The 117,156-nt window shown below is 38.4% G+C and overlaps 13 protein-coding genes and 1 non-coding gene across 18 annotated transcripts; 8 read left to right on the top strand and 6 right to left on the bottom strand.

Moving 5' to 3' along the window:
- Nucleotides 1-874: 874 nt before the first annotated feature.
- On the top strand, nt 875-7,492 carry LOC110740166 (ubiquitin carboxyl-terminal hydrolase 4-like). The gene is made up of 6 exons (XM_021920654.1): nt 875-1,268; nt 3,459-3,575; nt 4,870-4,968; nt 5,297-5,482; nt 6,257-6,438; nt 6,735-7,492. The coding sequence occupies exons 1-6, from the start codon at nt 1,152-1,154 to the stop codon at nt 7,135-7,137; spliced, it is 1,104 nt and encodes a 367-aa protein (XP_021776346.1). The 5' UTR covers nt 875-1,151; the 3' UTR covers nt 7,138-7,492.
- A 664-nt stretch (nt 7,493-8,156) lies between these two features.
- Nucleotides 8,157-17,162, bottom strand: LOC110740154 (calmodulin-binding transcription activator 2-like). Its single transcript, XM_021920648.1, has 13 exons — nt 16,920-17,162; nt 16,182-16,301; nt 14,597-14,712; nt 14,063-14,151; nt 13,879-13,921; nt 12,691-12,859; nt 12,426-12,548; nt 12,041-12,333; nt 11,325-11,666; nt 10,565-11,193; nt 9,829-10,411; nt 9,193-9,537; nt 8,157-8,534 (listed from the first exon to the last, which is right to left on the bottom strand). Exons 1-13 carry the CDS (start codon nt 16,957-16,959, stop codon nt 8,412-8,414), a joined length of 3,015 nt encoding a protein of 1,004 aa, XP_021776340.1. The 5' UTR covers nt 16,960-17,162; the 3' UTR covers nt 8,157-8,411.
- Nucleotides 17,163-20,670: 3,508 nt separating this feature from the next.
- On the top strand, nt 20,671-38,325 carry LOC110740144 (ubiquinol oxidase, mitochondrial-like). The gene is made up of 4 exons (XM_021920640.1): nt 20,671-21,120; nt 36,917-37,045; nt 37,271-37,759; nt 37,973-38,325. The coding sequence occupies exons 1-4, from the start codon at nt 20,767-20,769 to the stop codon at nt 38,030-38,032; spliced, it is 1,032 nt and encodes a 343-aa protein (XP_021776332.1). The 5' UTR covers nt 20,671-20,766; the 3' UTR covers nt 38,033-38,325.
- A 470-nt stretch (nt 38,326-38,795) lies between these two features.
- On the bottom strand, nt 38,796-45,735 carry LOC110740135 (copper-transporting ATPase PAA1, chloroplastic-like). The gene is made up of 8 exons (XM_021920634.1): nt 45,052-45,735; nt 44,913-44,966; nt 44,166-44,319; nt 42,380-42,454; nt 42,017-42,294; nt 41,009-41,239; nt 40,626-40,724; nt 38,796-40,491 (listed from the first exon to the last, which is right to left on the bottom strand). Exons 1-8 carry the CDS (start codon nt 45,454-45,456, stop codon nt 38,941-38,943), a joined length of 2,847 nt encoding a protein of 948 aa, XP_021776326.1. The 5' UTR covers nt 45,457-45,735; the 3' UTR covers nt 38,796-38,940.
- Nucleotides 45,736-47,502: 1,767 nt separating this feature from the next.
- On the top strand, nt 47,503-50,022 carry LOC110740116 (NADH dehydrogenase (ubiquinone) complex I, assembly factor 6-like). Its single transcript, XM_021920617.1, has 2 exons — nt 47,503-47,835; nt 48,844-50,022. The coding sequence occupies exon 2, from the start codon at nt 48,866-48,868 to the stop codon at nt 49,775-49,777; it is 912 nt and encodes a 303-aa protein (XP_021776309.1). The 5' UTR covers nt 47,503-47,835; nt 48,844-48,865; the 3' UTR covers nt 49,778-50,022.
- A 126-nt stretch (nt 50,023-50,148) lies between these two features.
- TRNAN-GUU lies at nt 50,149-50,222 on the bottom strand. Its single transcript has one exon. It is a non-coding gene; the product is annotated as a tRNA-Asn (tRNA).
- A 1,028-nt stretch (nt 50,223-51,250) lies between these two features.
- Nucleotides 51,251-54,946, top strand: LOC110740125 (ADP-ribosylation factor-like protein 5). The gene is made up of 3 exons (XM_021920625.1): nt 51,251-51,568; nt 51,755-51,816; nt 54,255-54,946. The coding sequence occupies exon 3, from the start codon at nt 54,262-54,264 to the stop codon at nt 54,811-54,813; it is 552 nt and encodes a 183-aa protein (XP_021776317.1). The 5' UTR covers nt 51,251-51,568; nt 51,755-51,816; nt 54,255-54,261; the 3' UTR covers nt 54,814-54,946.
- An 815-nt stretch (nt 54,947-55,761) lies between these two features.
- Nucleotides 55,762-60,758, top strand: LOC110740094 (serine/arginine-rich splicing factor SC35-like). Of its 3 annotated transcripts, none has more exons than XM_021920608.1 (11): nt 55,762-56,008; nt 56,211-56,289; nt 56,378-56,457; nt 56,577-56,643; nt 58,090-58,143; nt 58,540-58,752; nt 58,839-59,037; nt 59,115-59,319; nt 59,683-59,731; nt 59,829-59,897; nt 60,102-60,758. In XM_021920608.1, exons 1-8 carry the CDS (start codon nt 55,933-55,935, stop codon nt 59,118-59,120), a joined length of 774 nt encoding a protein of 257 aa, XP_021776300.1. In that variant the 5' UTR covers nt 55,762-55,932; the 3' UTR covers nt 59,121-59,319; nt 59,683-59,731; nt 59,829-59,897; nt 60,102-60,758. The 3 variants fall into 3 exon arrangements, with proteins under 3 accessions (XP_021776300.1, XP_021776287.1, XP_021776293.1); XM_021920595.1 differs by having other exon boundaries at nt 59,603-59,731; XM_021920601.1 differs by having other exon boundaries at nt 59,603-59,731; nt 59,829-59,993.
- A 6,498-nt stretch (nt 60,759-67,256) lies between these two features.
- On the bottom strand, nt 67,257-73,399 carry LOC110740077 (putative disease resistance protein RGA3). Of its 2 annotated transcripts, XM_021920575.1 has the most exons (4): nt 69,239-73,399; nt 69,048-69,113; nt 68,090-68,252; nt 67,257-67,852 (listed from the first exon to the last, which is right to left on the bottom strand). In XM_021920575.1, exon 1 carries the CDS (start codon nt 72,954-72,956, stop codon nt 71,082-71,084), a length of 1,875 nt encoding a protein of 624 aa, XP_021776267.1. In that variant the 5' UTR covers nt 72,957-73,399; the 3' UTR covers nt 67,257-67,852; nt 68,090-68,252; nt 69,048-69,113; nt 69,239-71,081. The 2 variants fall into 2 exon arrangements, with proteins under 2 accessions (XP_021776267.1, XP_021776275.1); XM_021920583.1 differs by lacking the exon at nt 68,090-68,252.
- A 3,341-nt stretch (nt 73,400-76,740) lies between these two features.
- Nucleotides 76,741-83,675, bottom strand: LOC110740062 (putative disease resistance protein RGA1). Of its 2 annotated transcripts, XM_021920563.1 has the most exons (3): nt 77,901-83,675; nt 77,733-77,795; nt 76,741-77,033 (listed from the first exon to the last, which is right to left on the bottom strand). In XM_021920563.1, the coding sequence occupies exon 1, from the start codon at nt 81,733-81,735 to the stop codon at nt 78,130-78,132; it is 3,606 nt and encodes a 1,201-aa protein (XP_021776255.1). In that variant the 5' UTR covers nt 81,736-83,675; the 3' UTR covers nt 76,741-77,033; nt 77,733-77,795; nt 77,901-78,129. The 2 variants fall into 2 exon arrangements, with proteins under 2 accessions (XP_021776255.1, XP_021776247.1); XM_021920555.1 differs by having other exon boundaries at nt 76,741-77,795.
- Nucleotides 83,676-85,485: 1,810 nt separating this feature from the next.
- On the top strand, nt 85,486-89,383 carry LOC110740055 (3-hydroxyacyl-[acyl-carrier-protein] dehydratase FabZ-like). The gene is made up of 4 exons (XM_021920545.1): nt 85,486-85,915; nt 86,002-86,062; nt 86,175-86,319; nt 88,967-89,383. The coding sequence occupies exons 1-4, from the start codon at nt 85,690-85,692 to the stop codon at nt 89,225-89,227; spliced, it is 693 nt and encodes a 230-aa protein (XP_021776237.1). The 5' UTR covers nt 85,486-85,689; the 3' UTR covers nt 89,228-89,383.
- A 13,109-nt stretch (nt 89,384-102,492) lies between these two features.
- Nucleotides 102,493-103,260, top strand: LOC110737239 (MDIS1-interacting receptor like kinase 2-like). The gene has a single exon (XM_021917608.1). The coding sequence runs from the start codon at nt 102,493-102,495 to the stop codon at nt 103,258-103,260; it is 768 nt and encodes a 255-aa protein (XP_021773300.1).
- Nucleotides 103,261-103,515: 255 nt separating this feature from the next.
- Nucleotides 103,516-105,839, top strand: LOC110740046 (probable leucine-rich repeat receptor-like protein kinase At1g35710). The gene is made up of 2 exons (XM_021920534.1): nt 103,516-104,918; nt 105,136-105,839. Exons 1-2 carry the CDS (start codon nt 103,523-103,525, stop codon nt 105,609-105,611), a joined length of 1,872 nt encoding a protein of 623 aa, XP_021776226.1. The 5' UTR covers nt 103,516-103,522; the 3' UTR covers nt 105,612-105,839.
- Nucleotides 105,840-106,000: 161 nt separating this feature from the next.
- Nucleotides 106,001-110,681, bottom strand: LOC110740036 (glutamate decarboxylase-like). Its single transcript, XM_021920525.1, has 7 exons — nt 110,383-110,681; nt 109,945-110,149; nt 108,194-108,394; nt 107,537-107,751; nt 107,131-107,384; nt 106,982-107,034; nt 106,001-106,758 (listed from the first exon to the last, which is right to left on the bottom strand). The coding sequence occupies exons 1-7, from the start codon at nt 110,466-110,468 to the stop codon at nt 106,273-106,275; spliced, it is 1,500 nt and encodes a 499-aa protein (XP_021776217.1). The 5' UTR covers nt 110,469-110,681; the 3' UTR covers nt 106,001-106,272.
- Nucleotides 110,682-117,156: the final 6,475 nt, after the last annotated feature.

The raw sequence follows: 117,156 nt of genomic DNA, 5'->3' as shown, positions 1-117,156 counted from the left end.
TTTATAAGAGAAGGAAATTAGGAGATGAGCTGAACTGAACTGAATTGAACTGAATTTCAACGTAAGAGAACAAACCCTTAATTAAACAATCATCATACGTAAGTTAACATTGGAGAATAAATTGAAAAGTTAACAAACTTCCACTTCGAAACATTAGATGGTGACGCTTAAACTTTACTTGGTTAATTTATCGCAGATAAATAATTACTCCTTATTACTCCCTCCGTTCCCTAATGTTTTTTACGTTCGGAATTATGCGCGGTTATTAAGAAATTGTGTAAAGTTGAGGTTTATTGGAATATTTCAATGATTGAAAATACAATTTTATTGAAAAATACAACATTGAGCATGTGGGTGAAGAAATTAGAGAAGAGCGGAGAGAGAAAGTAATACTCAGTAATAAGTGTTGAAAAACTATTAAAATAGTAAAAAAAAAAAAAAAGTACAATAGCACATGGAAAAGTAAGGACTTTTGAGTAAAAAAATTGTAAAACAAGGGTAATTTTATCAAAAATTTATGACCAAAATAGGAAATATACTTAATGTAAAGAATAAAAAGGAACACCCTAATTGAAAACGTAAAAAACATTTAGGAACGGAGGGAGTACTATTCGTTAAAAGAGAAAAAAAAAATGATAAGACAAATTAAAAAAAGATTAAAACAAAATTATCCAAAATCCACAAAAAGAAAATAAAAAGGGAGTTTGGGTTAGAAACCCAGTCAACGAGGTAAAGAGGAAAGAGAATCACCGAGTTTATTCTGACCCCAAAAAGAAAGGTGTTTCTTGCCTCTCTTCTTCTTCTACTTCTTCATTTTTATTTTTATTTTTTCTCATTTTCCAAATTATTTTAATTATTACAATTATTTATTTTTACTCCTATTTACATCATCATCTTCTTCATCTTCTTCTCACTATTTTCTCTCTCCTCCAAAATTTCCACTGTGCTGCTTCCTTCCTTCCTTCATTTTTCATGGCCTTTTTTTCTTCAATTTTCTCACAATCTGATGATATTATCATTTGATTCATACTTCAATTTCGTTTGATTTTTATCTGAAAATAATAAAGATAATTTGTAATTGAAGCAGAAAAAAATTGGAGAAAATTCGAGGAATATTAAAGGAGAAAATTTGGAGGGAACGAAAATCGATAATGGGGGCAGCTGGTTCCAAGTTGGAGAAAGCCCTCGGTGATCATTTCCCTGAAGGTGAAAGATATTTTGGCCTTGAGAATTTCGGCAACACTTGCTACTGCAACAGCGTTTTGCAGGTTTTTTTTCCCTTCAAAATTAGGGTTTTTGTTCTTCATTTTATATGGATTTTTGTCTCAATTTATCTGGGTGAATTTGATTAAACTTTTTTTTTGGTTGTTGTTGAATTTTGTTGTTGTATTGTGAGGATTGTTTGTTGCTGTTGCAATTTGGTTGATTTAATTATGTATAAGTGAGCTGATCTTGATTATTTGTAATTAATGGGAGATATAAATGTTCACTTTTTATAGTTTGATTTTGTTTTTAGTTTAATCTTTGGGTAAGTTGCATGCTAGAATGCTCTGAGCTTGATTTTCAGCTATAATTGTTGTAATTGATTAGATATTTGAATTGGTGAAAGTAGATTAGGAAGTGTAGAGGGATGGGGACTCTGGGGAGTTGGGGGGTGGGGATTCCTCCTTGAGGTTGATAGAAAGGGTGGACCGGGTTTTGTTAGATAGACATGAATATGCGCTTCGGAATCCGATATTGGTTGAATGATTGACTGATTTGTGGCTAATGTGAACCAAGTATTGGTATTCTAGATTCTAGTATCAATTTGGGTTTACCGATTACATTCGCGTGGAAATTTGATATGGTGAAATTCAATTAATTTTGGATAGGGAGCTGGTGAACTATTTATATTAAGGGAGCTGATATGAAGGAGGGACATATCACTTGTATGGTGTATCCTTGAGGGTCTTTTTTGTTATTTTTTGAACACGTATTTTAGGAGAGATTTGGTAAGAGGACTGTTGTGGAGGCTGAATAAGGTTTCTTTTTATCTCAGTTGTGATATGTGAAACTGTAGATGTGGGACAAACTTTTTCTAGAGAGGTCAAAATGGACTACATGTTCTTACTTCTTAGGGCGCTGGGACCATGACGATTTATCATGCATGTTTTTTCGGCAATTGAAACTTCAATTTCCAAGGCTTTTGGAGTAAAAGATTAGTCTTACTGGCTGCATTGCCCAATGTGCTGTATGTGCATTGCTATGTAGTGGAGATATATGTAAAAATACTTTTTTGTTTGAGAGGTGGTTCTAAATGATTTGAGAGGATAATCTTGTAAGTTTGGTCATTATGGTATCAGAATCTGAGAGCCTCCTAGGGATCTAATGGATGTAGTTGAAGGTATTATTCTTATATAGCTGGATACGTATATTTATAAACATAACTCGTTGAAATTGCGCTCTTTGTGATGGAGGAAAATGTCTCTTTGAATTGAGGTGTAGCTGGTAACTTCTGTGCATTGGACTTGCTACATTTTTAACCTCACGTACAACCTCAACTACAACAAATCAATTAGGATCCCAATATCACATTAGGAGATGGTCTGAGGAGGTTGTTATGTACATACCTTATCCCTAAGGCCCGAATTGTCCAAGATTTTAAGACTGTTACAAATGGTATTTCAGAAAGACTTGCAAATTGCTACTTCACTTTCTGTCATATTTATAGAAAACCTTGTCAAAATTGGAAAGTGGGTATGCATGTGGTTCATATAAATCTATTTCAGCTATTTAGTAGATTGAAACATGTCCAGCATTCCCTTACTGCTTTGAGGTGTTGTTTACCTTTACACTGGTTAGCTGTTAGCTCTGTGGAAGTGAAAGGGTTCCTCTAAGAAGGAAAGGCAAACCAACAATGGAGCTTTTCCAATGGGTATGTGAATATGGATTTGATGGATGTTAATGCTTGGTTGTGAAGTTTATAAATTAGGTGCTTATGGAATTGTATATTGTGGAGCGTAGCAGAGCTTATTATAGAGATAGCTTCAGTCATGACTCGTGTATTTGACAGTTTTCGTTGATGATCTATTTGATGTTTGAGATTCAGATCTCTCTTTCTTCCTCGATCTGGTTCCATGTATTAAAGCTTATAATTACGACAACTTATGTGATATTAGTGTGATATATATTTCCTAACATATTAATAAAACCCGCAAATATCTTCAGTTCAAAGACTTGTAACTAGAAACCTTCTTTTTGGATTTTTCTTGCTTATGGATTTTCTTTAGTTTGGGCAATGTTAGGGGTCTCGTGCAGTCCGCTGATTAAAACATATTGATGATGTAGAAGGTATACCATTTTTAAACTGAAGAAAACAGAGTAAAATATTTACCAAAAGATAACTTTCTTCTATGTGCCAACAATATTACACAGTTGTAATTAAGTCTTGATTTAATTCTCTCTCTCTCCTGTACCAGGCTCTCTATTTCTGTGTTCCATTTCGTGAGAAATTACTGGAGTACTATGAGAAGAACAAAAACCCTGTTGATCCTGAGGAAAATTTGCTCACATGTTTGGCAGATTTATTCACACAGGTACTGCACTTGATAATTCTCACAGTACACTGCTTAAGTGCTTATTGTACATGTGCATGATTTTTAATGTTGGAATGTCTACTGCAGTATTATTTTCCGTCTATCTTTTTCCTTCAGTTTTCTTTAATGACTGATGCCGTAATTATTTGTTTCTGCTGCTTTTTTGAAATTAATGATTTTGAATGCTTTCTTTTTCTTTACATCACTTTAACGCTTTGTGAGCTATTGAGATAAAAGTAATATTGTGAAGAAAAATTCTTGTACAACATTTACATTTGAGCAGTGTTCTCCTCAACCATTTTGACTTATTTTATGACACCGTGAGTTAAATTAAGTTTGGATAATTTCAGGTAAGGTCACATAACATAAGTTCATATTTCTAACAAAATAAGTTCTAGTAAATTTAGACAAAATAAATTCAGATGCTTTCATATATATTAAAAGAATTGGAATCCTGCTTTCCATGATGCTTCCTTACTCAAGCAGGATTTTGATTTTAAAATATTCCATTCTGTATCTTGTAACTACTTGGACAAGCTATATTGCAGGCCGATTGTTGATTTATAAGTTCAATTATTTTAAAGTTTTGTGATGGAGCTCAAGGAGGGGAGCTGGCTGAGAGTTTTGTGATGGAGAGTTGAGCATGGAGGAGCTATGGCATGCTTAAAAAAAAAAAAAGTTCTTATGTATATTGCTTGAAGTTTTACTTGGGAATTTTGAAGAAGTCACTGAGTTTGTAAGGGGAAGCTGGAGTTGGAACAGTCAAATTGGGGTATGTATGAAAGCGATTTGGATATGTTTGGACTTTGGTAGTCATTTACTCAATTGAATAAACCCTATACCCATCTCTAGAGATTGGATGGACATGTATATGGTTGTTAGAAATATAATGCTGAGCTCTGGACGGGGATACACCCTTTAGTAATGCTTAACTTGCAGTTTCCACAAGACCACTCGCTTTGCCAATCCTGTCAGTGAATATGTCTATTTGTCACATTTAAGGCTTATTTTTCTGAAATGCATGGCTACTTTCTTGATATCAGTGCAAAGGGTGTTGTTCAAACTTTGAGATGCATTGAATTTCGATGGAGATTTCTTACTCATTTCTGTTGTTATCTTTTTGAAGCAGGATGGTGTGATATTTGTATTTTTTTAGTCTTATGATAAAAAATTGTAGTTTTATTGTAATCCCTCTGAATGATAATTTATAGTGGATGATCAAATGATCTAATTGATTTGAAAAAGGAATTATGTGAGACGGTGTTTCATCATTTTTTTTGGTTTATTTATGCAGATAAGCTCCCAGAAGAAGAAAACAGGTGTAATTGCTCCCAAACGCTTTGTACAAAGAGTAAGGAAAGAAAATGAACTTTTCCGTGGGTACATGCACCAGGTATGTTGCTTTGCATCACAATTGATTTGCACGTATAATCAGCTGTAACTCTAATCTTTATTGTAAAAGCCTCTTTTGGCTTGATTCTCTTGTGTTAGTATTAAGTAGTAATCATTGAAAGGTTTGTGTGATTTGTTTTATATGGCCTATGCTCTTTTCACATGAAAAGATGAGGTCCCTTATCTATCCTTTTGTTTCTCTAGAAGAGTTGGGTAACATTCAAAATTCTCTAAATGAATAGTGGACCGACCCCTTGTTTGAAGAAAATATTTTGTCATTATTGAAATTCATCACACTTACATACTTAAATGATTTTGTTCTTATACAGGATGCTCATGAATTTCTGAACTTTTTGTTAAATGAACTTGTGGATATACTGGAGAAAGAATCTTCTGCTACAAAGGATAGCTCAGAAAATTCATCGTCTGAAAAGGTTGCAAATGGACCAAGAAATGGCCTAGCCAATGGTGTACAGAAGGAACCTCTTGTTACCTGGGTTCATAAAAATTTTCAGGTCAGTCTTTGTGTAACTACTCAAGTTCTTTGCTGAGTTTTTCTCCTTTTCCTTTGTAGTCGAGCTTCATTAATTCATTTAAGTTTCCACTTGGGGATCTTTAGCATGGAATCAGATTAGAGTTCGCTTAGATTTGTGCCAGAATCACCCTAAGAATTCTGAAGTCTGGATGTGAGCACAGAAATCCCTAATCATGGTGAAAATCAAATACAGATTATGGAAAAAATGAATTACTTTCTAAAACGGGTCTCTGAAAAATTGTTGTTGAAAAGAAGCCCCAAGGTTGTGGATAAACCTTTTACGTCATGAAATGCTTGGTGCATATACATGATTATCGAATTTGGGATTTGGGGGTATCACTGGTGGCTAGCTGTCCCTTACGACAGAAGACCCATTGCATTGCTACATTGCTTTTTTGGTTCGGGAGAACAAATGCTTGTTCCTTTTAAGTAAAAAGATTCCTGCCATCTTTTGGAAACATCTCTGAAAAGTCTTTAGGCTATAGGTTTTTATGCACAATTTTGTACCTTGACATCCTCGGTCCCCGCCTCAACAAGACTTAAATTGAATGGTAGTGGTTTCTTATGTCTTTTGGTGAAGTCGTACAATGTCCCTGGGAATTTAGAGTTGCTGCAAATTTGATTGTCATGCTCCTAGATGTTGATTTTTTTACTGCTACTGCATCAATATATTGCACTATTGCAGGCAATACGTATGCACACTATAATACCTGTAAAATGTTTCATGGTTACTGATTGTGAGACACAATTGCAGGGTATATTGACAAATGAAACGAAATGCCTGAGGTGTGAGACTGTCACAGCTAGAGATGAGACATTCTTTGATCTAAGCCTTGATATAGAACAGAACAGCTCCATTACTAGTTGCCTTAAGAACTTCAGCTCCACCGAAACTCTTAACGCTGAGGATAAATTTTTCTGTGACAAATGCTGTAGGTATGTTTCGTCTACTCTTAATTTTGTGTTGTTTTCAGCAATTCTACCTTTGTCTGCTGTCCATGCCTTTGTACAAAGAAATTGAAAGCATTTCAAAGTATGGACCATTTCTCAGACATTCCTTTTCTAAGACATTCCTTTTATTTTTACAAGTCCTGATTGTCTTCATTTAGTGAAAAGCCTATTCTTGCATTATTATTAATTTATTATGCTTTCGTTGAAGTTTAGAACATCAAGAACCAAAGTGTTTGCCTCCTTAATTACATCACTTAATAAGGAGCTACTTCGTTTTACAGTCTGCAAGAAGCTCAGAAGAGAATGAAGATTAAAAAGCCACCTCACATTCTCGTGATTCACCTGAAGCGCTTCAAATACATTGAGAATCTTGGTAGGTACAAGAAGCTCTCTTATCGTGTTGTGTTTCCATTGGAGCTCAAATTAACCAACACAATGGAGGACGCAGACTCAGAGTACTCCTTATTTGCTGTGGTTGTACATGTGGGGACTGGGCCAAACCATGGTCACTATGTCAGCCTTGTGAAAAGCCACAACCATTGGTTATTTTTCGATGATGAGAATGTTGATATAATTGATGAGTCTGCCGTTCAGACTTTCTTTGGATCAGCTCAAGAGTATTCTAGCAACTCAGAGCACGGATATATCTTGTTCTATGAAAGGCTTACGAGTGAAACAAGTTAACCAAAATTTTTGATTTCCGACTTCTGGTCTCTACTCCTGTCATGTGTAATGTGTGAAAATGAGCTCCAAAACCTCAGAATGTTCTATTGTACAGAGGATGAATTAGCGTTTTTTCTTATACATTCTCTCTGGTTTCCTAAGGGAACGACAATAAATTGATTGTAAATGACAGTTTGGAGAAAGACGTTAACTAACGCATGAGCTGCCGATAACTGCAAATCGGATTATACACTTCAGCTCATGATCTTTGGACTTGCTCTGCCTTTTGACCAGCTGGGCTATATCAATATTCATTAGCTGGGCTATATCAATATTCATTAGCTTATTAATCCTTTAAAGTCCAATTTTTTTTTGCTATCTGTTTGCAATTGAAAATGCAGTTGGTCCTGGAATAATCTTAATACATTATTGGATTTTTTGTAGAAGAAAACCATAAATAATTCATTTAATGTTTTACTATTATTTCTATCATTACTGTTACTAATCTTATTATATTGCTGTTGCCTGTTGTTAATATTATTTTTATCACCATATTTGAGGAGATTAATGTTGTTTTTTTTTTTAAAGGAACATGGCTAATTTTTTTTGAGCTGAACCTATGATAAGGATACATAGAAGTCCAAATTCAAAAACATGTCCAAGCTTTTACTTCTAAAAGCATTTCTAATACTATATCTATTTTTTATTTGCAACAAAGGAGCATTATTTCGAAGTTAAACTCAGTACACGTTTAGTTACCTTTATAACTCGTTAGAAAGAAGCTTTGTGGCGGTAAGAGCCTGAATTAGTGTATACCATGTATATAGATTTATAGTATGTAGGATTAACCAAAAGAATTCCTCTAATTAGGCTTTTAGACACATTTATAACAAAAATACCCATTCCCGATAGAAATTTTTTTTTCCCCTGCAAACATTAAATTGATAAGCTCAGTCAAACAGACAACAGATGTAACATGTCAAATTTTTATTTTTTTTTTGCATAAAAGTACTAAAACTTCTTAGATTGGCATGCACGCATAGAGTAGATTTTAAAGAACCATTAGCTACAGAATCATACGCACATATCCAACAATCTCAGACGGGTTTCTAAATCTAACCTGTTTTGTCAAACTTAACCATGCCTACGCATCAGTCTTCTAAAGGATCTCCTTCCTAATTAATGCTATATATAAGTATTTACAAGAGAATATTAACTTCCGTCCAATCATGATGGTGCAGACAATTCACTTTATGTACAAATTGCACAAATTAGAATGAAAATAGAAAATCAAATCACTCAAATGCTATAGCCATGAAGTTGTCATCATCTAGTAAGCTTTCGACATCAATCATGTCATCTTCACCTTCAGCTGGTGCAATATCTGCGCTGTTTAGGGTGCTGTCTTGTACCTGACTCTGCAAGGAAGCGAAAAAACAATGTCAGGTAAAGAGATTACAGCTAAAGCGTTTATGAAGAGATAAGGGGTGATTCAATGACACAAGACACCTAGCAATTCACAAACTACAATAGTCAAGTAGCATCTACAACAAAAACAACTAAGCGCTCTATGCAATTTGAACCTTCATCTTCCAAGACAATGTTGCAGAAAAGGTATGATAAATCACATATGGCCCAGGCTGTCTTAAATAATTTAAGCATCTTCAAATTTCACCTTGTGAAAGGATTTTATAAGAAAGACACAAGTGAAAGACACCAGCCAGACTTTCTAAAGGTTACGCTTGCACATAACATTCTCCATCATCTTCCACCTGTTACTCACTAAACAGCATAGACGCAATAATGAAAGTTGTATTCCAACCATCCCAATATAATGGGCCACACATCTCTAAAGGCTCTATCTGCCAACACCACTTTTTTTTTTTTTTTTGGGGGGGGGGGGTGCAGGTTAGGCACTAGGCAGCAACAAAACACAAAACTAGAGCAGGTACAGCGAAATACAACTACTTGCTAGGTCTTGTAACAGATATATGCACACCCAAGTACATGACGTTGACTCAATTATGCTTTGGCAATCAAGAACCACAAGATCATCCATATAAACATTATGAATACCTGATTCTTTTGAAAACCTTCTACAGCAGTCAGAAGCCTTCGATACTGTGCTCTTGCATCAGGATATTGAACCATAGACTTCACCCGGACAAGGGCTTTTTGCAACCGTTCTTCAGTTTGTTTCCTTCCTTCTTTCAGATAATCATAATCATCTTCTTCAGAAGGCGGCTTCTGTACAACTGGTGGAGCATCTGTGCTGGATGCTGCTTTATTAAGGGCATCAGAACGAAACCCGCGCAATCCAGTCCCTTTTCGTCTCCACCGCAGAATCGCTTTCTCTAGTATTCCCACAGACCAGACAACTGGTTTGTATCGTTTCCTCGCCTGGTGACCTCTCACATGGGCCTTAAATAAAGCACAATATTAGACACTACCTCCATCACTTTGTTTTATTTGAAAAGGAAATTCATCATTTTACATTTCACAAGGATAGTAAACTGTAGATCAGAATACTGAGTTGCAATCAAATAACGTCTCGGAGCTGAATATCACATCAAAATGCATGCATCAATGGGTTACTAAGTTAAACTCCACATCATTACAAATCACACCCAAAATGTTGACAATGACGATCTTTAAAAAAAATAATGAACAGAAATGCTCTAGAACATAAGAGAAAACAATAGGTTCAAATACCTGGATTCTAACAACTCTTTCGCGAATAGTCAAAAATTCTTTCCTCTTTTTCCAACCACGAAATTTTTTCTGTATGTGTGTTGCAGCTGAATGGGCTTTCTCATCAGGATGCCCAGGCCTCTTAATTTTGGATGATACAAGTGAGAGAAACTGTTCATCAGTCAACAAAGACTCATCGTCACCAGCACCCTTACTGATATGCTTCCTTTGGAATGACTGCATCCTGAAAACTTGATGAATACGACCAGCAGCTTGAGTGGCATTACGAACAGCAGCCAAGGAATCCTTTAATGACAAATCTGACCCATCACCTTCATCACCAGGAGTAGCCATCTTCTCTCTCATTGTTTGTACAGCATTGTTCATAGAGTTTTCAACTGGACTATCCTTCTTTCGATCGGTCATTGTAAGGGCCTCAAGGTGATCAGTCAAGGAATGTTCTGCAAGGAAACCAGATATTCCTTTGTATCCTTTAGCTGAAGCCAAGTCCGCAGCAGTCCTACCCAATGGAAATTCTGGTGAAGGATCTGTTACTAATCCCGATCCAGCTTCCAGTGCAACTAGAAAAGCAACAGTCTTCTCTCTAGAGTAGTAACATAGACAATGGAACAACATAATATAAGACAATATAAGGCCGCGCAGTCACTATCAGGTTAATTGAAGAAACTTACACGGATGAAACTATTAAAGAGAAAAGGAGCTTATATAACATATTTCAGCATATTAAAAGCTTTACCTTCCGTAACATGCAGCCCAGTGGAGAGCCGTCCATCCATTTATGTCCCGGAAATTCAAACTAACACCAGCAGCTAAAGTAGGGGGGATAATCCAATCGAAACCAAGTGCTGCAGCAAGATGCAACAACCCTTGCCCCTCTTCATCAAGTGTATTTGGTCCTTTTCCATCTTCACTACTAACCTTGTCAAACAGCCAAGAGACCACTTTTTCCTTCAAATGTTGTTCAACCCCCAAGACGAGTTCATCTTCCATTAATAGAAATATTTTTCTAAAAATTGGCTCTTTCTTTCTAATACTTTCAGAAGTAGAATCAAAATTCCCGGGAGAACTTATAGATAGTAGCTTCTGAAGTCGGAGCCAAAGCTGATTTTCTGTCATACTGCTAACCATGTTTTTGTCTTTTTTACCCTCAACAACATATTCGAATTCTCGCACTTGACTACAAGCAAACCTGTTAGAACATGATACATAGAAAGGGACTCGTCCAACACTATGCAGTGGTGCATAACAACAGAGAACACCATTGCCGAGAACTTCAGCAGGCACCTCCACTTCACCAAACATGCAAGACCAATTATACTTGAACACCTCCGAGGGACTGACCATAAATTTTCCAGTGATCACAACCTATCATTTGATGCAAACAAAAAGTTAATGACAGATAAATAGATGTGGTTCTATCTTAAGCATGCCATTTAAATCTTTATAATGTGAATCATGCAAGTCTCAAATGTTGATTTAAAAAAAAAAAAAAACACCTTTGTTTCACTGTCTGTTGAAGCACAACTTGGTGAGAAGTCTTGAATGTCAAAGAGCTGATCTTGGCCAATTGAGGGACTCATTGAGTAGTCCTCTAGTTGTATTGAAGGATCATCAACAGAAGCAGCAGTTTCAATATTTTGCCATGACAGATTTGAAGTCGACTTCAAATCCAAGTCATCTACTTCAGCTAATTCCTTGGTCATCCATTTATTGAAACTATCAACTTTTTGCAGGCCCTCCTCTGCCCTAATAGATCCCAGCAATGGCTGCTTAGCAGTAGCAGTAATGTTTGTATTGTCTTGATATTCAGTGAAAGAAAGTTCTAATGGGTTGTTACTCTGACAAACAGGAAAGATGTGCATATTAGGACGCATATATATATATTCTCCAGAAATATACAAGTCTACTAAGAAATGAGAACTAAGCAATAAAAGTCCTGTGAACTGAATGCCCACGCATAAATGGGTACCAAAAAAATTTCGATTCAATTATAAAAAATCCAACATTATAATTACCAATAGTTATTCAGAATTGTAGGGATCCCGATAATGTTCTGAATTATTCAAACAATAACATTAATCATTTCGAAAAAAAGAGTTGAGGTAATTGTTTGAGTTATATAATCGTTGAAGAATTTTGTTGCGTGAAAATAGAGCTTCCTCACTTTCCATTCCCATTTCTGTGCAACAAAGGTTACTAAGTATAAGATTACCTGCAAGTATGGCGCTAAAGAAGCTCCTGGCGCACCATTGACACCAAAGCCAGCATCCAGAAGCTGGCTGAAACTCTCATTGTAACCATCAGTGCTTCCAACAAGCGGAGCACCAGAAAGTAACGGATTAGGTAGTAAATTTTCCGGACCTCTAGTACACTGCTGAAAAACTTCTTCCCAGCTCCCCAAGTCAAGTGTTTTTAGTTGATTATAATCATTAGTTCCAGCTCCTCGTTGAGCAAGAGAAGTGTAATCCAATCCAGGACCAGGAAGTTGGCTCCCTTTATAGTCGTCTGGTAACAATACAGGGAAATGAAGGTCAACAGCTTTAAGAGAAATCAACAATGCAGCTACCCAAGTAAACACATCAAATGCTGAAACATACCAGGGTATGTAGGAATAAAGTTGGAGTTCATAAGGGAGCCCGACTTGTTATTTTCAAAAGTGTCTTCTATGTTTTGGAAGTTAACAGGTGATGGGTACTTTGACATTGCTTGGTGATTATCCTCTGTTCCAACATAACCCAAGAATGACATATTATAAATTAAAATAAAATAGAAAATAAAATAAAATAAAGAATAAAAAAGAAAGCTCCAACTGCGGTAAGTCTTTAGAGCTAGAGTGATCACAAGCGAGAGAAAGAGAACTACCAGATTCAATTTCTTCATAAGAAGAGGTCAAAGAACTAACTGCACTTGGGGATCCAGTATTTCCAGTAAAAGCTTCATTATAACTGTTTGAAACACTACTAGACACAGAGTTGCTAATCTGGGAACCGGAAATCACTGATTCTGTCTCTCTAATGCTGCTCCTGTTACCCTGTTTTAATGAGTAAAAATAGAAGAAAATGATTGGAAAATATGACTAGAAACAAACAATAAATTTCAAATAAGTATGTCCATATTATTGCTCAATTCACAATTTTCACTCAAACAGCAGAGTGATAGATAGATATAGGATATATTCATCTACATTCTGGAATATCATTACCTTAAAATATTTCCAAGAACGATAAACATCCCAATTCATTAGTAGAAAAAGACTACATCTATTTTAAAATGAAAATTCCAAATGTTGTAGTTTAGAGAAATATACCGACAAAAAAGGAAGGGGCAAAGAGAATGTCCATGAATATTATCTTCAAAGAGATGTTACGAATTTCCCAAATCCTTTTCTTGGAAGAAAAATATATACTACCTCCGTTTCACAATAGATGCAACATTTTAACTTTTTGTCTTTTCAACACACCACTAGGACTATTTATTTTATTTATAAACAACAATTTATAAATTAAAAAATAAATAAATAAAAATTAGAAAAATTATTTTTACAAATATACATGGAGGTCAATCCACCAATACTATAATTTTTCTATAATCTGTAAAAGCTCTTTGACTTGAATTTAACAAATACACAGCTCCTTAACTTCTCTCTAATAGTCCTATATCTAGCAGAGGAAGTCAAACATCCAAAGCATCCTACATGAGCATAAAAATAGATAATGACAAGGCTATAGAGGGTGATCACGATCCATTAAATCCTAAAACAAATTAATTAGGCTAACCTGATACAATCAAGTGAACAAAACTATCAATGCCAAGATGGACTCAAGTAGGGGGAAAAAAAAAGGAAAAGTACTTTCACTTCTTTGAGTGTGTTGCCTCTTCTTACAAGGGGAAAAAAAATTACAGCATGTACACAAGAAAAACACTGCAAATTGGTTTAGGCGGAAACTTTACAATAGATACGAGAGCCAAATAGCATCTCATAAGAAAAGCTAAATAATTACTTCCTTCGTTCTATTAAATTAGCAAACAGTAAATATGAAATAAACATACCTTAACCTCCAAGTAATGCACAAAAACAATATGCATGTACTCCCTGCAACATTCACGAGGAATAGTAAGAAAGACAAAGTTTTCCCAAACTTAAATGCACTATACCTCACAGTATTACAGCAAAATCATAGAATAAGAAAAAAAAAATGCTGTGAAAAAAGTAATTTTAATTGATAATACATACTCTTCAAGCAACCAATAGCTGCGCCTCTGAAAACATTCATTATCTTCACCATGGGCATAGTAGCAATGCAGCACATCAACACTTCCAACCTATGAGTGCTTCAAGCATGAGATGTAGTAGAAACATATCTAATACATATTCCTAATATTTGTAAAATTGTAACTCCTATCCCAAAACAAATTTTCTCTTCACGTTTAACATGGAGGCTAGGGTTTTTTTTGTAAAATTTTTGTTTGAAGGAGCATGGAGACTAGTTGTGCCAATAAGCCAATGTTAATAAAAAAATGTTCTCTAACGTTGCAAATTCACCGTAAAAGAACACTTTAGATTGAGGTTGGATTATAAAGATAAAGCCTCTAAGCAATAATCTGAATTTTGACTACTTTCTTCTTCTTATTTTCTTTCATGGCTCTTTTTTTTTTTTCCCTTCTCACTGGAAAAAGTGTTTTGTGTTACTTAATATAGTTAAATGACCCCAGGAACATACAATACGTGAGAAAAAAAATGAAAAAAATTATTTATTGTCCACCCTACCTTTAGCTTCTCATGAGCTTCCTTCACCGTCTTTCCATCCTTTTTCTTCCGCCAGTTATGGCCATCCTTTCTAAAGTATCTCAAAATCTTTCGATCAAAAAGAAAGAGAGAGCCGCCTAAGGAAAAAAAAAAATGCGCACACCAAGAATTATAACCCTCATGTTTGGTTATCAGTTCATAATAGAATTCAACTTTGTTAAGAGGATTCCTGAGTACAAAGTATTATCTTAAAAAAAAAAAGAGGGTAAACAGAAGTAAAGTGGCAAAAAATTGAGAAACAGATTATTCAATTTCTCCTGATAAATAGATCAAATTTGAGAATGACTAAACAATAATGAACAGGTCTCTGTAATACAAAAAGGCATGGTGTTTGGAGCACTAACTGGATATAGCCTTTTTATATGGCTGCTTAAGACAACAATGCTGATCTAACACGTTACAACCACCATAATTAGGACCCTTCTCCACTCATCTTCTGCTGCATTTTTTCCTCCTCAAACCCTGTTGTTCAACATAAACACTCTTCTATCCAATCCTGATCCTAAACACTGATGTCTGTCAGTGTGTTTACATGTGTCGTGTAGTGAGTTCCCTAGAATGATAAGTGTATATTACACGGAAAATATGAAACCTTGTGGACCAAGGAGGCATGAACATCAATAGAAATTCACGCAGAATGTAATTTAATTATTCCTGAATTACACTCTTGTCTCCACACTTAACTCCCTCGTATAAACATCAATAGCATTTCATGCAGCGTGCAATTCAATTCATCCTGAATTACACACTGAACCCTCTGTAGTTCCCCCCCCCCCCTGATCCCAGTCACCAGTCAAACACCCTACCCACCACCCAAATGGATTTCATAGCTCACAGAATTCTCTCCAACAGCATAAAACATGCTGTAACTGAGACTCTGAGAGAGAAATTTTCAAATTAAAAATCCGATAAACAAACTGAAATGCCCCCCACCCACCCACAAACACCACAAACAAATTAAGATAAATTTGAAAGAAAATAAAATATATAGAAGTAATTAACAAAATGTTAATAGTTGTAAATAGCGGTATAAAAAATATATGAAGTAAAAGTTGGCAATGGGTGGAAATGTGGAACACTCGGCCAGTGCCTAGAGAAACACTGTTCAAATCATTCTACATTTAATTTCCTTGTTCTTTTGGTCATGTGTGAGGGGATCAGTTAACTTGTAAAGTACAACAGGAGCCGACAGAAATATCCTCAGGGATACTATTCCTCTTTCCTGATTGATGCCCCATCCATGCACACCCCAAAACCTCAAGTTCTAGATCCGCTTTGAATTGGAATTTTACTTGGGTCAACAAGAACATGCTGCATTCATACTAAGTACTAAACAAAGGGCCCTTTTTTCGGCACCAATATAAGAATTCTTCGCCAAAAATCAAGATACATAACTCGAAACCTACAGTAAGATCATCTTGCGCTATACGTAACTGCACAAATGTAACTGATACAAAATGCCTGTGTACCTTAACTAACATATATGGAGTATTAGTTAAAATGTCAATATGCAACAAGCAGTAAGCAAAGGTTACACAAATCTTACTCGAGGGCCGGGTTGGAGGTTCTGAAGATATTTGAAATTTTTGATAATTCCTGAGAATTTCACAGATTTCAGCTGGTCGCAACCATCTATGTTGAGCTTCTAACTGTAATTGTTGAATGTCTGCAAATTATGAGTTAACAGTCAGTAGCAAGACAGCAAGCTTAAAGATTTCATCCTAAAAAAATACCAAATTCATTCATTTTAAAGCCCAAGATTACACCTAAAAACAAACATAAAATAAAATTTTAAAAAAAAAAAAAAAATCATAGCAAAACCCTAAAAAATTGGATTGATTAGCTTAATTAAAACTCACTAATTCACGTCTCAACTAAAGCAAAATTATTCAAAACAATATCAAGAAATTCACCGAATGAACAAAATCACAATAAAAACCAATTTTAATTTCAAGCGACTCAGTCAAAATTAGAGCACCGTCAACAAGATAATCATTGAACACCGTCAATCACACAATCATTGAACCTAAAAAACAACATGCAAGATAACACAATGAAGAATGAACTCATAAATCATCACAACAACCACAAAATCAAATTCATCACCAAAAATTCACAACAATCAACTGAAAAATCATTATAAAAAAAATAATAATTAATCAATTAAACACATGAAAATTACCGGCTACAATAAACCTCAAATTAAACTAAAAAAAAAAAAACACGAAAAAACCCCCAAAAAAATCAAAAAAATAAAAAAGAATGATAAAAAATGAGTTCACACCAAGACGAATTCCAGGAGGAATAGATCCTCTATCCGCCATAGAAATCGAAAAGAGGAGGGAGAAAGAAGCTTCGATCTTCCGGCAAAAGTTGGATTGAAGGAGTGAAGCAGAGAAGAATGTTGGTAGGTTTTTGGGAGGAGAGAGAAAGAAGACGATCCGAAAACGTAAGCTGGACAAATGTGAAAAAGGGATATTTCTGGGTTACTACAGTTCTTCTATATTAGAGGAGAGAGAAAAAAGAAGGAAGGTGAAATGGCAAGACTTTTATATTTATAGTAGGAGAGAGATTTGTTGAGGTGTTTACTTTGCTTTTTGCACGTGACCTTATGTTGGAGGGTTATATTATGTTTTTTAGAGTAGTACGCGATTTTTTGCTTGCTGTATTCCACTTTTTTTGACGGTGGCTAAACTGCTAAAGGTGAAGGAAAAAAAAAAAAAAAAAAAAAGTTAAATTGAGTTGATTAGGGTTGAATAGATTGGGTTAATTTTAGGTCAATGGAGGAATCATTGGGGATGGATTTGAATAGGTTTACGGTAATTGTCATGTCATGTGGGGTTGTTTGTGAGTCATTTGGGTTAGATAATTAAGGTAATGGGATGTTTTTAAAGACGAAAACACTATGTACAAGTATCAATTAAAAATAGCGTTTGTATTATGATGAATTTGACAAAAAAGTGATTGTTGAATTATTTTGAGAATTAGAGACAAAATTCATGTAATTAATTAATTTACTTAGGATATGGTGTTGTAGATTAATTAAACAAGATTATTAAAGCAAATAACAAGATTAATTAACCTTGGTAAAAAGGTTGAATGAAGAACCTTGGTTTAAAGGGAGAAGGCTCAATTAATAGGAAGCAAAAGGGCTGGAGTTCTGCCACCCTCTTAGCCGCCCGATCGGGCGCGAGGCTGCGTCTGGTATCTTGCTCCACCGCCCAGTCGGGTAGCCGCCGCCCTACCGGGCGCGAGAACGAGATACAAATTCTGCTGGGTTTTCGCTCGATCGGGCTACCGCCGCCCGATCGGGCGCGAGAAGCGGCAGAGATCGACGTCCATAATCGCCCGGTCGGGCGATGGCCGGCCCGATCGGGCGCGGGTCTTGGGTGTTTGAAATTGACGGTTAACGTCAGTTTCTTACGATAGAATAATTGAGGGGTTTTGCTTTGTTATTTGCCTTTAGTATAAATATGTTCTTTTGGAACATATGTAAGAAGAGAATTTTGAGAGGAGAAAAAGTTAGATTCCTTTTTCTTCTTGAAAATATATTGCAAAGTTTAATTATCATCATCACAAATCACATACACTTATCTACATTGAATTGTAATCATCCTACTTGTGATTGCAATTGTTCTTCGTTGTATCTCCTAAGTAAATTTCCGTGAAACCCGGTTGTAGTATAAGGTCGGAATTATACTTTTGGGAAAGTGATCCCGTTCACGCCTCGAAGATTTTACCGGTTTATTTTGTTTGCTTTCTTTGTGACCCTAATTAAACATAAAATCCCCAACAGAGATTGTGATTGTAATTAAGATCGTCAAAGAGGAAGCGTTAGGTGTCCAATTCGGGATATCAATGGGGCGAGGATGGGTTCCAAATTGGTAGGTGGTGCCGTGGTGGGCAGGGGGTGGGGATATAAATCATACATGTCATGGGTGATGGGTCGGTTGTACTTGCTCCACTCATACCCACCCGTCCACTTTCGACTTGCCCCATATCCACATTCATACTACCTCCGTTTTTTATTAGTTGACACGTTTTGACTTTACCACTATTTACAGCCTTCCTTTAACCAAGGGTTATGATTTATATATGAAAAAAATATAGTCAAGTGAGATCTTGTTAGATTCGTCGCAATGTATATTTTCAAACTATCAGCTTTTTATAATTTTTGCTTATTGGTAATTAAAGATATTAACGATTGAATTTGTGCATTGACAAACGTGACTAAAGAAATGTGTCAACTAAAAAGAAACGGAGGAATTATAAATTAAAATACCATTTTATATTTTATTAAAAAAAGTAAAATAAAATAGTAAATATAATAATTTGTAATAGACTTGTACAATAAATAAATTTAAAACAAATGTGTAACATTAACGACAAGATGATTTTTTAAAAATTGTAATCTACATTATGTAGTATTTGGGATGCAGGGATCCGTCGCGAGAAAGGGGATTATAATGTTAGACGAGAATGAGGATGAGGAAAAGCTAACATCTGTCTGTCATTCTCCATTAACATCCATATGTCCAATTGCATAGAGCTCAACATTTAGGGCCTATTCTCATACTATTATTTTCAGTTCAATTCAGCTCTAATAAGTTCAGTTTTGCTTAGCTCTAATATGTTCGGTTCAGTTCAATTCAGTCAGCTCCTAATTTCCTTCTCTTATAAAATATTAAGTTCAGCTTCTAATTTCCCTCTCTTATAAAATATTCATTTCAGTTCTATTCAGTTAAACTCTAATAAAATTCAGTCCAATTCAGTTCTAATAAGTTCAGTTCTCACTACATGATTTTACTAATTGATAGCTTTCTACCTCATTATCTAATTCACATATATAACTATATTTTTCACCCCTTCCCCTCTTTACGACTATTTTCATTTTTACCATCTTTTCTCCTTTTATGTATTGATATAATATTGTGCATTGGACAAAACAAATAACTAATTGTCTATAATATCAAAATTATATATTTTTTTAAAAAAGGTTTAAATGTCACATGATTTGACAACTTGAAAGTATATTATCATGATGACAGTCTATAATCTTTAGATGAAGGTTTTACAAAGCTACAAATAGTGCAAGTCTTTAAAATCCAATTAATAAGTGGACAATCCACAACACCACAAAAATCTCAAATCTACTCGCAATACATGAATTCTACTCCGAAATAATTTAACCAAGTTAAAATAAAACATAATTCTAATATTGCTGGTCATTTTTCCATGTATTTGAATTATGCAAATGAGTTTAACCATCAACACTACATAAATATTACTCAAACCATGACCAACTCATCCTTAACACTAAACTAATTGAGTCAAATAAAAAAAATTGTTTAATAAAATATTCATTAGTCTAAATTGCTTGCAATCATGTAATAAACTATAATTACCTCAGAATGGAATATGTTTTTATAATTTAAATTTTTAGATAATGTAATATACAAATAATAAGAAAATGACTTCTAAGATCACAAGGAGTCAATCTAAGACAACCAATCCTATAGTAAAGGGATTATGTTTGCAATTAGATCTTGAATAGTCTTCATAGCTAGTGACCTCGTGTAGCCATTAGTAAATCAAATTAAATTATTACAGGTTGTTGAGCCACTCCAATGGACCATATGATTGGGCCTTAACTTTTTCTTAATGGGCCTTTAGCCCGGCCTGCTTCTATTATTTTTTTTTTTTAATTTCTTATTTTTATGTCTCATCTATTATTTATCTATAATTAATTTTCAGGAGAAAAAAAAAAAGCACGGAATTTTAAAAAGATGACACGTGGTCCCATAAAATAGCAAAGTAAAAAAAGACCGTATAATTTGCCGAACTCCAGTATGCTTGGAGCAAAAGAAAGGGGTAAAAAATCCGTAAATTCCTTTATTATCAAGGGTACTTCCGTCTTTTCGATACGGCGGCTTCTCACACAAACTGCCACGCTGGCACACTCTGTTATTCCATTAATTTTTTTTAATTCCTAGTATACCCTTGACCCTTATAAAAACCCCCAAATTCCTGTATTTTTCTTCCAGAAGATATAAAACCAAAGTTAGAAAGTCAAAACAAAAAAAAACTCGTCAAAGCAACTCACTGAGCCGACTCACCGAGTGAATAAGAAGATGAATCGCTTGGTAACAAACTCATCAATGGCGTTGATGATGATCAGAGCATCCTCTTCTTCAGCGCTTATTCACTCATCTTCCGCCGTTAATGGCGCTCGTCGTGTTATCGCCGGCGGTGGTATTATGTCACCGGAGTTTCAGCGGTGGAGCTTTGCGACGCCGGAGTGGCGCCGGAGTATGTCGTCATCGTCGCCGTCGTCGGAGGGGAAAGCAGTGGAGGAGAGAGAAAAGATGGAGTCAGAGATGATGAAGAAGAAGGATGATCTTCCGTTGGTTTCGAGCTACTGGTCTGTTCCTAGGAATGAAATCATGAAGGAGGATGGAAGTAAATGGGCGTGGAATTGTTTTATGGTAATGTTTTTGATTAATCCTTCGTATTTACTTTAGGTTTTGAAACTTTTGATTTTATGTTTCATTTTTTTAAAATTTTCATGCAAAATTGTTGCTGTTTGTATGATTATTACCAAATGAAACTTTAATCCGGTGTTAATTAGTGAAATTTGTCGATAATCTTCAATTATTTGAAATTTTCATGCGTAATTCTTGCTGTTTGTATGATTATTACCAAGAATAAAAATTTAATCCGGTGTTGATTAACGAATTTCGTCGATAATCTTCAATTATTTGGTTTGCAAGAGGATTTTCGACATTTTCTTTGCGAAATTTGTTTCTCGTATACTTTTGTGTAAACATGAGCAAATGCTGCATTTTAACTAATAAGATCATTAGTATTTTTTGTTTTTGGCTTATTTTTTGCTCTCAGTTTTTTTTTTTTTTTGTATGTTTGCTAGAATTTCCTTTTATTGTTAATTTTGAGTTGTTTATAGGTTCTCGAATAATCGTTGTTTCGGGTGAAAACAATGGGACCTTGCCGAAGGTCCGATGAGGTGGTGAAAACTGGATTCGGTCCAAATGATGTTGGGCCGAAGGTTTCCTGCACAGCAAACACACGTGAACTAGCCTCGGGGGTGTTGCCGAGGAAGACCCCTCCGATGCTAAAGTCAGTACAGTGTGTAGAGAGAGAAAGCTATGCAAGAGAATTAATTGCTTGAGGCTTTGTGTGAATGTCCGTACAAATGTAATATTGATGGCTTTTATACCTTTGCATATATGGAGAAATTGGGCCTTGGCCCAATTGACTTGTCTTGTGGACTGATCTTGACTTTAGCACAATTGGAGAGTTAAACCTTGACCTTAGGCTTTTAATTGGATCATTTAATGACTAGGTCCAATTGGACTAAATTGGACTCAAACAACTTGCCCCCAGACCCGATTTGGAAGGATGACGGGTCGGGTTTGATTAATCAGAAAAGGAGGGAAGTAAATGATTTAATTAATCCAAGAAATTTGGATTTAAACCGTAATTAATGAAATAACAACGGTTGGGCGAATAATTGTGGAAGTTGGACGGATAATGAGCGGTTTAATCACGAGGTCGTGTGTTTAACGGTTACTTAGTGGGGTGTTTAAGAGAAATTGAAGCGCGGACTCCCAGAATTCCCATTTCTGGATATATATTCAGAGGCGCGTCATCTCTCCTCACTTCTTCACCAACATAAACCCAGAATTCTCGAGAAAACCCAAGAACCCGCGTCAAAACTTCGCAAATTCCCCGAGCATTAAGCTTAGAAACTGAGACTCGTCACTACCAATTCGTAAATCGGCAACTTTCGCTTCAGATTAAGGTAATTTCCTTTGATTTTAGTTTATTTTTCTTCGAATTTGAACTCTTTCCCCTTTTTTTGACTTTTTTCTTCGAAACTCATCCATGGTGAGAGGAGTTAGAGGTAGGGCCCGTGCTCCAAGAAGAGCAAGGCCGATTCCCGATCCTAGGAACAGGACTGGGACCTGGAATGGACAGAGAGCAGAGTCTGACCGTCTGACCCTGCTGAAGGGATTAGGGCGACTCCCATTTCTTCGGCTCCTCCTCATGGAACGGAGGGGCCGAGCGTTTCTGGGCGGGACGATGAAGTTCCCGCCATCCTTTGGGATATCCTCCCTGGGTTTTCGGAGTGGGAGGATGCTGAAGTAGCTTCGGCTATGATAAAGAACCGCCCCTACTCGTGGTGGGTAGAGAATGCTGAACAGTATCGGTTTGCCGAGCAGATTGAGTTGCATTACGGCATCCTTGAAGCTGATGGGTATTGGTGCCGAATGCCTGTGGCATCCGATAGAATCCATCGTCCACCCCCGGGGTATGTGGGGGTGTACACAAGACAACTTCAGTATTGGCTGAGGTTCCCTTTGGACGTATTCGTCCGAGGCTTGTTGATCCATTATAATATTTCCCTATGTCAGCTAACTCCCATTAGCATCCGAAGGGTGATGACATACTTATGGGTCTGCAAGTTCTTCAGGTATGTGCCGAACCTGCACGGACCCGGACCACCCTTGCGTCTTCAGCGCTCCCAGGTATCTTGTTGAGCCTGATCCCGACATGGGAAGCTTAGGTCCCCCCGAAGATAACGACCCAGATCCGAACCTTAATCAACAGAACATCTTCGGCAAGCTGCCGAACCGGGGGGCAGCGGTCGAATGCAGCATATCCCGGAGACTTGGCTCCCCGATACGCACTATGTCTTCCAAGAGAACATGCTAGCAGCTGTCGGCCTCAGCCGAAAGTTTAGGGAAGGTAAGCTTCTTCGGCTGGGGTCGAGGCCTTTTAATTATCTTTTTTTCTCTGCTTTCACTTCGCACTTCTCTGTTGTGCCAACCCAGCTGAACTGATCTCTTTCCTCTTCTTTTTCAGAGTGGGACAAGACCAACGTCGGTATTAACTACGCTCGTCTCGGCATCAACCGAGAACGAGTTGTAATTGACCCCTTCTATCACTGAATCGAAGCATAGGGAAGTTCATCTAGACTCTTCCCATTTCCAAATTGAGGCTGTTGCTCTATATCAGAGGCAGAAGCCTTGGTGGAAGAAGAGAGATCCTTGGTTTCAGTTGTTAGACGAAGAAGTTGAAGCTGCCCGTACGGCCGAAGAGGTTGCACGGGTTATTGAAGCCTGTGAAGAAGGAGAAGGGTCCTCCAGGGAAGAAGAAGCTGCAGCTAGGGCAGCTGAAGAAGACGAGGCTTTGCTGAAGACCTCGGTGAGCTTTTTAGACTTAGCTTTTCAGCTTTGTTTTTTTTTACTCACATTCTTCATCCCCCCCTGTCTTTTACAGTCCGAAGAGAGTAATAGACAGAGAGAAGGGAAAGCCTCTGCTCGTCCCGAAGACCAGGTACAAGACGAGTCTGAAGACTCAGACATGAATGAGCAGCCGCTTCAAAAAAGGCGACGAAGAATGGCCATCATCGGCCCGCATGACTTTCAGAGGAGGCCGATGACCATCGGCATCGAAATAAGGGAACCTGAGGAAGGCGGTGGATCGCCGAGGGTTCCCCGGCCGCCACCTCAATCACCTCCGAAGACCCCTCCGCCACCTCCCGAGATGGAGGTGGATCAGAAAACTCCCGATCTTAAGGGAGGGGTCCAAGAGGAAGTTCAAGAGAGTGCTGCTAGCACAGAGATGAGGATGCTGTGATGCCCAATGCTGAGGGTTTCACAGCTGACATTGCAAGAGAGGTTGAGGCTTTCGTCCTCACACCTGAAGAAGAAGCAGAGGTCATAATAATTGACTCTGCTGAGAAGAAGGAGGGTGCCAAGCCATCCAAGACTCAAGAAGCTCCATCGTCATCTTTCCCTTCCTTCCAGACGCTGCAGTCTGGAGAAATGGGTTTCTCGGCCCCCGAATGCCAATCCCAGATCACATCTGGGACCTCATATGGGGTCAGAACCGAGAAGGTGCTGCAGCCTACTTCGGCAACTTTGCTGGCATGTCCGAAGTAGATAGGGCAAGGATCTGGTCGCTGAAGGCCACTGCTGGGATGGGCGAATCCAGCAGATCAGTTCCAGACCAAGCCAGGTCTAACCAACTGCTGATGATGCAGGTGATTCTCCTTCCTTGCCTTTATCTCTTTTTCAATTCACCTCTTCAGTTTTTTTTTTTTTTTTTTTTTTTTTTTTTTTTTTTTTTGGCTGACTTGTGCCCCTGTTTCCAGTTTGTGCACAATCAGACTCTTACTGTAGAGCTGATAGATACCCTACAAGATAGGGTAGACGCTGCTGAGTATGACAAGAAGGTAGCTAAGGAGGAGCTAAAAGCAAGCAGCGGCTGAAGAGAAGCAGCAGAACGGTGAAGAGTATGAAAAGAAAGCTGCTGAAGCCCTTCAGACCTTCTGCGATGCTATGGAGAAGGAAGTTTTCCCCCCACTGATGGAAGGGGAAAAATTCCTTCAGGAGCACATGGGAGTGGATATTTCCAAATTCAAAGCTGCCATTGGGAGCCGAATCCAAGAAGGAACTGCTGCACAAGCTGAAGTGCAGCAGAAGTTGGAAGCTCTTGAAGCCAGCAGAATGGCTGCTAAAGAGGTGCTCCAGGCTCGGAATGTCCAACTCTCAGAAGCTGCTACTGCCGCTGAAGCTCAACTAGCTAAGCTCCAAGAGGCTGAGGATCAGCTGAAGGCCAAGGAAGATAAGTTGACCCAAACTCAGACCGAGGCTTCCCAAGTTCAGCAGGAGCTGAACGGCAGAAAGAGTCTTCCTCCAAGCTCGTTGATGAGCTAAAGAAATCCAAGGAAGACTTGGAGGAGGCGAAGAAGAAACTGGCTGACGCTGAGGCTCTACTCAAGGTCCGCATCTACACCCAAGAAGAGTATGAAATGGGTTTCAGAAACGGGTTCAGAGTGTGCCGGAGAGTCTGCTTACATGCTGAGCCGAAGCTCGACTGGTCCAAATGTGCTGAATGGGTCCAGGATCCCGAAGACCCTCACATGAAGTATGCAACTCCAATCGAAGCTGAAATCCTTAAGGCTGAGGAAGCCGAAGAAGAAGCTGAGAGAAAGGAGTTGGAGGCTGAACAAAGGGAAAGGGAGGCTCAGAGTGCAAAGCCTGCTTCTTTTGCTGCTGGAGCTGAGGCGACCATGGGGCCCAACTATGCTGATCAGTCTGATCCTCGGGCTGAAGCATAGGAACTCGGGCAGTCGTCTTCAGAATCTTGCGGTTCATCGTGCGCTCAACTTTAGACTTGCCGCTTTCTGAATTTTTTGCCTTGTTTTTTGCTTCAGCTTGCCTTGTCGTACAAACAGTTTATTTTTGTTTCTGTACGTATTTCTGTTATTTTCCGCTTGTGGGCGGCTGCCGATATAGTCTTTAATTTATTTGAACTTGTAGCTCACTTTCTGAGCATGAATCATTAATCTGATGTTCCTTTCTTCAACTGCTTTGTCTTATTTTGAATGCTTTGCTATTCCTGAACTTTGAAATTTTCGCAAAAATTTGCCAAGTACAAAGCTTTCGGCTTGAAGAATTCTGCTGAACATAAACTTGCACTGGTAGTGCCTCTTGCCCCCCCAGAAATCTGAAGATTCACATCTTTGGATTACTGAGCTGGGTTTTGTTTCTTTAACTTTCAGATGAAGCTGACTCTTGTCTTTAGAGCACAAGTCTTACTGAAGTTTGACTTCAGCTCAAAGATCCGAGTTCCTTAAAAAGACGAGTCTGTCAGCAATCTGAAACCCAGTTACCCGAAGGCGAAGGTTTCAGACGAGGCTTAATAAACAATTTCTCTATCTTTTAAAAATGGGTATCCGAAACACAGGGCCAACTGAAGGCAATGCTTCGGATAATGGCTCTCTGGGATACAAGGCTCAGTTGAGGCAATATCCCAGACTTGTCCATGGACTCATGTCTTTGGAGAACAAGTCTTACTGAAGTTTGACTTCAGCTGAAAGACCAGAGTTCTTTAAAAAGACGAGTTTGTCAGCAATCTGAAACCCAGTTACTCGGAGGCGAAGGTTTCAGAAGAAAAAATTTCCAACAGTTGCTGTTATCCTTGATTTTCTGTCTATCTTTAAAAAATGGATATCTGAAACACAGGGCCAACTGAAAGCAATGTTTCAGATAATGGCTTTCTGGGATACAAGGCTCAGTTAAGGCAATATCCCAGACTTGTCCATGGACTCATGTCTTTGGAGAACAAGTCTTACTGAAGTTTGACTTCAGCTGAAAGGCTAGTGTTCTTTAAAAAGACGAGTTTGTCAGCAATCTGAAACCCAGTTACCCGGAGGCGAAGGTTTCAGACGAGGCTGAATGAAAACCCTTAAAGAGTAGATAGAACAAAGAAAACTTTGAAAGAATAAAAAGTTGCAAATATTTATATAAATGGTGGCTCCAAGGCCTTTCATTAATTCAAAATGTACTTAAAAAGATTGTTCTGCCCCAAAGGGTTTACACATGATATTTCTTCAGTACATCAGCGTTCCAGTGATTTTTCAACTCAGTTCCATCCAACTGCCGAAGTCGGTATGTCCCTGGTTGAAGCTCATCACAGATTTCATAGGGCCCTTCCCATGCAGCTGAGAGTTTCCCATGGATTCGGCCTTTTTGAACTGCAGCAGCATTCCGAAGGACAAGGTCTCCAATTTTGAGAGGCCTTGCATGGACCCTTCGGTTGCAAAATTTGTTGATTCTCTGCTTATAAGCAGCCATTCTATCTCGGGCTGAGTCTCTTACTTCGTCGAGGAAATCGAGAGATTCCTTCATCAGTTGCTCATTCTCAGCCGAGAAGTGGTGCACTCGTAAACTCTCAGAGCCGATTTCCACTGGAAGAACGGCTTCGGCACCATACACCAGTTCAAAAGGTGAATAGCCCGTTGCCTCTTTTTCAGTTGTCCGAAGGGACCAAAGGGTTCCTGGGAGCTCCTTCAGCCACTTGGACTTTTGATCTTCCACCCTCTTTTTGAGGGCATTTAGGATCTGTTTATTTGCAGCTTCGGCTTGTCCGTTACTTTGCGGGTGGCATACCGCTGAATATGCTAGTTTGATGCCAAACTGATCTGTATACCGCTTCAGCGGTAAGTTATCGAATTGCCTCCCATGATCGAAGACAAATACTCTCAAGATACCGAAACAAGTGATGATATTCTGCCAGATAAATTTTCTAACAGTTTGCTCTGTAATGTTCGAGGCTGATTCGGCCTTGATCCATTTACTGAAGTAGTCAACACCGACTATCAGCCATTTTTTCTGGTACACAGTTAGGGGTGTACAAAAATTGGCCCGGACCTGAAACCGGACCTGAACCGACCTGAACCGGACCGGACCTGACCCGGACCTGTTGATTCAGGTCCGGTCCCGGTTCTTAAAAATCCAGGTTCCCGGTCCCGGTCCGGACCCGGTCCAAACCCGGGGTTTTCAGGTCCGGACCTGAAACCCGGGAAATCGTAATTAAAAAAAAAAAAAAAAAAAAAAAAAAAATTTGATTCTCTCATAGTCTCAGACTCTCAGCCTCCCTCAATCTCTTTCAAATGTTTAAGTTCTAACCCTAACTCCCTAAGCCCAAACTCTCAGCCTCCCTCAATCTCAACTTCTCAACGCGGCTGTCCGGCTGTCCCAACTCGCTCTGGCCACCGCCCACTGCCGACACCTCCCTCATTCTCTCAGGCGATGCACACCGATAATATCTGGTAAGTATTTGCTTATAATTTTGGTATTTTTAATTCGAAATAATAAATTAAGTGTGAGAATTTATATGTTTATTCTTGTTTCAAATTTTCAATTGCTTTTAATGATTGTTTGATGTTTGCATGTTGAATTTCTTATTTTTAGTTCATCTCTTTCGAATTTCTGTTTTTTTTTTTTGGTTTTTTTGAGTTTAGGGTTCATAAGAATTAAGAAGTTTAGGGTTTAGGGTTCAAGTGCGAAATTTAGTTCGAAATTTTGTGTTTATTATGATTATTAAGATTAATTTAGTGCGAAAATTTGTGTGGTAGGGTGGGTTGGGGTGGGGTTACGGTGGTACGGTTCTGGTGTGTGGGGGTTAAGGGTTAAGGGGTGGCAGTGGGGTGGGGTGGGGTGGGTTGGGGTGGTGAGCTGGGGTTTTTGGGATGGCTGGATGGAAAATTGTGAATGTTGATGGGGTTGTCGGGAGTGGAGATGGGGTTTTCGTGGTGGCTGGTAGGGTCACCGAGAGTGGAGATGGGTTTTCGGGGTGGCTGGGTGGTGTTATGCTAAGGAATTTTTCAATTCACTCACCATTTTCTCTCTTTCAATAATTGTTAATTTCATATATTTGCATACATACATGTATAGTGTATCTTAATGAAGGTGTATGATTCAATCACTTTCGGTTGAATCATGCTTGCCTTTTTCTAATTGCATAACCAGTTGACTCTTCTTTCAAGAATGTTTTGTGAGTAATTCTCTGGATATTGGCTACTTATACCTCCTTTTGGCTGAATATCATGTACAACTACACTAGAACTGCATTATGAAGTATGTATTCTCAGTTGTACTTTTACTGATGATATGGTCATACAGTTCCCAGGAACTTCAGGTTGCTAGAAGAACTTGAACGTGGTGAAAAAGGGATTGGAGATGGGAGCGTCAGCTATGGAATGGATGAAGGTGATGATATCTACATGCGTTCTTGGACGGGTACTATAATTGGTCCTCACAATGTAAGTTGTGATTTGGTTATCAATGTAACTACTTGATTTTTCTGTATACTAGTGAAAGCAAATGTTCTATAGGTAGTTTTGTGTGTATAATAATTTCCCTTTAGCTCAAGTATTAGGGAGAAAAAATTAGCCTGTTTAATTAATTTCTTGATAGAATGTTGTGCCCATGTCCTCTGCAATTGTTCCACTTACCGAGAAATCAATCCTGAATGTTTCATGTCCAAGGACCTTCAAACTTCTTTCACTGTTACTTTATACTCTCTCCAACCTCCTTGTCTGCACATTTCTACTTGTTTCTACTGCCTGCCCTTGTTCCTGATTCTTCTTTTCATAAATGCCTGGGTAATGGGAGTATATTACTGTTTTGTAAATTATTGGTACGGGAGGTCGTACTCTAGATCCATTTCGGAGTTCTTTAACTCCTAAGGTAATGCATCGTTATCTTTTTATTTTATAAAATCAAGTTTGTTTATATCTTAATATGACTTTGTTTATACATATTTGTGTAATATTTTTGTATTGAAGATGGTTCAAGCGTTACTTTGCACACAAGATTGGCTTAGAGCTAAGGAAGTGCCAATTGTTGATGTGGAAGAAAATTTGAAAGAGTTAGAGGAAATAGAGAAAGGTAGTAATAATTTTATGTATTTGAAATTTTGTTACACCAAATTTATTATTTCATTGTTATCAATCATTAATATATTCTATATTGTATTTTATTTAGAGGTGCAACGTGGTGAATCTAACAATGTAGACGATGAAGTTGTTTTCGTGGACTCATTAGTGTGAATCACGCGATCAAAGGGAAAACAACTCGTTGGAGAATTTATGTATATTCCTAGTACTTGAGAGTTGAGACTTAAGAGAATTTATGTAATTTTATGAGTTTTCGTGGACTTATTTGTATTTTCGGTGGACTCATTTGTATTTTTGGTGTTTGAGAATCGGGACTTTATAGACTTTATGTAGTTTTGTAATTGATAATTTTGGTTTGTATGTAATTATTAAATTATGCAACAGGTCTAAAAATCACAAAACAGGTCCATATGCAGGTCCAACAGGTTTTGTATTAAAAAAAAAAAAAAACGAAAAAGACACAAAACAGGTCCATTCAGGTCCAAACCCGGACCGGACCTGATTTTTCAGGTCTGGCCCGGAACCGGACCTGTTAATTCAGGTCCGGTCCCCGGTCCTCATAATTACCCAATTCAGGTCCCCGGTCCAAACAGGTCCGGTCCAGGTCCGGTCCGGTTTTGGACCGGTGTACACCCCTATACACAGCATCTGGAAATGGTCCCAGTATATCCAGTCCCCATTGGGCAAACGGGAGTGGATTAAGGATCGGCTGAAGATCCCTAGCTGGCTGATGGATAACTGGTGCGAATTTTTGACATTTTTCGCATTTCCGGACCAGCTCCTTAGCATCTGAGATCATGGTGGGCCAGTAATATCCGGCCCTCAATGCCTTGTGGGCTAAGGTCCTTCCCCCGATGTGGTTCCCGCAGATGCCGAGGTGAATCTCCCGTAGGATATAATCTGCATCTGTTGGTCCCACGCATTTCAGCAATGGGGCTGAGAAGGACTTTTTCAAAAGCTCCCCCTGAAGACAATGAACCTTGAGCTGGTTCTCTTCAGCTTGGAGGCCAAAATTCTATCTTCGAGAATCTCTCCCCGAAGCTTGAAAGCTAGGATGGGGTCCATCCAGCTAGGCTCTGGGTCAGCGCAGCACACTTCAGGTGCTTCGTCGACACTTCTTTCTCGACGCACTTCCACATATACAGATCTGTTCAGCTCAGTGAGAGTTGAACTGGCAAGTTTGGAGAGTGCATCGGCTTGAGTATTCTGACCCCTTGGGATCAGCTGAACCTAAAAAATTCTCAGCTTTGCAATGACTGATTTGATCTTGGCAAGATAGGCTATCATGGAGGGCTCTTTGGCCTCGTAGCTGCCACTGATCTGATATGCAACTAGCTGAGAGTCTGTTTTCAGGCAAACATGCTCGGCTTCCAGGGAGATGCACAATTCTAGGCCAGCGATTGCTGCCTCACATTCAGCTTCGTTGTTCGAAGCCTTAAAAGAAAATTTTAGTGCATACTCAAAGGATTTGCCTTCGGGAGAGGTTATCACTACCCCTGCCCCCGAACCATTTACGGTGGAGTATCCATCCGTAAACACGGTCCAGACTTTCCTTTCATTGTCTAGCGTCTCTTGGTACGAGCATTCGGCCAAGAAATCCGCTAGAGCTTGAGCCTTGATGGCAGCCCTCGGCTGGTAGCTGATGCTGAATTCGGTGAGCTCAAAAGCCCACTTGGCCAGCCTACCAGATTTTTCAACTTTGCCGAGAACTTTTTCCAGCGGCTAATCAGTTAAAACCACTAGCTGATGGCAATCAAAATAGGGCCTCAGCTTCCGAGCAGCTACCACTACCGCAAAAGCGACTTTCTCGAGTAAAGGGTAGCGAGTCTCGGCATCCGGCAGAGTGTGACTGACAAAATAGATCGGTTGCTGAATTTTGCTTTCTTCCTTCAGCAGCACTGCACTGATGGTGGCTGGGCTAACAGCCACATACAGATACAAAGTTTCTCCCTCTGTTGGGCTAGCCAGCGTTGGGAGCTGAGCCAAATGCTCCCGAAGCTGCTTGAAGGCTTCTTTTTGCTCTTCCTCCCAAACGAGCTCTTTTGTTTTCGGGAGTTTCAGGGCTTTGAAGAAAGGTAACCTCTTATCCGAAGCTCTGGAAATGAACCTCGAGAGGGCTGCCATTCTTCCGGTGAGCCGCTGAACATCCCGCTTTGTTTTCGGCTCAGGCAGGTCGAGCGTTGCTTTGACTTTGGAGGGATTGGCATCAATCCCCATTTTGCTGACCATGAACCCAAGGAATTTCCCTGACTTCACGCCGAAGACACACTTCTTCGGATTCAGCTTCATTTGATGCTTTCATAAGGTGGCGAAGGTTTCAGCCAGGTCCTTAACATGGTCCTCAGATTTTTTGCTTTTGACGATCGAGTCGTCAACATAGACTTCCATGTTTCGGCCCTTTTGATCGGTGAAAACTTGATCCACCAGCCTTTGATAGGTTGCCCCCGCATTTTTCAATCCGAAGGGCATCATTTTATAATTGTACACCCCGGCGTTCGTGACGAATGCCGTCTTTGCTCGATCGTCGGGGTGCATGAAGATCTGATGATACCCCGAGAATGCGTCCATGAAACTAAGCAAGGCATGGCCACTTGTCGAATCGACTAGCTGATCGATCCTCGGCAAGGGATAGAAATCCTTCGGACAAGCCTTATTTAGGTCCGTGAAGTCAACGCACATCCTCCAGTTACCATTGGCTTTCTGAACCATCACCACATTTGCCAGCCATTCTGGATATTGACAAGGCTCGATGAAGCCTGCCTCCAGCAACTTTTTGACCTCGGCTGCGATGTCTCGGTTCTTATTAGCGGAATAATTCCGCTTCTTTTGCTTAATTGGTCGACACGTTGGGTCAACATTAAGCTTATGGGAGATGAGGTCTGGACTTATCCCGGGCATATCAGCTGCCGAGAAAGCAAACACATCTCTGTTGTCCCGAAGGAGCTGAATAAGTTCACAACGGGTGTTCGGATCAAGGTCCATCCCGATTGTTACACATTTCTCAGCGTCTCCTTCGGTCAACTCGACCGTTTCAGTCTGCTGGTCCATTTCCATTGCTGATGGACTGGACTCTTCACAATCTGGCCTGCTGTCTATGTCAGCAGGCGTCCCAGACTTTTTGTTCTTCGGCTGACTCTCTGAGTCTTTCGGCTCAGACGAAGAGCTAGCCTTTTCCCTTTCTGGCCCTTTTTCTCTAGGCACAGAACCTTGGGCCGAAGCACTTAGGCCTTTCGGCTTTTTTGTGCTGGGCTCTCTTTCTTTTTCTTTCTCCTCCTCATCCTTGTCATCGTCATCTAGGCGACTAGTGGATGGTTTGAGGTAGTTGCACCTTCAGGCGTCCTTTTGGCTGCCCTGGATCCTTTCGGGGAAGCCGGCGTCTGAGACGTAAATCATCAGCTGATGATAAGTTGAGACGACCCCTTGGATCTCGTGAATTATGGGTCTCCCCAAAATCACGTTGTACACTGAAGGAGCGTCAATGACCAAAAATTCAGTCATGACATTCCTGGCTGCCTCATCGCAGCCGATGGTGACAGGAAGTGTCACCTTCCCATCTGGATAAGTTGAAGCCCCATTGAATCCGGATACCGGGTAGGGTACCGGCGTAAGGTGCTTGGGCTTCAGTTTGATTTGATTGTAGGCTTTTCGGAACAGAATGTTTGCTCCGCTGCCACCGTCAACAAGGACCTTGCTGACGTCGTGGTTGGCCACCGTGGCGATGATCACCGACGGATCCTCGTGAGGGAACGTTACCCCCCGGCAGTCGGCGGCTGTGAACGTCATGTTCGGCACCGGCGACTGGGGAGGCTGAATGTCAGCGTTGTTCACTTGGTGGGTCAGAGCCCTAAGGTGTCGCTTGTGTTCCCTCCGAGAGCATATTCCTCCCGAGATAACATTGATCGGAGAGAATTTTCCCTCCGCATTTTTACTGTTCTTCCGGGGGAAGTCGAGGTCTTGCCGAGGGTCCTTTGCTGACTTCTCGGCCTCCTTTTTCTCGCGGTGATCCGCGATGTATATTTTCAAGTATCCCTTCCGGACCATGTCCTCGATCTGGTCCTTCAGTTGGATACACTCCTTAGTGTTATGCCCCGGAGATTCGTGGAACTCGCACCACTGATTTTTATTTTTTCGCTGATACCACTCTGGGAGTGGTCTCGGCTTTCGGTAACTCTGCTCTTCCTTCGTCACGCTGTAAATTTTGGCGCGTGGAAGAGAGAGCGGAGTGTAGGACTCGTATATGCCTGTGTATGAGGCAGATTTTTCCTTCTTCGGCTCGTTGGCCGAAGATTGTTCCGAGGCCTTGGCCTTTCCCTTTGTCCTCTGGCCTTAGCCTTCAGACAAGGGTGTTTGTTTTTGCTTCCCTCCCCCAGATTGAGGTTGGGTTTTTGTTTTGTTCCACTCTTCGGCTCGGATGAATTTATCCGAGGCGTTCAGAGCTTCCTCCAAGGTCTGCGGGGTATGCATGACCATGAAGTCTAGGAACTTCCCAGGCTGAAGGCCATTCTGCATTGCAAAAACGGCTAGCCCCTGGTCCAGCTGAGAGACGCTGGATGACTCGTTGCTGAAACGGGTCAGATAGTCTCGGAGGCTTTCGGTCTCCCCCTGTTGCAGACCCATGAGTTCTGCAGTAGTCTTCTCTCGGCGGTTTGCCGTGGAAAACTTGCTCCTAAATTTGGAGGACAAATCATCCCACCCTGTTATAGAGCCTTGCTTCACTCCCTTGGAGATCCATGCTTGCGCGACCCCCTTGAGAGTGGTTGGAAAATATTTGCACCAAGTCGCTTCGGATCTGGGGCAAAGATGCATATGAGCCTCATACGAGGCAATGTGGTCCTTCGGATCCGAAGTCCCATCATATGTGATGTGCAACGGTATTTTAACCGTGGGCACGTGCTCTTCCAGTATCCATTGCTCGAATGGGGAACTGGTGGGTAGCATAACGGCCTTGCCCTTGTTCCTAGCCGAAGGGACCGCGCTCCGCCCTCTTAGAGAGGTAGGAGTGGTTTTCATCCCTGGTTGGGAAGTCTGGGCCTCGGCTGCAGGGAACGAGAGGCGACTGTGCACGCTCGGTTCCTTGCCGCCGAGTCGGTTGAGGACGCTTCGGCGAACAGTCTCAGGTTGCTCTCGGCGAGCAGATTCTGGCCGAGAAGCTGAGCTACTGCTCTTATGCGTCTCTGGTCGAGAGGTTGAGGATCCTCTGAAAAATTGAGGGTTCTTTTTCCTCTCTCTTTCAGTTCTCCAGGTATCCTCTTCCCACTTTTCCAGTTCCCGGAAGGAAGAAGGTTTCCCACCATCATGGTCTAACTTCCTCCGCTGATGCCGGGTGTGCGGAGGAGTTCGATCGCGAGGTGGAGGCATATTTTGTGCCCTCATTGCCTCCATGAGCACTGCCAGCGTTCTCGCCACCTCCTCCGAGCTGGGCCCCGTCAAAGGGGTCCTTGGCTGAGTGTGGGAATGAGAGCGGATGGTCGATGGTTGGCTTTGGGGCACTGAATGAGTCCTATGATCGGACTGACCTCTGCTAGACCGAGAGGGACTCAGCTTATGATGAGAGTTGTGAATTACGGGAGAAAGGGAATCCTCCCTGTATGATCCTCCCCCCAAGCTGGCACCCTTGGGAGAGTTTCGGTCCGGTGAGGGTGATGGTGTAGGAGTTTTAGGCTTTTCGCCTGCTCCTTGACGGAGGCTTTTGCTCTTGCGGTTCTTAGCCATTGCTATTAAGATGATTGCAAGATGATTTTGATTAGAAATTTGGCTTAAAGATTTTTGAAAGTCTTCCCCACAGACGGCGCCAAATTGTTTCGGGTGAAAACAATGGGACCTTGCCGAAGGTCCAATGAGGTGGTGAAGACTGGATTCGGTCCAAATGATGTTGGGCCGAAGGTTTCTTGCACAGCAAACACACGTGAACTAGCCTCGGGAGTGTTGCCGAGGAAGGCCCCTCCGATGCTAAAGTCAGTACAGTGTGTAGAGGGAGAAAGCTATGCAAGAGAATTAATTGCTTGAGGCTTTGTGTGAATGTCCGTACAAATGTAATATTGATGGCTTTTATACCTTTGCATATATGGAGAAATTGGGCCTTGGCCCAATTGACTTGTCTTGTGGACTGATCTTGACTTTAGCACAATTGGAGAGTTGAACCTTGACCTTGGGCTTTTAATTGGATCATTTAATGACTAGGTCCAATTGGACTAAATTGGACCCAAACAATCGTATTACATAAAAATAAAACGTACCGAGTATTTATATATTTTTTTTAAAAATAAAAAACTAGTACTATAAACATTTTCCTGAGAAAAAGAGGGACAATAATTGTAATGACGTATATTCAATCATGTCGAATATGTTTGGTAATGACTGTATATTCCATCATGTGGATTATGTTTGTTGATTTTATTAAGAAATTCAATTGTCATTTGATGAAGCTCCTAGGTTTTGACATTATTAAGAATTGTTAGATGTATGGATTTTGTAGTTATGCTGGCAAATTATTTGATATATGGGATATGCTCACAAGACGATTAGAATCGGATCTATAATATGTGCTTATATTTTTTAATCGTGGTGGTACTCGAGACTAGAGATCAAATTCCATTTGCATTGCTGTCCTTTGTTGCTAACCCTACCTGAAAATGTCCGTAGTTAGATACTCTGGGAATAGTTGTTACTTGTTAGTTGATGCTTTTCTTGACTGTTGAAGCAGGAAAGGAATTTAATAAAAAGTCGACCAGAATTTATTGTTTGTACCAGGTTCTCTGTTCTCAGGAGTCAGGATATTAGCTTCTTGAGTATGAAATACAAGAGTATATAATAGACCTTAGATTGCTATGGATCCAAATGGAATTTATGTTATGCTCAAAATGTTTGATGACTGATTTTTTGTATTTACTGTATTGATTATTCTGCAATATGTATGTAGGAGCACATATGACATGTATATAATCATGTGATAAAGTAGATGGTTCTCGAGTTGTTAGATGGTGTTATATGGATTTCAAATCTCTGTGCAGCCATGGGAGACTTATGAGGCAGACTTGTCAATTGATCTGAGCAAGCATCATATACCAAAAACGTTTCTGGACAAAGTTGCCTTCCGGACAGTGAAACTGCTGAGGGTTCCAACTGATATTTTCTTCAAGGTACGGTATTCTACTATAGCATGAATTTACAGTTCAAAGATTCAATTAACCTCTGTTTTTCTGGCTTGACAAAATATACCACGAAATCTGTGGTGTTGGACTTCCAATCTGAACAGATTTCATCCATAAAGAATTTTCTGATATGCATGCTACAATTGTTTTGTTTTCAGAAGTTTCATGCTTATGCATTAGACATTACTGATCTGTTCTTTTGTAAAATTGCAGAGGCGGTATGGTTGTCGTGCAATGATGCTTGAAACAGTTGCTGCAGTTCCTGGTATGGTTGGTGGGCTGCTGCTACATTTGAGGTCCCTCCGTAGGTTCGAGCAGAGTGGTGGCTGGATCAAAGCATTGCTTGAAGAAGCTGAGAATGAGAGGATGCACCTAATGACACTGGTGGAATTGGTGCAGCCTAAATGGTATGAGAGGCTTTTGGTTCTAGCTGTGCAGGGAGTTTTCTTTAACTGTTATTTTGTACTCTATTTGCTTTCCCCTAAGCTGGCACACAGAGTGGTTGGTTACTTGGAAGAAGAGGCAATTCATTCATACACAGAGTATCTGAAGGACATAGACAGTGGTGCGATTGAAAATGTGCGCGCTCCTGCTATTGCCATTGACTACTGGAGGCTGCCAAAGAATGCCACTTTGAAGGATGTGATAACTGTTATCCGTGCTGACGAAGCTCACCATCGTGATGTCAACCATTTTGCTTCTGTGAGTACCGAAATTATTACTCAATACTTATTTTACTGATCCTATGGGCCTGACGTTGCTATTGAACTGTCTTCCCGTCTTTCATCAGATAATTATACATTTAGACATCTGCCTCTTGTCACCTGATAAGCTATGGCAGCATTCTGTTATCAACTTACCATATAAATTTCTAATTGGTGTTGAACTGATGAAGTATATGTTATCGCCATGCAGGATGTCCACTTCCAGGGCAGGCAACTGAAAGAAGCACCAGCTCCTGTTGGTTACCATTAGATCAATAGTCTGCATATTGCCATGTATACGAGCTCATGAAAGATACAGCCGTGTAAACCCTTGCAAAGCTTCTTAAATACAGAGCAATGATTGCTTATAAGAAATCATAAATAGATAAACACCCTTTACAAGTCTCATTTATATATTTTGGTCCGGTTGATCTGTTTAGTTTGTGTGTTTGTGCGAAGTGTTTGTTACTCCTGTTTTTTGTAATAAGTATAAGCGTGCACAATCCTTGTCAGAATTTCTTAAAGGTTACGGATCACATTACAGTGGATGAAATTCCAACTTAAGCAGAGGAATAAATTTCGGTATCATTTGCCATTTTTGGGCATTATAACAAATCCTTTAGTCTTCGGGTTGTACAATGTGAGTTGAACGAGCTTAAGTTTTTTGTCTGGGAACTGCATTGACAAATAAGTAAGAAAGCATGCAATGAGCTGATAAGATGCACAACTACACTGAAAGCTAAATTAATAAAATTGGAGAAGGAATTCTATAATCTTGATAACTTATTCTTTTTCTTGGGCCATTATTCAAATATACATACGGTACAATCCACCAACTCACAAGTATATGTGATTGGTCGTCACAAATCTTGAATCCATGTGGTTGCTGATTCAGCAAATACCGCCTAATAGTTCACTTCTTTTAGCCGAACTGGGGTAAAGAGAGATGGACCATAGTACCACAAATTAGTGAACGGGGAAAAGCCATATCAAGGTACACTTCATGTAATCAGGTTACCTTTTTCAGTCGAAAATTGGCAAGCAACCCCACTTATATCGTTGCTAACTCACAACATTAGGGTAATCTCCTTGACATGATAAAGCATGGAGGAAGATTGTCTTTCAAGCTCATTTTGTATTTTGGGAAGACATACTGACCATATTATCTTATTCAAGAAGTCAAGATGCATTTTTCAATCTTGAATCAGAAAAAGGAGTTTCCAATTTCTCCTTCTGATCCACTAGAACTTCAAGAGCAGATTGATCTTTAATGGTTGAGGAAAATTCCGAGCCATTTATCTGTTTAGATGAGAATCTCAATCTGAGAAGCAATGAATTCGTCATGACTCCAATTGAGCTCAAACCCATAAGAGCTCCAGCAATTGAAGGAGTGAGCATCACCCCAGTAACAGGAAGCAACATCCCTGCAGCGATTGGAAGTCCGACAATGTTGTATCCAAATGCCCACCAGAGGTTTTGTTTTATAGTTTTCATGGTCAATTTGCTGAGCTCCAAGGCATCAAGTACTTGAGTTAGCTTGTTTCCCATAAGCACAATAGAAGATACTTCACTTGCAGCTCCAACACCGCCGCCCATGGCAACCCCAACATGTGATGAAGCAAGGGCAGCAGCATCATTGATCCCATCCCCAACCATTGCTACAATCTTGTTATCATTCTGGAGTTGACTAATAAATTTCTTCTTTTGATCAGGCTTAACTCCAGAGAAGACCCTGTCCTTGGGGATACCCACAATGGCGGCAACATGTTCCGCGGTTTGTCTTTTATCTCCTGATAGCATGTAAACATCTATACCTTGCTTAAATAAAGATTGAACAACATTCTTGGCATCCTCTCTTATCTGGTCTTCAATGTAAATAAGTCCAGCAAGATTTCCATCTACTCCAACATAAACAACCGACTGACTGTTGTTTTGATCCTCTAGCCCTTGAAATGGGTTATTATCAACACCATGCCTTTGAAGCCACTCTAATGTGCCAACAGCAACCCTTCTATTCTCAATGGTTGCCACTGCACCAGATCCTGGCTCCTCTGTAAAGGTACCATCAGCAGCTTTGAAAGTCTGGCAACCAACAGAACGTGCAGCTTCCACTATAGCTTTTCCAACTGGGTGGATAGTATTTGACTCAACACTAGCGGCAAGTTTTAAAACCTCAGCTTCTGACAAATGCACTGAGTTATTATCTGATAGTGAATTACTCAAATTCTCATTTTCACGAGTGACAACTTGCATCACAACTGGTTTCCCAATGGTTAAAGTCCCAGTCTTGTCAAACACAACGACATTAGCCAACGAAAATTTCTCCAAGATATCTCCACCCCGCAGGAGCAATCCTCTCTTTGCACCAAGAGAAGTTCCAACAAGCACAGCAGTGGGAGTTGCAAGACCAAGAGCACAAGGACAAGCCACAACCAGAACACTGCAAGAGAGCTGAAGTGCGAGTGAAACTGAACTTCCCCCTGTGATGACAGATGGCAAAATGCGAGAGCCAAAAAGGGTCCAAAACATGAATGTAGCAGCAGATAATGCCATTACACCATATGTGAACCGCCCAGCCACTTTGTCAGCTAAACGCTGAACAGGAGCTTCCCTACTTTGTGCTTCCTCTACTAGTCGAACAATGTCACCCATAGTTGTTTCGCCTCCAGGCCTTTGAACTTCAATAGTAAGTGTTCCATTCAGGTTTATACTCCCAGCAGAAACTTCTGTCTAAGAGGATTAGCAGGAAACACAAATAGGTCTTATATTAATGACGTTAGGGAGAACAACCGTAGAAAGGAAGAAAACAGGGGAAGGGGGCAAAAGAGAAATTTTCAGATTGTATTATGGATAGAAAATCATACCCCAGGCAGTTTTGTCACCGGCAAAGGCTCCCCAGAAAAACTTGATTCGTCAACTGTACTCCTGCCAGCCCTGACGATTCCATCAGCAGGCACACGGTCCTGGGCAGCAAGGAGTCATGTCAGAAGAAAATCAGCCAATTGCTAAGCTCTATACTTTAACCTGGTATCACCATTACAATTAACACCACCACCTAGCCAATCTAGTACATACAAGCAAATGTAAAACCACAAGGCAACCAACAATGAAAAAGATATTCAAAACATAAGGATAGTAGAAGAGTCTCAATACATGGATAAAGGACAGGCAATGATTTTGACCACGATAATGTTTTTATTTTTTTTTCAAATAATTAAGAGGTACACGTATAATACAGAATACTTACTCCTGGAAGAACCACAATCTTATCCCCAACTGACAGACTGCTACAGGGAACTTCAACAGTTGACACAGTATCTTCAGCATCATTGACTAAGAGACGAGCCTTTGACGGTAGAATACTCAAGAGGCTGGTCAAATCACTTGTAGCTTTTATTTTAGCCCTTTGTTCAAGATTTCTTCCTAACAGTACAAAGGCTATCAACATAATCGGTTCCTCAAAAAATGCCTTCCATCCCTGGACCGATAACATAATGTCATCTATAGAATTTTTGAAAAATTGATAAAATGCGCATAATAATAAAATTATGTGAAGAATTGTCCTATTAAAACATTGCATTTGAGAAGTGAACAATTTTAAAAAGTTAGAAGTACATACATAAAAAATTGCAGACAACAAATTTTTACAAGTGTGAAAAATGTAGGTGTGTGCAGAAGAAATTCCACAAAGTGAACAAATGGAGTTGGAATAATAAGGTAATTTTACCAAGTAAACTCATTGAAGCATACAGCTGATAAGAAAGAAACATAGAAGTTTTTAGATTAAAAAAAAAATTGATAGAAGTAAAACCCATAATTTTACCATCACTTGCAATTTTTTCAAATCATAGTGCAGTCTTGTCAAAATAAATAAATAAATAAATAAATAAAATCACAGTGCAGTCTAATATCTCATTTTTTTTCTCTATCTTTGTGATTAGTTTTTTCTTCAAGAGTCTTTATTTTATATCAGAAATACAGTTCAATATCATTTCTATAATTCTCTACCCCTACTATTATCTTCGAGAATCTACCCTTAAAATGCACTAAGCACTCCATAATGTTCTTGGAACAGGGGCTACAAAACCACCTCAATTAGCCCAAGAAAGGGAGAAGTAGAAGCCACTAAAAAAAATAGCAATGCCAGATTGAAACATGGAAAAATCGAGGCTCTATATAGTCTGAATCTATATCAAGAGGCAGCAAATCAAGGTCATATTTCATATTGTTGGCAGGAAAGATTTTCAAGTATTACCAATTTTGGGATAAAAGTAGCCAACGAGCTAACTGTAAATGATGATAGAGCCCCAAGTCCAACTAAGGTGTTCATGTTGGGGGCACCTCTAAAGAAACTCTTCAGACCATCGAAAATTAGTTGCCGTCCAGGTCCTAGTAATGTGAATAGAGACAACGATAAATGGAAGCCTGTGGAGTGAAACACATGGATCCATGAAGCCTTGGCCCAGAAGAAATGAGACAGGTGACCAAACATACACACGGCGCATAAAGCCCAAGATACTGCAAGTTCACGACCTATATAAAACTTTTGTCAGTAATTGCATTTCAAAAAAAAAAAAAAGAAAAAAAAAAACCTGAAAGCCAACTGAAAGATACTAACCACTTTCTCTCAGTTTGTTGCGCTTTTGATCCATCTTCCTCTCAAAAATTTGAAACACATTTTCCCTTCCAGGGTCTGCAGATAAATATGGAAATGACACATGAAGACCAATCTCATGAGAAACTTTCTTTCCAAGAATAATGGTAGTAGCCCCTTTTACATATTTGTAGTAGCATATGCCACAGAAAAGTTAAACAGTTATAAGAAAAATAAATATATAAATAAAAAGAGAGAGGGGGGGGGGATGAGCTGAAGTTCATCAAAAGAACAGGGAGTATTAAGCATGCAAAGTATCTAAATGAAATATCCTCTTAGTAATCATCAATGTCACAGATACAGAAGTCAAATATCCTCTTCAGAATGCTCAAATTGTTTCCAATATAGCTCTACAGTAAAGGCAAAATTATACAGCCGCCTGACTTGCCTCGGCAGCTTGGCTTACTCTGATCAGTACGATAATGTTCTACACATCATACAATAGAATTTTTTGACTATGGAAGCCCTCATTTTGCTACAACTATCGGGAAAAAAAAATGTACAGCTAAAATGCTCAAAATAATTATCCAAGCTCAATGCGCTCGTGTGACAGACTGGCTTCCCTCTAGGGCCTCTACCCAATGCACCACTAGTAGCAGCAACACATACCTATTGACACAAAATAATGTACACCATTCACATCTAAAAATGACGGCAATATAGCTCAATAAGAACTTGCTTTGTAATTGAAACCCGGTCAACTACATACCATTTATGCTAGCTCCTTAAAAGAAGCTTTGGTATTTCCTAGTTATGGAGTATCTCCTTCCTTGTCCCCCTGACCTGCCAATTAAGAACCAAGCTTGACATGAATGGTTAAATCTAAACATTACACTTTTTGTTAGGCTAAGGAGTTTACAAGATTGTTGTGTCCTCGCATAAAGCTTCTACGTCTCAGTTACTAGAAAAGTTTTAGTCTAGTCATTTTAATTTGGATATATAACAAGAAGCTATGGAGCCATGGTTCTGGAAAATTTCATGCCATACGTATAGGTAATTTTACAATGAAATAGCCACAGCCATACATGATTTGCATGCAATTATCCATGAGTCCTCTGAAGGTGTAAGTGAGAATTTAGCTCAGATAATTTGAATTCAACTCCTGTGTACAATGGCTAACTCAATAAAATATATTCCACTGATAAGTAAGAAATCTCTTTTCTTGCATGCTTTAGCAAAGGTTCAAGTATGTAGTAGAGCCAAATCAATTAAATGTAACATGTAATAAAATCAAGGAGAGACATACAAAAGAGTTAATAAATAGACAAGTTCTACACAACAAGGTCAAAGTACCAATTTCTTTTTTTTTTTCTTTTTTTGACACAAAAGTACCAATTTCAATGAGGCATAGCCGCATAGATGGCACATTTCTTATCTTGAAAATGATTAAGTTCAAGAAATGTAGAGCACCAAATGAACAGTCCTTAAAGTATCAATGCAATGCAGGAAAATAAATAACAAAAATTAACAGATGAAAAGAAAATGTTGATGCTGCCATTTTGGGGTTAAATTATTGGACCTAAACTAGACACATAATTTTTAAATTTCCTGACTATTTTCCTCCCCTACTCCAAAAAAACACTTCAAATTACAGTAAATGTGTTCTGTTGAAAAATACATCATCTTTGACTCTTCAGACCAAAGCCCTTGCACATACCAACAACTTGGATGGGAACACAGGACCAATAGCAAACCATATTATACATCAAATGCAACACATCAAACAATATGAGCACAAAAGGCAACCAACCTCGAAGATTAGACTCAAAACCACAGTTGGTCAAATGTTTAGCAAGCATGTCACCCAACTCTTGCCGCCAATTCGGCACATCTTTGGCTCCAGATATAGGCCAGACAATCGCAGTCTCTGTCGCAATATTGACACTAGCAGAAGACACCTGAGACTGTTATTCACAGCCCAATGAAATTACATTAATCAACACCAAAATTGCTTCAAAAAGTAACAGGAAAGAAACATTAAAGTCATGGTTGGCAATATCTTTTCCATTTGATTCGAAGTAGATAATTATTCCTCAGATTAATCAATTCAGCCCTCAAACAGCTAATACTAGACCAACATAATTTCCCTGAGAACCTGTAAAAACTTCTCAAAAGTCGCCGATTAATTTTCCATGCCCATAATTCTTCACATGTGCTTTTACTAAAATCAACTGGCTACTAAAACTATATTTCTCAAGCTAAGATAATCCACAAAAGTTCATATAAGACGACAATACTACAATTACAAAAGATTTCAAATCTCATAAGACTTCCTAAGGCTGAATTGTGGTGTACAGTCCACAATTTATCTCCTTCATAAATGAGGCTTATAATATGCATTCAGTCATTCATTTCGGCCACGGAAATATAAATAAAACAGAGTATTAAACTAGCAAAATGTATCCTAAGTGCAATGTCAAAGATATAATCATGAAATAAATTTTAAGAGCAAAGCAATATTTTGACTAGTTGAACCTAAAAAAAACAAAGCACTCACTTGATTTTCAAGTATTTTCTTCACTTTAGCAGCACAACCTCCGCAAGTCATCCCCTAACAATCAAATTCAACAACAATTTAACACAAATTAACAAGTAATTTCACATTCCAATCAAAATTCAAGGATAGAGAAAATTACTCCAACATCAAGCACAATAGCATCAGGCGAAAGCACGGAAACATCATCAGCAGCAGAAGCCGCAACCTTCGGAACTCCGCCTTCCGATCCATCACCACCTCCGCCACCTCCACCGCCATTTTCTCCGCCGATTCCTCCGCCGCCACCTGCCGAGTACGAAACGCAGCGTACCGGAGAACAGAAACCTCGAATTGAAGCGAACTTCGAGAAATCAATGGAAGCAGCGAGTCGGCGAGTCAGGATTCGGCTGGTTAGGGAGCGAGTCAATGGAGGATTGGAGGTGGAGAGACGGCGTAAATGGAGGAGAGAGAAAATGGAAGGATAAGAGGAGGAGGAAGAAGATGATGACCTTAGGGCTTTGGAGAGGGTTAGGAGAGTGGAAGCTGGTGAGAGAGTTGACTCCATTGTTGATAGGAGAGAGGAAATTGCAGAGAAATTCTGGGAGTTGGAACTTGGAAGTAATAGTGGTGTTGGAATTAAAATGGAAAGATGTGTTTATCCGGTAATTGAAGATGTGGATTGTGTAGCGGGAAAATCGTTACAACTATTTTGTTCATTTTGGCTATGTTGGGCACTTGGGCTGCAAACAATTGAGCACTTGAGCGGAGTGGCTTGAACTCATCTTGTGCTTAAAACGAGTTTTTAGAGGTTTGACGTTTTAGTTGTTAGATCTTTGAGGTTCTAGTTTCGAGTTTTCATCTTTTAGTCCCTTTATTTCACCAAAAGAAAACAAAAGAAGAACTTTATAGGTGAGTTTTTGTTCTATTAATTGATTTAAAAGATGATCGTTTGATATTTAAATTTAATGACTAATAATTAGTAAAGCATAATGCATACAAATTACTTTGATTATTACAAAAGGATGCATATGTTTATTTTAGAATATATATATTTTTACTTTCTATACAGTGGCGAATCCATGTTGGGTTCAACTGGATTTTTTTGAACCCACTGATTTTTTAAAGAAAAAAGTTAAAACTAATACTTGCAATTGTAAGGTAGCATAACCCACAATGGTGAAGTTGAAAAGAATAAGTTCAATGGTGGGCAGTGGGCTTCTCAAGTCTCATTGCATTGTTAAACATTGTATCTAATTTTAACATTCATCACCTCAAGTATTGTCAAGTATGATTGAAGTTTTCATCTAGGTTAAGATATTCTATATTCACTCTCATCCTCGGCTTCACATACAAAAAGCAATGTTGTCCATGGCTCATAAATAAACTAAAGGCAAAACAGTATGTGGTTGAATCTTGGAAGCTTCATAATATATTTTTAAATTTTTTTTCCCAAAAGGTCTCTTTAAACTACTCACAAAATTTGAATTTCTTTACTCTATTTGATATGAGTAAATACAAGTTGATATCAGATATCAACAAAACTTGTTAATATCAAGGCCAATTTTGTAAATTTAGCTACCACACCATGGGTAATATTGTAATTTTAGCAACCTCACCCCCTTTCTCTCCCCTCTATCACCACCGTGCAACCTCTACTACCACCCACAACACCACCTTTACCTTCATGAATCGACCCCTGCCAACCACCAATCGACCCCAGCCGACCACCACACGGCCCCCGCACCAATATTCGACCGCCGCAACACCACTAGCTACCACCCACAGCACCACCTTTAGTTTCACTAGCCTTTACGAATCGACCCTAGCCGACCACCACAGGCCGCTGCAGCAACATTCGACCGCCGCAACACCACTAGTACGAGCAAATCCCTTACCCTAAAGGGTTTTTATAGCCCCAATTTTCATAAATTGCTACTAGGGTGTCATTTTTTTGGCAGGGCGCCCGCCGTGGATCCGCGTATGTGGTCAACCTTAGGCATGGGAGTGGAGGAGAGAGAAGGAAGTAGTGGCCATGGGAATGGAGGAGAGAGGAAGGAAATTTGGTCATGTGAGGGGAGGAGAGAGAAAAATTGGTGATATTAACAAAAGTTTGTTGATATCATATATTAACTGGGTCTGGCTCATTTGAAATTTGATGAAAATTATGCAAAAGAAAAATGTACAAAATGTCGTTAATATTATTAAGATTCAAACTCAATGCATCTACCCATGCAATAATTAAACTATTATAAGCTCAAGGATTCGGAATGATTCGCATATTCAATAGCCTTATTTATATCTTTGAGTTACAACCTTCGCTATTTTCCAGCTTCATTACTATCTTATTGATGACTCCATTACAGATATCAAATATGATGTGACCGATACGATTGTGCACCATAGTGGCTTGGAATGTGGTGCAAATGGAAGTGTTTTTGTATTTTTATGGGGAGGGAACCATAAAGGACAGTGATGTAGACGAGATTTGATCTCACGTATTGAGTATTACCTCAAAATTTTAATTTACTCAATCAATTGAAATTCATAACTCCACGTTCAGGGTAGTGTTGTGAGCTTATAAAAGGCATAATTAAAAATAACGCGTGATATCAAATCCCGTATAGATCATTTGCTTGTTGTAGACTTGTAGTTGTCACAAGTCATTACTTAAGAAGTTTAAGATGCTTGTGTTTTGGTGTGTCTAGCTCAAGGTAAGGCATCCTCACCAGCGACCTTCAACACAACACAACACAACATCCTCACAGCACTCACCTGCAACATTAATTGATCAAATTCAAAGCTTTGATCGATCTTCAACACCCAGTTCGATTTCAACTTCGAACTCGAAAATCCAATAAGATCCGTCGCTTTCTCATACCAAGTTCGCTTGCCAATTCAAAGATACTCCTTTCTCATGCCTTCATATCTCTTGTAATCTCAAAAGGTAAAATTTTGATCCCGAATTCGTAGTTTATGCAATTGCATTCAATTGATGTTTCTCATGTTTACTACCATTTGGAAAGAGTTAATGTTTTGAGCTGGAATCGGGTTGTCATTTGAATGCCTACTACGTGTTCGACGAAATGCCGCTTTGAAATCCATATGATTTGTAAATTCAATAGATTGTCTGACTTTAGAATTTTCTTGTCAGTTTGAGAATTTCTAATCCCATTAATTGGAATTTTGAATTATTGTAGAATCAACAGTACAATTAAAATAGAATCTAGTATCTTGATGTTAATCCATGATCTTGGTTTGTTCATGTGGGGTTTTTGAAAGGATGTAGTTTATTGGTTTACAGAAATTTTACTACGTATTAGTAGAATGTGCAGCTGGGTTCTTTTAGTGCTTGCTCCTGTAGTATGTTTCTGGGCATTTTCCTTCTGACTAAATTGATGATAGGAGTTCATGAAATTTGATTTCATTGTTTAATCAAATCATCTTGAGCTAGTATGTTTGTCTGTTTGATGTAGCTTGGTTTGAATCTATTTATCATTTCATCCTGTTTGAGTTGGTCGGAAATTACAACTGCCAATACTGCCAAGATTTTCGGTAGATAACCGATTGATGAAGTTTTTGCTGTTAGTATGATTCCGGACCAAAGGTGTATACAATTGTGTGTGTATGGGTGTGTGTGCATGCGCACGTGTGTGTGAGAACCGAACTCAATTCGAATGGAAAAATATTGTCTTTTTTATGAAGTTCTTTCCTTCAAGGTACTTATTTGAGGGGTATTGTTGTCCTCTAATATGTGCAAGGAATTTTTGGTAGTTTTGATTCTTCCTGATGGAGTGATGGACTATTGGACATACTATAATGAAATGAACTTACCTCATATGAGAAACCTAAGCTATTGAACATAATTAATGTGCTATTTCTTACTCACAGCTATGTATTTATCACTTACAAAGTAGTTGCTAACATCTCTACCAACTGTGTTTATATGTTGCAGGTGCAGTTAAGGTTGAATTATAATGAGTGGTTCTATCAGATCTAGTAGCCTTAAATCTGCATTTTCATATTGTGTACAACAAGTAAGAAGCTATGACTACCACAATTACCTTTGTCTCCTAGAACTCCCTCTGGAGATGCGAAGAGCTGCATTTGCACTTCGTGCCTTCAATGTTGAAACAGCCAAAGCTATGGATGTTGCTTCTGATCCCAGGATTGGCCTAATGCGGCTTCTTTGGTGGCAAGATGCAGTGGACAAAATCTATGCCAATAAGCTGATTGAGCATCCAATTGCCCAATCTCTTTCATCCATTGTGTCAGAGCATAAAGTAAGCAAGGCCTGGCTGAAAAGATCTATTGAAGCTCGTATAAATGATGCACAGAGGGAACCCAATGAAATCCTAAAAACTGTTGAAGAATTAGAGAAATATTCTGAGGACACACAATCCACTATCTTGTATACAACATTACAATCTGGAGGTATCAACTCCACTGCAGCTGATCATGCTGCTTCTCATATTGGTAAAGCTGCTGGGCTTTCCTTGCTGTTGAGGTCTTTACCATACCATGCCAGTCGCCAACGATTATTTGCTTACATTCCTTCTGACATTGCTTCCAAACACGGTTTATTGATTGAGGATGGGGGTCAGACTGGAATCACTGCAGACTCACGTGAGGGGCTCTGTAATGCGGTCTTTGAGATGGCTTCAGTGGCAAATTCTCATCTCCAAAAGGCACGGGAATTGTCTAAAACAGTACCTGCTGAAGCTATTCCTGTGCTCCTCCCTGCTGTTCCAACTCAAGTGCTCTTGGACTCTCTGCGCCGGGTGCATTTTGATGTTTTTGATCCTAAATTGCAGCGAGGTGTTTTGGGGATCCCTCCACTGTTGTTTCAGCTAAAATTGAAATGGCATTCATGGAGGGGAAGATATTGATTTTCTTTCTTCAGGTTGTAACAACAATAAGAAAATTATGCAAACCTTTGATTTACTTAGACACATGTTGAGGAGAGTCAATTAGGCAATTAGCTGCTTTTTTAAACAATAGGCTTGCTAGCAGAGGCATACACCACACTCTAGAGCAGTGTATTTGAGGTTTGAATGTCTATTATGAATTGGATGTTTCTCTCATTTTTGGAATTGACATCTACAAGAATAATCCGAAATTTGTTGTGAAGTTTCATTGGTTTATGCTTATCAGGCATCAGAGCATACTGATGGTTTGTTTGAGCAGATGAAGAGTCCACCATTTCTTAGGGAATGTACAATGTAGTGTGCAGGGTCATTAAAAAACAAATTAAAAATTGCGCTAGAAGGAGGGGTCGAACCTCCGACCTTGTGGTTAACAGCCACACGCTCTAACCAACTGAGCTATTCCAGCTTCTTGTTATCTAAGTCTTATAGTATATTCTAATATTAATACAGAATAGGGGTGACCCAAGCAGGATAGCTGAGTTTGCATTAACTAGATGAGTTTGCTATTCCAGCTTCTTGACACTTTTTTTTTTCTTTTTTTTTTTTGCAAGTTCTTGTATCTATTTGTTACTTCTAGTTTGATTTTCACATGATAAAACAACCGCCAAATTAAGAAAAACATTTATATGCATTCGATATAAGACAATTGATAAAGATAATTATTTGGAACACATTATAAGTCACTCAACAATAGACCTGGAGTAGATACATGTACAAATTATACAATAATTGATAAACTTTCTTTAGATTGTTCATACAACTATACAAGTAGTTCTCATTCTTCTATCTAATCTTCCTATGCACACTCAATCTTTTTTACGTGTGATGAAAATACTACAATTTTCAATACCACCTTTCTTTTTTACCATTTAATATTTCCATCTTTATACTCACTTTGATTTACTCGACATCTAACAAGCCCCGATTTCTCAATTATAGTGACAGAGCAAACGTATTACAATATTATTTTATTATACTTTTGTTGTCGACTCCCCCTCTCCCTTCGTCTCCTTCCGTCTTCTTCAACCTTCTTAAATCTCCTTTATTCCTTTTCATCATCAATGACAGATGAACACCACACCACAACAAACCTCAACCGCAAGACCACCGTCGAATTTCTTAGCTCAAAATTTCTCAACCTCCATCGTTGAAGAATTCTCTTGATCCCATCGTTGAAGAGAGGGAACATTGGGTAAGTGGGTTAACATTGTCAATCTTCCATTTTGTTTAAATGACAAAAATAACCTTGCTTGTTTGGAAAAGAAAAGAAAAAACGAAAAATATCACCTTGAATTAGGTTATACTTATTTTATTTTTAATCTATAAGATCATGACTCCATATCTATTTATTTTACTTTTATCTTTCAATTATCATTTACTCATAAATCATGTTGTATAAGTTTCGAAACGACATCTGTATAAATCACAAATTTGCAATGATAAGTGGATAACAAACTGAATCCAAGAATATTAAAAATATTCATACATTAAGGTTAATCCAAAGTCGAACTTAATTCAAGAAAGTAGTCAAAAATTGTGGATTAATTCTTATTAATATTGTCCTAAAAGAACTTCTCCTTCATCCCTCCCATTATCTCTCTCTCCTCTTCATATCTTTTACACAGCGCCATTATTCACCTGTATTTCACTCAGAATTTTCGATCTTTTTCGTTCGATTTCTCTCTAACGGTTAATTTACGATAATCTGTAATCGGCTAATTGTAATAGTTTCTGGGCAACAACCTCAACGATGTAAGTATTTAATTTTATTCCACCATCTATTATTTATTTACTATGATAATTTTTAGTTTTGAAATTGTTAATCTTGATATTATATGATCAAATTTCGGATCAATTTGTATTAAATTTGTGGTTTGATTTCAGATCCGTTGTATAATTTTTTTGGGTGTTTTTTTTGGTTTTTGATTGAATTTTCAGATACAGGCAATTTGGTGTTCCATTAACCACGTAACCCTAATTCAAAGTTGGAGTAATTTTAGGTTTGTTTCTATCATCATTCTCAACTTGGAAGTTTCAATTTATGTTAATCCTTCATTTACCCTTTGATGCTCTTGATATGATTATTACCCCGTATTTCTCTTTTATTGCTTGATCAAAAAAATATTCCTTGATTGTTCAAGTTACAGTGTTCTAGTAATAGTTGGTGTATCATGTACGATAGACAATGCTGGATTGCCCTTGTGGCTGTTGTCGTGTCCCGGGCAGTCTGGCTGCATACATTGATCTCTTGTTTCGTGTTGGCAGATCCAACAATTATTTTTTCATCATCAATTAAGGCATGAAATTATAGCCGTAGTTAGCATATCTTGGTATCATGATTTTAAGCTTTGAGAATACAATTGCCATGACACGTGAAAATCGAATAAATGCAAATTTTAAACTATGATACTTAGAAGGGGTTTTGAAGCAGAGCTTTCCTTGTCATCATAAACTGATTGCTGAGGAACTTAGGTAATGGCCAATCATGAATGGCTTTTATTGTCTTACATGAAGGGTAATTTGTATTCAGATATTTTCTAGTTGCACTATTGGCTTCTTTACTGATAAACTATATTGTGCACGAATACCATCAGCTCATTTTTATTTGGTTTGAGTGACCTCAAATCCAACTTACTGAACATATTAACCTACAATGAGTCCAATACTCCTCCAATAGTCCCCCCCCCCTTTATTTTTGAGGTGATCGGTATGACCATGAAGATTTTGTAGATGTGGGTTGATTAAATGGAGTGTGAACCTTTAGAAGGTTTGAATTTTATGAATCTCGCCAAAATGACTCTTTTGTGTAGTTGGTAGTTACAACATGTTTAAATTTGAAGGAATTTGGAGGGATGGATGGGGGAGAAAATCTAGGATCTATTTTACTTTATTTGGATGTGGATTGAGGAAAATGAAGAATATTGAGGAATGCATTTTACTTTCCTTTTTTAATGAATCAAATCCATCCTCCATTAGAAAGATAATTAGAAAATTCAAGCATATCACCGTATCCCCCAATCTCCTACCTTCCCTTTTTCTTCCCTCACCTTACTCTTTATAATTGCTAACCAAACACACTGTAAATATGGTGATCTGGATTTCAAAGAGTTCTGTGGGTGGATTGGCTCCTACAAATGAGTTTTATTGTGGCTTCTTGAGTTCATGCAGCTTTGTGAAGAAGTAAGCCTCATGTAGTGGTTTTGGGTTGAACACTATGATGGGGACATATAATATGTCATCCAACTCACTTAAAAAATTAAAGGGCCAGTGGTCTTTTACATTTTGATATTGTTGTAAACTTGGTTTTGTATTTTTAATTGATTACTTAAAGCCATGGAAACTGTATTTTTAAATTTTGAATCCGGCTATTAAATCATCCTTATGCACTGCCTTAATTTTATACAAAGTATAAGTTTCAAAAAATAGTATTGCTGTGCGAACTGCTATCTTCTTTGCGCTAGTTGACTAGACAGCAAGAGAGGGGGGGGGGGGGGGGGTCTGCCACTCTGTCCTATGGTTTCTCCATGCTAATGCAATTGGAGATTTGGATCAGTGTTTTACAGGGTCTGGTGCCATTGCAGGGGTTTGGAAGTTTTTTTAGGTTCTAGCTGCCCCTGTGAATTTGTGATCATCTCCAGTATTGTAAAGGAAAGGAACTGTTTGGATTAGCATTACCGATCTCTCTAGATCATCTCTATTGAATTAGAGGACTCACCTTTGTATGACTACAGAGTCTAATGCTGGTTGCTTTAATTTTCAGTGTTAATTCATTGTACTTCAACAGTTAGCTCTGTCACTGGCTTAGCTTATTGAGCAATAATTTGTCTAAATGCAATCTTCTTGGGTACACCTCCAATGATAAGTTCCTTAGTTGGATTGGCCTTTTCCTATCCAGAGCTTTTGCTATGGAGTCCTCACATCCCTATTTGTATTGTGGCCGTGTGGGCCTGAGATAGGCTTCAAAGAGGAGCCCTAGTCCTACCTAGCAAGAAAGTAGAAAGAGATTACACTGTCTTAATGTTGGGGTCCACTATCCCACCATTCCTCAGTATTGCTGCTCTCCCTAGCTAGAACCTCATAACAAATTCTCAAGTAATTAAAGAACTTTGATATTGCTCGTGCAGTTTACCTTTTAATTTAAGGAGTTTACTAAGATTATGTCAACATATAGTTATATATGAAATTGGGCCAAAACGGTTATCAAGTCATAGCACTCATGTATCAAACCTTTGTTGTTCGTGTTTTTGAAATATTGGTCTACATGGTGAAATTTATTAACTCTCTGGTATAGACATCATGCTAACTGATGTCTCTGGAAATAGTAGTAAATTATTTCCAAGGCTCATTAGTTTAAAGGTTCTGTTATGTTTTATGTTTTGAAATTTGGTTGCACTTTAAGATCATTATTTTTCTGATGTAGTGAATTTATATAATACAGGTTGGTGATGGGGGCTTTTATGTCAAGATTTTGGTTTATGTTATTTCCAGCTAAGGAGTATAAGATAGTGATTGTTGGTCTTGATAACGCGGGAAAGACAACCACCCTTTATAAATTGCATTTAGGAGATGTGGTTTCAACGCACCCTACGGTGGGTAGTAATGTCGAAGAGCTTGTCTACAAAAATATTCGATTCGAGGTTTGGGATCTAGGTGGGCAGGATAGACTGAGGACATCATGGACCACATATTATCGAGGAACACATGCTGTCATTGTGGTTATAGATAGCACGGATAGGGCCAGGATTTCGATAATGAAAGATGAGCTCTTCAGATTGCTTCCTAACGAGGATCTACAACAAGCTGTTGTGCTGGTCTTTGCCAATAAACAGGATCTGAAGGATGCCATGACTCCTGCAGAGATTACGGATGCTCTATCCCTCCACAGCATAAAGAATCACGACTGGCATATCCAAGCTTGTTCTGCCCTTACCGGTGATGGGTTGTATGATGGATTGGGATGGATTGCCCAGCGGGTTGCTGGGAAAGCCACAAGTTAGTTTAAACTCAGATGTACTGGTGTTTGTTGACCCCCTTTTTCCCCCTTATTTATTATACAGGTGCTCATTTACTGTTTGATCTTTGTAATAATTTACATTTGGAAGATAAGTTGCTTATGGAATTTCTCTGAAATGTTTGTTTCTTTGTCCCCCCCCCCCCCCCCCTATTTGTATGAGAGAATTCTCCTGTAATGGACTTGATTGATGATTTTATTTTAGAGGGTGTGGGGCTGAATATTGAATAATCCGTAGTATGCCTTAAACGGTGAAGTAATCCGAAATACTCCTATTGTAAATCTGTAAGTTGGCTAGAAAGCTAAACAAAATTAGGTACTTAAAAGTAAAATAAGGTAGATGATGTAATTCCTAATCAATTTTAATTTTGTTAATTTGTTGAAACACAATTACAATTGTTAGTTGAGGTTGAGGTTGAGGTTGAGGTTGAGGTTGAGGTGATGGAGTATGGCATCGCTTCCACGTCGTATCCCCGAGTTCTAGGCATTCAAACTTCATGGGATTTCATTTGAGGGATATCCCTTACCTCCCTCCTCAAATGAGCTTTCCTTCTTACCATTTTTTTTTTTAAAAAAACAATGGTTAGTTGAAATTGGCCTAAAATTTGATTAACAAAGCATATATATATATATATATATTTACATATCTTAAAAATTAATTAACATGAGAAATTTTCTAAACCCGTAAATATAAACGGAAGGAGTAATTGACTAATCATCCGGCTCTGTTACTATTGAGCTAGAGAGTAATGCCGTGATGGTTAACCCAAATACTCAACCAATAGGCCAACACTATTTGGAAAATTGTGATGGACAATTTTGTCCTGGACTTTAACACGAAGTTATCTGCAAGACTACGACAATCCTGGGGGTATTTTAGGAACTCAGAAAACCCAAATAAAGTCCACCCAATAAACCTAAGAACAACCTGAGGTTCCTCAAGAATGTTCTACAAAGAGTGACCAATTTACGTAACAAAACCAATCCCTCAAATCAACAGAACACCAAAATCTGAAAATCCCTAATTTCCCCAATTTCCCCAATTTCATATCATCTTCATCCTGAAAGAAGAGAGAGAAATCTCTGAAGGAAGAGAGAGAAAACGATGTCTCACTTCGGAAGAACTGGTCCTCCTGATATCGCCGATACTTACTCTCTTCTCGTTCTCAACATCACCTTTCGTAAGTTCTTCTATCTCTTTCCTTTTTTTCTGAAACCCTAGATTTTGTACTTTTCTGATTAATTTGTTGAATTTTAGACAATTTTTGTTTAGAATTTGTTGATATAAAGCAATTTTTTTTGAGAATTTGTTGAAATTGAACAATTTTTTTCTTACTTTTTGTTTTGAAAATTTGTTAATATGGTTGAGTTTGATTGGAGCAGGAACTACGCCCGATGATTTGTTTCCGTTGTTTGATAAGTATGGCAAGGTTGTCGACATTTTTATTCCTCGTGATCGAAGGTGTGATGATTTTCTTCCTTGGTTGATCATAATCAATTTATTTATTTAATTTGTTCGGCTTTCGTTATTGAATTAATGGGTAATACAGGACTGGGGAATCCCGTGGTTTCACCTTTGTTCGATACAAGTATGCCGATGAAGCTCAAAAGGCTGTGGATAGGCTTGATGGTATTTACCTTTTGTAGATACATTGTTATTTCGTATATTAAATCAAATTGTATATTAAAAATGTGTAATTTGATAATTGGGGGGTAATGTTATTGATTTTATCCATGGTTTTCTTGTAGGGAGGGTTGTGGATGGTAGAGAAATAGCTGTCCAATTCGCGAAATATGGTCCAAATGCAGAGAAAATGTAAGTGTTACTGTTATTTTAATGTGTCTTGAATTTCTATGTTGTTCAGGTGTTCATGATGTATTATATTGTAGTTTTTGGCCTATTTTGCCAATTGTTTGTAATTTTTGTACTCAAATCATATGTGCGAAGCAGTAGTTATCTGTAATCAACAGGCTTATTCATATTATAGTATAGCTTATATTTGGTTTTGGGTGCTTCCAAGCTGATAATTCAATGAAGCTAGGTTCATGTTTTTTTATAGAAATTCTTTGAATGGCTTGTGTTTGAAGGCTGTAATGTGTTTTGAGTAGGATTGACATGTTCTATGATGACTAAAGACAGTATAAGCATTTAGGTGGGTTTCTTCCATAGAGGATGTATCTTTACCCTTGGTCCGAACCTATTAAAACTCTCCTACACCCTTATCAAAGACCTTCAAGATGTCTTAATGCTAATAATCTGCATAAAGATCCCTTTGTGTTCAATGCCAGAAGGTGCAGAACTTGATCAAGATGCCAGTTTCAATTTATAAGATGATATGGACTTGTGGAGTGAAAAATGATTAAGGTCAAGTAATATTGAAGTGATACACCAGAAAAACTAGGTTTGAGTGTTGTCTAGAGAAGAAAGAGTGAGGAGGTAAGCAATGAACAAGACACTTGATGATTTAATTATTATGATTAATGTAACGAAAGATATTCCTGTCTGACATTAGTATATTCTGATATCTGCATTTATTTGATGCATCCTCTGAAATACTCCGTAGTATTTGTTAGAATGCAAATCTGTTGGGAATTTGTTAGAATTTTAATGAACCTAACCCTGTGAATGCCATTAGAATGCTAATTAAATGGAATTTGATCAAGGTTCTTGCTTAATCCAAGTAAGATTAATTTTCAGGTTTACATTGAGTTGGGAGACATAGAACCTGCATTTTATGGTACTTTTGACATATTTCAATATTTATTTTTGCTTAGCTTGATGCTCTGATCTTTGAAAATTACATTAATTGATTTGGGGGAGGGTGTTGTGAGTTCTAGATGAACGAGGGTTCAAAAGCTTTTGTTTCCTAAACTATTTGTGAAGATACATTTAACCGAGCTCAATAACCTCCCTCCTCTCCAACACACATGTTTTATTTTGACACTTAGTGGAAGAGATGTATTTGGCCATATATTTTTTTTCAAACCTTGTTATTTAAGCCAAAGCCACATGATGGTTATTCGTCTTGTTTGCTGCTTGTGTATTTCTGTTGTATTATGCTGTCCTTTATTTATTTACCATTTAAGAAGATCTTAATATTGATTGGAATGCAAATAGTTTGGTCTCCTAGCTACTGTAGCTTGTTCAATTTGTTTGTGGCTTTGTGCTGTGAGGCTTGACCATGCTTTCCTTCTCTGATTTTCTTTTCTTTTTTGTTTTTTTTTTAAAAATAAATAATGGTTTATTGATGTTGTATTTCAGTCAAAAAGGAAGGATTGTTGAGTCTATTTCCAAGGTCCGAAGTCCAAGGCGGAGGTATGGTTTTCTTGTTTTGTTATTGACCATTTTTTGGGATTTATTATGTGAAGTTATATGTAATCCATGGAAGAAGCTGTCAAATTGGAATTTGGAACACATGCATACCTGATGTTTACTTTGTGCTCAAATTTTTTCTAATTTTGAAGAGGTGCTCATATTAAGGCACCTGGACGCCATGAGTGGCAGCTGAGCCTCGCACACGTGAAGTACTCTGTCACCGTTTTCAGACTTACTTTAGCTTCATTATTTCTCAGTTGTTGCCAGAGCATTGTTTTGCTGTATTTAACTATGTCACTTTTTTTTTTGGTTTGTATTTGCAAGACTGGTATCAGTTTTTACATGGTTATTAAATAATTGTCACCACTACATGATTATCACCGATGTTGTCTTTAGGTACCGAGATGATTACGATAGAGATAGGGTATATTCCAGAAGAAGAAGTCGTAGTAGAAGCTTGGACAGGTATGATCGTGACAGGTATCGCAGAAGGGACAGAGATTATCGTCGCCGAAGTAGGAGTCGCAGTTACACTCCTGAAAAGTATAGAAGTCGGGGACGAGATGGCTATGATGATGACAGAAGCTATCGAAGCAGATCAGCTGATAGGTTGCTAGACTTGCTACCCCTCATTTCTGTATAACTTATTTACACATGCTGCTGTCATGTAAGTACTTATTTTTATACTTGCTCAGTGCCTCTCCAAGACGAAGTCGCAGTCCACGTAGAAGTATTTCACCAAGGCGGAGTGCTTCACCTCGTAGTCCATCTCGTTCAAGGAGTCATAGTCCAGAGAAGCGCAGCCCTGATGAACGTACATCAGTCCCTCGCCGTTCAGCATCTCCTCAGGCTGTTTCTCCTCATAATGGCCCTTCTGCGCATAAATCAGTTGAGGTAAGTTATTGAGCTTGTCTAAGTTTCTCCCACTTGAGGTCCAAATATCTTATTAGGTGGTGTCTTGGAATTGGCAGGCATGAACCCAGCTGAAAACTGGAGCAGTGATTTGTTGCAGATGAACAGCTCTAGAGGTCACTTGATGATGTAGAATGATTTTGTGCATTGGTAGCTTGGAGTATTGAGTTAGACTTTTGGATAGGAGTGGAACATTTATGGCTATGATGTATTTGCACCCTGCGCTGTGGGTTTGCTTCAATATACCTTTGGATCTTTCTGATGGTAATTGTTGAGTCTATGCTAGCTATTTAAAAACGTAAATGTGGTTTGTCTTTCATCATCTGTTTTATGGTCATTCTGTGTCCTTATAACTTACTTTTTGGATTTGTATGCTTCTTGTCAAACATTATAAATTGTTTGATTTTGACTAAATGTTATCACATGTGATCTTTTAACTGAGATTGAGAAGAATTGTGGAAGTTTGATAAGCTGAATGATGTGATGTTGGTGACGCTGATGGTGTTTGTGATTGTTTAATGGATGATGCATATCTTTTTGTTGATAGTGACAATCAATATACCGGCTGCTGATCTGATACTTGCTGGTTGCTGTTTTATATGATCTATGGACCTTTATGATGGAAAGACTGGTGCTGTTGCAACTTGACCTTATCCTCATAAAATCCTGCTAATTGGTGAGATTTACAGATCAGTCACTTATTTACATATGTGATCCAGTGTTTTCAATATGGCTGATTTTGAAAATTCTGTTAATAATTTTATTGGTCATAGCATAAGAAAACAAGGTTCAATGACATGAATGGATGTGTAGCTGTGCTGTTGGTCCTGCTACTTCCAATGGTCTGTACCTGTTGTCATAATGCTGAATTGCTGATTATGTTTGTGAATGAGACCACATTAGCCCGGGGAACAATGCATCCACAACAACTGGATGTGGTAATGGCCTCTGGTTGCTTACTTTGTTTTGTGCATTGTGTATACAACTAACACAGCCTATTGCTTAATAGTTTTTGACTATTGTCTTGCTGTTGCTTAATTGTATAGCTCATGGCTCGTGATTGTAGCTGTCAAGCAGTTGCGGAGTTCTGCCTGTAGTTTGAGATTTTCGTGTTGCTTGGTCGTAGCTTTGCTGAAAAGCTTTTTGGTGGCTGTTGGTGGCCAATAGTTGGGTTCGGGTCGGGCTATCTAAGATATGACTGTTGTTTGTTTTGACCATCGTGTAGCTGTTCCTGGCTCGTGGTTTTTTCTGACTGCTAGTAGAGCTGTTTGATTTTGAGCAGATCTTTGTTCGATACAGCCTTTAGTTTTATGTATGACCAACGGCAAGAGCATTTAAATGAGGTGCAAAAGTGTGTGTCTTGCATTGCCCATGGTATTTTCTCACATCATTTTGTAGTCCATGCTTGTTGCTGATTCTGAAGTCGTTCTTTACTGAATCTCTTTTTGTTAAAATATCATCTGAACTTAGGAAGACATGTACTAGTATGTGAGCGGAAACTAATCTGCTAGTTTGTTTACCAGTTTTTATCTGTCAAATTCCCCTTTTCAAGTCTCCACTTCGAAGGTTAAGTTTGTGTGTTGTAGCTTGTATAAATTTATCAAACTGGTTAGGATTTAATTGTCTTACTGAAAAGAAAACCCAGAAAAATATGAGCACTGTTCAGTTCATTCCCTAGATATTTTGTTTATCTGGGGGTAAAATTGTGTTTTTAAATGTCATTGCAAGGGTACATCTGTCATTTGTGTTGGATGACCAACTAATTACTTAATATTATTATTATTATTAATTTTGATTATTATTATTATTATTTATTGATTATTATTATTATTATTATTATTATTATTGTTGTTGTTGTTGTAGTAGTGTATATACAAATGTACATATTATTATTAATAATAATAATATTATTATTATGATTATTATTATTAACTTTTATTATTATTATTATTATTATTATTATTATTATTTATTGATTATTATTATTATTATTATTATTATTATTATTATTGTTAATATTATTATTATTATTATTATTATTATTATTATTATTATTATTGTTGAACTGAAATGAACTGAATTTCAATGGAAAAGAACAGGCCCTTAGAAGATGACATGGTTTCAATTTCTCCGTATCCTTGGAAAAAAAATACATCTGTAATGCAAATTTTTAAAAGAATCTGAGTAAAAAGGTTTCTTCTTTGGTCATATGCATAATAAAAAGGTATTAGAAACTACTTTTGTTTTTTAAAAATTTCCTTATTTTAATTTTGTGCAAAAATGTGACAAATTATATACCTTTGTAGCAGTATAAATTATTAAATTTGATATTATGAAAATAAATCTTGAAATGAATCTAACAATAACCTTATGATAAGTTAATTTATGTTTTTTTGGCTAAAGTTGTTTTTACCATTTGGAGTACATGTAAAAACACTACCAACTCTTGGTTGTTGGTACACTAATACTACTATAATTAAAAATCATTCCAGTATTGTACCATCTTCTGTCATTTAAATCTTAAAGAGTTGAATATGAAGGAAACATATTAGCCAGGATATGATTAAGAACCTCATGGAGCCATTCATAAGTATAGAACCAGATATTGTTGGCCCATACAAGTGATATACTGTATATAGGGGTGGGACTTTTCAAACCGAACCGTGAAACCGCCCGTAACCGAACCGAACCATCACGGACCGATCCGTTTATAAACCGATAAATATAAACCGAAAACCGAACTGAACCGTTCAATATCAAACTGAAACCGAATTGAACCGCTCAATGTCAACCCGTTACGGACCGTAAACCGATAACAAACCAAACTGCGCAAATCCGAACCGAAACGAAACCGAACCGAATGGTTTATAAACCCGTTAATGAACCGAACCGTTTATAAACCGAAACCGTTTAAACCGAAAAAAAAACCGTTTAAACCGAACCATTTGTAACCCGCTAACCGTTTAAACCGACCCGTTTATGAACCGAAACCGTTTAAACCGCACGTATAAACCGAACCGTTATAATCCGCTAACCGTCTAAACTGAACTGCCATAACCCGTTAAACCGTTAAAATCGAACTGTTTTCGAATCGCAACCTGTTTAAACTGATCCGATTACAAACTGCTTAACTCAAATTGAATTATTTACAACCTAAATGGCTAAATAGTAAATACAATTAATGTTAATAAATGTAGATCTAATCAAACGGCTTAGGTTTATACAAAGGTTTATATCACCTAAATCTAGGCCAACGACATTATTAATATCGTTTTAGATTACTTATTTATTTTAATTACAAGATATATCATTTGTATCATTTTCATTCCAGTAATAATGCTAGTCCACCCAAATTATCTTCATTGTTCCTTGATGTTCATGATCATCCAATAACTCTCAAAGCCTCAAAGGTAACATAAGATTGGAGATGTATGAGATTGCGTTACACAAGTGGCATAAGCATTAGAATATTACTATACTAGTCAATAAGGCGTACAATCATTCACATTATCACTTTATAAAACTTTCTTATACAAGTATTTTGTAAAGGGGAGGACTAAAATGTTTATAAAACACATTTTTTTAGTTTTTCTTATATTAAACCAGATATTAAGTAAAAGAATTTTAATAAATACGGAGGCATCCCAAATCTGTAGCCACAATTATTTCATAACATTACCACAAATCCAGCAGATAAATAGCATTGAAATTAGAGTAATATCAACAAGCAATTAAAAAAAGTCACCATTTTCATTGATTAAAATTCCCAAATTCACAATACATATACCAATACATAATGAAACTACTATCACTACTACCCAGATTAGATTTCAGATTTATCAACTGAAACATCATCAAGTTTAGGGTTGCAAAAAATGATACATTATAAGATGAAGGGAGGAGTGAGAATGTGAGTGATTTGGGAGCAGAATCTTGAAGCAGAATCTTGAAGCAGCAGCACAGCACCCAAGAGCAGAGGAAATAGCAGCAACAAGCAGGAACCAGCACACGGAATAACAGATCAGCAACTTATCAGAAGCAAGGAATAATATAAGCAGAAGAGACTCAGCAGGAACTTATTTTTGTTTTTCAAAATTGCTCTCAGATTTACGTTTATCGTATCATCACTGAGCAATGGCTGTTTTAACTTAAAACTTGAAAAATGCTGCCAGCAAGTACATATACATTGAAGTCTCAACATAAATGACAAGGGCAACGATGATTCAAGAAAAATTAAAACAGCAAGCATAAGAAACAGCAGCAACAAAACTTATCATAAATTCATAACACAAAAGGCAGCAACACAGCACCTCAAGCTGGCAGGAGGCAGGAACCAGCTCATGTAAGCAACAATATAGGCAATAACAACTCAGCAGAGACAACAACCAAAAGGCAAAAGCACTACCAGCAGGCAGCAGCTCATAACAAGTTCAAGCAACTTCAAAATTATAGCTTTTGTTTTTTTAAAATTGCTCTCAGATTTACATCACTGAGCAATGGTTGTTTTAACAAAAACTTAAGAAATGCTGCCAGCAAGTACCAAAATACATTTAACTATTTAAGTCTCAACATAAATGACAAGGGCAACGATTTTAAAAGTCTTGAAAAATGCTGCCAGCAAGTCTGAAAATAAATGACAAGGGCAACGATTTTAAAAGTCTTGAAAAATGTTGCCAGCAAGTCTGAAAATAAATGACAAGGGCAACGATTTTTCAAGATAAAATAAACCACAATGAGACACAAATACCAGTTATGCAGATGAAGCACTTTCGGCTTCAATCTCTTTACCAATAAGGAGGACGTCTTCCTCAACATCCGCTTGATAACCACGGCACCAATTTTGGGTGGTAACCAATGCCTCAACATTCTTTGGCAAAAGTTTACCCCTATATCCTCAAAAAGAAAAAAGCATACATAAGAAAAGCTTAAACTTTTTCAAAAGTTTCCAATGAAATTATGAACCTATAAATAAACATGAGATGTTTATTTTACTAGCCCTAAACTAGCATTTATTTTATGCACATAACTGCAGAAAGTGACACAATTTGGTCTTTTGTTAGGTAAAAAAGCCAATAACCACATAATCTGAACAACCCATCATCATTACTTTTAAATCGAGCATAATAAACAACAAAACAGCACAAATCTACCATTTTCCCGTAAAAAACAAAAATACAATCAACAACAGATTTTAGGCATATTTCGACTATATTCAAGCAAGAACAACAACAATAATCAAATACAAAAACAGAAAAACTGTATTAAAAAAAAACGAAAAGGAAAAAGTAATTACCTTTGATGGCTTGAAGGAGATTTGAAGATGGAGAACTGCCTGAACTGGAGATCAAAAGAAAAAATCAAGAATGTAGATTATCAGAACTTGAAATAAAAAAAAAACCGAAACGAAAACGAAAAAAATCGAAAAAATTAACAAAAAAATTACCTTGAGGTTTGACGGCTTGAAGGAGAGGAAGATTTGAAAAAAAAAAAAAAAAAAACGAGAATGGAAAAGTTAGAAATCAGAACTTTGGATCCAAAACAAAAATGAAACGAAAACAAAAACCCTAAATAAAAAAAGTAAAAAATCGAAACGAAAACGAAAAAAATCAAAACGAAAACAACAAAAATTAACAAATAATTACCTTGAGGTTTGACGGCTTGAAGGAGAGGAAGATTTGGAAAAAAAAAACGAGAATGGAAAAGTCAGAAATCAGAACTTAGATCCAAAACAAAAATGAAACGAAAACAAAAACCCTAAATAAACAAACCGAAACAAAAACGAAAAAAATCAAAACGAAAACAACAAAAATTAACAAAAAAATACCTTGAGTTTTGAACTTTTGACGGCTTGAAGCCTTCAAATTGAAGGAGAGGAAGATTTGAAAAAACAAAAAAACGAGAATGTAAAGCGAGAAATCAGAAATGTAGATCCAAAACACAAATGAAACGAAAACAAAAACCCTAATTAGGATTTTTAAAAGTTGAGAAGTTGAGCTTGAGATTCTTGAAAATTTCAGAACGAAAAGTGAGAAACTGAGAAGTTAGAGAGAGAAACTATGAGTGAGTAAAACGGCTGAATGGCTGATAGAGTGGTTTTTTTTTTCTAGGTTTAGGTTTTACTTGTTCAGTTGATCTAACCGTCCATATTCAATCTCAACATCTAACCGTTCATTTTTTTTTTGTAGATTCCAGAATATTCATCTAGATCTAACGGTCTAGATTTTTCTTTGTGCTTTTCTAGGTCTTTTTGACCGTTTTTTTTAATTATTTATTATTATTATTATTTTGAGGGATTATTATTATTATTATTATTGTTAGTATAATTATTTGTTAATATTATTATTATTACTAGTTTACTACTACTATTATTATAGTATTATTATAATTATTATTATTATTTATTATTATTATTATTATTATTATTATTACTATTATTATTATTAGTTTATTACTTATAAGTTATAAATTGTAAGAAACGCAAATGTTTCAAAATTGAAATTGATTCAATACGACATAGTTAATGACTTAATGAGTTAATGCACATCAATATCTGACATCTCTATATGTATATTATATGTATCTGTGAGTCTGTGACTGTATATCAGTATATATATATAATAAACTAATAATAACTTAATAAGTAATACTAATAACTAATAAAGTAATGAAAATCTAACCATTGTTTTTCATGGCATTCAATCTAACCGTTGTATATTTGACTATTCGTACATTAGTATTGCATAATGATTTCATCACCGCTTTAATTAGTGATTTCGTGATTTCGTCCATTTAACTTATTAAGTTGTTTGAGTTAATAATCTAAATAAAGTAACAAACTAAATAACGAATCCATTTAATCTCGTGTAAGTTATAATTTATAAGAAATGCAATGTTTGGAAATGGAAATTGATTCAATACGATATTGTTAATGTATATGTAATTATAGATTAATTATTATGTATATCATATCGTACGAATGTACGGTTGGTATCATTATCATACTATCATAAGTATCATTGCCTCATTGAATTATTGGTATGTACTACAATCGATAAACATATTTACATATCTGATCATTAAAACTTAAAAGTTTAAAACACTTGTTGATCAATCTAATTGAATACTTGTACATTCTTAATTATCGATTTATCGTATTATAAGTATCAACTCATTAAATCATGGTCATGACGCGATCTTTAAAACAATCATGAATTCATGACCCAAACCGCTTATAAACCGAACCGACATGATCCAAACCGTTCATAAACCGAACCAATTGAACTGTGTAAACCCTCCACTAAACCGGCCCATTTCAAACTGAACCGACATGATTCGCACCGTTTATAAACCGAACCGATATTGACCCGGGTAAACCCGCCCCTAAACCGACCCATTTCAAACCAAACCGGCTTGATCCAAACCGTTTGTAAACCGAACTGACATTGACCCGGGTAAACCCGCCCCCTTAACCGACCCGTATCAAACCGAACCAACATAATCCGAATCGTTTATAAACCGACCCGCTTATGACCCAAACCGAATTTAAACCGCAAAGAAATAAACCGAAACCAAACCGAGCCGTGACTAACCCAAACCGAACCAAACCGACCTGCCAGCTAAACTAAACCGTTTCAATCCGAACCGCTTCAAACCGAAACCGACTCAAACCGAGGTCAAACCGAACCGTCAGACCGAAGTAAGAAGCCCGATGAAAATAAAGTCTGTAAGAAGCAACATCATAAAATTCTAGCCCCTTTGTGAAATGGCGTCTCGGGTACTTTGCTCATGCCAGACAACAAATCTATGTCTGCTGCTCCAAAGCTTTGCTCTAACATACATGTAAATACGCTTCTTTTGTGTTGGATTGTATCCATTGTATCCAGATATTGTTTAGAGCACTACAAAAGCAGATTAGTGAAAAAAAATCAGATAATACAGAAGATCCAAAAACTTTATTAGTTTGATTAGAAACCTTTGGAAATGATTGGAAGGTGATAGGCACAATAGCTGATGTATAATCATGAGGAAAGACTATAGTTGACTTACTATAAACTCGCAAAAAATTGGTCTCTAACAGAGTTGGTCAACGGACATGGGTAGCACTGAGAGCTTATCATCATAACATCTAAATTTTTCCTGCAAATTTTCCAAAATCAAATATAGCATTATTCTTTAAACATCTAAATTTTAGAATCTGCTCATTTAAGCTTTTATTTTTATTTTGAGAATCTGCTCATTTAAGCTTGACTTGATGGAAAGGGGATACTTCAGTAAAATTGTACACAACCTTTTCATCTTGGTTGAAGAATGGACAACAATTCTATTTTCCAGAATGTTAACTGAATATAATTTTACACAATCCTTGTTAATTCTTTAACAAAATCATGAATTAAATCATGTATATTCTGTTACATTCTACAATAACTCTACTTAACTCATCTTCAACGCAGAGTCACAGATGCGATCCTGTTCTCATCTTGTTTAAATTGCTGAGTCAGTGTTTTCAGATATTGCCGCCTGATTTCATTTTGATTTATAAGCTGACTTCCAACGATCCTTATGGAAAGGGGAACGTTGGCACAGTTGCCACAATATCTTCTCTTACATCAAATATCAAGACAGTCTTAGAAAGGCCTACTCGTTTCGTGTCTGATGGCTTCCTGCAATATTTGCCAGACCTCTTGACCGAGTAATCACTGCAATTCTACTACCCCTCCTACTTAAAACATATAGCACCATGTGTTTCCTGGAATTGAAGCATCCAATGCATCATATAGCACCAACAAACTTGCCAAACCTGAAGTCAAAGAAAGATGTTGATCAAGATTCTGATGTATTATCAGTACTCGTCTCTGAAATGCAAGCAAAACATAAACCTAAATGAGGCCTTCCAATAATCCAGTTCAAAACTTCAAATGAACTGTTACAAGACTTGCCAATTAGCCTAAAACGTGGATCCAATGAAAAGAACCAAAGCAACACTGATGGTTTTACTAATGCGCTAAATCAGAATATACATAGTTACTTTACTCACCAGCCTTACAGGAATCAGCAACTTCAACTCTCCATTAAGGAGTGAATATTAAGGTTCGTGCTGTCAAGATAAGGATTAGACACTTCTTAACGCATTGCACACTTTCTCATTATCAAGCAGAATGTAATATCACCCCTTCATTGATATTCGATTTGTATGAAAGCTGAATAAAAGACCAAAATATACATCAAGCACCTATAAAGAACTAGACGAGATTAAAAAAAAACATACAGACAAACAGGGAGGGGAGGGGCAGCAAGGACAAAAACTAAAACCTGCATTTCATGTACTCCATTTCCTGGAATTTCTCAGTTAACCAACCTATATAAGCTTCAAAAAACGATAAAGATACAGCAAGATCACTTGATTTATGTTACTTATTATGAACATTTCTCTGCTTCAGTTGGTAGTTCCTGACTTTTAGTTTATGATCTTCAAAAGGCCCCTACTTGCATCGGGCTCATTATTATCACCATCATTATGTGCGTGCCTATGTACTATGTAGAGAAGCATGAATGCCACAAAAGAAATATAGCAGTAGACTTATGAAATGGCCATTCATGTAAATATTACATACACCCCAATACCCCATCATTCTTTGTAATAAGAAAGGGAAGTTAACAAAACGATATCAGGTAGTCAGATGAACATACACAATACTTCTAAAGTCAAAAAAATTCACTGCAGTTTTCAAAAAAATTGAAAATTCAACCCCCGAAAATTTAGTACAGTGCCGAATGGGCAAACGGTAAAAACAATATAATGTGCTTTCTTAGACTGATTTAGCCCGGTAAGAAATTCAAGGATTTTCTTATACACAGAAATATAATAATATATCCTCAATTTTTACTTAATTTCCATAATAATTACGGAGTAAGTAAAAATATTTGCACTAAAAATCCTTCTCATCTTTATCATTTAACACCCTTTTTGTACACAATCAGATATTACTCCGTACCTTTTATCAGTAGAGCTGTATATGAACATTGACTGAAAGAATTCTTGTTGCCATGATTTCATAAACCTGAAACAAATAATAATAAATAAATAAAAATAAAAAAAAAGGTTAAGCAGGCAGCGTTAAAAATTGTTGCAGAATCTCAATTGAAAAGACAATAACAACCCCTATTCTTTTGTTCTATTTCTTACCCAGCTTAATGTCGGGGATATGTTGGATATTGGACCAGTTAGCGCCAGTCTTGTTCTCGCATTCCTTCGTTAACTCTGGGATGCATCCCCCTATATGAAGTTTGGTTAAGGAGGTGAGGTGGCGCATCTCTTCTGGCATTCTTTTAATTTTTTCACAATGCGTAATTCTCAGGGATTGGAGAGATGATAAGCATCCAATCCCCTTTGGCAGCTTCACCACCTTTGGCAGATCCAATAATGTCAAGGAACGGAGAGTGGGAGCAAGGTATCTCCATGGCATCTCTGCGTCACTTCCTTCATTATTATTATGAATGCATCCTTCTTCTGTGCTTTTGTTGTTGATGACATCATCTTCATCCTCCAATTCCAACTCATAAAGAAATCTCAATGACAGACTCTCCAGGGCAGTGAAATGGTCCCACACTCCTCGTCCTGATATACTCTTCAAATTATAGCATCGCCAAATATCAAGGGAGCGAAGAGAGGACAGGCGGCCGCTTCGGAACACCTCACCCACCTCTCCTGTTTTAAATTCCTTCATTTTCTGGTCACTGGAAAACAGAGATACGAAAGATGGTGGAAAGATCGGATGGGTAGAGAATTAAGATATGCCACGTTATCTATGTCCACTGTCCTCAAACTTCCATGTAGTCCTTCCTCCTTTTGCTGGGTAGTCTCCCTTATAATTGGGCCCAGCGCTTCATTAAAATCTTCTAAGTACAATTGTTGCAGTCCCGGACACAAAGGAAAAGCTGTCAATTCTGGACATTTTTCTATCTCAAGACCAGAAAGTTTTGGTGCTTGCGGTGTCTCACTCTCCTCTAATTCTAATTCTGATGATGGCTTCCACCATCCCTTCAACTTTGGCATGCGAGTAAGCCACATCGTTTTAAGGGATGGAAAGAATACCAACTCATCTTCATCTCCACTATTAATATAACTACTATTCTCTATATACTCCAGTTCTTCCAAAGTATATAATTTAAGGACTTTTAAATGACGCAGGTGACTCATCAATGGAAGTTGCTCCACTCTATTACAATCACTAATTACAATTTCAACAAGGTTTAGAAGACAACTTTTGAGATTCATTGATGAGCCCACAAACAATGTTGATGGCTTCCACCATCCCTTCAAATTTGCCATCTTTATAAGCTTCAGCTTTTCAAGGGATGGAAAGAATACCAACTCATTATCATCTCCATTATTAATACTACTACTCTCCATATACTCCACTCCATGCAGTTCTTTTAATCCAAGGACTTTCAAATGACGCAGTTGACTCATCATTGGGAGATGCTCCAACCTTTTGCAATCTCGAATCTCAATTTTAGCAAGATTTGGAAGACAGCTTTTGAGATTCATCGTCCAGGTTGGGAGCCTCACTCCTGGATAGCACGTAAACCTTAAGTTTCTTAGATTAGAGTGGGGTTTTAAGGCTTGTAGCAATACCTCTGTATTATTATACGCAAATTTCCAAAAGTACCAAATTTCCCGCAAATTTTGACTTTTCAATAGCATTCCCCTTCCTACTGCATCGTATCTTACATCTTCATTAACTATAATTTTCATAGTGCGAGTATAATTGGTGAAATCATCCAAATCTTCAAGCTGACCAACACCATCCGTTGACCTCCAACTCCAAGCTGCATTGCTTGTTGCACCTCCACTCACTGCAAACATTGTCAGCTTCTGCAGAGAGGTCATACTATTCATCCCTGGAGGCATGTGTGTTAATTTCCAGCAAGCATAAATATCAAGGTGCCTAAGATTAACTAATTTCCTCAACTCCCTTGGCAACGTTCTTAGTGCATCACAATTACGCAACTTTAATGTTTGCAAGTTATAAAGATTGGTAATGGATGAGGTCAAGATACCTTAGATGCACCAATTCACCTATCCCGCTCGGCAACTCTTCCAATCCTTCATAATTCTTAAAATTATTCAAACGTAATACCCTTAAATATTTTACGTTTGAAAAACCCTCCACAAACGGTTTCAAAGAGAAACTACGATCCCTTGGTCCCTCTCTACTATATAGAAATGTACGCATCCTTTGCATATCGCTCAACTTACCAACAATATCTTCAGGGGTACTTTCATGAGTTTCATCCATGTATACATGGCGGGTTTTCTTGTTAAAATTTCGTGTGCTGTAGGTGCACAACAATATGTCTGTCCCTGCTACTTCTTTGGCAAGATCATGAATCAGATCATGCATCTTGCATGATACAATTTCTTCAGTATCTTCGGCTCGTTCTACATCTTGGAAAAAGCACCTTTGCAGTAACTGCTCAAAATACTTGTCACCCGCATCTTCAAAACTCTCCCCATATGGCATAATGAAGCCTTGAGCCATCCAACGACATATCAAGTCCTCCTTGATAATCTTGTAATCCTTGGGAAATACAGCACAGTAACTAAAGCAACTCTTCAAATGGAATGGAAGATAATTGTAACTGATCTTCAACACAGGTATTATGCCATTGGCCTCATCTTGTATAATATTTTCCAAGTTATTTTTCAAATTCTGCCACTGACTTTCATCCTGACCTCGAAGAAGTCTTCCAATCACCCTAATGGCAAGTGGAACAGTTGCACACTTTCGAACAATCTCTTTTCCTATATCAACCAAGTTTGCCTCTGTTTGATGTTGCTCCGGTTCAAGCGTCATTCTTTGAAACAAATTCCAAGATTCTTCATCTGAGAGACCCTTCAATTCATGAGTCCAACAACTTCCCATGACAACAGCTACCTTTTTAGAGCGCGTAGTTACCAAAACTCTGCTACCCTTCCCACCTCCAACCAACAAAATTTTCATTGTCCTCCATACTTCAGAATTCTCATTCCAAACATCATCCAGAACAAGTAGATACTTGCTCCTATCAAGTCTTTCTCTAAGCTTTATCTGAAGCTGGTCCATAGTAAAGCCATCACTTTGATTAACCTGGTCGGTTGCAGCTGCAAGGATTTGACCAGCAAGTGCTTTGACATTGAAATTATCAGAGACACAAACCCACATCTTCAACGGAAATTCTCTCTTAATCTTGTAATCATTATAGACAAGTTGAGCAAGAGTAGTTTTCCCCAAACCTCCAATCCCAACGATGCTGACAACAGAAACATTCTCCTCAACAGTAGTGTCTAGTAACGTATCAATCAAAAGCCTCTTATCATCATCCCTCCCAATAATCACATCATTCTCCAGATTCACATGGGAGTGAGTTTCCCTTGGGTTATTTCTTACCCGGCTGTCCACGAAATCAACCGAGTGTCTAATCCCACAGGCAAGCTGATGATCATTGACAACATCATCCAACTCCTCCCTGATGCTTTTGATCTCTCGAGACCAAATGAAATCAGAACGAAGCTGATTAAAGCAAGAGCAAAAACGGGATACCTCTTTACTCAATTTGTTGCCAGGCATGAGCTTCTTGCGATGAGCAAAAGTAGTAACCTCGTCAAACAAGTCATCAGCTTGGTAAAGAGCTTCCTTAAGCCTTACAAGTATGCCACGTTCAACATGGGAGGGACAAACGTGGTGCCGCCGCTCCTGTTCTTCAGCATCAAGCAGGACATCCTGGATGGTGGACATGGTGAGCTTGAGTTTTTCAAGCTGAGATTGCACACCCAACACAGATTCAATCTCCGTCCAAATGGGGGAACCAAACACTTGAAGGATTGTTTGCACCAGTGAAAGACCTCCTGACACATCCATCTCTCTCTCTCTCTCTCTCTCTTCTCTCTTGTGTGTTAATGTTTTTTTTTTTCTTTTCAGGAATGCAGGGAAATGCAGAGGATTCAACAAGGGAGTAAGTTTTTTAGGTGTGAATGTTTATGATTTTTCAAAACACACCAAATTTACAGGCTTGTTTCTCCCCTAATAATTGAAAGACAGGCTGTCTTGAACCATCAAGTTATAGCCATTTTACTTTTTTTCGTACTCTACCTAGCTACTCGTTTTTTTTCAAGCATGCTATGAATGAGCAAAGTTTGAATCGGAGGACTACTGATTTGTCGTTTTTTACTCATATGGATTTAGGACCTATTTTAATTTGCTAAACTGTACTTAACAGAACTGAATTGAAAATAACAGGCGTTTTAATCCCATTCAAATTTACTCTTTGAAATTTTTACAGTAGTTTATTTATTAATTAATCCCTCTATCCACTTAAATTTTCTCAAACCAGTATAGTTTGTGTAGTAGTAAAATTGTATATTTACTACCATTTCTAACACAGAAAGATCACATCAAAGTAAAAAGTAAAAGCAGTGGGGGCAAATATAATGTACTGACATATAACGCGTAATGTTTAATTTTCCTTAGTGCAATGAATGTGATATGAATAATTGAGAGGAGTGATAATGCCATTGTATTGCTACTTTGCTAGTACGAGAAGAAGCAAAGTTGCCAATAATTAAGTGCTTTCATGGTGAATGAATGAGTAGTTTTTAGGTGTCTGACATAAAAGCACTCGTAGTAAATCAGGCCACAATTTGGACAAATTGCTTTCGTTTACTTGACTTGACGTGGGCACCCCACATGACAACTTTCAGAGTTGTAGCTTTATAGGGTACTTCTGAAGAACTCGTCAAATAAAAATACTACCTTCGTTTCATATTATTTGACTTGTGCTGTCAACTAATGAAAATATATGTCCATTACAGAGTATTATTAGAAAGCAAGATGAGACAAAGCTATCAACCTTGATTATAAAAGGATGTGCTGACATCATCTAGCAAAATCAGTGATTTACACATTAGCAAAATCACTAATGATGCTATCTAAGAAGTGTATTTCATTCAATCCATAGATATTTTATATAGTAGAAGTGCTTGCAAATTAAGAAGACAAAACTAGTCTTAGTTGGCTACAATGCATTGTGCGTGAGATCTACAACTTCAACAAAAAATGCAGTCTTTTTTGGAGCTTACCTGCGCATAACTGCATAAGCTCTCTTGGACATTTTCACAAACACCTTACGGGCATATGCTTCTTTACTTGAAATTTTTCACTGGATTCGAGGTAAAGGGGTAGTGGAGTTTTGTTGACTGCATATAATGTACGTTTGATTGTTTTTAGAAGCCAAAATGATAATCCAATGTTTTTATTGGGCACATGCACATATATAAGAGAAGGCATTATCGCCCTTAGGAGAATTCTTTGTATGAAGTCATTGGTAGCCAAAATGGTATGAGTGTTTTTTTTAGGCCTATGACTTTCTTAAGAGGCTTCGTTGTATACGCACATAAATTACGTAGTAATAGACCTAATAGCGTTAAGAATTTAAGATGGTTTGCGGGTTAGACACCTAATAGTGTTCAATTCCCACTAGAGGCACTTTGAGGTGTGGATCCCTTATCCTTCTCCCCTCATTCTTAAAGTGTCTGACCCGTAAATACCGTATCAAAAAAACGTGAGGGTTGAAGTTCGGTCAGGGTCTTACTACTTATCATTTAAAAAAAATGTGTTAAGTCGGTTTGATGTACAACATTTGATGTGTCATGTACTCATGTGTGTCTCTTAAGCTCTTCGGCTCTTCGCATTCCTCCCTTTAAAAGCGTGGCTATAAGACCTTCATTCCACGAGTCAATGTACGTGAAAAGATTGCTCTATTTTCATTTTTAGATGGAATGGACCCTGCACTTTATCTCTACTTCTTTTATAACCTCATTTATTTTTTAAAGTTTTTAGCTATGGAGTACAGTTTAGTTTTCTTAAAAAAAACATAAAAAAAAAGAAACAAAAAACAAAAAAAAAACCTACAATTATATATAAATAAATCTTTTTTTTTTTGACAATACAATTCTTAACAAAGTAAAAACTAGAGATGAGGGCGAATGAGACCAGACTTTAAGAGACCGAGGAAGTAAAAGATTTAATACTAGTGAATTTAGAAACTACACATTTTAGTTGATTGGTGTAAAAGTGGCTCTTTTAATCGATTGGTATTAGGCAAAACGAAGAAAATAAATTTCTAAGTATATTAACCTAAATCCTCAATAAATACGATGTACATATTACGAAGTACTTTGTATCTATTTTGTGGAGGTTAATGAGTAATTTACATTTAAACCAATTAAAAGAGGTGAAGTTGAGCAAGATGAATCAAATCTACCTAAGATGTCTTGATTTGAGTTTTAGCTCTGAGAGGAAACTAGTCTTATTTCTTTTACATAAAAAGTGTTCCCTACTAGCGTCTTTCATTGGTCCAATTCTGAGCAAAACTAATTTAAATTGGCTAGTTTGGTCCAACAATTTTGAAGAGCAATGTAAACACCATTGTATGGCTATTAGCCTATTGGAACATTGGCACACTTACAAACGAATTCCGTGTTCCAGTATAGACCAATCGTGCCACTATTCGACCCTTTTAGCTGGAAATGACGGGATTGGAGGTTATATGAACGACAGGTTGAAATATTCTAGGTCAGGTAGGTTGTGCTATATGAGATTAAGAGTACCCTGCTATAATCAGAAAAATCCAGTGTAATAAAAGGGATACATCAGTAAATTGTACACAACCTTTCCATCTTGGATTCTTGGTTAATAAATGGACAAGAAGTTTATATTTCAGAATGCTAACTGAATATAATTTACATTCCTTGTTACTTCTTAAGATCATCAAGAATCACATCATGCATATTCTGTCTACAATAACTCATCTCCAACACAGGTACAATCCTATTCACATCTTGTTCAAATTCCGAAATCAGTAATTTTCAAGTATTGCCACCTGATTTCACCTTGATTTTGAAGCAGACTTCCAACGTCCCTTATAGAAAGTAGAATGCTGGCACACTTGCCACCCCAAGTCTACAATATCTCTTATATCGACCAGGTGTGCATTATTTGATGCTACCCTGGTTCATGTGTCACTCAACCAATAACAAGACTATCCTGGAAAGGCCTCTTCGTTTCATATGTCGTGGCTTAGTGCAATATTTGCCACACCTCTAGTAGTCACTGCAATTCTGCTACCCCTCCCTCTTAGAACATGTAGCTCCATTTGTTTTCAGGAATTGGAGCATCAAATGCATTACATCACCAACAAACTCTCTAGACCTGAAGTCAAAGAAAAGGTTTTGAGATTCTGATGTTTTTATCAGTACTCTTGTCTCTGAAATGCAAGCAAAACATGAACCTAAGAGAGGGCTTCCGATAATCCAGTTCAGATGAACTGTTACATGAAACTAGACCTGCCAGTTAGCCAAACATGTGGATCCAACGAAAAGAACTAAAGCAACACTGATGGTTTTACTAATGCGTTGAATCAGAATCAGTTGACTTACAGGCCTAGCTTGCAGGAATTTTCAACTTCAACTCTTTATTAAGGAGTGAATATAGTTTCGTGTTGTTAAGATAAGGATTAGATATTTCTTAACGCATTGCAAGCTATCTCATCATCAAGCAGAATGTAATATCACCCCTTCATTGATATTTTATTTGCATGAAAATCTGAAGAAAAGCACGAAATATACATCAAGTACCCATAAAGAACTAGACAAGATAAAATATATATATATATATATACATACAAATAGGTTGGGGAGGCAGCAAGGATAACATATAATAACCTGCATTTCATGTACTCCATTTCCTGGTATCTCTCTGTTAACCAACCTAAGCTTCAGATAACAATAAGGATACAGCAAAACAGATCACTTGATTTATGTTACATACATTGAACATTTCTCTGCTTCAGTTGGTAGTTCTCTGACTTTTTAGTTTATGATCTTCGAAAAGCCCTTATTTACATCGGGCTCATTACTATCACTATCATTATGTGCGTTCCTATATAAAGAAGCATAAATGCCACGTAAGAAATAAAGCAGTAGACTTACAGAATGGTCATTCATGCAAATTACTCCCTCCATGTTTAAATAGATGAAGCATTTTCCTTTTCCGACCATGTTTAAATAAATAAAACATTTCCTTTTTTAGTAACTTCCTTCTATTTTTAATGATATTCTCTCTATTTTTTAATACATTCTACTAGCTATGGTTCCCACAAAATCCCTTAGTCTCTTCTCTCTCCTCAATTTATACCCTCCTACCTTTTTTTATTTAATTTTTTTTTATTCCGTAATAAATTTAACTAATTTTCCTAAAACTCCAAAAAAGTCAAAACGTTTCATTTATTTAAACAAGAATAGAGTACATACCTGTATCATTCTTTGTAATAAGAAAGGGAAGTTAACAAAACAATATTTTGGTAGTCAGATGCACAAACACAATACTTCTAAAGACAAGAAAATTAACCAGAGAATAGGGAAATGGTAAAAACAATGTGCTTTCCTAAACTAATTTAGTCCTGTAAGGATTTTCTTATACACAGAAATATATCCTCAAGTTTTTGTTTTTTGAATAAAAAATATAGAAAAATAAATAAAAATCATGCATATTCTTTTTGAAAAATTATGTACATAATTAAGTAAAAATCCTTCTCTTCCTTATCATATAACACCATTTTTGTATGTAATCAGATATTACCTTTTATTAATCGAGCAGTATATGAGCATTGACTCAAAGAATTCTTGTTGTGATTTTAAATATCTGAATCAAATAGAGTAGAAAAAAAATGATAAGCAGGCAGCGTTCAAAATTGTTGCAGAATCTAAAGTGAAAAGAAAATTACAACCCCTATTCTTTCTTTCTTACCTATGTTCGGGATATGTTGAATATTGGGCCAGTCAGCGCCATTCGGGTTCTTGCATCTTTTCTTTAATTCCATTCTACACCCCCTAATATCAAGATGAATTAAGGAGGTGAGGTTCCGCATCTCTTCTGGCATTGTTTTCAATTTCGAACAATTTTGAATAGTCAGGGAATGGAGAGATGATAAGCATCCAATCCCCTTTGGCAGCTTCACCACCTTTGGTAGATCTTTTTATTCTAAGGAACGGAGAGTGGGAGCAATGTGTCTCCATGGCATCTCTACTTCATTTTTAATGCATCCTTCTTCTGTGCTTTCATTGTTGATGACATCATCTTCACCCTCCAATTCCAACTCTTCAAGGTCATACAATTTTAGACTCTCAAGGGCAGTGAAATGCTCCCACACTCCTCGTCCTGATATGCTCTTTAATTTACGGCATTTCTCAATTATAAGGCAGCGAAGAGAGGACAGGCGACAGCTTCGGAACACCTCCCCCGCAGCTCCTATGTTCAATCTCTCCATTTTGTCGTCATTGCAATTACAGAGATTAGAAAGATGATGGAAAGAGTGGATGGGCATAGAATTTAGATATCCCACGTTATCTATCTTCTTCACTTCCCTCAATCTTCCCGGCCTTACTTTGTCGTCTTGCTGCTGCTGTTTTTCATTAGACAAATCATGAGTAGTCTCTCTCATAATTGGGCCTAGTGCTTCATTAAAATCGATCAATTCCAATTCTTCCAGTCCCGGACACAAAGGAAAAGTTGTCAAATTTGGACAATTTAAAATTATAAGATGAGAAAGCATTAGTGCTTGTGGTGTCTCACATTCTGATTCCGACTTCCACCATCCCTTCAACTTTGGCATTTTGATAAGCTTCAACTTTTCAAGGGATGGAAAGAATAACAACTCATCATCATCTGCTCCACCAATAGTATTACATCTACTCTCCACATACTCCACTACATCCAATCCTTCTAATTCAAGGACTTTCAAATGGCGCAGTTGACGCATCCATGGAAGATACTCCAATCTGTAACACTTATATATTTTAATTTTAACAAGATTTGGAAGACAAGTACTGAGATTCATTGATGAGCCCAGCACTCCATCAAATTCTGGACAGAAAGGAAAAGTTTTCAAGTTTGAACAATATCGTATATTAAGATGAGAGAGCTTTGCTGCTTGTGGACTCTCACCTTTCCTTGATTCTGATGACGACTTCCACCATCCATTTAACTTTGGCATTATGAAAAGCTTCAGCTTTTCAAGGGATGGAAAGAATACCGACTCATCTTCATCTCCACTATTATTACTACTACTACCCTCCACATACTCCACTTCATTCAAAACAGCCAATTCAAGGACTTTCAAATGGCGCAGTTGACTCATCAATGTAAGATGCTCCAACCTTTGACAAAAATGTAACCCAATACGAACAAGATTTGGGAGACAAGTATTGAGATTCATCATCCAGATTGGGAGCCTCACTCCTGGATATTCACACAACTCTAACTTTCTAAGATTAGAGTGGGGTTGTAAGCCTTGTAGCAATTCTTCTGCATTATTATTCTTCTCTTCCCACCGGTACTCAATTTCCAACAAATTTTGACAATTTAATAGCATTCCCCCTCCTGTCGCTTCTATTGCAACGTATCCCACACCTTTTTTAACTATAATTTCCATTGTGTGAGTATAATTGGTGAAATCATCCAAATCTTCAAGCTGCCCAACACCAGTTGACCATAAATTCCAAGAAGCATTGCTTCTTCCACTTCCACTAACCACAAACATTGTCAACTTTTGCAGAGATTTCATGCTATTCATCCCTGGAGGCATGTGTGTCAAACTCTTGCAACCAGATATATTAAGGTGCCTAAGATTAACTAATTTGCTCAAATCCCTTGGCAGCCTTAATAGTTTCGTACAGCTAAACAACTCTAAAGTTTGTAAGTTATAAAGCTTGGTAATGGATGAGGGCAATACACAGAGATGATCACTAAATGAGAGGTCAAGATACCTTAGAAATTCACCTAACTGGCTTGGCAACGTTTTCATATTATGAGTCAAACACAATACCCTCAAGTACTTCATTTTTGATACCTCCACAACAAGACTTTTGAAAGAGAAAGGAAGAACATAACATAGAAATGTACGCACCCTTTTCATCTTGGTCAAATCACCAAGAAATTCTTTAGGAATACTTCCACTAATAAATACATGGCGAGTTTTTTCGTTAAAACATCGTTTGCTATAATTGCACGACAATATTTCTTTGCCTGCTACCTCTTTGGCAAGATCATGAATCAGATCATGCATTTTAAATGATCTAATTTCATCAGTACCCTTGGCTAGTTCGTCATCTTGGAAGAAGCATCTCTGTAGCAATTGCTCAAAATACTCTTCACCGACATCTTCAAAGCTCTCTCCATCTGACGGCATAATGAAGCCTTGAGCCATCCAGAGACAGATCAAGTGCTCCTTGGTAATCATGTAATCCTTAGGTAATACAGCACAATAACTAAAGCAACTCTTCAAATGGAACGGAAGGTAATTATAACTGATCTTCAACACAGGTATTATGCCATTGATTTCGTCTTGTACAATGTTTGCCAAGTCAGTATTTTTCAAAATTTTCCACTTACTTTTCCCCTGACCTCGAAGAAGACTTCCAACCACTCTTATGGCTAGTGGAACATTGGCACACTTACGAACAATATCTTTTCCGACATCAATTAAGTGTGATTTCAGTGGGTGTTCCTCATGTTTGAGTGCCATTCTCTGAAACAATGTCCACGAATCTTCATCTGAGAGACCCATCAATTCATGTGTCCAGTGAGGGCAATGACTTCCCACAACATCAGCTACCTTTTTGGACCGAGTAGTCACTAAAATTTTGCAAACCCGCCCATCTCCGCTCAACAGATTTCTCAACTCAAGCCACTTACCAAGATCCTCATTCCATACATCATCCAAAACAAGGAGATAATTCTGCCCATCCAGTTCTTCTCGAAGTTTCATCTGGAGGTGGTCCTTACTCAAACCATGCTTGATTACAGGGTTTTTAGGGTTTGCAGCTGCAAGGATTTTACCAAGAAGCACTTTGACATTAAAATCATCAGAGACACAAACCCACAACTTCCGAGTGAATTTCTTCACAATCATCTCATCATTATAAACCTGTTGGGCTAGAGTAGTTTTCCCCAAGCCTCCAATCCCAACTATGCTGACAACAAAAACATCCTGCTCAACAGCAGTGTTGAGTAACTTATCTATCACTTTCTGCTTATCATCAGCCCTCCCAATGATCTCATCTTTCTCCTCACACACAAAGGAATGAGTTTCCCTTGCATCAATTCTCATCTGCTTAGCATCGAGACCAACAGGGTGTCTCAAGCTAAAGTTATGGCGATGATCTTTCACAATGTCCTCCAACATCTCCAATATGTTGTCCATCTCTTGCGACCAATTGAAAGCAGAATTAAGTTGATTAGAGCGAGAGAAGAAAAGGCATGCCTCATTACACACCTTGTTGTTACATGAGTTGAGCTCTTTGAGATGACCAAGAGTGGCAATCTCGTCAAACAAGTCATCACATCGGTAAAGAGCCTCCTTAAGCCTCTGAAGCCTGTTACGTTCAACACGGCTACAACGATAGTGCTGCAGCTGCTCTTGTTCTTCAGCATCAAGGAGCACAGCCTCAATAGTGGACATGGTTTCTCTGAGTTTGTCCAGCCGGGATTCCAAACCCAATACACCTTCAATCCTCCACCAAATGGGAGAACCCAACACTTCGATCACAGATTTCACCAGTGAAAGAGCTCCTGACACATCCATCTCTCTCTCTCCCTTTTCACTTGTGGGTTAGAGTTGCCTTTTCTTCTTTCTTTTTTTTTTTTTTTTTACACAAGACTTGCTTTTTTTAAGGAATGCAAAGGAACAAATTAGTTGAAAATAACGTAGTGAGTTGTCAGTGTCAAAACTTTGGGTATATTAGATTGCTTTTCAAGATTATTTGGGTTGTCTTTCGATCATTAATTATCTTTGATTTAATTGCACTATTTTAAACTAGACATTAAATGCAACAAATTTGTCGTAAATACATTTTCTGGGAGATGAAATATTGGCATATTGGTATGAGTGTCATTACAATTTACAAATACGTAGTAAGTAATCTACCAGATGGAGTGTCAACATGTCACGTGACAATCATCCAATCAAATCCCAACAAAGTGTAGTAGTGTACTGTAGTGTAATATTGTGAAGTGGAAGAACGTGAAGTTATCGCTATACTCGTAAATATTTTTGACTTGGTGATATTTAATATACTTGGTACATGAATTAACTGAATAGACATTAGATTCCCTGAGATTTAGGTTATTGGCACTTCACACTTGCAAATTTTATACTGTATCTGTAATATACTTTGTAGTCCGTTGTCCGTATATATTATATTATGCTGTGAACATTTTTATATTACGTATTATGGTCTTGCGTCAACATTTTATTACTACACTCTTTTCTACCACTTTCACTAGCATTATTATATGTCATAATTGCTAGTAATTTTATTTTCTTAAAAAATTGTCTTGGTAATAGTAATTAAGTTAGAAATCAAGGGAGTATGAATGCAATATTCCCCATTTTAGTGAGGTTTGATTTATTTTCAATAACGAGTGGTGAAAGTCTCGAATTCGAGCACATAAATGAAAAAAAATAAGAGAGGATTAGGGAGGTGAAGGGAATAGAGTAGAAAGAGGGTTACTTTGTTAGTTGTTACTATGGAGTATTAATTTAACTATAGGGCTCTGTTCTACAACCACGTATAACAAGCAACAAGTGTATTAGTCTATTATAAACGTGTACCATGTACAACCTAGAATATTGTTGGGTCGAGTACTCGGGTGTACCTTTAAACCACAATTTTACGTAGTACTTCCATTAGATTGTTGATGCTCCCTAGTTTGTTTCCATCTATCCAAAGTCCTCTGTAAATTGAATTATCTAATTGAAGTGCTTGCAAAAGAAGGACAGTGAACATAGAGAACACATAGAATTAAAAGTGGTAATTGACTTATTTCATCGCTAAAATATAGAGTATAATTAAGAATACAATGTTAGCTTAAAGTGGTGTGTGTAGAATTAAACCATTCACATTTAATTGATGGAGTTTATGGAGCTTACCTGTGCATATGCCCTCCTAGACATTTTGACAAACACCTTGTGGGCATGATGCTTCGCTCTTGGTCTCTTTGACATTTTGACGAACACCTTGTGAGCATGATGTTTTGCTTGCTTGATTGCTGCATGTATTGTTGATTGTTGTTAGTAGCCAAAATGATGTGAGGGCCATTGTTGGGGAGAATCGGGAGATATAGATATGAGAAGCCTGTATTGGAGATATAGCCATTCTTACGGCTTCTTTGTACGAAGCTGTTTATTTGCTCATTAACTCAATGAAAGGATTACCGATCATCCAAAAGATGTGTAAATGTGTAATAACATTATGTATTTATGTGTGCGTTGTCTCATTTTTGTTTTCAATCATCTTTATTTCTTTTAGTTTTAAAATATTGTCTACAAATTAACACTTTTTTTTGGTACCGTCTCATTCTATATACTACATCCGTTATACGAGTATATTATTTGCAACGATTTGACATAAAGTAGAGTGGAAAAATAATATGTAACGGAAATAACTGTACAAAGTATTGAACAATAAATTAACCTATTTCCAAAAAAAAAAAAAAAAAAAAAAACCTTACATTCGATAAAACAAAAAACTACTCCCTCCGTCTCTAAGGGTTTGTTAACTTCAATTTAGTTTAGTTCAACTCTTAATTTTCTTCTCTCGTAAAATATTCATTTTAGTTCAGTTCAGTTTAGTAAATGTGAACAGATTCTACATTACATTCCTACTTCTCTATATTATGTGAGAAATAAATGCTAGAAGTAGAAATGTAATTTAGAGAGGGAGGGAGTATCATATTGGCATATTAATAAAGTGAAGATTGGATAATGTATTGAATAATCTACCTAAATGGACAATAAGGCATGTATTGAAGCGCTGCAAAACGATCAAGTGTAAAGAGGCGAGTGTATTAACATAATCCGGGAGTGTTGTAGGATTATTAATTCTTTTGGTCAAAACTCTTGTATTTTTCATTATTATAGAAAGGGGAATATAGAAGCGGATCGATTAGCGAATTCAGGTGTTCGCCATAATGAGAGAGTCAAGTATTTTGATGACTCCCCGTCAAAATATGAAATTCTCTTAGAGAAGACATCATAGGGGTTACTACTTGTCTATTCCTAGGTTTATTTCTTAATTTTATTGTTCTATGTTTCAAGCTTTACCATCTTTCACACCAAAAAAAAAAAAAATTAAATAAATAAAAATAAAGTGAAGATCAGAGATCGGGGAGTAAAGGGCTAAAAGCTTAGGAAGACGCCCTAGTTTATCTTATGACAAACATGCTTTTGAGGGCGTATATTATTCCGTATTATGGAGTATTGCACTATTTCCATTTATTAAAAACTTTTCATAATATTTTACTAATTTATTTCTCCAAGTGAATCTCATAATTATTATACTTAAATATTTTTCATATTCTCTATCCTCTCAACTATCACTTTATTCTTTCACCAACCTTATTTCCTCCCTATTTTATTACTGTACAAAGTACTTTCTACAATTTCTCCTAAAACTCCGCGCATGGAGAAACGAAACAAGTAATAAAATACGAAGGGAGTGTATTTTTTTTTTATATAGTGTCTTCTAGCTGTCCTTTTCTTCAATTTATCTAATTAATAGAGTTAAGCTTCATTCTCCATTGAAAATGGATTTCTCCTTCTTCCTCCATTGAAGCTGACTTTTTATTCCTTGCGTGATTTTCACCAAACACCACCATCCCCAGGGACTTCACCGCTAAATCAAACGAGAACCCTACTGTATTAGAAAGGATGAAATTAAGGATATTGTCAATCTCAAAGGGTCGAGATGATTATATCCTCTATTGAGGCTTTTATTAAGATTGAATTTTTATTTTTTTTTTCCATTAAAGTTTTCATTACGAATGATTTTTTCCATTATAGCCCTTCAAACTTTATCCTCCATTAAGGGTCTGTTCTCTTACGTTTCAATTCAGTTCAGTTCAGTTCAGCTCTTAATTTTCTTCTCTTATAAAATATTCATTTCAGTTCAGTTCAGTTCAGCTGAGTTCAGTCAATGAGAACAGGCCCGTGATATCGACGCTTTAAATAACAAAAATTTCTGGTGGTAGAATGTAAACTCATGAAATTACCATATTACCCATACTTATGTAATGTAAATTACCATTTTAACCCTAGTTAAATACTTTGTTTTTTTTTTTTTTTTTAATAGAACCCTGGTTAAATACTTAAGGCTTATTAGGAAGATAAACTTGTATTTTCACTTTGCAAAATACACGCTTAATTAATTGGTATAAAAGTAATTATTCTAGTTAGTTGGCGCATGATGATTAGTTATTGCGGTTCAAATTTTATAGCTTTATTGGTCCGTTGAAGAGGAACCAAACATATTAACAGAGCCTTAAGCTTAAGCCTTAACAGCTTAACGTTGTTGACATTAACAAAGTGCAAACTCTTGTTGATCCTCGTTATTATCGCCCTTGATTTGAGTTATTTCCTCTTTCAGTTGAACTACTTACTCTTTCACGCCCACACTCACTGATACTTCTTCATCATCTTCTTCTCCTTCATTATCTTCCTCCTTCAACTCAACCTCGATTTTCTCTCTCCTCAACAACAATGGCGTCAACAGCTCTCTCTCACTCCCTCACCTCTCCTCTCAATTCCCACTCTTCTCTCTCTCATCGCACCAATCGCACTCTCTCTCCCAACTTCTCTCCCCCAATTCCCCTCTTAAAATTCAGATCTCTTTCTCTCTCCTCCTCAATTCCTCCCTCTTTCGTCACCCGCGCTTCTTCCGACGCTTCTGCTAGCAATTCCACCGATGAAATTCCCATTGAAAAGCGTTCGTATTCTCATTAATTGCTTTTCATCAATTGCAGATATCGTTAATTTTGATGATTGAAATTTATGATTTTTTTTTGGGTGCAGGAATTCCGGCATTTCCCACTGTTATGGATATTAATCAGATTCGCGACATTTTGCCACACAGGTGAGTTTGTATGTTCTTAAATTGCTTCAATTTTTGCCTCTTTTTGGTTTAATTTTTGAATATAGGGTTTAGGGTTTGGAGATATTGAATTGGGTGTTGATATTGTGTATAGGTTTCCGTTTTTGCTAGTGGATAGAGTGGTAGAGTATAATCCAGGAGTTTCCGCAGTTGCGATTAAGAATGTGACAATTAATGATAATTTCTTTCCTGGCCATTTTCCTGAGAGGCCTATTATGCCTGGTGTTCTCATGGTTGAGGTATGAACTTTGTTTTCAGTTTCGTGTTTTTAATTGTATTGTTATCAATCTTCATTTAATGGAAAATTGTGATATATATTGCCACATTGTTGAATTTTCGTGAGATTGTAGTCTGTGCTATCTGTTTTGGGTTTTTAGTATGAAGGTTTGCTTGTAATTATTGAAAATAATGGTTTGTTTTCTGTTTGTGAACTTCTATGATATTGCTTTAGGGACAATGGAGTAAATTTGAGTGGGATATGGATCCTTCCCTTAGGTCTGATTTTCTTTTGTGGCTTGGTGCGTGTGTGGGGAGTTGTTCCTTGGATTGAATTAGCTTATGATTTGTTTAGGTGCTGTTTAAAACTCATCTGGTTGGCATTAAGGATATTACTTAGGGTCTTTGTCCTCTTTGAAAGTTAAGGTAGAAGTGGTGTATGTATACAGTTTTCCTGATTATTGGATACTATGATGGTGCAAACTTTTATAATTCCAATGAACCTTCAGTATGTTAACCTGTTGTCATGAGCCAAAGAGATTTGGTGATGTAAAATTTTCTGATCTTATTTTGATAGATACCATAACATACATAAATGTGAGAGAATTCGAACCATAATGAGTGATTTGACAAACAAAGCTATTGCAAAGCAGAGGCTTTTGCCTATGGAGCACCAGCCCAAATCATGCAAGGGAAATTAATTGGAATGTTGTGTGTGGTTTGGGGAATAAGATGTATATGTTCATGGGTTTGCATTAGTTTGGGGGGATTTCCATTGATTACCAACTGTAGACCTTTATGAAGGGCAATTGACATGATATGAAAAATAGGAACGTAATCTGTAGCATTTATTAATACATGGATTACCAATTGTAGACCTTAAATGGCTTGAATCATTTGAATTTTCTGACATAAATTATTAATGTTTTGAAACAATAGTGTTTACTTAGGGTATGTTGGAGGTGTGAAGAAATATATTATATTCAAGTTTATGGTGGTCAGAGTTGCTTGGAGGTTTTTAGAACCACAACAACCAACCTCCATAGAGTTAGATTTCTTTTTTGAGTTTTTGCCTATGTCTTGTTCTGGTGTGGTGCTGATTAAGAAGTTATTTCTCTCTTTCTCTTTCTTCTCTATGGAGGTTGTGGTCTTTTGGGTTTTTGATTTTCTGGTGTTGGGTATAAGGTGGGTTGTGGTTGGTGGAAAGTCGTGCATGTGCTTTGCGTATGTCTTGTTCTGGTGTGGTGCTGATTAAGTGGTTAGTTCTCTCTTTCTCTTTCTTCTCTGTGGAGGTTGTGATGTTTTGGGTTTAGGATTTTCTGGTGTTGGGTATAAGGTGGGTTGTGGTTGGTGGAAAGTCGTGCATGTGCTTTATATTGGGTGGTTAGAGAAGAGGGCTTGAGTTGTTGGTGGTGTATTGTCAAGTGAGAGTGTGCTTGGGCTTTGACACTCTGTGGTGGTTGAAAGGTGATGGTGGCAATGGTATGGGTCTAGTGTCAGTTTTGAATCTGACATGACTTATGGTGGACTGCCAGATTGGTGTGAGGTTGGTAGTGGTTGAGGGAAATGCAATAAATACTCTGGATCCAAGTTGGAGCTGGAAATGATGTAGTAGAAGGATTATAGGAAATCCTAAATGGATTTTTTTTTTTTTTTTTTTTTTTTTTTTTGGGGGTGGGGGGTGGGGGAAGAGAATTCATATAATAATAAAAAAAAAAAAACAATAAATAAAGGAAGTTTGGATATCAATTACCTTTCCTATTTTGAGTACCCCTTACCAAAATTTAAACCTTTGCTGACGTTATTATAATGTTGAAAGTTGAGTTGGATGTCTCAATCTTATAAAGTTATATTTTTAAAATGATCTTGTATATAACTGTACTCTAGCATATTTTACCTTGCTCGTAGAGCTTGTGTGGTAATATGGAGGTAATGAAAATTAAGGTTTAGACAGTTTTGCGGTCTATGAGAAATCTGAATAGAAGTCACCTCTGGAGTAGTAATAGTTTGCAACCTGGCCAACTCAATTGTGATGTATACATCATTTAATTCCCCTTTTGCATTTGTTAGTGCCCAGTTTGTATGTTGTTGGGAAGGTGTATATCATATCTTATATGGTAATGTTCCCTGTATATAGGAAAGCATCTCCATTCGACCTTTTTACAAAATTTCTTGAGAGGAAGAATGCAAAAATAAAAAATACTCCACATTTTTAGTTATTGCTTTGGACTTCATCAAGCTAGGTCATTCTTAGTCAAACAAGCAGAGCTTTTGCCTCAAAAGATTGTTCGATTTGTTTCTTTCTTCCTCCATAGATTAATCTTTGTAAGAATGCTCCATTATAAAAGATTTCAATAGTGGTGTGCTCTTTTTGTTTAAGAGAGGACCACCAGGAGTTTGTCCTTGTGAGTTAGACAATTTTGTCTTCAATGGGTGAACCGAGATTAAGCAGAATAAGAATTTGAATTGAAATCCTTTATTAATTGTCCTAAATCTATTTATGCTCTGTTTGTATTGTGCAACAACAATCAGCTATTTATCGATTTTTTCTGTTAAATTTGAGGGCTTCATTTTTTCCCCTTTTTATCTAATCTTCTATGGGTTCTATCTATAAGACCTCAAATTGGGATTAACAATGACATTGACAATAAGTTTATTACCTGCATTTAGGCAATGGCACAAGTTGGTGGTCTGGTCATGCTGCAACCAGAAGTTGGTGGTTCCCGTGACAATTTCTTCTTTGCTGGTATTGACAAAGTAAGATTCAGGAAGCCAGTGATTGCTGGGGACACTTTGGTGATGAGAATGACACTCGTCAAACTACAAAAACGCTTTGGTATAGCAAAAATGGAAGGCAAAGCATATGTTGATGGTGAGGTAGTTTGTGAAGGAGAATTTTTGATGGCAATGGGTAATAGTTCAAGTGAATGATCATGTCTTCAAGATTTTTATTTGTTTTTGCAACATTAATTTAAACTAGAATTTGCAGAAGACAAAAATCTTCTGTAATTCTTTGTCCACTCGGAATCCTGTAGTACCTAATACATGAGTTGAAGAGTGCAATTTAGATTATTTTATTATGCTTTCAAGCCTTAAGTTTATGTCCTAATTTTTTTTTCCTTTCAAAATTATTAAAGGGTGGGTAACACAATCTAACAAATTGGGAGGGCAGTGTTTTTTTAATATGTAGGAAAATTACACAATTAACTTATTTCGGTAAGATACAGATACAGAGGATATTATAAAAAAAAATGTGGTTTATTATTTAGGGAGAACGGAAATAACTGATATTATTCTGTCCAATTTAGATTTGCTGAATTGTCATTTGTCAAGGGATGAAGTGGTCTTCTATCATTGTACATGATTCAAACCACAGTTTGAGACTTACCACCGTGTCACATATTCACACTGTTCATTTTTCTAGAGGGTATGAAATTTTTATTCTTAGTCTCTCGGTCTCTCCATTAAGAATAGTTGGGTCACATCTTATATTCATAGTCTCACCATTAAGAAGTGCCTTGTACACATCATGTATCAAGAGTAAACGGAAGAAGTATTTTTGGAGTCAAATTTAGCATGAGCGTGCTTGCGACGTAAATTATTTGATTGTTGGAGATATTAATGTTCAAGATTTATGAAAATTAAACTCTGACATTCTAAAGTACTTATTGATTAGGGGATTTTGCTCCCACCAATCACCATCTGACAAGTGGACCAATCAGGTTCCGCCATGTGTCCGTCACATGGGTCAATAGGAGCCTGCCACGTGTCAAGCAATGATCCGTCCACCATGGACCAATTACGACACGACGCGTGTCCTTCCCATGACACCTGGGATAACCGGTCACCTAGGCCCAACTTCCGAGGGAAGCCCAATCAGCCCAAGGTTAACCTAAACCTAGATTGGCACGTTTCCCGAGGTTATAAATACCTCCCTTAATCCTCATTAAGGGGGATTACACGCAGATTACACACATTAAACACTCTCACCTAGAGAGATCCAATCACTTTGATTTCCGCATTAATTACTCCTTAATCAAGTACTAACTTGACCGTTGGAGGCGGAGCTCCCACCACCAGGAGTCTCCGTTGTTTTGCAGGTACAGGCGTCCGGTTCCAGTCTCGGAATTGTAACTCTCCCGCAGGACATCAGAAAACCCCGAAACATTTGGCGTCGTCTGTGGGGAGAGTACTTCTGAGATGGCATCCACGTTTGTACCGACTCCTGAAGAGAGGCGTCCCCTAAACGACCCTCAAGTTAAGTCGGACCACGATACTGAGAATGAATTTGAAGTTGAAGCTCACACAGCTTCAGACGGGACCCTAAGGGCCCGACGTACCCGTCATACCGAAAGGAGGGAACGGGAACATCTTCAAACTGGAAGTGAGCCAGCAGGCGCACCGCCTGTTCGGCAGCAGCCGACTGATGGGTCTGCTCCCATCACAAGGAACGAACTCATGACCTTCATGAGGGACTTCAAGGGAGAAATTCAAGAGTTGATCAACAAGAAGCCGCCTGCTCTGGACGGAGCAGTCGGCTAAGAAACCCTCCACTTCACTGAAGAGGAAACCAGCTCAAGGGCGAGAGGCGACCCCTCATCCTAAATCTAGGAAGTGGGAGCCACCTGCCCTTGATTTCACAAAATACCGTTTTCCTACTCCAGGAAATAGGAAACCTGTTCGTCATGTTCAGGCGGACGGGTCGAGGAAAACATACACAGACGAGTCGGCCTCTACTTCAAACTTCCAAGACAGTCTGCGAAATACCTCGATGAGGCATACTTAGTCGTATCATGAGAGTCAGTCAGGCGGCACCTCCCGTCAGTCCGGCTTTCATAGCGACCAGGCGGTACCAAACTTACCGTTTGTACCGCAACGACAGTATTTTTTACAGCCACCTCCGTTTGGTGGACATGCAGCAAAAAACGTCCAACCTATGGACTGGCAGCTACGGTTGCTTAGACTTGGCGAACAGCCATCGGCCTTCTCCAAGGAAATTACTGAAGCCGCTCAGCCGGCCAAAGTGAAAAATGTATTAGTAGGCGCCTATGACGGCACTACTAACCCAGAAGACCATCTGATGGCATTCACCAACCTGATGTACCTTCAAGGGTTGGATGATCCCACTTGGTGCAAGTGTTTCCCAGCGACTCTCAAAGGAATCGCACAACAATGGTTCGGCAACCTGCCGACTGGTTGTGTAAATAGCTTCAGGACGCTTGCTTACTTATTCACCTCCAACTTCGCCATGAACATCCCTGCGAAGAAGACGACCCTTGATTTAGGAACAATTCAGCAGGGCGAGAAGGAGGGGCTTCGTTCTTACATCAGGCGGTTTAACCTGATGAGAATACAGATTCAAGGGTTACCGGATGAAGTAGCCTATACTGACTTTTTCAGAGGTCTCAAAGACGGGTCGACCTTCAAATTTGATTTGGTCCGAAAGAGGGTGGCGACTCTTCAAGAGGCCTTGATTGAAGCGGAAGCCTATATACAGGCGACTGATCTTTGTAGTACGGGAAAACAGTCGGACGGGAAAAGGTTCGACAAAAGAGAAGGACGACAGAAACAGTCGTCAAACAAAGACGAGAAGAGAAAAGAGGTCTGGGCGGCTGATTCCTCTAAACAGCCGGCCCAGAAAAAGAAAAAAGAATTCAAACCATACTCCCCAAAGTATGCGTTTAACAAGGATAACCAGTTTATCCTAAAGGAAATCAAGGGACGAATCTCAATTGAGAAGCCGGTCCCCATGAAGGGTTCTGCAAACAACCGGAACCAAGAAAAATTATGTGCTTATCATGAAGATGTTGGTCATCACACCAATGAATGCATCAGTCTCATGCGGTATCTGGACCGCCTGGCTGAGCAAGGTGATCTTGACACTTATGTCAAGAAATCTACGGGGAACACTTCCTCAAAAAAGCAGTCGGCCAAAAAGAATCAAAAGGCCGACAGCTCCGATACAGATGATGCAGTCGTCTACACCATTGCAGGCGGCTTCTCAGGAGGCGGCCCCACTATTAGGGGCAACAAAGACAATATCAGACGGTTAGATGTAAATTCCGTTCACCAAGAACGGCCCTCCAAATATTCATTTCCTGAGATTGTCATCACTGAAGAAGATCTTGGAGGGGTAAGAGGGCCGCATGACGACCCTATCGTTATTGAATGTAAAGTGGCCAACCAGAGAGTTGGCCGAATCCTCATAGATATCGGAAGCTCCTCAGATCTCATCAGTAGCAAATGTCTGTCGAAACTAAAATATCAGACTGATTGCATACATTCGGCATCCCACCCTTTAGTAGGGTTTGGAGGAGGAGTCGTCCACCCAGTGGGACAAGTGGATTTACCCATCTGCCTGGGCGAAAAAGGGGAAGGATGACACATGGTAGTCCGGTTCCTGGTAGTAAAAGAACTCTCGGCCTACAACATGATTCTGGGACGACCAACCCTGAATAATTCCAAGGCTGTTATTATCCCATCTCTTATGTTGCTCAAGTTTGAGAGGGATAATGGAACAGTCGGGTCCCTAAGGGGAGATCAGAGGATGGCCCGAGAGTGCTATCTCTCGGATGTCAAGCCCACTGTTATGGCCACTGGGTCGAGTGGTGGAAAAATAGACCTTGACAATGTCAAGGAGAGTGCACCTGTTCAAGAAGCAGGCGGCAAGAAGAGAAAGACATCCCAGGCAGGGGCCGCAAGAAAAGACAGAAAATAGCAATCACTGGCAGAGGAGCGGTCGGATGAATTCCGCCCTCAGCCGGCTGGTGAGCATACGGACCTGATCTTAGACGACTCGCATCCTGACCGAACAGTCAAAGTTGGGACGACTGCTCTAAGAGTCCTGGGTGACGACTTTCACACACTATTGAAAGAATACAAGGACATCTTTGCATTCGAAGTCCATGAAATGCCAGGCATTAGTCCTGATCTGGCGGTACATAAACTGGCCGTGGATCCAAAAAAGAAGCCGGTAAGGCAGAAGAAGCGGAACCATGGCGAAGAAAGAAGTCAGGCGGCAGCCGCCGAAGTTAAAAAATTACTTGATGCAGGGTTCATTCGGCAATGTTACTTCCCAGACTGGGTTGCAAATGTGGTGCTTGTTAAAAAGCCGAATGGCACCTGGCGAATGTGTGTAGACTACACAGACTTAAACAAGGCGTGCCCCAAAGACAGTTACCCTCTGCCTAAAATTGATAACCTGGTCGACTCAACAGCCGGCCATGCTTTGATGAGCTTTATGGACGCCTACTCTGGTTTCCATCAAATTCCTTTATGGAAGAAAGATCAGGAGAAGACGGCCTTCGTCACTGATCAGGGGTTATACTGTTACACGGTCATGCCGTTTGGTCTTAAGAATGCCCCGGCCACTTTCCAGCGAATGATAAACACTGTGTTCTTTGATCAAATTGGGAGAAATGTCGAGGCATATATTGATGATATGATTGTCAAGTCTAAACTTCAGAAAGATCATCTGTCGGACCTCCGAGAAACTTTCGCCACACTCAGGCGGCACCATGTCATGCTCAATCCCAAGAAATGTGTCTTTGGAGTTGAGTCTGGGAAATTTCTCGGATTCCTTATCAATCAGAGAGGAATAGAGGCGAACCCTGAGAAGGTGCAGGCGGTCATTGACATGCAGTCGCCTCGTACCATCCGAGAGGTTCAGAAGTTAACAGGTTGTCTGGCGGCCTTGGGAAGATTTCTAAGCCGATCAGGCGACAAATGCTTATACTTTTTCCAGGCAATTAAGAAAAAGGCAAGGTTTGAATGGGGGCCGGATGCTGAGGCCGCCTTCCAGAAATTGAAAGTTCACTTGCATTCCTTGCCAAGGCTGGTCAGCCCTTTGCCCAAAGAAGTACTCTACATGTACCTGGCCGTCTCTGATCATGCGTTAAGCGCTGTTCTCCTTGCTGAAAGAGACGGCTGTCAGCTCCCGGTCTACTTTGTCAGTCATGTACTGAAAAATGCCGAGTTGAGGTATCCCTTAGTGGAGAAATTTGGTCTTGCACTCTTCATGGCTGTTAAAAAATTGAAGCCCTACTTTTTGGCACATGCAGTCGTCGTGTATACAGACCAACCTATCAAGCGGCCACTGACCATCATGGAGTCGTCAGGCCGAATGATCAAATGGGCCATAGAAATACAGAGCCTCGAAGTTACTTTCGAGCCTAGAAAAGCAGTGAAGGGGCAAGCCTTTGCTGACTTTATTGTTGAGATGACTCGTCCTCCTGACTCTCAAGTTACAGACCAAGTCTGGAAGGTATATGTGGACGGAAGCTCTACTTCAAATGGTTGTGGAGCAGGCGTCATATGTCAGTAGCCAGCAGCCAGAGGGCGACAGGTACGAGTATGCTCTACGCTTCAGTTTTCAGGCCTCAAACAATGAGGCAGAATATGAAGCTTTACTAGCCGGAATCCGCATGTGCAACGCGGCAGGGGCAAGAAAAATAGACGCCTGTTCCGATTCACAATTGATAGTGAGTCAGTACAATGGCGAATACGAAGCAACCCATCCGACCATGATCAAGTATTTACAGGAGGTCCGACAAGCAGTCGGCTCCCTTGAGGATTTCCATCTGATCCAAGTGCCGAGATCAGAAAACAACCAGGCGGATGCACTGTCAAAGTTAGCATCATCCGCCTCCTGTGATACTCCTCGAACTGTATTTTGGGAAGTAATGGAGAAGAGAAGCATCGAGGAAGACCCTATTGGAATCCTAGACAGAAGCTCAACCTGGATGGATCCAATCAGGGCATATCTGAAAAACAGTTCCCTGCCGGATGATCATCAACAGGCGGCAGCACTGAAAAAACGAGCAACCAGTTTTGAAATAATAAAGGGAGAACTTCACAAAAGGGGGTACCTTCAACCCTTCTTAAAGTGTGTTACTCCAGAAAAGGGGCGAGAGATTCTAGACGATCTTCACTCTGGTTACTGTGCTTCCCATATAGGCGGTAGGACGCTTGCTCAACGGGCAAGGCGGCAGGGCTACTTTTGGCCTACTTTAGAAGCAGATGCGATGGTGATGGTGAAAAAATGTGACAAGTGCCAAAGGTTTGGCAAACTAATTCACCGTCCGGCTACTGACCTCACTACCATTCATAGCCCACTACCGTTTGCTAAGTGGGGCATGGATATTCTGGGTCCATATACGCCTGCTACAGGCGGAAGGAGGTACATACTTGTTGCCGTCGACTACTTCACTAAATGGGTAGAGGCGGAGGCTGTAAAGGGAATCAAGACGAAGGATGTAATTTCATTCATTTGGAAAAATGTCATCACTCGGTTCGGGGTTCCCATGTCTATGGTTTTTGATAATGGTCCCCAATTTGAGACGCCTTTTCTCAAAAGCTGGTTGGGTGACCAAGGAATTGCACACTACTTTGCATCTGTCGGCCGTCCACAAGCAAACGGCCAGGTAGAAGCCTTTAATAAAATCATCTCAGACGGTCTCAAGAAAAAAATTGAACGAGCAGGCGGCCTATGGGCGGATGAATTACCACATGTTCTCTGGGCCATTAGGACGACTGAAAAAGGGGCGACTGGAGAAACTCCATTCCTCCTAACTTATGGTGCGGAAGCTGTTCTTCCAATAGAACACTACGATCCGACTCTTTGGGTAATGCTATATGACGAAGAGGCAAACTGGGAAGCCATGCGCCTGGCATTAGACTCACTTCCTGAAAGGAGGGGCAATGCTGTCTTGCGCCATGAAATTTACCGCCTGAGAATGACTAGATCATACAACAAAAAAGTACACAGGCGTCCACTCAAAGTGGGGGACTTTGTGCTTAGAAAAATGGAAGCAGTTGGTAAGGCTAATGAGTCTGGCAAACTAACTCCCAACTGGGAAGGACCCTACCGAATCTGTGAAGAGGTCAGGGACGGTACCTACCGTTTGGAAACACCGGACGGACAACCGTTGCCTCGAACTTGGAATGTAGATAATCTTAAGAAATATTTCTTTTGAATGATGTAAATAGTCAAGGGCTACTTAATAAAAGTTTGCATACTTAATATTCAATTTTGTACTAAGAGGGGCACGCCTACTAACAAACAGTCAGCTACTCTCCATACTCAGTTTTTATTCTTACTTAAGAGGGGCATGCCGCCTATACATTTACAGTCGGCTACTCTCCATTGAGTATTTTACTCTATCTTCAGAGGGGCATGCCGTCTGTACCTTTACAGTCGGCTACTCTCCATTGAGTATTTTACTCTATCTTCAGAGGGGCATGCCGTCTGTACCTTTACAGTCGGCTACTCTCCATTGAGTATTTTACTCTATCTTCAAAGGGGCACGCCGCCTGTACCTTTACAGTCGGCAACTCTCCATTGAGTATTTTACTCTATCTTCAGAGAGGCAGGCCGTCTGTACCTTTACAGTCGGCTACTCTCCATTGAGTATTTTACTCTATCTTCAGAGGGGCATGTCGTTTGTACCTTTACAGTCGGCTACTCTCCATTGAGTATTTTACTCTCTTCAGAGGGGCTACCGCCTGTACCTTTACAGTCGGCTACTCTCCATTGAGTATTTTACTCTATCACCATTGGGGCATGTCGTCTGGACATATAGTCGGCTACTCTCCATAGAAGATGGCCGACTGGTTCCAAAGCACACAGCCACCCCCCTTATACTTAGCTAAAAAGATTAGGGTCTGGCCGACCCTGTGCCTAAACAGGCGGCTACCCTCCTCTTACTTAGCACCTACGTTCACCAAGAACTCACCAAGGCCACAGGCCGAATGATCAGACCAAGCGCCAAGCCAACTGATCCAATCTTCAATACTAATACGACCTGTCCCAACATCTTAGCAGGCGTCCGGCGGCATCCCTCCGGATGAAATTCGTCGCAGAGAGCAGCTCCCTTTTGGGTGGAACATTGCTCTATAAACTAATTACACGACACCTATACGACTGCCCCCAAGGGCAACCACGTAGCCGTTTTTGAGACAAGGATAACTCTATCACTAACCAAACCAGTGGTAGCAGTTGACATCTGAGTCAGATGACCGCCTGTATTACTTGGGATAAATGCAGGGGGTACCTCTTGAGTTAATAGCCAACAAACATTGGCGAATCAAAAGGATCAGCCGGCCTCCGCCGCCTGGTACCTTTACTACTCAAGCAGGAGTGACGGCGACTGAGTAACTCCAAAGTTAACTCAGTCACTCTCTCAAACTTAGTATGGAGCCTAAAAGGTATGAGTCGTCCGCCTGTTTTTAGCAAACAGGGGCTCTCAACCACTACTCCTGCTAGGTTAACAACTTATGAGTTAAAAGCCAACAAACATTGGCGAATAAAGGGGAACTACCGGTATCCACCGCTTGATACCTCTACTACTCAGTTACTTGGCGACTAGGTAACAACCATGTTTACTTGGTCAAACCACTTTCCTACTTGGTTAATTTTACAAATGACAGGACCGCCTGCCTAAAGGGGATCCAGTCTTTAAAATGGTTCGAATACCGATTGGATAAATGGCCGACTAATCGCCTAGCCTGGAAACAGACAACCAGTCGTCCAGGGGCATAGGCGGCGTGACTAACTATCCGTACCTATCTGCAACTATCGGCCATGTAAAACACTCGGCATAGTGTACAATTGGATATCAGAATATTCAATACTTAAACAAATTTAAAGCAAAACAAAAAATTCATTAAAAAGAAGCCGGTCATCAAAGACCGGCAAAATATTCAGAGCCCCGGCCCCCTGGCCGGGTAAATACAAAACAAACGGCACGCAGGCCGTGACAAGAAGACATAAAGCTTAAGAAGGGGGCAGATCTTCAATATTAGCAGCTGCCGCCTGGTCAGCACTCTTCTTGCTGGACTCGGCTTCAGCTGCATCCTTCTTTGATGCATTACCCCCAAGCGGCACAAGCGCCACTACCGGCTCCTCCTCCTCCTCCAACGCTTCCTCCAACGCCTCTTCCTCAGCAGCCGCCAGGATCTCTTGATTATATGTATCAGAACACTGGCGGTACGTTTTTTCCCATGAGGCAAAGTCGGCATTAGGGAAGAGGCGGCCCCAAGTCATGCGCTGGATTTGAGCAGAGTCTTCCATCATCTCCCGGACCAGCTCTTTCTTTTCTTGCTCGGCCTTTTCTGAGAGCTCCTGAGTAAGACTCTTCTCCTGGGTCACCAGGCGTACCTTTACGCTCGCCAAGGATTTCTCCAAGGTTTCGTATGAGGACATCTTTTGGCGAAGAGGTCTCAGCTCGGCCTTGAGGCTGTTGATGGTCGCCTCGAGCTCGCTATTCCTCTTCTGGGCCGCCTCTAACTGAGCCCGGATAGCGGCGGTAGCCTGCGCCTGATAATAAAGAATATCAATGGTCAGAACTTCATTTTGGGCAATTTGAAACATTGCCTTATCACAGTCAGAGGCGGCCATAGCTTTTGCAGCCTTTACCTCTTTGTTCTTCCGGTCAAGCGGCTTGCGAAGGCTGTTCACTTGGAGCAGGGCCTAAGTAAAAAGGGGAACAAGCGTCAGTTTCCAAACAAAAAAGAAAACTGGCGTCCTGGAATTCAAATACTCAAAAATATGCTAAGTATACCTCAGCAAGGACCCCTGCAATCCCGTCTAGGTCAAGGGTGCCGACACCCCTGACCGCCTCCCTTTCAGCTGGAGGAACGGCCTTGATCATAGACTTGGCCACCTCGACCAAGTCAGGCTCCTGAGGGCCGGCTGCATCAAGCATAAACAAACGGATTAGACCTAGTAAAAAAGGGAGCAAGTCTAAAATTTACAAGGACAACTTCATACTTCTAGGCGGCCCAGCTGGAGTTTTAGAAGAAGTGGTCGGCTGTTTCTCAGCCGCCGCATGTTTCCTGGAATATTCAGGAGAGCTCGCAACAGTCGTCCTCCGGGCCTTGGGGTCCGGCTGTTGGGAAGAAGAAGCTCTTGGAGCGCCCGTCTAAAAAAGAAGAAGTCAGTATATGCATGAACACAACTCCAAAAAGAGGGTGAAAGGTTCGAAGCCCACCAAGGGTGCCCCCTTGTTGGGGGAGTCGGTTGAAGACTTTTGCATGATGGAGGCCCGCAACATGGCCGCCGCAGTCTTGGAGGCGGTAATTTTGCTCATAGCGTCCGCTGCAAAAACAAATAGCAAAGTTAATAAGTCATAACAAGAAATGCATGGAACAACAGAGTATTCGACAGGCCGGCTACCTCTTGAGCACCGACTGCTGAGGCCACAGGCGGCCAAAAAATACTCGTCGTAGAGCCATTTGAAGCTCGGGACGCAGTGCAGGGGTACTTGCTCTCGTACCCCTGAAGTAGAGTTCACCTTCGACTCTACTTTGAAGAGTCCTTTATCTAGGATCTCTTTTTTAGCCTTGGGGGGAACAGGCGGCATGCTGCGGCCGCCTGCAAGAAGGGGCGGATTCCTGTTCCACCTGTTGAAGCGCTTGTTCAGCTCTGTGTCTTAACTCTCAATGATGAGGAAGGTGCTCCGCCAGTCCTTCCATTTGTTTGCTTTACCTCTCGTCATGAGGTAGCCCCTGTGGCTCGTCAATTGATACCAGCCGGTACCGCCTGCCTTAGGGGTCTGGCTGAGGTAGTTCATGTGGGCGAAAGCCTCGAAGCTCGGCTCCACCCCGTGCAGTTCGCACCCGGCCACATAGCCGAGTACGTTGACCCAGGAGTTCGGGGCTAACTTCCATAACCCCAACTCATACCCATCCAAGATCCGCTGAACAGCCGGATGTAGTGGGAAGCGCAGCCCAGCCTTGATGGCCGCCTCGTAGCAGCCAAAGCAGGTGCTATCATAACTGGTACCAGCCGGCCAGACGACTGTGTCTTCTAGATCCGGCACAAACACTAAAAAGTCGGGGCCCATTGTGTGGTTTGCGATAAAGCTCTCCACTTTCTCTTGCATGGCCGTGATCCGGCCCCGAGGTACCGTGCAGTAGTAAGGGGTATTTTGCTCTCGGTGAGAGGCGGATGGCTCCGCCCAATCGTCCCCCTTCTCCACTGCGTGAGAAAGCCTCGCCTCTTGCAGGCGACTGTTTTTCTCTTCTGTGTCTAGAGAAGCATGGCCAGAAGAGCTAGACTCGGAATCGTCCTCTGACGAGTCCGAAGAGGACGACTCCTCCCCTCTCCCGGAGGGGCCCGCCTCCTCTCCTTTAAAAGGAGCAGGAGAGAATGAAGAATTGTCAACTGTGAAATGGGAAGGGGTCACTTTGATTCCTCCCTCAGAACAGCCGGCTTTCAAGCCGCTTTGTTTCACTTCCACATCTGGCGCCTGGTCAGATGTTTCACTAATCGGCACCCTGTGGGATGAGCCGTCTGAGTTTGAGATCCTGGCAGTCTTTTTTGTTCTGGCCATCATGCTCTGCATAGACACAGATACAGTCGGACTTTGTATAAAGGGCAAAGATGGGTCCAGAAAAGGGCAGGCGGCACTCCTAGTCCTAGGATCAGCCGTCCCCGGTGACCGGCTGATCACTAACCTAGGTCGTGTCGTGTGCTTCCGTGGTTCCATTTCAAAAAAGAATAAAGTAAAGAAAAAATTAAGAGTAAGAGAACCGACGGTTACCTGAACGAGTGACGTTAATGGAGTTCTGAAAATCCTGTGCAGTCGGCTTGTCAGAGCAGGCGGTAGGCAGAAAGGGTCCAAAATGTCAGAGCAAGTTTAGGGGTCCGAATGTTCTCTCACAAAGTTCTCAAGTGTGAAAATGACCGAAGTCAACACTCCTTTATATAGGCAAAGTGAGAAGGCGAAGGGTCACTTCCAGAATTCATAATTTGGGCGGGAGAATCTCTCGGCCTTTCGCCGAGTGACACCTGTAGCAGGCCGTCGCCTGTTACAGTGCGACACCTGTCACAGGTAACACGTGACCAGTCACGTGCCACCTGTGAGGGGCAAATGATTAGGGGATTTTGCTCCCACCAATCACCATCTGACAAGTGGACCAATCAGGTTCCGCCATGTGTCCGTCACATGGGCCAATAGGAGCCTGCCACGTGTCAAGCAATGATCCGTCCACCATGGACCAATTACGACACGACGAGTGTCCTTCCCATGACACCTGGGATAACCGGTCACCTAGGCCCAACTTCTGAGGGAAGCCCAATCAGCCCAAGGTTAACCTAAACCTAGATTGGCACGTTTCCCGAGGTTATAAATACCTCCCTTAATCCTCATTAAGGGGGATTACACGCAGATTACACACATTAAACACTCTCACCTAGAGAGACTCAATCACTTTAATTTCCGCATTAATTACTCCTTAATCAAGTACTAACTTGACCGTTGGAGGCGGAGCTCCCACCACCAGGAGTCTCCGTTGTTTTGCAGGTACAGGCGTCCGGTTCCAGTCTCGGAATTGTAACTCTCCCGCAGGACATCAGAAAACCCCGAAACACTTATTGTTTACAGTAATGGTCGTCTCTAAGTGAGGAAGGGTCTGTTCTCATACGTTTATTTTCATTTCAGTTCTGTTCAGCTCCTAATTTACTTCTCTCATAAATTATTCATTTCAGTTCAACTCAGTTTAGTTAAGTTCAGTTCAGCTGAGTTCAATCTATGAGAACAGGCCCGAAGTTCAGTAAATCAATTTGGCAAAATGGTAAATAAAACAACATAAATGCTTAGTCATCATGGTATTTTCGTAAACATATCAATAAGAGTGGAGCTCATATTTAGCAAAAAAATGTTAATTTATTTACAATTTTTCCATTCGACAAACAAATTTTGTTTATCATATTGATAAACTTGTATTTTCTCTGTCTAAGTTGAATATTTTTCATCCAAGATCGACTCATTGTCGTTGTCGAGTCTTTCAAGAATAACAAAAAAAAAACTGGGTTGATTGTGATTACTCCGTTTTAATTTATACTTTGTATTTAACATTTTTCAAAGATAATTGGTACTACAGTGAAAGTTCTTGCCAAGAATGTTTCAACGATGTTGAACGTACAATACAAAGTAGGAAAAAAATACAAAAAAATCCAAATCAGCCGTCATAAGATATTCAAAACAATCAAAAGTGATGACTATCTTCTAGTAAGTCAAGTTGACTTGTAAGTTTTTCATATAGATTTTCTAAAAAGTCAAAAATTTAGCAAAAGTGAGCCTGAACTAATCTTCAATTCTAGATCTAAGGACAAATTTAGCAACCTACATTTTAAAGCTAAACATATAAATGAAATCATAAGTTATATTAAAAATTTACTCATAGAAGAAAACATGTTAAATAAAAACTTGATTCCCCTGTTTTTTTGCATACTTTTGGATTTTTCTTTCATTTTCAACTTTGCTGATGCAAATCAGCAAGAAGCAGAAGCTCTCATCAAATGGAAGCAGAGCTTGCATAGTCATAACCAGTCATTTCTGTCATCTTGGTCACTTCCGAGTACCGCGAAAAACAGCAATGTTGTCAATCCATGCCATTGGCTTGGAGTTGGTTGTGAAAATGGTTATGTTACAAGGTTGAACTTAACCAATGTGGGTTTAACAGGTACCCTTTATGCCTTCAATTTTTCTTCTTTGTCGAATTTAACTTTTCTTGATCTTCATGATAATAATCTCTTTGGAAATATCCCTTTATCAATTAGTAACCTCACTAAACTTACTAGCCTTCATTTGGGAAACAACCAATTCATTGGAAAACTACCCTTAGAACTTGGAAAAATGACTACCCTCACATATCTGAACTTTATTAACAACTTTCTTTCAGGCCACATTCCATCTTCTTTAGGCAATCTAACCTCTCTTTCTCTCCTGAACCTTGGAAATAATCGGTTTGTGGGTACGATTCCTCCTGAGCTTGGGAATATGGTATCACTTAAAGAGCTTCGTATTAACTTGAACAACCTTACAGGTCCAATACCGCCTTCTATTGGAAATCTGAGAGGGTTGAAGGTTTTGTCAGTTTATGGAAACAAGTTGTCAGGTTCAATTCCAAAGGAGTTTGATAACCTCACTAACTTAACTTTGTGTTTTTTTTTCAAATAACACAATTTCTGGCTCACTTCCTGCCAAGCTTTGCCAAGGTGGGATTCTTCAAGATTTTTGTGCAAGTAACAACAGGTTTTCAGGTACTGTACCAAAAGGGTTGAAAAATTGCACCAGTCTGACAAGATTAAGGCTTGATAGAAACCATTTTGTGGGTAATATAACAGAAGATTTCGGGGTGTACCCCGTTGTTGATTACATTGATTTGAGTTACAATAACTTTGAGGGTGAGATTTCTTCCAATTGGGCTAGGTGCAAAAACATGACTAGTCTCAAGATTTCTGACAACAACATTACTGGTAAAATACCGCCTGAGTTGGGGTTAGCAACCAAGCTGCAGTATCTAGATTTGTCATCTAATCAGCTGGTGGGAGTGATTCCGAAAGAGTTGGGAAATTTGAAGTCATTGTTCAATCTCACATTGAGTGATAACAAGCTCATTGGGAGCATTCCCAATGAACTTGGTAATTTGCTTGATTTAGCCTCTCTTGATCTTGGTGGGAATGGATTAAATGGAACGATCCCAGAAGGAATAGGAAATTGCCTAAAGATGATCAACTTGAACCTAAGTCGAAACAGCTTGAGTGGAGTTATTCCTTGGCAGATTGGGAATCTTGTGAGTCTACAAGTACTGTTAGACATAAGCAGAAACTCACTTTCAGGGGAGATTCCATTGCAACTTGGGAAGTTGGTTAGCTTGGAAGACTTGGATCTTTCTCATAACAATCTTTCTGGCCAAATCCCGTCAACTTTCGATCAAATGCAAAGTTTGATGTCTGTTGATATGTCCTACAACAACCTTGAGGGTCCTCTTCCTGATGGCAAAGTGTTCACGAATGCACCCCTCGAATCGTTTATGGGAAACAAAGCTCTATGTGGGAACATAACAGGCTTAATGCCTTGTCCTAGAGCCCTTAATATTTCTAAGAGGAACGGCAAAGATAGAGTGATACTGATTACTGCTCCCATCATAGGAGTTGGAGCTTTATGCATCATTGTAGCGGTTGCCTTGTATCTTCTGAAAGGGGGTAAAGGGGAGAAAACTAGGAAACTAGGCTCACATCGAGAAAACATGTTCTCTATATGGAGCTTTGATGGGAAGTTGGTATACAAAGACATAAACGAAGCAACAGAAGGGTTTGACGCGAAGTACTGTATAGGAGAAGGTGGTCATGGGACTGTGTATAAAGCAGTCCTGTCAACAGGGCAAATTGTTGCTGTTAAGAAGCTGAAAACTGCACAAAACCCGGGTTTTGTGAAAGGAAAGAATTTTGAGGCTGAAATCGAAGCATTATCCAAGATTAGACATCGAAACATTGTGAAGCTTAATGGGTTTTGCTCCCATGCCCAACATTCGTTGTTGGTCTACGAGTACTTGGAGAGGGGAAGCTTGGGGAAGTTGCTAGGGAACGCGAAGGAAGCAAGAGAATTAGACTGGGAAAAGAGGATTAATGTGATCAAGGGGATTGCAAATGCACTTTGTTATATGCATTATGATTGTTCTCCTCCTATAATCCATAGAGATGTTTCTTCCAACAATGTGTTGCTTGATAGAGATTATGAGGCTCGAGTTTCCGATTTTGGCACAGCTCGGCTTCTATGTCTAGATTCTTGCAACTTGACCGAGCTTGCTGGAACATATGGCTACATTGCTCCTGGTAATACTCACTCTTCTCTAATATACTCAATAATTTTTGTACATCACTTGAAAAGTTGATATATTTTCTTCCATGATATGCTAATTATAGTCTCACTAGAAATTTGATGAATAATTTTGCTTAGTATTTGGTTCATTGTATACAATGTTACATTTATCTTATGTATCAAATACAATTCTAACCAAAATCATCATCCACTCATTATATTTCCTTGCAGAGCTAGCTTATACCACGAAACCTACCAAGAAATGTGATGTCTACAGCTTCGGAGTTGTAGCACTAGAGGTTATAAGGGGAAGCCATCCAGGAGACCTTATATCTCCATCTTCAAGCTCATCGGCGTACACTTCATCATCATCCTCGTCTGCAGCATCTAACACTTCTCTTCTCGAAAGTACTCCTAACTTGATCCCAAAAGATCTCTTAGACACTCGTCTACCATATCCTGCTTCAGGATTGGCTCATGAGATAGCAATTATCATTAAGTTAGCTTTAGAGTGCATTAAGGATGATCCACATGTAAGACCAACCATGCAGTATGTGTGCCACCAATTGCAACCAACACGAAAATTAGCTCTGTCGAATTCAATAGAGAAGATCATGTCATGGAATGGGTGTGAAAGTAGTAGTGAAGGCGCGAAGAGCATGAGGTCTTCTAGTTGTTCTTCAGGTCATAAAGTTGATATCGTCTAAGCTATTAAGTCTGATGAGCATAAAAAATCGCAATCTTGTATGGGATATCTCTAGACGAGGGACTTTTTGTAGACTTGCTTGTATGTACTCATAGAGATTTAAAAGATTTGTAGTTGTACAATAATTTAGAGTACAGGAAGCCATGAAAGGGCGAAGGGCTAGTCGCGAAGATCATCTACGATCTTGTGCCGCTATTAGGTGGCTTAAGTTCACACCCCCCCCCCCCCCCAAAAAAAAAAAATATTTGGAACTTTTGTTATATATAAGTAATTTGATTCATATCAACTCCGATCCATTCAGTCTAAACGAACAGGGCCTTGATATTGACAAATTAACAGTTATTAAAGCAGTAGATTACTACATAAAACTATATAAGCTTTACACAAACATTTAACACAAAATCTTCAATATTATTTATCAGTGGCAAATTGTTTCAGTCAGAACATTAGAATGTTAAACATTCAATACAAGTATTACTATACCTTCCTCATAATCATATTGTAAGTCCAATGAAAATAAATAAACTAACTTATATCATGGTCTATTTCTCTAAGATAAGAGAAATTCATGATCATACACAAATTTAACTAAACCTCGAAAAATAAAATAAGAGCAAAATCACGCTTGGGATACTCCATAGTTGGTTACTTGGTGGATTTATCTAGCAAACACCATTGGTCTTCAACTTCCTTTCATCGACGAATTTCTTCCAAACACTGCAAACCTCCATTTGCATTTCCAAGGCACTCTTCTTCCTAGTCATTTGTTGAGTACCATCCTCTGAGTTCGCAGCATTTAGCTTAGCACTAGCGCGAGCAGGTTGGGCATCAAGCTCGCTGAGCACCTTTTGGATGTCAGCAACAAGTCGGTCTGCAAGGGTGCGAGAGAAGTCCTCTCGGATGACAACACGCAACACTGTCACATGTTGCGCGTCTGGGGGCATGGTGTAAGCTGGTACAATCCACCCGAACCTACGAAGCATGTCTGAGATCTCGAACTCATTGTGGATACTATTGTCTTTTAAAGAGAATGCCACTAATGGAACTCCTATATCCTTCGATATGATGTTGAAGCGGCCAGTTTTTTCAATTCCATTCTTCAAGATCACCGCGTTTTCTTGGCAGTTTTCCATGATATTCTTGTATCCCTATCAAATTTATAAGACATAATAACTCCGTTCATTTAGTGAAAATGCAACTGACTAGAAAACATACAATTATTGTTAAATTGACTAGAAAATGTACATTGTAAAGCTGTGAATGTTAAAAGACCAACTCAACCAAATGTTTAAACTGATGATTGAAGCCCAAAATATCATTATACTTTATCTTCGAAAATTTAACATGTACTAAAAATAACACAAGGAATACCTCAAATCCCAAACGAATCAATTGATAGTATTGCGCAATAATTTGACTTGATCCTACAATAATACAAGATCATTGAACATTTAGAAAAACCAACACAAGAAAGTTGAATTTACTGAAATAATATAAAGTTTGTAAATTCAGTTATATACCTTTAGAAAAATTGAGAGTGAAAGTGGGTTGATCAGCACCAAGGTAGTTAATATGAAAGATGAGTTCTTCAGGCAAGTCCTCCTTGCTCCTCCAAATAACCCAACCAACACCGGCATACACAAGTCCGTACTTGTGACCACTTACATTGATACTCTTCACCAATGGCAATCGAAAGTCCCACTCCAACTCAGGGTATATAAATGGCGCGATGAATCCACCACTTGCTGCATCCACATGAATTGGAGTATCCCATCTACACATAACAATACAAGAAAAGGAGAAAAATTAGCCTAGGCCAAGCATACTATACACGTTGTTAGTCATTGTAAATTGGACAATAGACTAAAATGTACATAAAAATGACCAATGATTATTGTTTAGTGTATTTTGTAGTGAGGAATATACCCTGTTTCTTTGTTCTTGGCCTCGAGGAGGTCGTTCAAGAGCTTAACATCTTCGAATTCTCCATTGAGAGTTGATCCAAGGATGGCCGCGACACAGATAGTGTTCTCATCAACCATTTCCACAGCCTTCTCAGGGTCCATGACATAGTATCCGTCGCTTAGCTTGACTTCCTTCAACTCCACCTCGAAATATCTTGCAAATTTCTCCCAACATACCTAGTAAAAACCATGCACCAAAAAATTTGTTACAACCTCAAAGTAGCCAAATGTCTATTAAAAATGAAGATGGATAACGGTGTATTGAAAAGCATACATACATGAATCTTTTTCTCACATAAAATGGTAAATCCGTAATGATTTATGATTTTTTTTTTCAAAAAATTAGACGTCTGTTATTACTTATTAGTGATTGTCACAATACAACAGTTATCTCACGATGAAATAAGACTATAATCTTAAAGTAATTTAACTTAATATGTGACGTTTAGAAACAACAACAACAAAACTTTAGTCCCAAAATAATTTGGGGTCGACTAACTTATTATTTGACGTTTACAAGTTATCTTACAAAAATTAAGAAATCACACTTGGAACAAAAAAAAACACAGAAAAAAAATGGTAATGGATCAAATAAAATGGGCCAAAAAGTAAAGAATACCTGAACGTTGGCACCAGTAACGATGTTGGGCTTGTCAATGGGTAGGCCGGCAGCCCGCCTTTTGTTTTGCCACCTTCTTTTGAAAGCCAAACCAGCAAGCATGATAGCTTCTGAGGAGCCCACAGTTCCAACTCCAACAGCCACCTCTGAGTCTTTTAGTGGCGCATTAAATAAGTTTGCTATCATGTTAACGCACCTATTCTGTTTCCCACACAATTAACAACATTAACAAACTCAATTAGACTTAATTAAAACCTTTAAAGTACTAGTACTAACTTCAATGAAACCATCATCGTCCAAACATGAAGAACTCTTATATTTATTCATTCTTAAAGTACCTAGTAGTTAATATTCTATTCTTAAATTAAGTCATTCTTGTTATATGGGTGCGACATTAATACCAAATAAGTACTCTCACTTGGTAATTGGTAGGATTCGAAATTTTAAATCTCAAACCTTTAAGATATAAAGTAAGAACTTTACCAAATAAGCCAAAACTTTATCGGTGTTAAAAGGATAAATAATAGTGGTCCAATTGTAATTATTCTATTGCTAAATACTTCATTTCACATTCACTTAATTTTAAACTCACTGTCATTGAAAGTATATATACTTTGTTCAATTTTTTAACTTTGTTTGAAAATTATTGTCCAAGTGGTCTTCTCATTCTCTTTCGCTTACCATCTCATTATTGTCCACTTAAAATCTAGACAATCTTTTTTTTTTTCCTGATTTTTCTTTATTATGCAAGTAATAAATGTTAGAAATAGGCATGTAAATAAGGGACCTAGGAAGTAGCATTTTTGTTTCTAAATATTACAATTCACAACCACGTACTAGAAAGTATCTTCGTATTTTTTTTTTCCGATCCTTCCTAATTGTATGATATGTTGATAATTCAATTTGTAAAACAGTAAAATTCTAAAATCAAGTAGGACATTAAAAATTGTCCCATCAAGGGCAGCAATTTTGTTGAAAAGGTCATAATATTTGTCCTGACTTATACAAAGAAATTTCTTTAATATGTCCCTTTCGAGTTTTTCTTTCCTTTGAAACTTAGGCATTCATACATGTCCATATTAAAGACAACTAACATTAATTCTCGGGCAACTACTTTGATTCATATAGTGTTTTTTCTCATCCAATTTGTTCTTCTTGTACAAATTTATTTTACGAGACAAAAATAAATTAAATCGAAAAGGATAAAAAGAATCCGAGGTTGTAATAGTATTTAATAAACTCAAAATGCCTTGGTTGTTCTTGTAGAACAAGTTTATTGGTAATCTTTAAACTTTACAATGGAGACAATACATGGAGTGGAGTGGGCTGTATGTCGCCCTTAAATAATGATTAATCAACACTTTTTTAAATTGTAGTGTTCCTTTCAATACACGTTATTGGACATAATTAAAAATTTTGTGAATGTTACTCGTATTTGTTAGGTAGAACTAGTGTCAATATAATAGATATTACCTTTTTCATTAATGTAAAATATTACAAGTGGTATTAGCCTATTAAATTATTAGGTTGAGCAAAAATTAGTTTTATTTTTGTAATGAAAAAATTATATAAAACGGATGGAAATATGGAATTTATGTACAAAGACGTGGTTGAGAAAATGAGAAGTATAGGAGATAGAAACTTGGTTCATATAATTGACCGCCCGACTCACTCAGATATAATAAGTTCAAATAAAAAGAACGCATTCAAAATAAATATTTTAGAAATCGGCCCAATAAAAAAAGACGAACCTGGAGCTCAGTGGTGACAGGGTATTCATCCATGTCAACATAATTTTTGTTGATGGCATCCATCATAAGCTTATCACATTCGGGCTCCATCCATGTTGTTACAAACGAAGCCAAATTCAACCTTGGATTTCCATCCAACATTAATTCATCGTTTATTATTTGGTACGCTGCTTCCTTTGGTATCGAATTTTCTGGCATCTTAAACCTTTTTTTACCAAACATATGTAAAAAAATAAATTAAATAAATATATAAACTACAACCATTATGATCATCACGTAAACAAGCAACAAATGAACATATATTATGCGCTTAAGGGCTAACAATAAACATTAAACATTAAATCGGCTTTAAAAAATATATAACACGTGACTTTTGACTTTTGTCATATAATAAGTTGTAAAAGTTACATATATCAAAATGTTACGCCGATTAATTACCTGGGAAGACATACGCGGACATATCTTGAAGCAAAAGTAGAGTGAATTGAAGCATCGGATTCAGATGCAGCTTTTGAGAGCGCCATTTTTTTCTTTTTTGATAGATGGATTTGTGAGCTTGAGATAATAGATTGAGGAGAGAATAAGAAATGAGAAGAAAATAGAGGAATAGATGGAGTGGAGAAGAAGGAGGAAGGCCTGTTTTAATTAATACTACGACGAATTTCAAGGAAATTGATTAATCAATTGATTACTAACTTAATTAAAAGTAGTCATTTTAATTGAATGAATAATAAGACTTTAATGATTAAAAGTTTAATAATAGATGTAATTGTATAGATAGTGGCCCAGATGTTAAGTTATACAAATATCTAGGATAATTAATTAAATAATTAATTAAGTTGCCAAAAAAAGAAAATAAAAGATTATTAGTATGTAGTATGAACTTAAGGAAGGTTCATACTCGACTACTCGTTTTCAATTTTACTTTTTTTTTTTATGGACCGACGAATGTGCATATTAGGAGTAATGTTGACTTGCGCTTTTTTTTTTTTTTTTTTTTTTTTTTTTTTTTTTTTTTCAAGTGTTCATTTCATATTAAAATTCAATGTAAGAAGATTTTATTTTGTATTTGTATTTTGGTAAAGATTTTCTGTTAATGTGTAATTTTTCACGAAATTTTACTAAAGTTTTTATCATTTTCTTTGTGTAATGTCTTTATGTTTTTGGTAATACATATTTTTTGTCAAATACAAAAATGTTCTTTGTCAAACATCTATATGTTCTTTATCAAACACTTGTATGTTTTTTTTCGCTTTTTTTTTGTTTAACCAGATGCACCTTGCTCATCATGGTTGCACCCGGGTGCACAAATCAGTTGTTAGTAATATCGTACATGAATAAGACAATAATGAGAGTAGTCAAGCTAAGGTTGACCTAGTGGTTAGAGGTCCTCCTTCCACCCTTATGAGAGGGGTTCGATTTTCACCCCAAGTAAGTGGAATCCTTAATTCTCCCCTACTTGCAAGAAAAAAGATAATACGGAGTAATAGATAAGAGGATTAATTTCATGTTTAGGGGAACGAAATCAAACCTAATTATAGGAATAGATTTATTGGTGGAATATATCATGCATGTGTCGTTTGATAGTTGTAAGTTTTCTTTTTTTCTTTTTTTTTTTGACCGGTAAATTACGAGGAGGGACCCCATCCTATCTCAGGAATGGGGCTGTGAGGAGTCAAACCCCCATCACATGGGGGGAGATGGAGGGACCAACCATCCCTCCATCCCCTCACTCCTCTTGTAAGTTTTCTTTTGACACTAGCATTCAATCCTACACTCAATAGTCAATAATATGATGTTTTGTCAAAAAAAAAAATTAAACAATACATATTATGTTCCTTTTTTTTTTTGAAGCAATGCATGTTATGTTCCTAAATTAAAAGAAGATATAAATCAAATTGATATTACAAATAATTCAATAATACATATATAAAAAAAAATTGGATAAAAAAAAAAGAACTTACGGCATAAGATGTAAAAAATAACGCATTATACATAGAGTTGTCAATTTGGGTAAATGGGTCGGTTTTGGGTCGGGTCAACTCGGGTTGGGTCAATTTAGACTAATTCCATAACCTATGCGGGTCGGGTTTGGGTTCGGTCATGCTTGAGTCGGGTCATACTTCTTATCGGGTTTGAGTCAGGTTTAGGTCAGGTTATATTCGGGTCGGATGAACAATAGGTCGGGTTTAATTCGGCTTAAAACGGGTTAGGGTAATTTTCGGATTCGAGTCGGGTTCAGTTCATGTCAATAATTTGCGGGTTAGAATGAGGTCGGGACATTCTCGGGTTTTAGTCGGGTTCGGTTCAAGTCAATAATTTGCGGGTTATAATCAGGTCGGGTCTTTTTCAAGTCGGGTTCGGTTAAAGTCAATAATTTGCGGGTTATAATCAGGTTGGGTCATTTCCAAGTCGGGTTATTCTCGGATTCAAGTTGGGATATGTTCAAGTCAATAATTTGCAAGTTACAATCATATCGGGTCATTTCCAAGTCAGGTCATATTCGGGTTCAGCTGACTATAAATAAATAATTATCATTTTTATCAAGCTAATTATTTCCTTTGACTATAATATATATATATATATATATATATATATATATATATATATATATATATATATATATATATATATATATCAATATACTAGGAAATTATAGTCTATAATTTAGGAAAGTAACTATCTCCTTTGACCATACAACAAATATATACTACATTTAACTCTTAAATTTGAGGATGATGCTCCTTTCTTTTGTTGACCTGGACCGACTTGGTCTCCCTAGATAAAATGTTTTGATTAACAATAATAAGGCGGTATAAATTGCATGCAAGGTGATTTGAAATCAGGTCAGGAATAATTTGGGTTGAATATAGGTCGGGTCAATAACAAGTCGTGTTAATTTCAAGTCGGATTAGTAACAGATCGAGTTGAATTTTTGGGTCGGGTAAGTAATAGGTCTGTTGAAATTCGGTTCAGGTCAATAACAAGTCGGGTTGATTTCGGGTAGAGTTTGTAACAGGTTGGGTTAAATTTGGGTCGGGTTATGAACATGTCGGGTTGAATTCAGGTCAGGTTAGTAACAAGTAGGGTTAAATACTTAAATTCAGGTTTCGAGGGGTTAAAACGGGTTTGGGTCAATTTCGGCTCAAGTCGGGTTCGGTGCAAGTTAATTAAATTGTTCGTTCTAAACAGGTAAATCGGTGCAACATGTAAACTGGTAAATTGGTCGTTTTAAGGCAAATTGGATGGTTCCACCCACCCAATTGGACTCCCAGAGGATATTAGGAACCATGGTAAAAATTTCGGAAATTTTATTTCTGGACGAAAAAAAGTCAAAAAAATTCCAAAGTAGAAGGCTAATATCCACGTTTTTTGAGAAATTTTGGAGGTTTCGGGGCCCGGTGTAGAAAAGTCTTGATATTTTAGGGGATATATCTCGGGGTCATATAATGTCGTTTGGAACCATATGTGATCATTATATGTTGTATGTCATAAATATTCGTAGTACACTTGAGTTAATGAAATCCGTGCAAGTTGTAAACCGGTAAATTGGTCGTTTAAAGGCAAATTGGATAGTTCCACCATCCCAATTGGACTCCCGGGGGGTATTAGGGACCATAGAATACATTTTGGAAATTTTTATTTTCAAGCGAAAAAAAAATCAAAAAATTCAAAAAATGAATACTAATATCCACGCTTTTTGAGAAATTTTGAAGGTTTCAGGGCCCAGTGTCAAAAGGTCTTGAAATTCTGTGGGATACATCTTGGGGTCATATAATGCCGTTTGGAACCATATATGATCATTATTTGTTGTCATAAATGTTCGTGGTAGGCTTGAATTAATGAAATCGGTGCAAGTTGTAAATCGGTAAATTGGTCGTTTTAAGGCAAATTGGATGGTTCCACCCACCCAATTGGACTCCCAGAGGATATTAGGAACCATGGTAAAAATTTCGGAAATTTTATTTCTGGACGAAAAAAAGTCAAAAAAATTCCAAAGTAGAAGGCTAATATCCACGTTTTTTGAGAAATTTTGGAGGTTTCGGGGCCCGGTGTAGAAAAGTCTTGATATTTTAGGGGATACATCTCGAGGTCATATAATAACGTTTGGAACCATATATGATCATTATATGTTGTCATAAATGTTCGTTGTAGACTTGAGTTAATGAAATCCGTGCAATTTGTAAACCGATAAATTGGTCGTTTAAGGGCAAATTGGATGGTTCCACCTACCAAATGGGACTCCCGGACGGTATTAGGGACCATGATAAACATTTTGGAAATTTATTTCCGGGCGAAAAATGTCAAGAATTTCAAATTTGAAGGCTAATATCCACGCTTTTAGAGAAACTTTGGAGGATTTGGGGCCCGGTGTCGAAAAGTCCTGAAATTCTACGGGATACATCTCGGGGTCATATAATGCCGTTTGGAACCATATATGATCATTATTTGTTGTCATAAACGTTTGTGGTAGGCTTGAGTTAATGAAATCAGTGCAAGTTATAAACCGATAAATAGGCCGTATAAAGGCAATTTTGATGGTTCCACCCACACAATTGACTCCCGAAGGGTATTAGGAACCATGTTAAACGAACATTTCGGCAATTATTATTTTCAGGCGAATAAAGTCTGGAAATTCTAAAATTAAAGGCTAATATCTACACTTTTTGAGAATTTTTAGAGCTTTCGAGGTCCGTATCGAAAAGCCTTGAGACTCTAGGGAACCATATATGATCACTATTTGTTGTCATAAATGTTCGTGGTTGGCTTAAGTTAATGAAATCGGTGCAAGTTGTTAACCGGTAAATTGGTTGTTTAAAGGCAAATTGGATGGTTCCACCTACCCAATTGGACTACCGGAGGAGATTAGGGACCAAGGTAAAAATTTCGGCAATTTTTATTTTCGTGCGAAAAAAAAGTCAAAAATTTCAAAAATTGAAGGCTAATGTCTACGCTTTTTGAGAAATATTTGAGATTTCGGGGTACGATGTCGCAAAGTTTTGATATTTTAGGGAATAAATCCGGGGGTCATATTATTCCATTTGGAACCATATACGATCATTATATGTTGTCATAGATGTTCATGGTAGACTTGAGTTATTGAAATCGGTGCAAGTTGTAAACTGGTAAATTGACATTTTAAAGGGAAATTGGATGGTTCCACCCACCCAATTGGACTTCTGGAGGGTATTAGCTAGGGAACATGGTAAACATTTCAACAATTTTTATTTTCGGCAAAAAAAAAGTCAAAGAATTCCAAAATTGAAGGCTAAGCTCTACGCTTTTTGAGAAATTTTGGAGGTTTCGAGACCCGGTGTCGAAAAGTCTTGAAATTTTAAGGGATACATCTCTGGGTCATATAATGTCGTTAGGAACCATTTATGATCATTATAAGTTGTAATAAATGTTCGTGGTAGGCTTGATTTAATGAAATCGGTACAAGTATTAAACTGGTAAATTGGTCGTTTAAAGTAAAAAAATTCAAAAATTGAAAGCTAATATCTACCTTTTTGAGAATTTTTGGAGTATTCGGGGCCTGGTGTCTAAAAGTCTCGAAATTCTAGGGAATACATCTCGGGGTCATATAATGTCGTTTGGAATCATATGTGATCATTTTTTTTTTGCCATAAATGTTCGTGGTAGGCTTGAGTTAATGAAATCGGTGCAAATTGTAAACCAGTAAATTGGTCGTTTAAAGGAACCCAATTGGACTCCCAGAGGGTATTAGGGAGCATGGTAAACATTTCAGCAATTTTTATTTTCAAGCGAAAAAATGTCAAAATAGTCCAAAATTGAAATCCACGCTTTATGAGAAATTTGGGATGTTTCAAAACCTGGTGTCAAAAAGTTTTGAGATTTTAGGAATATATCTTGGGGTCATATTGGAACCATATATGATCATTATATGTTGTCATAAATGTCCGTTGTAAACCGGTATATGTTGTCATATATGATCATTATATCTTGAGTTAATTAAATTGGTGCAAGTTGTAAACCGGTAAATTGGCCGTTTAAAGGCAAATAGGATGGTTCCACCCAACCAATTTGACTCCCGGAGGGTATTAGGGACCATGGTAAACATTTCGGTAATTTTTATTTTCTGGTTAAAAAGTCAAAAAATTTCAAAATTGAAAGCTAATATCCACGCTTTTTGAGAAATTTTGGAGGTTTCGGGTAGAGCTGTCAATTCGGGTAAACGGATCGGATTTGGGTCGTTAAGACTGGGTCGGGTTAACGCGGGTCGGTTCAATTCGGATTAATGCTATAACCTATGTGGGTTGGGTTATGCTTGAGTCGGGTCATACTTATAATCGGGTTTGGGTCGAGTTTAGGTTGTGTTACACTCGGGTTGGCAATAGGTCGGGTTTAATTCGGGTTAAAACAGGTTAGGGTAGTTCTCGGGTTCGAGTCGGGTTCGGTTCTAGTCAATTATTTGCGGATTAGAATCAGGACGGGTCATTCTCGGGTTTGGTTCAAGTTAATAATTTGCGGGTTATAATCAGGTCGGGTCATTCTCGGGTTCAAGACAATCAGATCGGGTCATTTCTAAGTCAGGTCATATTCGGGTTCAACTAACTATAAATAGATAATTATCATTTTTGTCAACCTAATTATTTCATTTGACTATAATATATATGGCAATATACTAGGAAACTATGGTCTATAATTTAGGAAAGTAATTATCTCCTTTGACCATACAACAAATGTATACTATATTTAACTCTTAAATTTGAGGTTGATGCTCCTTTCTTTTGCTGGCCTGCACCAACTTGGTCTCCCTAGACAAAATGCTTTGATCAACAATAATAAGGTGGTCTAAATTGCATTTAAGGTGATTTGAAATCGGGTCAGGAACAATTTGGGTTGAATTTAGGTCGGGTTAATAACAAGTCGTGTTGATTTCGAGTCAGATTAGTAACAGATTAAGTTTGTATGTATGGCTGTTTAATTTTGTTTGTTATAGGTGCCTTCAGCCTTCACAAATTATCAAATAGCACGTGATAAAAAAAATTATATATATATATATATATATATATATATATATATATATATATATATATATATATATAGAGAGAGAGAGAGAGAGAGAGAGAGAGAGAGAGAGAAAATTGGGGTCTTGTGCAAGCGGGCTTCTTGCACTCCCCCTTCTACGACCATGTCCATGGCTATCAAACACTAGCTACACATGAAAGCATGAATCTAAAATAGAAT

The sequence above is a fragment of the Chenopodium quinoa genome, unplaced genomic scaffold (genome assembly GCF_001683475.1).
Source record: "Chenopodium quinoa cultivar QQ74 unplaced genomic scaffold, ASM168347v1, whole genome shotgun sequence".
Taxonomy (NCBI): Eukaryota; Viridiplantae; Streptophyta; class Magnoliopsida; order Caryophyllales; family Amaranthaceae; genus Chenopodium; species Chenopodium quinoa.
The sequence above is the reverse complement of the archived record's forward strand: the minus strand, read 5'-3'. Positions and strand labels throughout refer to the sequence as shown.

Excerpts from the sequence above, each read along its gene's own strand:
- LOC110740116 (XM_021920617.1), top strand. The coding sequence starts at position 48,866 with ATGAGTGGTTCTATCAGATCTAGTAGCCTTAAATCTGCATTTTCATAT.
- LOC110740077 (XM_021920575.1), bottom strand. The coding sequence starts at position 72,956 with ATGGATGTGTCAGGAGGTCTTTCACTGGTGCAAACAATCCTTCAAGTG.
- LOC110740036 (XM_021920525.1), bottom strand. The coding sequence starts at position 110,468 with ATGGCGCTCTCAAAAGCTGCATCTGAATCCGATGCTTCAATTCACTCT. Across the intron at positions 107,385-107,536 it reads GCCAAGAACAAAGAAACAGG|ATGGGATACTCCAATTCATG; the intron begins GTATATTCCTCA and ends TGTTATGTGTAG. Across the intron at positions 107,035-107,130 it reads CACTCTCAATTTTTCTAAAG|GATCAAGTCAAATTATTGCG; the intron begins GTATATAACTGA and ends GTATTATTGTAG.
- LOC110740046 (XM_021920534.1), top strand. The coding sequence starts at position 103,523 with ATGACTAGTCTCAAGATTTCTGACAACAACATTACTGGTAAAATACCG. Across the intron at positions 104,919-105,135 it reads ATATGGCTACATTGCTCCTG|AGCTAGCTTATACCACGAAA; the intron begins GTAATACTCACT and ends ATTTCCTTGCAG.
- LOC110740154 (XM_021920648.1), bottom strand. The coding sequence starts at position 16,959 with ATGGCGGATAGAGGATCTATTCCTCCTGGAATTCGTCTTG. Across the intron at positions 13,922-14,062 it reads AGCTATTGGTTGCTTGAAGA|GGAGTACATGCATATTGTTT; the intron begins GTATGTATTATC and ends TGAATGTTGCAG. Across the intron at positions 12,549-12,690 it reads TTATGAAGAAATTGAATCTG|AGGATAATCACCAAGCAATG; the intron begins GTAGTTCTCTTT and ends ATGTTGGAACAG.
- LOC110740055 (XM_021920545.1), top strand. The coding sequence starts at position 85,690 with ATGGCGTCAACAGCTCTCTCTCACTCCCTCACCTCTCCTCTCAATTCC. Across the intron at positions 86,063-86,174 it reads CGCGACATTTTGCCACACAG|GTTTCCGTTTTTGCTAGTGG; the intron begins GTGAGTTTGTAT and ends TATTGTGTATAG. Across the intron at positions 86,320-88,966 it reads CTGGTGTTCTCATGGTTGAG|GCAATGGCACAAGTTGGTGG; the intron begins GTATGAACTTTG and ends ACCTGCATTTAG.
- LOC110740135 (XM_021920634.1), bottom strand. The coding sequence starts at position 45,456 with ATGGAGTCAACTCTCTCACCAGCTTCCACTCTCCTAACCCTCTCCAAA. Across the intron at positions 42,295-42,379 it reads CAACAAACTGAGAGAAAGTG|GTCGTGAACTTGCAGTATCT; the intron begins GTTAGTATCTTT and ends AGTTTTATATAG. Across the intron at positions 40,725-41,008 it reads AGATTGTGGTTCTTCCAGGA|GACCGTGTGCCTGCTGATGG; the intron begins GTAAGTATTCTG and ends CTTGCTGCCCAG.
- LOC110740094 (XM_021920608.1), top strand. The coding sequence starts at position 55,933 with ATGTCTCACTTCGGAAGAACTGGTCCTCCTGATATCGCCGATACTTAC. Across the intron at positions 56,290-56,377 it reads TTTATTCCTCGTGATCGAAG|GACTGGGGAATCCCGTGGTT; the intron begins GTGTGATGATTT and ends TGGGTAATACAG. Across the intron at positions 58,753-58,838 it reads CGAAGCAGATCAGCTGATAG|TGCCTCTCCAAGACGAAGTC; the intron begins GTTGCTAGACTT and ends ATACTTGCTCAG.
- LOC110740144 (XM_021920640.1), top strand. The coding sequence starts at position 20,767 with ATGAATCGCTTGGTAACAAACTCATCAATGGCGTTGATGATGATCAGA. Across the intron at positions 21,121-36,916 it reads GGGCGTGGAATTGTTTTATG|CCATGGGAGACTTATGAGGC; the intron begins GTAATGTTTTTG and ends ATCTCTGTGCAG. Across the intron at positions 37,760-37,972 it reads ATGTCAACCATTTTGCTTCT|GATGTCCACTTCCAGGGCAG; the intron begins GTGAGTACCGAA and ends ATCGCCATGCAG.
- LOC110740062 (XM_021920555.1), bottom strand. The coding sequence starts at position 81,735 with ATGGATGTGTCAGGAGCTCTTTCACTGGTGAAATCTGTGATCGAAGTG.
- LOC110737239 (XM_021917608.1), top strand. The coding sequence starts at position 102,493 with ATGTTAAATAAAAACTTGATTCCCCTGTTTTTTTGCATACTTTTGGAT.
- LOC110740166 (XM_021920654.1), top strand. The coding sequence starts at position 1,152 with ATGGGGGCAGCTGGTTCCAAGTTGGAGAAAGCCCTCGGTGATCATTTC. Across the intron at positions 4,969-5,296 it reads TCCGTGGGTACATGCACCAG|GATGCTCATGAATTTCTGAA; the intron begins GTATGTTGCTTT and ends GTTCTTATACAG. Across the intron at positions 5,483-6,256 it reads GGGTTCATAAAAATTTTCAG|GGTATATTGACAAATGAAAC; the intron begins GTCAGTCTTTGT and ends ACACAATTGCAG.
- LOC110740125 (XM_021920625.1), top strand. The coding sequence starts at position 54,262 with ATGGGGGCTTTTATGTCAAGATTTTGGTTTATGTTATTTCCAGCTAAG.